The sequence below is a fragment of the Chenopodium quinoa genome, unplaced genomic scaffold (assembly GCF_001683475.1).
Source record: "Chenopodium quinoa cultivar QQ74 unplaced genomic scaffold, ASM168347v1, whole genome shotgun sequence".
Lineage (NCBI taxonomy): Eukaryota > Viridiplantae > Streptophyta > Magnoliopsida > Caryophyllales > Amaranthaceae > Chenopodium > Chenopodium quinoa.
This window is the reverse complement of record NW_018744693.1, coordinates 44,124-188,302: the sequence shown is the minus strand read 5'-3', so window position 1 is coordinate 188,302 and position 144,179 is coordinate 44,124. Positions and strand designations below refer to the sequence as shown.

At 33.3% G+C, this 144,179-nt stretch overlaps 12 protein-coding genes, 1 non-coding gene and 1 pseudogene across 15 annotated transcripts; 5 read left to right on the top strand and 9 right to left on the bottom strand.

The window, feature by feature from the left end:
* Window positions 1–8,021: 8,021 nt before the first annotated feature.
* On the bottom strand, window positions 8,022–10,820 carry LOC110702262. The gene is made up of 7 exons (XM_021879968.1): window positions 10,677–10,820; window positions 10,362–10,502; window positions 9,879–10,124; window positions 9,396–9,551; window positions 9,206–9,259; window positions 8,779–8,925; window positions 8,022–8,624 (listed from the first exon to the last, which is right to left on the bottom strand). The coding sequence occupies exons 1-7, from the start codon at window positions 10,818–10,820 to the stop codon at window positions 8,256–8,258; spliced, it is 1,257 nt and encodes a 418-aa protein (XP_021735660.1). The 3' UTR covers window positions 8,022–8,255.
* LOC110702368 lies at window positions 9,166–10,278 on the bottom strand. The gene is made up of 2 exons (XM_021880072.1): window positions 9,879–10,278; window positions 9,166–9,551 (listed from the first exon to the last, which is right to left on the bottom strand). Exons 1-2 carry the CDS (start codon window positions 10,122–10,124, stop codon window positions 9,351–9,353), a joined length of 447 nt encoding a protein of 148 aa, XP_021735764.1. The 5' UTR covers window positions 10,125–10,278; the 3' UTR covers window positions 9,166–9,350.
* An 8,080-nt stretch (window positions 10,821–18,900) lies between the features above and the next one.
* On the top strand, window positions 18,901–18,973 carry TRNAA-CGC. Its single transcript has one exon. It is a non-coding gene; the product is annotated as a tRNA-Ala (tRNA).
* Window positions 18,974–23,474: 4,501 nt separating this feature from the next.
* Window positions 23,475–31,889, top strand: LOC110702415 (annotated as a pseudogene).
* Window positions 31,890–39,620: 7,731 nt separating this feature from the next.
* LOC110702414 (probable aquaporin PIP1-4) lies at window positions 39,621–43,475 on the top strand. The gene is made up of 4 exons (XM_021880117.1): window positions 39,621–40,381; window positions 40,772–41,067; window positions 42,695–42,835; window positions 42,965–43,475. The coding sequence occupies exons 1-4, from the start codon at window positions 40,015–40,017 to the stop codon at window positions 43,076–43,078; spliced, it is 918 nt and encodes a 305-aa protein (XP_021735809.1). The 5' UTR covers window positions 39,621–40,014; the 3' UTR covers window positions 43,079–43,475.
* A 6,617-nt stretch (window positions 43,476–50,092) lies between these two features.
* Window positions 50,093–53,743, top strand: LOC110702413 (short-chain dehydrogenase TIC 32, chloroplastic-like). Its single transcript, XM_021880116.1, has 8 exons — window positions 50,093–50,291; window positions 51,466–51,697; window positions 51,912–51,991; window positions 52,201–52,354; window positions 52,513–52,591; window positions 52,685–52,769; window positions 53,234–53,280; window positions 53,385–53,743. The coding sequence occupies exons 1-8, from the start codon at window positions 50,177–50,179 to the stop codon at window positions 53,544–53,546; spliced, it is 954 nt and encodes a 317-aa protein (XP_021735808.1). The 5' UTR covers window positions 50,093–50,176; the 3' UTR covers window positions 53,547–53,743.
* Window positions 53,744–53,838: 95 nt separating this feature from the next.
* LOC110702260 (mitogen-activated protein kinase kinase kinase YODA-like) lies at window positions 53,839–60,883 on the bottom strand. Its single transcript, XM_021879967.1, has 11 exons — window positions 60,769–60,883; window positions 59,603–60,227; window positions 58,771–59,466; window positions 58,408–58,495; window positions 57,725–57,885; window positions 57,539–57,614; window positions 57,209–57,268; window positions 57,016–57,123; window positions 56,548–56,787; window positions 55,626–55,717; window positions 53,839–54,633 (listed from the first exon to the last, which is right to left on the bottom strand). The coding sequence occupies exons 1-11, from the start codon at window positions 60,881–60,883 to the stop codon at window positions 54,183–54,185; spliced, it is 2,712 nt and encodes a 903-aa protein (XP_021735659.1). The 3' UTR covers window positions 53,839–54,182.
* Window positions 60,884–67,710: 6,827 nt separating this feature from the next.
* LOC110702412 (cytochrome P450 86A22-like) lies at window positions 67,711–69,832 on the bottom strand. The gene has a single exon (XM_021880114.1). It carries the CDS (start codon window positions 69,660–69,662, stop codon window positions 68,082–68,084), a length of 1,581 nt encoding a protein of 526 aa, XP_021735806.1. The 5' UTR covers window positions 69,663–69,832; the 3' UTR covers window positions 67,711–68,081.
* A 13,443-nt stretch (window positions 69,833–83,275) lies between these two features.
* LOC110702411 (BTB/POZ domain-containing protein At5g41330-like) lies at window positions 83,276–85,082 on the bottom strand. The gene has a single exon (XM_021880113.1). The coding sequence runs from the start codon at window positions 84,925–84,927 to the stop codon at window positions 83,536–83,538; it is 1,392 nt and encodes a 463-aa protein (XP_021735805.1). The 5' UTR covers window positions 84,928–85,082; the 3' UTR covers window positions 83,276–83,535.
* Window positions 85,083–85,854: 772 nt separating this feature from the next.
* LOC110702259 (AP2/ERF and B3 domain-containing transcription factor At1g50680-like) lies at window positions 85,855–87,199 on the bottom strand. The gene has a single exon (XM_021879966.1). It carries the CDS (start codon window positions 86,935–86,937, stop codon window positions 85,855–85,857), a length of 1,083 nt encoding a protein of 360 aa, XP_021735658.1. The 5' UTR covers window positions 86,938–87,199.
* A 1,481-nt stretch (window positions 87,200–88,680) lies between these two features.
* On the bottom strand, window positions 88,681–92,160 carry LOC110702410 (protein transport protein SEC31-like). The gene is made up of 2 exons (XM_021880112.1): window positions 91,691–92,160; window positions 88,681–90,282 (listed from the first exon to the last, which is right to left on the bottom strand). Exons 1-2 carry the CDS (start codon window positions 91,796–91,798, stop codon window positions 89,065–89,067), a joined length of 1,326 nt encoding a protein of 441 aa, XP_021735804.1. The 5' UTR covers window positions 91,799–92,160; the 3' UTR covers window positions 88,681–89,064.
* Window positions 92,161–98,151: 5,991 nt separating this feature from the next.
* Window positions 98,152–106,079, bottom strand: LOC110702409 (puromycin-sensitive aminopeptidase-like). 3 transcript variants are annotated; one of them, XM_021880110.1, is made up of 32 exons: window positions 105,951–106,079; window positions 105,108–105,188; window positions 104,962–105,006; window positions 104,710–104,850; window positions 104,536–104,611; window positions 104,363–104,442; window positions 104,080–104,193; window positions 103,917–103,991; window positions 103,717–103,824; window positions 103,402–103,614; window positions 103,253–103,314; window positions 103,113–103,140; window positions 102,917–103,003; window positions 102,797–102,822; window positions 102,637–102,700; window positions 102,463–102,543; window positions 101,845–101,892; window positions 101,747–101,765; window positions 101,595–101,599; window positions 101,484–101,495; window positions 101,290–101,346; window positions 101,087–101,196; window positions 100,884–100,964; window positions 100,603–100,786; window positions 100,165–100,313; window positions 99,931–100,069; window positions 99,672–99,818; window positions 99,489–99,570; window positions 99,230–99,405; window positions 98,845–99,072; window positions 98,607–98,678; window positions 98,152–98,524 (listed from the first exon to the last, which is right to left on the bottom strand). In XM_021880110.1, the coding sequence occupies exons 4-32, from the start codon at window positions 104,770–104,772 to the stop codon at window positions 98,444–98,446; spliced, it is 2,667 nt and encodes an 888-aa protein (XP_021735802.1). In that variant the 5' UTR covers window positions 104,773–104,850; window positions 104,962–105,006; window positions 105,108–105,188; window positions 105,951–106,079; the 3' UTR covers window positions 98,152–98,443. The 3 variants fall into 3 exon arrangements, with proteins under 3 accessions (XP_021735802.1, XP_021735801.1, XP_021735803.1); XM_021880109.1 differs by lacking the exon at window positions 105,951–106,079 and adding an exon at window positions 105,458–105,779; XM_021880111.1 differs by lacking the exon at window positions 105,951–106,079 and adding an exon at window positions 105,698–105,715.
* An 18,670-nt stretch (window positions 106,080–124,749) lies between these two features.
* Window positions 124,750–129,171, top strand: LOC110702408. Its single transcript, XM_021880108.1, has 3 exons — window positions 124,750–124,890; window positions 125,194–125,332; window positions 125,988–129,171. Exon 3 carries the CDS (start codon window positions 126,046–126,048, stop codon window positions 129,010–129,012), a length of 2,967 nt encoding a protein of 988 aa, XP_021735800.1. The 5' UTR covers window positions 124,750–124,890; window positions 125,194–125,332; window positions 125,988–126,045; the 3' UTR covers window positions 129,013–129,171.
* Window positions 129,172–130,007: 836 nt separating this feature from the next.
* LOC110702407 (putative disease resistance protein RGA1) lies at window positions 130,008–136,712 on the bottom strand. The gene is made up of 2 exons (XM_021880106.1): window positions 131,712–136,712; window positions 130,008–131,637 (listed from the first exon to the last, which is right to left on the bottom strand). Exon 2 carries the CDS (start codon window positions 131,599–131,601, stop codon window positions 130,120–130,122), a length of 1,482 nt encoding a protein of 493 aa, XP_021735798.1. The 5' UTR covers window positions 131,602–131,637; window positions 131,712–136,712; the 3' UTR covers window positions 130,008–130,119.
* Between the last annotated feature and the right edge of the window lie 7,467 nt (window positions 136,713–144,179).

The window sequence follows — 144,179 nt, the reverse complement described above, 5'->3', positions numbered from 1 at the left end:
GATGCCTACTATTCTTCCTAATATTTATGATTGTTAGTATCATGTTAGGGTTAAAGATTTGATTTTTATTGCTTAGTGACATGCTAGGGTTTGTTATTAATCTTGTTAGTATCATGCCTAGGATTTTGCTATTTTTATTATGCTTTAATATTAACATGAATATGATTATGATTATAATTGTTATAATGATTATGAATATTATTATTTTGATGATTATTTTATTTATGATAATTATTTCAATTATTATTAATAGGATGATTATTTTCTTGTATGATTATTATCATGATTATTTCAATTATAATTTATTTTCATAATGATTATTTATTATGTTGCTTGATGCTTATTCTTTATTGCTTGATCACCTTTTATGCATGTTTAAAGGGAATTTGTACTTGTAATCACGCTTAATAAGATAATTAATAATCTTGTTAGGGTTAATTGTGATTATAATTCAAGTGATCGCCAATAATAGATTTATTTGTGCATTAAATTCAACCAACATAGATAAACATGTTTAGGTTTAACCTATTGATTGCATGTTAATCAGAAAGCGCACATGTATACGAGCAGAATAAAGTAGAGGCCTATTATTAGGGCAGGTTCAATCTCTTTTAGGTTGGATTTGTACCATCATGCCCGAACTCTTATTTGGTTCATGACCTTATTGAGTTGACGATCTCTTGGATCGTTAAGGGGTGTAACCTTCACCTCGTGAACGGTTTACAAGTTCCTTAAAAACTTGTTGGCGACTCTTTTGCTCTATCTTCTTCCCTTTTGGACGCCACCGTACTTTAGTGTATGATCACAGTGGGGTTCAAGCTAGTGGGATTTTAAAGGCTTGAAATTATTCCCTACAATGGGTATCAGCAAATCAGAAGCAACATCTTAATGATGCATCCTCTTCCTCAAATGACTGTGGCCTATAGGATGCTCCCGCAAGAACAGAAGCATAAACAACTCAGTGATTTAACAAGCTCTCATGAAATAGTGGCTTTTGGAGCAGATAGGAGAAGATACTATGATAATCACTCCAGGTTTGGTAATTCTCATAATGGTGGATATGGTTCTTACAACCAGGGCAATAACAAGGGAAATTATTATAATAGTGGAAAATCTGGACAAGGTTCTCATACCGGGAGACAGAACATTGGTTTCAAGAGAAATCTTAATCTGTTTTGCACGCATTGCAAACTGTCAGGTCACACAGTTGACAGGTGCTTCAAGCTCAATGGTTTTCCACCAGATTTTAAGCATAATCCACAGAGAAAAATTGCTAATATGGCTCAAGGTGAAGAGGCTATGGATGACATGAATATGCAAGAAGACATTGTCACAACATCTTTCACCAGAGAAGAGTATGCAAGGATCATGAGTGCAATGGAAGAACAAAGCACAGATGCTAAGAGTCAGTCTCAGAACAACTCTTATTCAGAGGAGAAAAACACAAACAGTGCCTACTTTGTAGGTAAACTCTGCCTCTTTTCTCACTCTAATCTAGGCTGGATTATTGATAGTGGTGCTACAGACCACATATGCCATGATTTGAAACTGTTTGATCCATATACAATCCTAGATAGTGATGAAAATACAATAACTATACCTGATGGTACTGAAGTTCAAATAACTCATATAGGAACTGTCAAGCTTAGTCCAACTATCTTGCTAAGAGATGTTCTATATGTCCCTGACTTCCAATTCAACTTGATTTCTGTTCACAAACTGTCTAAGGATATGAAGAGTAATGTCATTTTTACATCTGATAAATGCATTATACAGGATCAAGTTTTGAAAAAGGAGATTGTTCTTGGTAAGTTGAAGTCTGGTCTTTACTATGCTGTGGAACATAGTCAGTCAAATCTTGGTTTGCATCCTCAGACAGAACAACACCTAGCCACTGCAGCTGCTAGTTCTATTTCTTCTAACCAAATAGATGATAGTGTCAAGTTGTGGCATCTAAGACTAGGTCATATGCCTTTTGGTCAAATAAAGCATGTAATTCCTCTTGTAAGCCAAAAGGGCATACCAGAAAATATTTGTCAGATATGTCCTAAGGCCAAACAATGTAGGTTACCTTTTCCTACTAGTGTAATAAAGACTGAAAAGCCCTTCTAAATGATTCATGTTGACATTTGGGGGCCTTACAAACACAAGTCTTATAATGGAAATACTATGTTTTTTACCATAGTAGATGATTTCAGCAGACATACTTGGGTGTATTTGATCAAATTAAAGTCTGATGTTGTTGAAATTTTAGAAAATTTTGTTATCTTTGCTGAAAAACAATTTGACTGTTCAGTGAAATGTATAAGGACAGACAATGCAAAGGAACTCTGTGAAGGAAAAATTCTGGTTTTATATAATAAAAAGGGTATTGAACATCAGACCAGTTGTAGTGGAACACCACAACAAAATGGAGTGGTAGAGAGAAAACATAGACACCTTCTTGAGACTGCCAGGGCTCTCTATTTTCAGTCCAAATTGCCTGAGAAATATTAGGGAGAGTGTGTTTTGTGTGCAGCACACTTAATAAATAGGATGCCCTTGCCTGTTCTTCATCATATTTCTCCTTATCAAATCTTGTTCAATAAACCACCTAACTTGGATCACATTAGAACCTTTGGTTGCTTATGTTATACTTCAACTTCAAAGGTAAACAGGTCGAAGTTTGACCCCAGAGCTGATCCTTGTGTCTTCATTGGCTATAGTCCAACACAAAAAGGATATAAATTTTTGCATCTGTTTGATAATTTTGTCACTATAAGTAGAGATGTTGTTTTTCATGAGCAGCATTTTCCTTTCCATATTTCATTTTCTACCACTGAACAACCTTTTCAGTTTTTTGTTCCCACACAAAATAGTTCACATATATTCACTGATCCTTTCATTGAAGCATATCCTGATCCTTGTCCTGTTCCCAATCCAATTCCTATTCCCAACCCTATTTCAACACCAGATACTTCTCCTACATCTACTTCACCAGATACTTCTTCCAATAACCTTTCAGAATCTTTCAATACCTCTTCTTCTTTACCTCCTAATACTATCCAAGATATTACAACTATTCTGTCAGACCAACCAGTACACCAAATAGAATCCTTACCTCCCAGACCAAGAAAACCACCACACTGGATGGGTGGCTACTTATGTCATACTGCTGTAAAAAAGGTTACTACTGCCCACTGGTGCAACCTTGTTAAATTTAACAAGGTATCTAAGGGTCACAAGGCTTTTGTTGCTACATGTTCTGCCTTGACAGAACCCAAGTCCTACAGTTAAGCAAAATCTGATCCTAACTGGGTGTCTGCTATGCAAAAAGAGTTGGATGCTCTTATGGTTAATAACACTTGGGAGCTAGTGGATCTTCCTCCTAACAAAAAGCCAATTGGGTGCAAGTGGGTTTACAAAATCAAACTGAGAGAAAATGGCACAATTGAAAGATACAAGGCTAGATTAGTGGCAAAGGGTTATACACAGAAATATGGTGTAGATTATGAAGAGACTTTCTCTCCTGTTGTTAAAATGGAAACAGTTAGAGCAGTCATTGCCTTAGCAGCTTGCAGGGGTTGGAGTTTGTTTCAGTTGGATGTGAATAATGCCTTCCTCCATGGTGATCTGCATGAGGAGGTTTATATGAGAATACCTGAGGGATTAGATGTTGTTGATGGGAAAGTATGCAGGCTTACAAAGTCCCTTTATGGTCTAAAACAGGCATCAAGGCAATGGTTCGCCAAATTACATGAAGAACTGCAAAAGCAAGGGTTTGTTCAGTGCAAAAGTGATGCTTCCTTGTTTATGAAGAAGATTGATTGCAAAATCACAATAGCTGCAATATATGTTGATGATATTATATTGACTGGCAATGATCAGTCAACTATTCAAAATCTTAAGCAGCACTTACATGATACTTTTAGTATCAAGGATTTGGGAAAACTCAACTATTTTTTGGGCATAGAAGTTGGATATCAGGAAGATGGTATTGTTCTCTCACAGAAAAAGTTTACAAAGGAGCTACTTACAGAATGTGGTCTGTATGAGTTCAAGCCTATTGTCACTCCTCTGCCAGTGAATCTGAAGCTTCAAGCATCTGAAGGCACCCTTCTTTCTGATCCCTCCTTATACAGAAGCCTGGTTGGCAAGTTAAATTTCTTGACAAATACAAGACCAGATTTGTCATACACTGTTCAGACTCTGAGTCAATTCATGCAGAAACTAAGAACTTCACACCTCTCAGCTTTGCATCATACTCTGAATTATGTTTCTGCTACAGCTGGCCAAGGGATATTACTCAGAGCTGGTGATCAAATTAAACTTCAAGCTTTCTCTGATTCTAATTGGGCTGCTTGCCCTGATTCAAGAAGGTCAGTTACTGGTTATGTGCTTCAACTTGGACAGTCACCCATCAGCTGGAAATCCAAGAAACAACCCACTGTGTCAAAGTCTTCTTCAGAATCTGAGTATAGGGCTATGGAAAGTGCATCTGCTGAAGTGACATGGATGGTGAGATTACTCACAGAACTTGGGGTGTCAAATTTACTTCCCGTGGTTCTGCATTGTGACAACCAGTTAGCAATTCACATTGCTAAGAACCCAGTCTTCCATGAGAGGACTAAACATATTGATATAGATTGCCATTTTACCAGGGAAAAGATCTTAGAAGGTTTGATTCAACTTACATACCTTCCCACCTCTTCTCAACTTGCTGATGTTCTGACTAAAGTGCTTCCTTCTGCTCAGTTTAAGGATCTGCTATCCAAACTAGGCATGACACAGTCCCTGCCTAGTTTGAGGGGGGTGTTGAGTAATGCTCTAAGTCAGCAAAAAGTCAAAGTTGTTACAACAACTTTTGCCACGTCAGAATGCAGTTGGAAGGGTAACAAAAGTTTGTTACAAGTTTTCCACCTCAGCTTATTTTAATAAATGCTAGCTATAAATAGCTATGCAACTTGTACTGCTATTCATTCATTCATTTTCAACTCTCTTAAATTCTCTCTGTAATTTTCCTTTCTCTAGTTTTTCTTCTTCTTTCTTATTTTGTAAGAACCTTTTTCCTCCATTAATAAGAAGCTTAGTTCTAGGTCCTGAGCTGAACTTCTACGGATGCAGCAGTGATGGCAGAAAATCAAGATGTCATGTTCTACTGTTTTACTTAGTTCTATTCTGCTACTTAGTTCTTGCTGCGAATTTAACACATGTATTGCACAATTGCACTCAATCCTCGTTAAATTGACAATATTATGCATTTATATTGAAGTTGGATATGTAATATGTATGGGCGTATGGCCTGAGGTATACGCCCGAGGTGGCTTATGAGTTATGACATGACATGATAAAACATGAAGAAATCATGTTATGTATTGTGTGTGTTTAGAGATGTCAATAAGGCGGGTAGGGCGGATGTTGGTCTTCCTATTCCCAATTCCATCTAATATTTCATCCCCATTCTCATCCCCATCCCCGTAACGAATTCAAAATTCAACCAAAATCCAAAACCATTCCTGTTCCACCCCCCACCTAATTCCCACTCAAGATCCGTCTAATCCCCGTCTCCCAAATACACAATCCTACATAATTACTATAAATTATAATAAAAAATATATATATATATATATCTTTGTTAATATTACACACCTTTTTGTTTTATAATATAAATGTACTACAAAGTATTATATTTATTATTTTTATTTTACATAAATTTTTTCATAAAGGTGGGTATGGGGCGGGGTTGAAGTGGGTTGAGTCAGACAGGTACAACCTAAAATCCACCCCTTCGGCTACCCCATCACCCATGACGGGTATGGTTTTTATCCTCATCCCCGCCTCACCACCCGCTAAGCTAAGACCCATTTGAACCCCATTAAGGCGGGGAATGGAGCTATGGGGGGTCTCCTGCTTGATCCGCCCAACTGACATCCCTACCATGTGTTAAGCCAAGTCGGGCCTAGGCCACTTTCTTTTTTCTCTGTTGAGAAATGCAACAAGGCATAGTCTAACATGAAAAATCACACTAAAATAACTAAGTGGATTCATTCATGGGTTAGACCCTAGCCAAGTCCAAGCCATGTGAGATTGACTCGACACAACTCACAACCATCTTTGGTTTTGTTGTTAAATGTTACTCATTATAAATAATTGCTCTTTTGTAAATTGAGTGTACCTAGCTAGAGACTGCAAATTAAAAATCTTTATTTTACATCACGTGTTTTACCATCCATTATAAGACAAATTGCACAAATATTTGTTTTTTCTTTTGCATTCAAATTCTAAAAATCATTCATTAATATTTAATTTGCTCGTTAATTCATCTAATTTTAAAGAATTACCCACTAATTTTCATGATTTTCTCCAAACCTCTCAAGTGTAGACAATAACATCGAAAGTTTAAATTTATTAATTAGAAGGTTACGTCAACCCTAAATAGAGGAGAAACACGTATTGAGGATTTTTATGAACTTTAAATAAAAACACAATTAGAGAATGTATGTAATTTAGGATTTGAGGTTTACAATTTACATACCCGGAAACTTCTAATGACTGGCCTGTTGATAAGCTCAAGTCGTTTTTTTACCATAAATTTCTCATCTTCAAATAATGTTGCTTCTAAATATTGTACCAAATTCATGGCTAATAGTACCACAACCAACAAAATCAGTTGAGTTTTCTCCATGGGAGTATCAAAGTAACAACTAAAATAACAAAGTCAAAAATCAATGAATTGAATTTGACTTTGTTTTTAATTTTATGAGCAATATCTGGTTTCATATAACATATGGTGACGATGATATATATTATGGCCATCTTCTATGGTAAAAAAAATGATATTATATGTAAGCCAGCTCATTATTTTAGAATTTTTATGTATCCTTCTTAAATGCTTTGTAAACTTTATTAGGAAGTATATTGATTTGTTGCCATATGTATTTGACTGACATAATTTGTTCCTTTTATTAAGATTTTTTTCCTTTATGATGAACTGGTACTCCCTATATATTCATGAAAGATTATTACGTTTTGGCAATTTTACGTCATTGTTAAGGAAAATAAAATAGTAAAAAGTAATAAATAATACTCCGTAATTCACTGACAAATAGCGTAACAAGTACTCCATATTAAATATTAATGCAATTTTTTAAATTTTTTTTTTAAAAAAACAATATTAATGGATTATTAAGGCAGGGAAATAAGTTTTGCTTCAAAAAAAAAAGGCAGGGAAATAAAAATATTTATGTGTTTTTTTTTTTTTTTTGATGGGGAATAAGAATATTTATGTTGGAAGTAGGTACGAAGTAAATATTTTTGTAAATAAAAACTCCTTTGTTACTCCCTCCGTCCCAAAAAGAACGACCCATTTGGCCAAAATTTTGTCCCAAAAAGAATGACCCATTTGCATTAAAACACCACCAATTTACAATATTTGTGCAAAATTAGTTTCCCCATATAAAAATTTCATTTTCCATGTTATTTTATTACTTTCTCTCTCTATTTTTTTACAAACCCCATGTAAATTTATCTTTCCAATATACTTTTACTTCTTTTTACTTAACTTCCTTAATACCCGCGTAATCAACCCAAATGGGCCGTTCCTTTTGGGACGGAGGGAGTAGAAGGTAAAGTTTTTGGTACTCCTTAAATGAAATTGCATTGGAAATTGTGTAAAAAACATTTTAATCTATCTAGCTAGAAAATTGTTACTCCGTAAAACATAACTTAGACTCTGTTCACTTCTCCTAAAAAAAATAATATTCAATAAAAATAATTTCAGTTCAGTAAAAATCAGTAACTTAGAAGAAGGAATATAATAGAAATTCAGTAAAAAAAAAAAATTTAATTCAGTAAAATTAATATTAAAAATAATTTCAATTCAGTAAAAATAATTTCAATTCACTATAAATAAGGTAAAGTGAACGAGACCTTACTGATTTTATCTGAACTATAATTATTTTCACTGAACTGAAATTAATTTTACCGAATTGAATCCATTTCAAATTCCATTCATTTACTTCCAATTATCAATTTATCTTTATTTAGACCCAAACTCAATCAAATAAAGCTTAAGTTTGTAATTAAATCCAATGGGTAATTAAATCATCAATAGACCATGTAGACATGTAGTTGTCACATGAAACTTCAATATTTTAACTGGAGACAAAATTCGGATCACACACTAATTTTATATATTCTCCAAAAACGTCATTAAACCTTGTTTAACTTTGCCACCCAAAAAAAAAAGTACTAATTTCATACTTCAAAGGTTCAAATTAAGTTATACTTTTACAATTTGGTGGTCCACCAAAGAGCATAAAATGTCCAAATTGACCACCAGAATCTCCACCATATTTCACCTTATAACAATCAGGCTTACTTACACCCATTTTGAGGTCTTCTTCTGCAGGAGGTTTCTCCGTACCAACCAAGCTTAGTCCATATATTACACAAGCCTTGTTAGGTCCTTCCTCTGGGAAATGGCCACTTCCCATCCCCGGAGCCGCCTCCTTCGGCGAGGTATAAATCTCTCCTCCCCAACCTGCTCTTGTTGCCCCGTCCCCTAGGGTGCCAAATAGCTCCTTCGGCCAATATCCTACTCCTTCATCCCCGAAAAATAGCCACCAATTCTTTGTTTTTAGTTCCTGTACGTGTCAATAATGATACGATTGTTATTTTCCAAATAATAGGTCACATTTGATTCTATTATTTTTTAACCAGTACTCATACTTGGAAATTATTAAAGATAGTTTTAGTGTTAAATTACAATGTATCATATGACAATTAAAATTAAATTACCTGTTTGATGGAAATATTGATAAAACGTTGTTCACCTTGGTAAGTTGATACCGGCTGTAGAGCTAGGCCAGGAGTAACCTTTTGACTAACTTGTACAAATCCTGGACATAGTCCGTCGTAACAACCTGTGTTCTTTCCGGAGTCTTTCTACAAAATTTGAAATCAGTGAACAAATTACGATACTTAGTTTGAAAAAAACATCATTGTTAGTTATCGGAAATCGGAATGGAAAAATCCCTGTTTCTCATGATGAGAAACGAAATTTGTTTCTCATGGGGGCATTTTCGTGAATAAATCAACAACTTTTTCATTATTGTGGGCTCCACATTTGAATAAATTTGTTGATTTATTTACGAAAATGTCATGTGAGAAACAAAATTTGTTTCTCACCACGAGAAATTGGGGTACCCTCGATTGGAATACTTACGGTCCAGTACGCATAAAACCGAGTATTATTTTGGCCAAATACACTAGGATTCACCTGAAATGTTTAAGTTGAGACAAAGATTAGGGAAAAAAAACCATAAAAACTCTTGAAGTGAGACGAAATTACAATAACTTATCGTGAGATATTAAAAGTGATTGACCAAACAAGTAAGGAGTATATATATATTTACCACCCAGCCGGCTGATACACCGTTAACACCGGAAACATCATCACTAGCAACAAAAACCGAAGCAACTGTTAGTTGATCCTGTGTAACCTCAGGATTCCACACGTTAATTACTCCATTTGCTCCTAAGTTTTTGGTGGCTACTACAAGAGTTGCAATCTGCCAAAAAAACAAGATCAAGAAAGGATTAAAAAATAAGATATGAAATGTCCAATTAAATTGTTTTATCTTTGTACAAGTATATGACATTCTCAACAACAGTATATCTTTATAATAAGCATCTTTTTATATAAACATGTTACATACTTTTTCCCGTTACTAATTAACATTGTATAATTGCATTGTTAATAGCATTATATTTAGTAACGGTTGAATTAGTTTTAACAGTTTTGAATGTAAAAAACAATGAGTATTACTTGTACTATGTTTCAATGCAATTTTAGGGTGTTAACATTAATAAAAACATTATGACATGATTTCACTTACTTGGTGTCCAGGAAGCAAATCATTAGCGTTAAGGGAGACAGACTTGGTGAAATTGGTAGTCGAAAATTTCATTCCGAACAATGGTGAGAATTTCTGCATTGCAAGATCTTCCTCTTGGATCCTTCTAATAGGAACACTTCCTCGTGGACATCTCATATGTTTCGGTAGAACTTGTGAAGGCGTTAATGTCGTTGAAGAACGACGAGTTGATGTTGTTTGTTCAGAGACCATAAAATTTGGTTTCATCTATAGGTAAAATTGAGAAATGAGCAATTATTCGGCCATGTTTGTTCAATTTCTTCAACTCATCGATCTTAATATTACATATAGCTAAAAAAATCTATTTTAATTAGCACGTAACGAAAAATTCCATTAGATCAACAAAAAAAAAATAGTTTCAATCAATAAAAAAATTAATTTTAATAGATTATACATAAATAATCAATCAATAAAATTTTGTCAATAATCAAGTGAAAAAAACACGGCTTTAATGCTCCAATAATGGTAGTCAAAGTAAATTGCAAAAAGTAAACAAACCTGTATTGAGTGATTTTGAAGTAACGGATGGTCAAATGCAAATTGTTTGTTAATGTCCACACAATCCACAATGTCACCATGCTTGGTCTAGTCAATAACAAAATTAAACGCCAAAAAAAACAATCAAAGTCATATTCAAAGAAGTAAAATAAATTCAAAATTAAATCTCATGAGTTATTATTCCTCGCAATAATATAATCCTAATAAATGCATGCTACAATAATTTAGCATATTTATTCTTTGAATAATTATATAACATACCATGAAGCTTTTAATTGATGGCTTGTTGATGAGATGGAGTTGATTTTTAACCATCGATTTTTCATCTTGTGAAGTTGTTGCTTCTAATCCTTGTATCGAATTCGTCACTAACAAAACTAAGATGATCAACAGACTTCCTTCCATGATAATTTGGATCCTCGTTATTGTATCAGAACATATATTAAAACTATCGTAACACTGTCTCCTATCCTGTATATATATATACTGTATATGTATAGAAAATAATTTTTTTTTTTATGAAATAATAAATAAATAAATAAATTTGTTTAATGTTAAAGGAAATAACCGTTTTAAAACAAAAAGAAAAAACACAAAGCTACAATAAACACTAGGAAAAGAAAATGATTTTTATATGTACTGTGGTTGTCCATATGGGGAAATAATAAAAATAATTTTTACATGTGGCAAGCCACATCATGTGCCAGTCATCATAAGTTAATATTCCAGTGTTATAGTGATTATTCGGTGAGTGTTGTTATAGGCATTGTTGTTAGAATCGCGATCCGCATCGTGCGATCCTATGATATAATTTTAGCCAATAAACAATTTGGATCAAATGCAGAATCACATAGCAAGCAGGATCGATGTAGAATCACTTATGGTTGAAGGACCATCTCAACCAAAAGCTTAAGCCGATGGTTGAGGTCCAGGAATATGTTATATACTCTATCATACAGGATTGTGTAGGATTGTGTGCAGGATCAGGTAGGATCATACAGGATCGGGGTAGGATCGTAAAAGATCTGGTAGGATCGGGCGATCCTATTTTTTCACTTCAGTTATTATTGGATTGTACAGGATCAGTCAAGCTAGATCCGATAGGATTGGTCAGAATCATGTAGGATCGGTCAGGGTCGTCGTACGATCCTACATTTTACTTATTAAAATGATCCTAAAGTAATCAAACTTTTCTCTAAGCCAAGAAATTTTTTATCCAACTACTTAAACTATAAATTTTAAAATTTTCATGGCTTAAAAATTGTGTATCTAGTTATGTAGCAACCTTTTATTACTCCTTTTATCATCAATTTCTTAGGATCTTACGATTTCACGATCCGATTTTACCGATTTGATCTTACCTTCCATACCGATTTAATGTGGGATCTCGATCCTGACAACGTAACCTTGGTTACAGGGATTACTCTTCAGTGTTATAAGGTTATTACTTAGCCGGCATTATAATTACATGGGTTACTTGGTCACTGTACTAGTGTACTATAATAAATGTTACTTTGCTCTTTTATAAATGGTCATATGGTGTGGTCATCTGCACTCATATAAGACTCGTTTTTTTATATATAAAAAATAATAAATAAATAAAAATTTATTTATTAAGGCTAAATATCTTTTCAAAATTGGTATTAATTGTGAACAGTGCGTTTCTGGTGCGGCTGGATTAATTTTCTGAATTTTTTTTATTGTTAATGATAATTAGATTATCCAATCTCACGACTTCACGAGACTCAATTCTTAGATCCGTCACTGATAATCAAGTACATTGCATAATTAAAAAAATTGGCAATCACCAACATTCTTAGTTTTATTATTATCATTTGCACCACTCTAATCAAAGAAGGAAACTAAATTTTAATCATGCATACATTATTATTTTGTATTCAGTACTTGCAACCAGCAGGTCCACCAAAATAAATAAAATTCTTCCAATTTGAAGATTCATCATCATCATCCCTATCATGATTATCATTTGTACCAGGAGATGTTCCATGCCAAATATCGTAACATCCTGGCCTAGTCATGTAATATTCAATAGCTTTTTCATCAGGAAAACCTTGTGGTGCTCTTAACTCTAGCCACTTCATAAGGCATGCAACTGAAAAATTTTCCTTAGAGAAACGACCGCTACCCATGGCCGGAGTCGGCTCCGTGATCGGGCTTTTAATTTCTCCTCCCCACCCTGCTTCTGTTGCTCCGTTGGCTAGGCTTGTAAACAACTCCTTCGGCCAATATCCAACGGTTTCTTCTCCGTTTAGGAGAAACCAATTCTTCGTTTTTACGTCCTAAGTACATCGATAGTAAGAAATTATAAACATATAAAGTCGTACGTTACATGTAACATACTAACATGTAACATGTAAGTGACACAATTTTAAGTTAATCAAAAATTGGGATAATTAATACGCGAATAGTTACCTGTTGTATCGAAAGATCTAAGAAATATTGGTGACCTAATCTTGTTGATACCGGACTTAAAGCTTGGCCAAGGGTGACTCTTTGACTAGTTTGTACAAAACCTGGACATAGAGCATTGTTACAACCCGTGCTCTTCCCGCTATCTATCTGAATTTATAATCATAATAGTCGTGTTATCAATTACTTGTGTAATTAATCTAATACAATATAATCATAAAAGTCGTGTTATCAATTACTTGTGTAATTAATCTAATACAATATAATCTGTTGTTATTGATGTATAAAATTAAAGATGATATGAAGAACACGTTATTGATGTATGTATAGCTCAAATATCTTACCGTCCAATATGTGTATAGTGTGGGAGAGTTGAGATTTAGATATGGATTTACCTGTAAAAATTTCATTTCTAGAGATGTAAGTTAATGAGGAAAAACGATAATTTAATGGAACAGAGGGAGTAGTACTTACCGCCCATCCTGCTACTATAGCGTTAACATTAAAACCATCGCCGCTTCTAACATAGAAAGTAGCATCACTAAGTTGGTCTGGTTTCACATCATTTAGGTACCATATGTTTATTTTCCCCGCTGCTCCTGTGTTTGGAGTAGATACCCCTATACTCGCAACCTACAAAGCATTACAATTTGGTTGATTAAATAAACTTATTGTTACTCCGTAGTATTAGGCCCTGTTATATTCACCTTAAAAAAATAATATTAAGTAAAAATAATTTCAGTTAAGTAAAAAGAAGTTCAGTTCAGTAAAATTAATTTCAGTTCATTAAAAATAATTTCAGTTCAGTAAAAATAAGTTCAGTTCAATAAAATTCAGTTTTCTTAAAGAAGAAATATAATAGAAAATCAGTAAAAATAATTTCAGTTCAGCATAAATAATTTCAGTTCAGTAAAATTAATTTAAGTTCAGTAAAAATAATTTAAGTTCAGCAAAAATAATTTAAGTTCAGCAAAAATAATTTTAGTTCAGTAAAAATAATTTTAGTTCAGCAAAATTAAGGTGAAGAGAACAGGGCCGCTGTTAGGCATGATAATGGGTCTTGGGTCGTGTAGGCACATGAACTACCACATAGTATTTCTAATAATATTAGTGGTTCGCAGTAAATTAATGCGAATCAAGTGTATTTAAAATTTTATAAAAAAAAAAAAAAAAAAAAAAAAAAACAGTACTAGCCTATTAGTGCTGCTCGAAACAAGGCATAACGTCTCATTTGGCATGCAGTCATAAATTAAGGGCATTAAAATATGACTGCATGCCAAATGGGTTGTTATGCAGTCATAGTATTGCATAATTGCATGTACTTGTAATAATTTATTACTCCGTCTCCGAAAGAACGACCCATTTAGGTTTATTTCGCGGGTATTAAGAATGTTAAATAAAAAAAAGTAATCGGAAAGATAAATGTACATGCGATTTGTAATTAAGTAGAAAGAGAAAGTAATAAAAGTACATAGAGAAACAAAATTTTATATGGGGAAGCTAATTTTACACACACAAACTCTTAATAACACCCGATTTACACTAAATTAGTGTAAATCGGGCTGAGCTGGGCAACTTCATCACCGAGAAAAATAATTTTAAAGAGAGAGAAAATGATTTAACAGCGAGGTGGTCGTCAATGGAGAGATGATCGAGGATTATGAAGAGGAGTTCTTCGCTGAGGAGGTCGAAAGGGTTAAGTTGTTGTTGTTCTCATGCTTCATCGATTTCGCCATTGAAGGATTGAAGGAGAGAGAAATGGAGGAAAGTAGAGGGAGAAGTACTGTAGTTGCTAATTGTAGAAGAAAAATGGTTGAATTTTGAGGAAAGTGAATACTCCTATGATGGAGGATAATTGTATTGAATTGTATTGTTGGGAAGAAGGTGGTAGGGGCAGATTATAATTGATTTTGCCATTAAAGGAGAGAGAAAATGGAGGAAAATACTTGCTAATTGTAGAAGAAAAGGATAACTTTTTTATTTTGATACTCTGTTTTTTGGAAAAAAAAAAGGTCACTTTTGTAAAAAAAAAAAGGGTCACTTGTGTGTAAAAAAAGGTAACTTTTGTGAAAATATAGGTCACTTTTATTAAAAAAAAAAAAAAAAGTCACTTTTGTAAAAAAAAAAAAAAAAAGGGGCCACTTTTGTGAAAAAAGGGTCACTTTTGTAAAAATATGGGTCACTTTTGTAAAAAAAAAAAAAGGTCACTTTTATAAGAAAAAAGGGTCACTTTTCGTAAAATGTTCGATGTACAATAAAATTATTGTAAACCGGGTGCATGCAAAAGGTTTTGTTTTACACAAATATTATTGCAAATTGGTGGGGATTTTAATGCAAATGGGTCATTCTTTTTGGGAATAAAATTAGGCCAAATGGGTCGTTCTTTCGGGGACGGAGGTAGTAACAAATTTCAATATTATAACTTAATAAGGAAATTTAGATAATTCAATATTATTGCTTGTAATAATTTCATTTATGAACAAATACACATATTTAATTTCAATGAATTTTCTTTGTAATAATTAAGGGCATTATTGCATGTAATAAATAAGAGACTGCATTAAAACACATACTCCTTCCGTCCCTTAATCAGATGTCTACTTCTCTTTATTATGTGAGTAATAAATGGTAGAAATATGCCGTTAATAAATGGATAGAGGGAGTATTTTCAATGAGTTTTCCTTGCAATTGTTGCAAAATTATGACATAATTTGATATTGCATGTAATAACTTTGCAACAATTATTGCAGGGAAAACTCATTGAAAATATGTGTATTTGTTCATAAATTGTCTTTAATACACAATACCAGATGAGCCGTAATTATAAACAAGAAAACTTTGAAATTGGTAAAGATCAATCACCTCATTGACTTGTTGAACATCATTAGGGTGACCAAATTTGGAGGAATTTGAAGTTGAAAACTTGGTGTCATATATCTTTGAGGAAATCTCCATCATAAGATCTTTCTCTTGTATCCTTTTAACGAGCACCGTTCCTTTTGGACATCTCATGTTCTTTGGTAGAAGTTGAGAAACACTCAATATTGAAGATGAATTATCATTTAATTTTTTCTGCTTTGGAATCTTGAAATTAGGTTTCATTTGCCATTTAATCGAAAAATTGTTCATTTTTATTATTAGAGTTTTTTTCATAACAAATTTTATTGATAAATCGCAAAAAAAAAAAATATATATATTAGTAATAACCCGTGATAATAATAACAATAGAGGAAAACAGTCAAAACCTGTATAGAGTGATTCTTTAGCAAAGGATGATCAAATGCAAGTTGCTTATGAACCTCCACACAGTCCAAAACATCACCATGTTGAGTCTAATTAATTAAACAAACAAAATAAATGGAGTTAGATAACTTCACAAATTGTGTCAAAACAAATGAAAAAAAAAAAAGATAACTTCACAAATTTAGCTTTGATTTCATGATTTAATAAAATTAATATTTACACAAATTAATTAGATGCAAGTTGAGGATGGTACTCACCACAAAACTTTTAATTGCTGGTTTGTTGATGAGTTTGAGTCGCCTTTTAATGGCTAGTTTTTCAGCTTGTGACAGTTTAAATTCTGATCCTCGTACCAAAATAAGATTATAATATGGTACTATTAATAAAACCAATAGCATTAACAAATGTTTCTCCATTTGACGATTTTACGATTGAAATTATATAATAATATATGTGTAGAGCTACTCGAAAAATTTATGATTATGAAAGAAAATTATGTGAGTATATATAGCTAGAAAAGCTACGGAGTATTCATCAAGAAGGCTACTTGGACAAGCTAGCATTGATTATCAAATCGCAATATTAATTTGAAATTTTAATACTATTCACACACATTTTTTTTAATTTTAGGTTAAATAAAAAATCCTTAAGTCCCAACTGGTAAAAGTTTATAACTTTTAACCCAAAAAAAATTCATTATTTGTTTTTTTTGTTTTATTACCGCGATCATTTGTTAATTATTCTCTATCATTACATTTCATTTAGAAGTTCAAGCTATCCAAATGTAAATGTATGACTTATGACTGGCTACTGGCTAGTCTTTGATCACATAATTCTAGGCTTTATTTTGTTTTATAATGCATGGTGCAAATATATAGACAAATGGACAAATAAAATTGAATGGTTATTCAAAATAATTATGGTTATCAAATTAATTAATTAGACAACTGTTGAAATATTGATAGTCTTTACTCTGTATTCCGTATGAAATTAGGGAAGACTTTTCAACAGTTACAACAAATGTGTATCAATTGTAATTTCTCTAAATCTGACCCTACAAATGTAAGGCACAATGTTGTTCCTTGAATTATGTTGACCTTGAAGTGTCTTTTAACAATTTCTCTACAAACGTCAATTACACAATTTCCGACACTATTAAAGTATAACCAACATTCAAATTGTCGTCCTCAAATTTGCCCAAAACAGGAATTTTGCTAATTAATTAGGAAACTAATCAATATTACAGTCTGTGGACTTTGCTAACTGCTAGGATTTCTTGCTATATGTCGATGTCGAATTTCAACAATTCTCCAATAGCAAAATTCTCCCAAAAACCCAAATTATTAAAGGCTTTTACCTTTTGATCAGCTTTCAAAGCATAACAGAGTAGAGAAAGTGTGAGCAGAGCAAAACAACTTTATTTATACTCAGCAGAACAAATTAAATTTCAGCAAAGTAAAGCAGACCACAACAGCTCAAAAGAACAAGACCTAAATCTATTTGATAGCCAATTTGAAAAGTAGGATACTGATCCAATATTTATATAGTTTTTTGGTAAAATATCTATAATGATTAAAGCATCGATTCCAAACTTTTAATAACAAAATTATAGGGTACAATTACCAATTATATTTTAAAGCTAACGTGTATCCAAGTATAAATCCAAATATTTTTTTTATCCAACTATGCTATGTGTTTCCCTCCAATTGTCTCAATGACCGGTAACCTGCTGAAGGATTTTTTTTTTAATTGCCATGTGTCAACACATGATTGGTAAAAAAAAAAAAACTTTAACAAAACCCCTAAATTCCCAGCCACCTTCCCCACAGTGAAACCCTAACCCCACACCTAAACTCGCCGAAAACTGGCCGGCCATCCCTCTTAACCACCAAAATCAATCAGCCCTAACCCACCCATGCATCCATCAACCCCGACCCCAAACATTAAACCACCAACCCGCCCATCGAATTGAAACCAGGCACCCCTAAAACCACCATCATCTTTACTCACTGCATGAATAAATTTGAGAGCATCTGATTCCATCCAAATGCGAGCATAACCCAACCGTCGAGGGTAGGTCGATTGGGATTGTCGAGCATAACCCAACACCGGTTGGTGGCTTTTTGGGATCGAGGTGGTTGGATGGGTGGTTTTAGGGATTGAGGGTAAGTTAGTTGGGATGGTAGAGGGTCGGCCGATCGATTTCGATGGTTAATGAGGTTGGCTAGCCGGTTTTTGGGCGAGGTTAGGGATGGGGTTGGGATTTTGCGGTAAGGAAGGTAGCTCCTAGAAATTTTGTTTTTAAGTTTTTTTTTTTTTTTTTTTTTTTTTAAATTTTTTTTTGACCAATTCCGTGTTGATACGTGTCATTATAACATGTTATTATAACAGGTCTTAACTTGGTGTTGACCGATTAGGAGCATTAGAGGCAATCACATAGCATAGTTGGCCTGGATAGATTATTAAAAAATATTAACCTTAGTTGTGATTCACTTAGGATTGTTATTAGAAGTAAATCGCCAATAATTGAATCATGTTGTAATGTTTTTAATTAGAGTTAAATGATATCAAAATAACTAATTAATATTATAATCTACCGAAGTAACTATTATCATATCGGGTATTTTAGTCGGGTCATTTTCTACGTACTTTATATGGAGTATAAAGTATTTGCCTTATTTTTCAAAAAAAAAAAAAAAAAAAAAAGGGTATTTGCCTTATTACTTACGGTTAGTATTTGAATATGGCAATAGTTGATTACCTTGTAAACGTCTGATTGACTAATTTTGTTGCAAACAATATTTAACAACACGGGGGTGTAGCTCATATGGTAGAGCGCTCGCTTCGCATGCGAGAGGCACGGGGTTCGATTCCCCGCACCTCCACATTTTATCATTTTTAAAGTATTAAGCAAATTTTTTTTGGGTCTTACTTTTTCCCGCCATCTTAATATATCTTGACAATCTTGTAATGTTGATCATGTGAAGATTATTAAAAAAAAATAAAAATTATCTTTGATTTGTTATCCAATACTCAGTATATATGAACAAAATCAGAATGGATGCTGGATTACATGAACCAGGCTGTTAATTCAATCCATTATAATTGTTTCATAATTTATACGATTTGATCATAATTATATCCTTTATTTTCTACCATGTATGCAATGTGTCCAAACGATGTGGCAACCATTGCATTAACTTGGTTCTTTTTATTGTAATAATGCAGTGTATAATTTGGCCATAATGATAATTCACATATTATAATTGTAATTACCTTAAATGGTTATAATCTTATACTTCCAAATGTAACGATCTCGAGTATCATTAAGAATTAGATAAATACATGAAGAAGTTCAAGTTTGTCTATTATTTTTATTGGGATCTGTCTTTCTTCTTTGATTTATTCATCAACTGTTTAGAGGTAAGAATTTCAACAATTTTCTTTAATTAAGTTTTGATTTATTGTTTTTCTTATTTGATTTATTGTTCTTTACTTATGTTTTGTTCTTAATGGATTCTCAATTACCACTATATATACTTATGTTTTGTTCTTAATTATCTATTGTTTATCAAATTATGTGTGACTTGGATATATATGTATGTATGACATGATGAATACATGAAGTCATTACTGGTCTATTTAGTTGATATAAATAATTCAACATGCTATCCCATTTATATATTGAATGTAATTCTTATTGAAGATTCGATTTCTTATTTAGAATCTACTACACGCATAATATGTTAGAGGTTACTGATTATGTTAATTTATGATTATGGCGCGTGTAAACAACATAATAGATAAATATTCTTGTATCATTCAATGTTTTCTAGTAGGCTTTTATATAAATATTATTACTAATACGTGATATTGTTGGTACAGAATGAGTGACCAGGGTGAACAATATCAGCACAATTGGGAGTTCGAAAGAACTGAAAACGATTTGGATTCAATTCGTGTTGATGATCATCACTCCGGGCCAAGTTTTTCAAGTGATCCAAAACAAATTAAGCAAACGCCAGCTAATGATCTTTTCTCCGCTGAGGAAATTGCTCATATAACCTTGCATAGCCTTGCATCACATCCTACTGAGGAAAAAGAAAATCACTCGAGTTTAGGGGGCCCTAACCGGCAGCCAGACCAGCCAAGCAAGACTCAAGAGAGAAAAACTCGAAGGAAGAGAACAAAGAAAACATCGTACAAGAAAGCATCAGATGCTGCACTGCTGAAATTGAGAAGGCATATGGTATCATTGGTACAAGAAATTGATACCACTAGGGAGGAATTGATTGCATGGATGCACAAAGAATTGAAATTTCCATCCAAGAAAATCAATTCTTTTAATCCTACTAGGACAAGTAATAGCAATCCCTCGATTCCTAGAAAGACGGTTAAGATCAATAATACCTTCATTCCTAGTGGAACAAGAGTCGAACAACAGCAAACCATGAAGAGAAGCAGAAGATCTCCGATCTATATTTTTAACCGTGGGAGAGAAACATCAGGACCGGTTGCTGAAAATTATGAAGCTGATTGTTCAGATTGGGGATCCCGTTCAAATAAAGGAGTTTCCATACTGCCAACGGCGGGTGAACTTCCTGCCATGAGGCAAAAGGAAAAGGAGCCAGTCACTTCTGAAATGAACCAGGGGACTGATAATAATAATGCAGGCGAAATAGATACAAATAATTATAATCTGACACTGCCTACCATCATGCCTCATAATCAAGCCATAAACAGCGAAAGAAATGCATCATTGAGTAATTCAGGAGCCAATTTGATGAACTCCCATCAAAACAGCACAATCCCTACTCAACCTGTTGTAATGAATAATTATGCAAGTGGTAATGGACGGAACATTGGCTTAACAATGGGAAGTGGAAATGCTGCTAATGCCGCCTTTTCATTTCCAATAGTTCCTACTCAAGGATTGAGTAATCATGGGGTTGGAGTGCAAAATGTTCAAAGGCGATTTGGGGTACAAAGCCTACAATACCTTACTCGGAGCACGATGATAGTGTCATCGTCGGGAAGAGTTTCTACTGGGAACCAAGCTTTTATGGGAAGTTTTGGTACTGTGAATACACAACAAATGAGTTATTCTCAACAAGGTAGAGTTGTTATGGCGGCGTTACAAGGCCAACAAACCCAAAATGTTACAAGTGGTGCCTCTACCCAAGATTTGCCTTAATAAGGTTGCGATGCAAGCGAAGAGAAGGATCAAATGTGCGCAACAAATGAGGCAACCTTCGCTTGTATTTGCGGAAGTGAAGAAAGGGATCAAATGGTTAATTAAGTTATTGCATATAGAATTGGTAGCATTTTATTTAAATTATATATGCATAGTAAGTTCTTAGATTGTAATAATGTTATCTTAAGATATGTATTAGTCTTTCCTTTACCGTTAAAATTTGTGTTTTATTATTTCATCATTTAATGAACTACCGTTTATTTATATAATATAGAAAGAGTACATGCATGAACGTTATTGATCTCCACTTTATATAGTGCACAATATCGATCAGCTAGATTTTATCTAGCTAGCACTAACAAGCAATTTAAGATTTTATATACCACTGCCAAAATATATGTATTGAGTATTGACTAGGCCTAAAGTATGAACCTAAAAAACTCAAGCTAGGAAGTTAATACTTGTATGTATGCCATCATTTTCGGGATTTATGGGCTACAATGCACCCCTCGTGGACTACCATCGATCTCACAGACCATGCATGCAAGTCAACGAGACTTCAAATTGGGTGTTTCAATTTGAAGCATTATAGTCAACGCATCACAAATGTTGTCAAGTAAATAAAGTAAAGTATAGTACTTGGTATTAACAACAAACATTTTACCTTTGTCAAAAAAAAAAAAAACAATTCTGCAAGAATAAGGTGAAGTGAATGGGACTTAATCCTAAAAAAAATTAAAGAATAGATTCAAAAAATTCTAAATTTTGAATTAGACTATTTTTGGCCTTTAGAATTTAAAAAAGCTAAGTAAAACCCAAGAATAAATGTATTAAATACATTAGATAATTTAATATTTGTTCCTTAACTTTTAAGTTGACTCGGTTCAGAAAAAGAAAAAAAAAAAAAAAAAAAAAAAAAAAAAAAGTTTAATTCTACAAATTCATGATTTGTAAGATGCAAAATTCGCATGTTCAAAGGCAGATGGTAGATTTTTCAAACCGGCAAGATCTAGCTTGGAAGATGGACTTTAATTTAATTTATTCTCGTTGTAACAAAGGAGCTACTAAGGCTCGTAGTTCATAATACTTTCATATATATATAAACTGTTGTCAAAAAAAAAAATGGTCTTACAAAGTAGTTTTTTTTTTTTCCCCAAAACATGTACATCCAGTTATTATATACCAAAAGCTATCCTAAGTCCCATAAAAGTTACCCTTATTACTCAATTACTTTTAGGGTGTGTTCTATTCACCTGATTTTTACTTATTTGAACTTATCATCTCTTAGGGCCTGTTCTCATTGACTGAACTGAACTGAACTGAACTGAACTAAACTGAATTAAACTAAACTGAAATGAATATTTAATAAGAGAAGGAAATTAGGAGCTGAACTGAACTGAGCTGAACTGAACTGAACTGAATTTCAACGTAAGAGAACAGGCCCTCATTAGAACTTATTTTAGTTATAAATTAAACTTGCCCCTGATTAACCATTATCACAACTTATCTAAACTTATTTTTCCTGACCTTATCTTATCTGAACTTATTAACCCTAAACTAAACTAATATGAACTTATTGACCCTGAAATAAGTGAAAATAAGGTGAACAAGACAAGGCCTTAATCTTATAAAACTATCCTTAAACTATCAAAACTTACACAATGTGATTAAAAGTTATCAATATTTCTTTCTTTTTTATTTTCAACATAATAAATTAGTAAATTATTGTACACCTGTTTATTAAACATTTTTTTTTCTTTATACTAGCACTTCCTCCGTTTTTTAATTTGACTTATACATTATTCATGTGTTTTACTTTGACTTATACACAATTCATGTATTTTACGTTGACCAATTTTATATACTTCCTTTGTTCTATTAATATTGCAACAAGGAGAAAATTACGCATCCCAAAGCACATTTTATATGCTAAATATCTATAATTCTGTAAAAGTAAAAATTATAAAAAGTTGATATTGTGAAAGTATTTTATGAGACGAATCTAACAAGATCCCACATGACTATATTTTGTTTAACGTATAAATCATATTATATGGTCAAACAAGAGTGATGAATAGTGTAAAAAGTCCATTGTTGCAATATTAATAGAACGGAAAAAATACTAAGTAAAAATATAATCATATCGGGTATGTATATAAATTAAATATTTTCATAACTTTTACCGATTTCTCATTTAAAATATTGATGGTCAAAATTATGTCTCCAAATATGCAAGTGTCAAGTTTGACTCTAACTTAAAAAAAAAAATGTCTTAGTTGATAGAAAACGATAAAGAACTTGACCCAGGAATATTTGAAAGCAAGAAGATTTTACTTAAGATGAAAAGGCATAATTTTATCTTCCACCTTTCAAATTAGCGTTCTTGAGTCTTGACAAAAACCAACACTTTTGCAGAAAACAGGAAAGAAAAAAAAGGAAAAAAAAAAAAGAAAAGAGTAAAGTACAAATTATTTCGCCATTTTCAATTTTTTATACAGCTTCAAATTCTTCTTCTTCCCCATTAAAGAAACTTATTAAAAGATAAAATTTTTGCTTCTGCTATAGTTGCGATTTCTGTTTATTGGTTCATCAGTTGATGCTCCGAGGTTTTTTCTGCAGAAGACAACATAGTATCAAATCAAAACACTGATGAATTTTCAGAGACTAAGCTTGTCTCTCTTACTTTGCACTCTAGTAGTGTGTGTCAGAGCTGGGGACATTGTTCATCATGATGATAAAGCTCCCAAAAAACCTGGTTGTGAGAATGATTTTATTCTGGTACTTATAATTCTCTAATACCCACTTTCTATTTTGTTGTAATTTTATCTGGGTTTTTCTTAATTGTGCTGTTTATTTGAATTTATGTATGCAATTTCATAATTTGATTTTCTTCTGGGTATATTTTAATGTTTGTTGGAATGAAAGTTTGATGAGTATTGTTATGATTAAATTTGTTTTTCAATTTATACTATGGATTATTTGTGTAGAGTTGGGACTAGTTGGGACTTGGGAGGGGATTTTGGGTGTAAAGGGAGCCAGAAATGGTAATGATGTAGGCAAGATTCGATCTTAGGTTTTCGGACCGCCCCAATCAAAGTTAGTTGGCATACATGAGAGTACTTCTTTTGAATCCTGATGAATAAAATTTACTTGTTTTGTACTGTTAGGTAGGATGATTCAGTTTGTGTTAAGGGTAATTCTTAAGCTAGTGACTTGTTTGTTCTAGAAGTATGGTTGATGATTTTGTGGTGATGGCCTCCTTGCTTAGGTAAAAGTGCAAACATTAGTCGATAACAAAAATGATCAAGAATTCGTTGGTGTTGGTGCAAGATTTGGTAAGAGGATTGTTTCGAAGGAGAAGAATGCTAAAAACTCGCGCCTAGTTCTTTCTGATCCTCCTGATTGTTGCACTAAGCCAAAAATAAAGGTTGCCATCTATTAACTTTTGTGAAATGAATTGAGATTGCATATATCTCTCTTCTTTTTTCTGCTCATTCATGAATTGTATGGTAGCTTGCCGGAGATGTCATTATGGTACACCGAGGTCACTGCAGATTCACCACCAAAGCAAATGTTGCAGAAGCTGCTGGTGCCTCAGCAGTTCTAATTGTAAATGATCAAAATGGTAATTTTCTGAAAACTTAACTCATTGCTTTATAGCTGTGTTGATTATGAATAGTCAGCAGATATATGGCTGTTAAGAGAGCACTTCTGTCTGTTAACGAGCCTCCAGATAAATAATCTTATCATTACCAGAAGTCTCTGCAAGTTGCTAGGTTGTCATAATAAGCTCATTTATGTTTTAAGTTTCCCTTGCCATTACAACTGTTTGATTAATGTACATCAAAGGTAACAGATGTTAAGCAATAAGCATTGATGTTTTCTAGGTTGCCTTTGTAAATTCAGAATGTAAATAGCTTAATTCCCTCTATCCTATATTGTTTGCAAGTTTTGGAATTGGTGACACAACATTGTGTGAAGAGGGATTACTATGTGTTGATAACCCTGTCATAATGCTAGGGGATTTTTTTGCTAAAGAGAATCTGTTTTACAGTGATTGGGACTTTGAGAGACTATTAACTAATGTTTTGGAATGTGAGGATGCTAGCTTCAAGGGGTTCTGCCTGTTGAGATGATATTATGACTTTATGAATTCTTAGTGATGGGTATATGATTTGAAAAGAATGGACTATAAACCTTGTTAGATTATCTTTTTCTGAGAATTAAATATCTTTCTCATCACTTTTTTGGCCACAATCAACAAAGCTTTAACTAAATTTGTTTTGCCATATAAATTCCTTGGATGTCAGAAATGGTAACAATAAGTAAGACATTGTGTTATGAATAAACTACTTTTTTTTGAAAAAAAACTAACTCTGAGTCTCTAACTAATCTGAGAGTAAACATTATTTACTCCACGGCAAAAAGTGCAAATGAAATGTAGGACAGAGAGAGTTGTGGTTTTAAAGAAGTGATTAATCGCCTTTGCTAACCCATGTATTATGACAAATACTCTAAGATTATGGTCCCTACATTTCCCGTAAGACTATGTGTAATCATTTTGAACTTCAGTACAGCTTGTATTTTATAACTTTTCTCCTGGATAATCCTTTGTAAGATGTTACATAGAGTTATTGTGTTTTTGATTTTATAGAAAGACAGAGGATATAGTATCCAACAGTAGTTAGGCATGAAATAGAAAAAATGCAGGAGACATTGTATCTATAGGCTTATATGAGTACTAATTGTTCAAAGAAGTGGACTTGGTCAAAGGAATTGAAATGTGATCTATGTAATGTGATAGTGCGAAACTAGAATCGTTTATGGTTTTAATGACTCGTCTTTAGTATCATTCTTCTAGTCTTTGGTGACACTGTGTCTCATTTAATTTCCAAGTGTATAAAGCGAAAACATGGTAATGTATGTAGTACCACCATACATGTTGTAGTAATCTGATCATTTCTCTGAGAGTTTTTGTGACACCATGAATCTTAAACAGGCTCATCAGAGCGCCATTTATATTAGTCAGGCCATTTTCAGTCAATCTTCTGTACTAACCAAGAGTAGCTTAACTGGCTGTCAAAAAAAAAAAAAGAAAAAAAAAAAGTGTAGCTATACACGCACACATTGTGCCTGTATGTGTATATGTATTACGTATATACGCATACATATGTATATACACTAATACAAATACATACTTCGTATGGTTTAATTTGGAATGGATTATAAAATCAGCTATTGTATTTGTTTGTAGAACTTTACAAAATGGTTTGTGAACCTGAAGAGACTGATCTCAATATCCATATCCCTGCGGTTATGCTCCCTCAAGAAGCTGGTAAAACATTGGAGAAACTACTGTCAAATGGTTCTTCAGGTTAGCTTTCACCCACTCACACTCCTATGATGAATGATGAGATTTCTAGTTGAATACTTTCTTTATCCTAACTTGATGTACATGCTCTTAATATATCATCGCATCTCAGTGTTGCCTTGAATCACACCACATGATAATCTTTCTGTAAAGTGTTTCTAAACATTTGTCTCCTTTGTTCAGTATCTGTGCAACTGTACTCTCCACGACGGCCGGTGGTTGACATTGCCGAAGTGTTCTTATGGTTGATGGCAGTTGGCACGATCCTGTGCGCATCATATTGGTCAGCTTGGACTGCCAGAGAAGCAGCTGCTGAGCATGAAAAACTATTAGAAGTAGGTCTCTTTAATAATCTATTATCCAGTTTTATTTTTTATTTTTGTTATCTTGGTGTAAGGGGTAATATGAATGGGCATGCAGGTATTATTGATTAATCAATAGTAACGTATCTCCTTTTATTTATGGTTAGCTGCTGATTGTTTGTTGCAAATTTATTTCTTAGGATGCTTCAGATGAACTCTCAAACATGGGCTCTGGTGGTATTGTGAACATCAGCACAACATCGGCTCTGCTGTTTGTTGTTGTAGCTTCATGCTTTCTCGTTATCCTTTACAAACTGATGTCTTCTTGGCTCATTGAACTATTGGTGGTGCTTTTTTGCATTGGTGGTGCAGAGGTTAGAATTTTTTTTCACAACTTTTTTCCCTTCCTTTATATTAATTTTTGATATATACTTCCTAATCTCTGCAATATAAACAAATCACCTTCCTCAGATTTTGGCTATTAGAACAGACCTACCACTTCTGTACTTCTGAATAGCTTTCTTGTGTTCTTTTATTTTTCAGGGCTTACAAACATGCTTGGTTGCTTTACTTTCAAGGTACATATGCTCCTAATTTTGTTCCTAGTGAAAACTGAATGCCACAGAAAACTATCCGAGTTCTGTAATACTTTGGCAGTTATTTATGTAACACCGTCATTACTTAGTTTGCTTAGGATATAAGAGGCTTAGTGTTGATTCTCATCAATGTGTATTTTCTGATCTCTAATAGCCACAAAAATTACAACTTAGAGGATTACTCATTGCTTCTGCCGGAACTTATTTCATCAAATTTGCCAACTTAGATAATCTGCTAACATTTATAGTACTTTGATGCTTAAATATCCCCTCCACTCCTTCAAGTTTGGAGTTCCTTCGATCTCTTTGAGTTGGTTACACTTCCTCTCTCTTCTGTTTTCACCACTTCCTACTCTACACAAAGGTACCCACATGGCTGTCGCCTGCATATATTCAACTAAACTAAACTATTATATTGTATACTTTTTTCTCCCACTTGTACCCACTCTTATACCCTCATTCTCTTAAATGTGCATGCAAGCAGTATCTGTAACTCACTCAAAAAATTTAAGGGACTATGTAATACACAAATTCATTATGTCTAATTATTACATAAATTTTGTAACAGTTCGATTTACATTGCAGATGGTTCAAGTTGTTTGCGCACTCATATGTGAAAGTACCTTTTCTTGGAGCTGTCTCATACCTTACTTTAGCTGTTTCACCGTTCTGCATCACATGTGCTGTGCTTTGGGGAGTTTATCGAGATCTCCAATTTGCTTGGATTGGTCAAGATATACTTGTAAGGATGAAACACTGTACTGTTACATCTTGTATAAAGTTATTTTGGATATACATTTGTCGTTCATAATATTATTCTAGTGTTGACTTTATAATTGTTTTTATGACGACTCAGGGAATCTCTTTGATAATGACAGTTATTCAAATTGTTCGGATTCCAAATCTCAAGGTAATTAACTCCTCCCTCGTCCTCTCATCTTTAAAAAACAAATTGTTGAGAGAAGTTACTCAGATGCTATCTTAGTTGTCTATATGAGAACTTGGGGATTGTTGTCTGTGGGTTTTAGAAGTAAGTTACCAATAATTGAACATCTGTTCTGGGTGTTTTAGCAGATTTAAAGTAAAATTCAGAAAATCAAAACCCCCAAAATGTGATCTTTTACCCTTACAAAGAAAATTATTGAACTTTGAAACTGATTTTATACTTGGACTAAACTTCTCTTTGCCTGCTAAGGGTGACTGGGTGAGCACTGAGCAGCATATCAGGCTTGAAATTTAGGTTTGCAGTATTTGGATGTGCCCCATAACCGAAAAAAATATAGGGAGGGCTCCATTTTTCAATTTAAGAAAGAACACTTAATGAAATGTAATAATTATATACTCAATCTAAAACTTTCTTGACTAGGTAGAATTATGGGCTAAAAAATTGTTAACTCTTCTGCTTTCTAATTGTTTCTAACATGTCCTGGATCTTCTACTAGTAGTTGTTTATCATTTGCCTTTTTTGCACATTTTTCCCGAGCTTGCAAGTTTTTTTTTACTCTGAAATTTGGCTCTGTTGAGGTACGATGTGGCAGGCTGGCAGCAGTAAAGGAGAAAAGTAGTTACTCTGTACAACTTAGAATCCTGAAAACCTTGTTTTAAACTCACTCTGTCCCTATTTATTTGCCCCATTTAACTTTTTACGGTCCTCAAGATATGTCTTATAACATTAGTATCTCCAATACTTACAAAAATTATAGAAATATGATATTTTTAAAGTAAGCATTGTAACGAATCTAACAAGATCCCACTTGATTATATTATTTCTTATATATTAGTGAGAATTTGTAGTCAAAGTTTTTAAAGTTTGACCCCAAACTATACAATAGGGAAACATATAGGGACGGTGGGAGTGCATGCTAATTTGGTGCTTAGCCCTGTTATCCTCTTCCTGAAAATGAAAATAAGTTCATGGAAGAATATAACTTTCCTGTACTATTAGACCTTTAGCTATGAAAAAGCTCAACCTGGCAGAAACTGTTCCAAGCTGGGGAAGAGCAGATCCTGACCCAATCTAAAAAGCTATTGTTATGCTGCACTGTAATTTTGAAATTGTATTGTGCTTGGAATCATGGATATAATCATACTGTTTTCATAGTTATCTCATTTGAATACTTGAGAGCTAGCTAGGAAGCATGGATAGTTCAATTGATCATCATACCCGTACCAGAAACCTGTTACACACCCGTATCCTAATTCGTACTGGGTATTTTTCTTTTTTTTTTTTTTTTTTTTTTGAAGAAATTGGTATGGGGTATTTGATTTCATGTTATACTTTTTTTTAACAAACTTTGTTTTTAATGAATTCATTTTAATGAATTTTTAATAATTCTCTTCATCTTCTTTAAATATATAAATTTAGATGTATCAGATAATATTGAGAATTTCATAAAATCTTCTTTTTAAGAATATATTTATATTATACTTGAATAGTCATACCAGTATCCTCTATTTTTAAACTAGTGTATTACGTACCCATCTCATATCCGTACCCAATTTCGTACCTGTAACCTGTTCTTATGCAACCTAGCTTGGGAGTGCTTACTTTGACAATCATGAACAATTGGTTTACTATTGAGATAAATTATTTGGTTAAATTTATGATGATGTATGTTTACAGTTTACTATCTATGTTATGTGAACCAGGTGGGTACAATTCTTCTCTCCTGTGCCTTCTTGTACGACTTATTTTGGGTCTTTCTGTCGAAGAAGTTATTTCATGAGAGTGTGATGATTGTGGTAAGTAAAGCTTTATCTACCACTGTTTGGCTCAAAAGGTTCACCGAAATGCATACATTATTCTAATTTTAATGCCTTTAGTATTTTTATTTTAGGTAGCTCGCGGTGACAAGAGTGGGGAGGATGGTATTCCGATGCTGCTGAAGGTTCCACGCATATCTGACCCATGGGGTGGGTTATAGCATCATTGGTTTTGGTGACATCCTTTTGCCAGGATTGCTAGTAGCTTTTTCACTAAGGTAGTACTGAATATTGCTCTTGCCTAAGGTTTTTCATAGTTCTTGGTACATTTCTCTACCCACCCAATTCATCCCCAAATTTGTTTTTCTACTGTTAGTGAGGAGAACCTGCCAGCCTAAGCCCGTACAACCAGGCAAGGCACGAGTTCTGGTAGAAAAAGAGTGTAGAAGTTTCAAGCAACCTCATGGAATTTTAATAAGTCAACTGATGGTATATTTTTTTTATATATCTGTTTGACAGGTATGATTGGTTGGCGAAGAAGTCTTCGAGCTGGATACTTCTTGTGGACGATGATTGCTTATGGATTAGGTTAGCAAACCTGTTTACCTTATCTTGTTCCCATTGCTCATTCATCTTTATTAGTTAAAGCATGGTGCATAAGATCAGCTCTGATGCACATTGTTTACATCTGTCAGTTTTGTATAATTGATCTTCCTTTAGATGCTGATTCTTATGTGAAACTGTTTGAACGTTATTGACAGGTCTTCTCGTTACGTATGTGGCTCTAAATTTGATGGATGGACATGGCCAACCTGCCTTGCTGTATATTGTCCCTTTTACTTTAGGTATGTTTCCTGATGCACCACAAAGGCTTTATCTGCTTAAGAGACTTCCACTCAGTTTGGGATTTAAAGCAATGTACGCTTTGGATCAAAGATCCACTTCAGCCATTTGTTATGTTAATGCTATAACCAAACAATCAACTTAGTGCATAAAGCTCTCAACCATACAGAAACCTGACCACTTAAAAATTCACTCAGTGTTACTGGTGCAATTGTGTAGAGACTGTAAACAATTAATTATGATGGAAGAACTCACGCATGGAAACATCACTTGTTACCATCTAATATGATTTGCGTGAATGCCAGGAACACTATTGGTGCTAGGAAGAAAGAGAGGCAATCTCAAGAATTTATGGACAAAGGGGGAACCCATCTGGCCTTGCTCTCATATGCAACTGCATAAGCCTGAGGAATCAATTCAAGGAAAGTAGACCCTCTACTAACATTCGATGTAATTATATAATAGTGATATGTAGTATATATAGTAAATCACTAATTTACTAATCCTCCAACTTCCAAATCCTAACAAAGAGGAGTGCTAGGAGAGTGCTCCCTTTAATCCTATATAGTATATTGCCTAGGAGACTATGACCAGAATGTGTGTCTGGTCTGCCTATGTTTCTAAATGAACTCTTCAACTGATTATGTATACTTTTCATGATGAGCCGTGTGCAGGAAACTACTTATTATACGTGTAATCATCCTAATCGAGATGAGTAACTTCCTTCAGGTCATGTGCTTTTCATCTTGTACATAAGTAACATCATTGAGCTGATTATTTGTGTTGATTCAATTTCAAGAGAATGGAAAATTTTCAGGAAATTGTCTTCAAATTGTCGAGAACAGCAGATGAAGATAATCCGATTGTGAAACATTAGGTGTGGAATAGAGCTAGCTAACATCCGTGTTTTAGCATTTTTTACTACATTGTGTGGCTCATTTGGTGGCTGATTCCTGGGAATGAAGGTCTTTGTTAATTGTGCTGAAGTATTTGTCTTCTGCAACAAACTTATACTTATTACGGATTAGCAGACTTGGCTTCTAGGATTCACCCAGGGAATGAATTTTCTGTCCTGTTTCGCAGGAGCTGCTCTGGTAACATCAGTCTGGTGCACTCTCTTGACTGGGGAATGTTTAATGCAGCCATTATTTAAGTCATTTTGGGTTAGGCTTGCCGTGCTCTTCGTAAGTCCTGACCATGAAGGCTAGGCCGACCAGGTGCGCAGCTGTCTACCCATAAGCCTTGACCATGAAGGCAAAGCCGTTCTTGCAACCAGGTGTGCAGCTGTTTATCGGGTGCTTACAGCAAACTGATTTCCTATTGCTTACCCTGCCACCCTGGAGCTTGTTAGTTGACCGCGGGCGGGGGTGGGGGGAGCAACGATTGCAAGTTGCAACAATGCAAACTTCAATTTAAGCAAATATATTTTCTACCCATAATTTGACGACAAACTCACTCAAATCAACTTCTTACGCTCTTTTTTTTTTTAATATATTTATTCTCTAATCTATTACGCCCTTTTTTTTTTTTTTTTAATTGTTATCTAGGTTATATTCTCTTCTAGATATATAATACTTGTTACTTATCTTGTTAAAATTGGACCAGAAAGATTCAAATCATACAAGATCAAAACTTTAAATTCTTGTTTACACTATAAACTAGAAACTCAAACAATTACCAATTCATGCTTGGCAAGTACTTCATCTTTTGAATTGCACACCATTGATTGATTTCAATTAGTTTGGTAAGCTAGATACAATTTTTAGAACTTGTTATGTCTTTAATACCACATAGGTCTTATGTACAACGGGCGTATCGTATAGAGATTAAAGTTACCCTAAACTCACGTGGATTTGATTTTAAATGTGAGACTCATATGTAAATAAGTTTAATTCTTTAGTTGACTTAAGTTATTACTGACCAACAATAGACTAGGATCGTAATTTGATCTTATATACTTGTATCAAATTTCCAATAGGCTTGCAAACATAAAAACTCATTCGAAGAGAGTGAAGCCACATACAGGCCCAACATGAATTGGTAATTCACAAGATGAAGTACTTGCCAAATAAACACATCCTTAGCCTAATATTTTAAACTGTTTTATTAATCCTTTTGGCAAGGCAAGTTTAGTTTGAGGGGAAATGTTAGCAGGAATTGTATTGCAAATCAAGGTCCGTTAAAGTAGTTACACTTTATGAAAAAAGAGTTCATACAAACTAACTCAGAGTTATTGTTAGTGTCCCTTCTAACAACTAAATGGGCAACTGTATTTCTTGTACAATTAACATAGGAAAACATGAAATTATCAAACAAAGAGTTCATACTACATACAAATATCACCAAAAATCAAAAACGAAAAATAAAATGTTTTGGCAAGGCAAATTAAATTTCTTTGAAGGTGCAATTGCTAATATAAACCTATAAAAAAAAAAAAAAAAAAAAAAAAAAACATTTTTTTTTTAAAAAAGAGTGGGATACAAACAAGAAATTAGGTTGTCTTGCCTACAATAAAGAATCATAAGACTTATAATAGCAAATAATTGTAGGATGGTAGGTCACACCTACTGTATATTAGCAAAATATTTCCGTTGCATTGCATGATTTGCATCGTATAAATCGTGTATGTGAATCTTTCATGTTGATAACGATTGAGCGCGCGGTGTGCCATGTTAATTACTTTACTCGTACTTCTTTTCAGCACACAAACATACTTCATCATTTTTGTTCTATTTGAAAAACTATCTACAAGTAAATAAATTAAATATTACTAGGAATTATTACAATTAATGGCTTTTGGTTACCGACTTAGGGCACGTTTGGCACTTGAGAGTAGTTTTAAGTAGCTTTTAGCTTTGAATTTTCGATTTAGATCTTATTGTTGTTTTAATGAATACTACAAAAAGGGGGTTGAATTGTAGTATGACAGATTTGTCAAACTTTTTTGCGAAAATAAAAACAGTAAGCTTAAGGAACAAAAAATGTAAGAGAGATTTTACGTGGAAAACACCTTGACCCTAAACAAGAATAAAAACCACGACCACAACGGATAAGGAAAATAATCTTCATGAGAATAGGGCAAAGACCTATTACAAACTAAAGACTCTAACTTAGTGTTTCTCAATGAACTCAAAACCCCAAATAATTAAGCAACCAGTCACCCAACTTGTTACTCTTCTCTTTCTCCTAGCTTCACTCAAAGCTAAAATAGAAGTTTACTCAAACTTCCTAATTCCCCAAAATACAACTCGAAAGAATTAATTAACTCTAGTATAAGAACATAAGACCACTCTATTTCATTATCAATGTGGAATTGGACTCTTAACTCAATTAAAGAAAGTAAAAGATAAAATCTATTTGAGCAAGAGTATGTTTTTTCCAACTGAAATCATCTGATTATTTATACACCAAAATTGCTTTGGAAAAACTTCTTGTCTTGCTTATCCATGTCGCCACTACTCAATGTTTGTTCTAATTGGCTGAACTGAATTGAACTAAACTGAAATAAACTTATTGGAGCTGAATTGAACTGAGCTAAACTGAATATTTTATGAGAGAATTGAAGGAAACTAAGAACTGAACTGAATTGAATTGAACTTATTGGAGCTGAACTGAAATGAACTGAAAATAATATGAAGAGAATAGGCCCTCAAACCCCACTAAGTAGAACATTCCCTAAAAATAAGGACACGAACTCCTTAATGTACAAGACCATTACATAGAAAAATTCATGGAGAGTAGTCCGCAAGCTAAGTTTTGGAAAACAAAAATCAAATTTTATTTATTTAACAGACATTTCAAAATTTAGAGAAATTAAATTCCTTTTTATAAAATAAAAGGATAAGATTTTAAACTCAACTATTTTTCTAAAATTAAGCAACGCACAATTTAATCTCCTTAGACCAATTCCACACAACTAAGTTAAAGTGTAATTTACTTACATAAATCCTAAAACATAAAATATTTTAGTCTTCATGTTTCTAAGTTGAAGCTTCTACTATGAGACTTCTGTTCCTTGAAAGGAACTTTTCTTCTCTGGGAAGCTTCTGTTCCTTGAGGGAAACTTCTCTTCTCAATACTTCATTTCTGAAGCACCAGCTCCGATCTTCTCTTTTGGATTACTTTGTCCCTGGCTATCTTGTTCCTCATGGAATCTTTTGCAGACAACTCAATTCAATTCTCCTAGTCATTGCATCTGATCACACACTTAAACAATCAAGCTCTCTTATTAGTCTGTAAATAATTAAGTTAGTTTGTATCGTCATCAAAATCATAAGGTCAAATCTTACTAAAGCAGCTTATAAGGATTAAGGAAGTTGTTCCGTCCAGCTTAATTGAAGGTTAATTTGCTACCCATAATGAAAAGCTAGGTTAGTTTTTTAACTTGCAAGGCTAGTTTAGGAAAAGATAGAATAGTCATGTCGTACAGTGTAGAGTTTATGAAGCAAATAGATACCTAGAGTTAATATAGGAAACATAATTGTATGTAGAGTTTAGATGATGTATGTAAATATATACTCTGTACCTGAAGTTTTCCAATACATGACTAAGTTTTCCAATACATGACTAGATTCTATATATTAAAATAAAATGGGTAAACATATTTCATTTTCTACATAATCTAAGTTTAATAGTTTTTAATTTTTGTAGCATTGAAAAGAGTTTACATTAAAATATAATTCAATTAATGGAGTATATAAATTTATGCGACGACTACTTATAAATTAGAATAATTTAAAGAGAATAATGATGTTAGTTGTAAGTATATATATTCTTATTATTTTACATCATACATTATCAAATATACGAGTTTGAATTCAGTACGTTTCAACTAAGTGATGTCGTTAATTGAGTAATCATACAAAATACGGATCATCATAGAGTTGTCGAATCAAATTTTATGTATTAGAATAAAGAACAATCAATATTCTTTCTTATGTACCTCATACAATCACAAATATAGTAATATTGTCTCTAGCTAGTATAAAATCCCTTATTATATTTACTGCTAGATCCTTTTGATTTGTAATATGCAGTTGTTGCTCATTAAACTAATGTATGTGACTTTCCATTCTTGTATGTTGCTTCATAAACACGAAAGTCCCTAAATTAGTCTTAAGTGTATATTTATATTTATGTAATTATCCTACAATGTCATAGTAATATATATATACCAAAAAAATATCATTGGACCACAACTCTAAATAATATAATTGACTAATAAACCACTAAACAAAAATAATAGTGCAAGGTTTTTTTTTTTATTTTTTTTTAGGGAATATAGAAAGTACAATATTATATCACAGAAACTATTGTTAGTCATATGCATGGGTGGCAAGTGTCAAGAAAAAAAAAACCAAAAGAGTAACATTAATATTGTGATGGAATTACGTAAACCTAATAATTTAAAATTTAAAGAATTATGCATGCATGTGAGATGGCCACGACGAAGAAAAGGGCAAACTCCAGGGGGGTGTTGGGCCCCAATTAACAATGTGACTTGTCTTATCCTTGACAAAAAATCTATGTTTGCTTCTTCTTGTAACTTTCATACAAATTATTAATGTGTATGTAAAAGAAAATAAAGACACAAGTTTATACACATACAAAGAGCTGAGGGGTATAGCAGATGAGACTGTAGGGAATGTTATACCAACAAAATAATGTGGATTAACGGGACTCATGTATGTGGTGTAACATGTCGTCGTGACTCCAGTGAGTATATGTATTTACGTGGTAGAGAAAAGAATAGTCGGGTTTTAATTTGTTTCGATCAAGTGTACTTGTACATCATTGATAGATAAGTTCAGTATTATTAAAAACACGCTTTAAAACAAGAGGAATAAAAAAAAAAATAAAAAAAAATAACTATCTTTGCGTGTATCTTTTCTTGAACTTACAATGACTTCTATGGCTTTTTTTTTTTTTTGGTTTGAGGAAGTACTACATACATTTTACATATATGGTTTATTAATATATTATATTGATTGGTTTTTAATGCTCAAGCTAAATTTGGCCATTGTTCTTGTTGTAAAAAACATTGTATTGATCATTGCCCTATTCTATTTAGCTTATTTTCCACTTATTTTAGGAAATATAGTTAAGTTTCAATATGAGCTATAAACTCAAATAATATAAGTTTTGAAAAATTAAGCATCAAAGGTTATTACCCAAATTCGATCAATGATTAAAATAATTTATAATAAGCCCGATCATTCAAATTCGCGTAGATAATTAAGTTAACAAATTAGCTCAAACAAGTGTATATAGGTGAAAAACATATGAATAGAAATCAAAAGAAACTCATTTAATGCGCGAGATGTTATTATTAGTATTATTTGGTGGCTCCAATTTCAATTTCAATTACGAGTAACTTTTAAAACTAATTTAAAATTTGATTCGTTCTAGTATTATGTGACCAGTCTCAATCCATTCTAGTTCTAGCTAGATCCTAAAAGTTTTCCAGATAAAAGGAATAATCTTGCTTCACCCCCAATGTATTTGCAAGGTTGTCAATGAATTCACATTGTAGAAATTTGTATACCAAGTAATAGGACCACAAACATTGTTACATTGTTGGTATCATTCAAATTTTGTGGATACGTACTCTTCTACTACATATACATACCAAAATGATCGAAAAGGCTAGGCCAGGGTTCGTTGCTTTAAGACCCCATTCCTCCACTCCATGTGCTCCACTCAGTTTCATGCCTTCACTTTTCTCTACGGACAACGATGGATGTATATATATCACATACAAGTATTCATTTAATTTATGTATGTATGTATACATCTTCAAAATATATGCCAAGTACTCTAAATCCCACAAAACAAAATCCAAAGTATTTGAAATTCAAAGTCATTGACAACAAAAAGTCAAAAATGGAATGCTGCTTCTGTTTCTGAAAGTTCTTATTTTAACTTTTCACAAAATTGTTCAAAAACTTCACTCTGATTACATTGTTGTGGGATCTTATAGGATTTGTCTCGACATTTGTATTGTATTGTGTCAATATTAAATCAACTTTAGTAAAATCATTGGTAGTATGTACTTCAATCTTATTTGAAAATATCAAGTTAAAGGCAAGCTAAAGCAAAAGATTCTACTAAACTGGTACCTTAAGTTCAATCTAATTAACATTTTACATGTTATAATGTTAGAGATATGAGATATCGGAAAACATATGCAATAAAACTTTAGCTTTATCATAAAATCAAGTCTTGCTTGATATTTATTTGAAATTCTGTATTACTAGAATTTTTATTAGGCTTGGGCTAAATACACAAATTTAATTAAATGCTTAAATCATCAGTGGTTGGATATTCTTGTGCAAATAAATAAAATACAAAAAAATATTATGTCGACAGCCAATATTCTTCCCACTTTCCAGAATATATTCCTTTCTAATTTTATTCTAAGCTCCATTTCCAGTAACACATGTAATTATTCTAATTATAGCAATATTACTTAATGATTATCCAAGACGTCATGATGTGTATAAGTGTGTAACGGTTATAAAAATCATAAAAGACCTTTCCCATTACTTAAAATCAATAATAAGTTGCTTGCATTGACTTATAGATAATAATTGCAACCCTAATTAAGTAATAAGATACTCGTATATATTTTATAGCAGCATAAAAAAGAAGTCATGTAGCTTAGGGTTTATTCAACCCAAATTGAGGTGAACTCATACTTTCAATTGAACTCAAAAACCTACTCAATCTCGGTATTTTTTTTTTTTTTTTAATTACATGAGTATAGCTAGATTTTGTGATAACTCATATATTAATTTAGCCAAGTTCAATTCATAATCGATTTGTATTACAAATTATAAAAGACATGCACTTGCACTTATAACATTTGAAAGTCTTAAGATTAAACATACCAATTCAATCAATTCCAAGTAAAAAAAGTCTACATTTTATTTTATAAACCAACTAATAAATTAAAATAATAACAATTGTGAATAAGTAATTTAAACAAGCTTTATCTTGTAAATCAGACAAGTTTTTTCATGAACATACATACATGGACATACAAAAATAAACATATATTTATAAGCTTATACATATGAACTGTGAACAAGATGAGTATAACCATGTTCATGTTCATGATCAAGCTCAAGCTCAAGCTCAAGCTCATTTATTAAAGAGATCCTAAAATTGTTTAAGCCTGATTCCCTTATTACATAAATGTACAAGACAATTAAGTTGTTTGCTTGTTGACTATCTTATTATGACAATCTTATTAGCATATTTACGGCTTGTTCTCATTGACTGAACTGAGTTGAACTGAACTGAGCTGAGCTGAGCTGAACTGAACAGAATATTTTATAAGAGAAGGAAATTAGGAGCTGAACTGAACTGAGCTGATCTGAATTGAACTGAACTGAACTGAATTTCAACGTATGAGAACAGGCCCTTACACCCATATGACTCAATCTGATAAGTTGTCAAATTTGATCATTTTTAGAACATTTTATAAAAAGCTACGTTAATAAAAAAAATGTTGTAAGAAACTACCTAATAAAAGGGTGATGTTGTAAGACACTACCCTTAGTCGAAAAGTCATAGAACATATTTTTCTCGAACTTTATCTGATTTATATTTCATCCGTCCCTAAATTACATTCATGTTTTCCTTTATTATGCGAGGAATAAATGCTAGAAATAGAAATGTAATTTAGGGATGGATGGAGTATCTTATTTATATAGGTCAGATATATGCATTATTTGAAAAATAAAAAAAAAAATATAAAAAAAAAAAATTGAATACAAGGTACTCCTTGGTTTCTATAAAAAGAATCCCATATAAGTAAACCCCTCACTTACATCAACCTCTTTAAACAACCATTTTCCCATCTTCCTACACAAACACAAAGCAAAAAGAAAGTGAGTAAAAACCCAAAAATAAAATGGCAGCAAAAGACTCATCATCAAGGCATAGGTCAAGGGATGATGATGATCATGACGTAGATTTGGGACTAAACAAGTACCCTGATAAAGTACCTATTGGTACCTTAGCTCCGGCTCCTCCTAAGGACTACAAGGACCCGCCGCCGTCTCCCATGTTCGAGCACGGCGAGCTCAGGACTTGGTCTTTTTATAGAGCCGGTATTGCCGAATTTGTAGCCACCTTCTTGTTCGTCTACGTCTCCGTTTTGACTGTCATGGGCGTCGGCCGCGCTACTAACAAGTGTGCCACTGTTGGTGTTCAGGGCATTGCTTGGGCCTTTGGTGGCATGATTTTTGCCCTTGTTTATTGTACTGCTGGTATTTCTGGTAATCAATTTCTCCTCTTGAATTATTTTCATTTTTTTTTTTTATATTGTATTGTTTGTTTATATTTTTTTAATGCGACAATTTTGCAATGGCTACCATACAACAATTTTATTTGTAGCCATTGTAACCTCTCATGTTATTACTAGGTACATACTAATGTGTGTTATGCCACATTTTATGTGTTGGTCCAAATAAAATATAGTATCTGACATGGATATTTGAGATAAATAAGAAGAGTTCATGTATCTTAGGTCATTATCCGCTATTATTTATATTGGCTATTACGACCTTTACAAGTTTTGTGTTTGTACAAGATTAGTAATATAGTTATGTTGTATTGTGCTAATTAAGAAAAATTAATGATAAAATTGTTGGATTAAAATGTGGCAGGTGGACACATAAATCCAGCAGTGAGCTTTGGGATGCTATTGGCAAGAAAACTGTCCCTAACAAGGGCAGTATTCTACATGTTGATGCAGTGTTTGGGAGCCATATGTGGTGCTGGGGTGGTTAAAGGGTTCCAGGCCACCCCATACGACGTGTTGGGTGGCGGCGCGAATAAGGTTAACCTTGGTTATACTAAGGCTGGTGGTCTTGGTGCTGAGATTGTTGGTACTTTTGTTCTCGTTTACACTGTTTTCTCTGCTACTGATCCTAAGAGAATTGCTAGAGATTCACCTATTCCTGTAAGTTTGATTTTGTTTAAATTAACTCTTCATTATTTTATTTTCATTGTTGTTAACTATATACTTCATTCTTTAAGTTTGTTTTACTAAAAAACTTCACAGAACTAAGTTGTATAAATTATTATGCTGAGTTTTTAATTAATTTGTATAAAAACTTTGAGATTTTAAAATAACCACTGTGACGAATATTTAAAAATTCGACATAATAATATATTATATAGATATAAATTTGTATACATTACTTTCAGTAAAATTAGATTGATTGAAATTCACAAATTTTGACCTTGATTAGAGATATAATAATATACTCCGTAACTAATAGATGAATTGAAGTATATGCGTGTTAATATAATTAGCTATAATTATTATACACTAATTTTTTAAAATCATCATGTTTGTTCTTTAAATTTAATCCAAAGTTTGAAATCATTATTAGCATAGCTTCCAACAAGTCTATAGGTCTAAACTAGTTTAAATGTCTCTAATAACCAAACACAATTGATATATTAGGAACAACTCCTACACAAGTAGAAGTGCAAAAAAGAATTTGAGAGAGGGTTTAATGTCCAAATTGATTCCCAATTGTCTTATAGATACGTGTTTGATTGACATTACACATTTAAAACACTTGAATAAGAGAATTGATTTTCTGTAAATAAAACTATATCACCAAAAATTGAATAAATTCTAAGATCGAAATCCAAATTCTAACTCCTAAATTAACCCTTTTAAGTAAGCAAAAGTTTCAACCTTCATTATCAAGATTAACACAACTCTTGCATGTAACATTTTTATACAAATTTGATTTTCCAAAGCAAATACAAACACTGGTTTCTGCATAAATCAAAGTTGCTTGTAAATACCCCTTTTTCATTCTTTTGACTCATAAAGCTGATTAAATGGGGTAGCAATTGTACCAAAACTCTGAAAAGTATAACTTGTTCAGATTTTTCAAAACTAGTACAAAAACTAACACCTTAACTGTAACAATCTATTTGGGGTATACTCACTTGTACTATAAAAATAAGTAGGACAAATAATTCAAATTATATTTCTGTCTTTTTATTTTTTTTAATCTTCCTAATAACATCATAATAATAAGATCGAACGATTAGTACCATTCAACTTATAGTGATTGGCTGACTCGATGATTTGTTGCCATATGTAGTAAACCCCACTCATTTGGATTCAGAATCACAATAATAATGTACGTATTACAATGCAACTTACTGTACATCACTTTCCAAAAATAGCTGTGTGAGTGTGACATGTCTCATACAGTCATACTTTATATCTACTGCACAAAAAATATTATTGCCTGCCTTATTGTGGGAATTTAATTTTATTCATTGAATGTTTTTTTTTATCAAAACAATACATACTAGCCATCAATAATAATGTGTGTGATCTACATTGGATAGTATTTGAGTGATCGATGAAGCCATGGAGATTAAGATTCAATCATTGCAATAGATAATTTATTCGGCTTTTATTTATTCTCGTATTTACATGAATTTCAGTTAATTATAATCTTAGTAACTCCCATCTAAACTTATCTAAAAAATGAACAATAATGGCTATATATATATGTACTAATATTATGTTATTGCGTAATTTTAATTTGTAGATACTGGCTCCGCTTCCAATTGGATTTGCGGTGTTTGTCGTTCACTTGGCAACCATACCAATCACTGGAACTGGGATCAACCCAGCTAGGAGTTTAGGAGCTGCAATCATCTACAACAACGCCTTAGCTTGGAATGACCAAGTATGTTCCTTCATTATTAATTAGTGTTAATTAATATGATATTAATTTTTGATCACTTACATTATGATTTTTATTACTCCGTATTATTATGTCCTCACTAATTAATTATGGTCTTAATTAATTATGCAGTGGATATTTTGGGTGGGACCCTTCATTGGAGCTGCTCTTGCTGCTGTTTACCACCAGATTGTTCTTAGAGCCATGCCCTTCAAGACCCCTAACAATGAGAAATCTTCAACCTAGTTTAATTCATTTAAATAATTTATATAATTCTTTTCTTGTAATTTGTCCTTTTTCCCCCTCTCCTCCACCTCCACCATTCATGTATCTTGTGTCATTTTGTGCTTAATTAAATGTGTATGTTATTAATTAGGTCTTGTGTCATTTTGTGCTTAATTAGTGTGTATGTTATTAATTAGGTTTGTAATGTTGTTATTAAATGTGTATGTCGTTATTAATTAGGTACTACGTATATTATAAATGTAATGTAACTAGTTTGATCTACTCCCTCCGTCCCAAAAAGAACGACCCATTTGGGTTGATTATGCGGGTATTAAGGAAGTTAAGTAAAAAGAAGTAAAAGTATATTGGAAAGATAAATTTATATGGGGTTTAATTTGTAAAAAAATAGAGAGAGAAAGTAATAAAATAACATGGAAAATGAAATTTTTATATGGGGAAGCTAATTAAATATTGTTGCAAATTGGTGGTGTTTTAATGCAAATGGGTCATTCTTTTTGGGACAAAGTTTTGGCCAAATGGGTCGTTCTTTTTGGGACGGATGGAGTATTTTATTATCTCATTTCTCTATCAATATGAATAAATGAAGCCAAATATATCTAGTATTGTTTTGAATCGAAATTAAGGCTTTGACGTTGTCCAATAGCACACAGTTGTTCTTATATATAAAACATAGTTGCATGCATGAAGTTGATTTTTGTGTTCAGTCATATTCAATGTCCAAATTTTTCTTTCCTACAGACTCAAATATGACTCGAAATCATTATATCATAGTGGAAGACAAAATAAAATAGATGAACACGTATCTAAACTTATTTTCCACAGCTGACATCCTAGATCGAATATGCAAACAATACAAAATACGAATTAGAAATTTTTAAATATCATAAAATCATAAAATTTACTACCTTGAAAATGATTGATAGAAATGAAATCAATTCAAAAGATTTTAAAGATGTACAATTTTGTAAGTATTCATTAACTAGTGGTGGTAGCCCTACTAAGCTATAAAGTTATGAGACTTTAATTTGTATTTGTGTTCAAACTCGAACAAAATGTTTTTACCAACAGGGTACTTATGCATGGTCGACATATATGCATGGTCGTTATAGCAACCTTTACAAAAAAGCTAGATCTAATATGTCATCCTTGATTGATGTAGTCTACTCAGCTCCATTTTTATTGGTTGCCAGTTTGCTACTAACACTTTTTGCATAAATCTTTGTATATAAACCAAACCCTACACTATCTAATGAATTGATTACAGAAGTTAACTGTTGAGCTCGTGATTAACAAACTCACATGTTAGTGAAAGTGTTGTCTTACATTGAAGGAACTTAAAAGTGTTAGAAAGTGTATCTCACATTGAAAAACAAGAAAGTTGTGTCTTCTTTATAAAGGTAAAGAGTTAATCCCCTCATTGCCATATGGTTTTGAGGTGAAATCTCATTGGACTTATGAAGTGGACATTTGTGACGGATTTGGCCTAGACTTGTTTATTAGTGAACTAAATGAATTAATAATTGATTAAATTTAAATTAAATTGTGTTAATTAAGCAGTTATTTTTCTTCTTGGTGATAAAATTATTAATTTTTCCATCATCTAAAATATACTATGTATCTTTTTGAAATTATGTGTCAAAATGATGTGTTGCGAATAAGTAAAAAATAATTTGATCTTGTCAAAAAAAATAATAATAATAATAATAATTTGATAATTTTTTTATAATTAAAAAAACTTAAAAATAATAAAAATGATTTTGTGATAGGAAGTAAATTGAACTATATTCCAGCCCATCATTTTAGTTGTTCCATTTTCTTTCTTTTAAGGTTGTATAAATTGAGTTAAAATACACAAATAATGGAAAATACACGTCATTTTAATACAGACGTAGCTAGGAGGGAAGAAACATTCTTAAAGAATCATGGCTATATTATCACTCCATATATATTCCATTAATCCATACTAATCAATCTTATTCGATTTAAGTTTTGCAAGTCCGCTTCTTATGCACATAACTTAAACTATTACTTATAAAACATATATCCTTGAAATGCACCTTGCATTCAGGTGTATATAATTTTCTTACACTTCCTAAGCCATTAAATCGCTACTGTAAAACTTTGATTATAACAACATTACAACAATACAGTTTTCTGAGATTGCTAGTAAACTCTTTCTTACTAATATAATTAACAACCACTAATGTTATTACCCATGTAAAAGATCGATATTCTACAAAGATTAGGAAAATAATAACATACTTTATATAGTTATACTTATATGTTCCAAAACTTACACCAATGAGAAATTCTTAACTTACAATGCTCGTTTGTATATTAATTTGTGCTTTGTTTATAAATGGTATCATATATGTCATCCTATAGACCAAAAAAGAATTATCTTGATACCAACAAAAGTGAAATTCTTGTTGAAGCCACATACTACTACTCTACTAGCTACTCCGTAGTAATGAAGAAGTATGTATACTAAGGATAGTTCAGGAACCATGGCTGCAATTTTCAGTAGCTGTAACAGCATGGTTGCCTTATTTTGCCATCAAACTTTGACTATCTTTGATGCTTTAAGCATCTTTATACTTTCTCCGTTTTCTTTTACTTGCAACACTTTCCTCTAAAACGGAAATGTCACAATACTTGCAAAACACTATAAAAGGAAAGTTATTTTAAGAAAAAACTATACTATTTTCTTTATTTAAAACACATGGCCCACTAAATTACACTCCCAACAACCATTCATCCTATTTTAAAGTTTATTGTATCATGTAAACTCCACCTTTCTTAATTACCGCGCTAAAAGGTATATTGCATCTAAAATAAAGTGGAGGAAGTATAATTTAAATTCCTTTCTTGTTAAAAAAAAAAAAGTAATGAAGAAGTATATTTGTGATTGACAAATACTCTGTCCGTATTTTATTACTTGCTCCACTTTTCATTTGTGACCGTATTTTATTACTTGTTCCGTTTCCTTTTAAAAACTTTTAACGATATTTTACTATTTTCCTCCCCATTATTAGTGATCCCCTCAAATCATACTTTAATATTTTTCATATTCTCTCTCCCTCCACTTATATTCACTTTTACTTTATCAGATTTTTTAAGTTTCAGCCAACCTCACTTCCATCATAAAATTAAATACTGTATATATTTTTTTTTACTATTTCTTCTAAAACTTCGTATTTGGAGAAATAGAGCAAGTATTAAAAATTTAAAATACAAAGTAAGCACAACTTAATACCAACAAACATTGTTACGGTCAGAGGTGTCGAAAGCACACCCGACCCGACTCAACCCGAAACCAACCCGGAAAAATATCCGATTTAGATTTAGACTCGCGTAAGCATAATAAATGACTCAACTTTAAAAATTAACCCGGCCCGATCTCATCAGTTCCGATCCAATCATCCGAATTGACATCTCTAATTACGATCATTAATGGAGTAACAAGTAAAACTATTATAGGGCAAAAAATGATGACACTCCAACACGTATTTCGTAAAACCCTAGCATGAGAAAGGAAGTACTTCTTTCATGTTGAAAAATCATTGAAAGAATGAGTGTAACAAAGCTCAAGTATTGCCGACGTGACGACGTCAATCAGTCCGCTAATCCGTATGAGATGGCAACCTTGGACGCATCCTAAAGTGGGCCCAAACACTAATAAAGTCCATAACGTGAATACTTAGAGTTAGACCACGCATGTTCATAGCTCTTCCGCAACCACACTACATCCAAACCAAGTCCATGTCAACAAGCCCTTAGCTGGCCCTTCTGAGCCCACTGTTATTATTATTGGGCTTTTATCCAACACCAACTGGCCCACAAGTTTTATCAGATCACCTGACACTCTGACATCTCCAACTATCATTTTTTTCTTCCTTTTGAAGTACCAAGTAATTAATTCATGACAAACAAATCTTCCCTTCGTCCCAAATTGATTTTTATCGTTTCTCTTTATGAATGTTTTTTTTAGATTCGATTGAGCTTTAAGGATTGTAATCTATGGTACCTAAATCTTCAGTTTTAGGGCCTGTTTTATTCAGCTTAATTTCAGTTCAATTCAATATAGCTTCAATCAATTCAGTTCAGTTCCTAATTTCTTTCTCTCATAAACAGTTTGGTTCAGCTTAGTCAATTCAGTTCAGTTGTTTTAGTATATCGGAACAGACCCTTAAACATTTATATACTCAATAACGAAAAATGTTCTCTAACTTTCCATAAAGTTAGATATCATGCCTACATCCAATTGCACATATGTTTTTTTTTCATTTTTTAATCCTCTAGACTTGTGCTAATAGAATAGAAGTAATTAAAATGTGTTACATATCTTACAACCAACTCGTGAGAAGAATTCCCCATTTTTAATTATGAGTAATTAAATTTACCATAATTTGTATTAATATGACTAGTTTTAAGTTCAAACTACAACTTCTATTACATAATAATAATGATATCAAATAACTTTGAATCAGGTGTAATTATTAAACTCTTCCAACAAGTAAATTATTGTTTATAGAAGCAAGAAAAATTTGCTGTTTTGATGAATTTTGGTGTTTATTTGGAGAAATTCAATAATGCACTTAGAACTCTAGAACATCTACCACTTAATGCAAAATTTTATTCATTTGTCGTTGTTAGCTATAGTGGCAGACTGACAATGTACAACATTTGTGGTAGTTTACTGTTCTATGTGATCCGTTTGTAATAATTGTAACACTTAAAGGCCTTGTTTGGTTGGATGTGGGAAGTAGAAGTTCACATGAAATTTCAATTCCTATGAAATTGTAATTCCTAGGAATTTCCAACAATTGTTTGGTTAGATGTGGGAATTTCCACTTCCCATGGGAAGTTCCACTTACCTAGGGGAGACTAGGTAAGTTAATTCCTTTATTTTGAGGGAAGTGGAACTTCCTAGGAAGTTCCAATTCCTACATTATTGTCAACCAAACAAACATGTATAAATTCATTTCCTAGCTAGGAAATAAAAAATCCCATGAATTTGTTTGTCAACCAAACAAGGCAGACTTTTGCACTATTCATATGTTTACATTGACTCTATTTTGTATGATTTTGTAAAAAACATATATTGCAATGCAAACATATATTGCCATGCAGTATATTTTTCGACTAATCTTTATACTACCTCCGTTACAGGTTATGTGCAATGATTAAACATTTTCCTTCTCTGCTTTATGTTAAATCGTTGCACATAACATGTAACAGAGGTAGTATATATTTTTATTAGATCAAGCTTTTATACATATGTACCGGTTAAAGTTTAGTGATTATTATGAATCGGAGGGAGAACTCAAACAAATGCATACTACTTCAAAACTCTACTTAGGGCATGTTTCAGTTCAGTTTCTAATAATTTATTTCTCTCATAATTCATAAACAATTCATTTCGGCTCTATTAAGTTCAGTTCAATTCAGCTCCAATCAATTCATTTCAGCTCAATTCAATAAAACAGAACAAACCATTAGTTTATCATTTAGGTATGCACATCATGTAAAGCAAAAGCAAAAGCAATAATAATAATAATAATAATAATAATTGTCTCCCTTATTTATTTATTTATTTATTTTTATCTACTTAGTATTATTATTTATTTCGGTCGTGATCAATAATTTTGATGGATGGTGAGCCCCTTGATTAGATTTTTAGGGTTCATTCAATTCCAAGGTTGTCTTCTATTTGAAGAGTCTTTACCTATCTTTGTGGGTCTTCCTTTCTTCTCATTAAGGTAATGATCACTAACATAATGTGATGTGAGCTTCAAAACTTATCCCCATAGTTATTACAAAACCTATAATGTTTCAGTAAAATATTATTCCTCAATCAAATTCGCCCATGTATACTTTAACAACTTCTTACTAAAAATTTTAACAACTTTAACCGCTTTACAACTTCTTACCAAAAAAATACGAGCAACTTTTAACTTCTTACCAAAATATTTGGACTATCCGACTTTTACCATCAAATTTCTTTTTTTTTTTTTTTTTGAAACATACCATCAAATTTCTTATATAGCCATAGTTGTCGTTGGCATAATAAAATGTGTTATTACTTCATACATATTTTATAAATGATCAAAAACTTTTGTATACATTCAATGTACATTAATATTATGTACATCGAAATAATTTTTATTGAATTTAGGGTTTTTTTTTTAAATATTTATTAATAAAACATAAATAACTTTTATTTATATCATTGAAACTAATATATACCGGGTACTATTCAAAAAAATATATATATATACCGGGTAATTTTCATATATTACAGGATAACTTTTGATCATTTTAAGGTAACTTTATATCGAATGTATAATATTTTATTATACATCCGATTTTTAAAAATGTTTGCCTACTACGTATAATCAATTAGTTGAAAGATTTTTTTTAAGTTTTTTTTCTTCTTTTTTTAGACTTGACCTTTATGTATAGGGCCTTTCTCATAGACTAAACTCAGCTTAACTGAACTAAAATGAATATTTTATAAGAGAGGGAAATTAGGACCAGAACTGAACTGAGTTGAACTGAACTGAAAATAAACGTATGAGAACATGCCCTTATTGACGTATTGTTACTCCATCCATTTTTAAATACTTGTTCATTTCCTTGTTTGGAAAACTTTTACAATATTTAATTCATTTCTCTCACCCAGTAGACTGTGGATCCAACATAAATTATAATTTATTAATTTTATATTCTCTTTTCTCTAATTCTCTCAACTACTTTTGTTTTTTTACAATTTTTTTAATCTTTTCACTAACCCCACTACCTCCAAATTATTATTCAAATATAACCTAAAACTCCGAGCAAGGAGAAACAAAACAAGTATTTAAAAACGGAGAGAATATTACTTATTATTACAAACAAAATTAAGCATTATAAATGAATTGGGCTAATGACTCGAACCAACATTGGCCCAATAGTAGACCTTAGGCCCATGACCCACAAATTTTTTTTTTTCTTTAAAAAAAAATTAAGAAAGAAAAAGGCAATTAACTGAGAAATCCTTGAAATTGTAGAGAAGTAGAAATTAACAGGGTTTAACAATTTGTGGAACGAAAAAAGATGATGAAAATATGGCCATTTACAAGAAAAGGAGCATCTGGGTTTTCAGCTGCTTCCACCGCTAAAGAAGTTACTCATGGAATTGATGCTAATGGCGTCACTTCTATTGTTACTGGTATTCTGTCTTTTTATTTTTTATATAAGATTTCTTTTTCTTTTTTGTTGAATGTAACGAACTATAAAATTTCATGGTTCTAAAGTTCATATTTTTGGGTAATTACTTATTAATATGGAGTACTATATGATTAGACATACGAGTACTATATTACTGTAAATTTTAATTTATGATTTGTTTCTGGAATTATAATATGATCAATTCTAATTATGTATGTTCCTATTTTCTGTTTAAAATTTAAAAATGTAATGGATTGTTGTGTAGTTTAAGAAACATTTTGGTTTATTCGGTGTGTAATTTACTTATTAGAGATAGAGATAGAGATTGATGCGCAGTAGAATCCAAATCAACAATATTTTTTAATACGAAATACTCTAACGAACCTGTGCACTTGTACGAGGCAAACCTACCTTTGTATGTCATCTTCTAGTACACCCATACTGATAGTTACATACAAAGGTAGGTTTGCCTCGTAAATATCAAAAGGTGGGTTTGTTATTTTCAGTTCAGGCAAAGGTGGGATTATTTATTTCCATTTTTTCTATTATTTTCTTCTTAGAGTGCCTCATAATAGCAACAAAGTTGTGTTGAAATGTTACTCCTTTTCCTTCATAGTATAGGATTTTTAAATCCTCTTACTCTAGTTAGTCTAGTGAGTAAATTGCGATAAATGTAGCATAGTCCGCATGTTTTAGGTTTATTATCGTGCACAATAAGCTGATTAGTTAAGCAATTTATGTCAAGGGGTTAGATCGAAGAAGAAATAACATTAGTGTTGAGCATACTCAATGATCTCTATGCTATATACTTGTATATAACTCTCATTATGGGAGTACCGGTGTTATGACATTTGGGCTAACTTATCAAACTCGTATATACACTTTGTGCTCAATTTAAGCTTATTTTGTTGTCACTGATGCATAATTCTTGATGGTGTGTTAAATGACCCTCATCTGCTAGATTATTCGTACTAGCGTGATCGAGCATTGTTTAGTTGCTTTCATCACTTGATTGTGAGTTGGGTGAAAGGTTATATTTCCATGTTTCTGTGAAATAGTTCTGCTACTATAATCCTATTATGCTTTGATGTGTAATGTCAGGAATAAATATGGTTGAATAATCATGGTCTCATCTATGTTGCTATGATTTCATTTTATGACACCAATGATTTTAGGAGCAACTAGTGGTATTGGAGTAGAAACAGCACGTACACTTGCCTTGCGCGGGGTTCATGTTGTTATGGCTGTGAGGAATATAGAAGCTGGCAAAAGTCTCAAAGAGAAAATACTTGAAGAAATTCCTGCTGCTAAAATTGATGTTATGGAGTTGGATCTTAGCTCATTAGCATCAGTGGAGAAGTTTTCATCTGATTTCAAGTCATCGGGTTTGCCCCTCAATATTCTCATGTGAGGATACTGAACTGATTAAATGTTGACCTGAGCACTTGACTTTTTCAAAGTTAAGAGATTGAATTTCTAGAACTTGCAAAGCGACTATGTAGTTCTTTATACTAGCTTACATAACTTCCATTGAAGTTGTGTAGTCCAATTGCTCTTTTGTGCAGCTATCACTTATATTTTTTTGACGTATTAGTGCTTAACAGACTCGTATTGTTTGAAGAAACAATGCAGGGATTATGGCTACTCCATTTCAGCTGTCCAAAGACAACATAGAAATTCAGTTTGCAACCAATCATTTAGGTGAACAGTCTTTATAGTCTTGTTGCTTTCTGATCCCTCTCCCTCCTCTCTACTTTCAGGCCATCAATGAGATTCCCTGTTTCATCTCTATTTTTGGTTCTTCTCTTATTTCCTTGAGTGGTTCCTGACTGCTTTAGAATGTTAAGATATATTTCCACTTGATACCAAGGGTAATTGATTGATTACAGACTTAATCATGTAAATTCTAGGTCATTTTCATTTGACAAATCTGCTATTGGATGACATGAAGAAGACAGCCCATGAAAGCAACAGGGAAGGAAGGATTGTCATTGTTTCATCAGAAGCCCATCGGTTTGCTTATAGTGAAGGAATTCGCTTTGACAAAATCAACGATGAGTCAGGGTACTAATCTCGTCTTATACTTGAGAACTCATCTTTGCTGTAAACTCTAGTAGTTTGATTGTTCATATTATTCGGTATGTCAATGGTCTGCTGTGCATAGGTTTATATCATATGTGCAAAATACTGGGCTTATGACTTTTTTGTTGCTAAAAATGCAGGTACAACAGCTTGCAGGCTTATGGACAGTCAAAGCTTGCTAACATTTTGCATGCAAAGGAGCTTACCAGACAACTTAAGGTAATTTTGCCCATTCAGCTCATGATTTCATGCATAAGCCTATATCATTTATCAAGTGCCAATTTGTTGTACCACATTTCTCTATTAATTCAGGAGGAAGGGGTCCAGATAACTGCAAATTCACTTCATCCTGGATCCATCACAACCAATCTTCTGCGTCACCGCAGTTTCATCAATGGTAATTTAAAGCTTTAGTCTCAATTTGGACTTATACCTCCTGGCAAAACATGAGACTGAGATCTTCTCATTCATTCTTTCATAAGCCAAGCCTGATAATTATAACTCTGAAAATAGTGTAAAGCATAGGTAGAGATTATTAGAAAATAATATTATGTTCCTTTCCACAAGTATTTTTTATACCAATACAACAATGTTATTTCATACATTAAATCAAGGTTTTTCTTCCAATGAAAAGAAAATTTACTAGTAATTCGCAGTGGAGTAATTAATCATTTTCAGTTGATGATCAAGATTATTCTTACTACGGAGTAACATATTATTTTGTATCTATCTAATTAAAGTCGAGAACATTCTCCAATACTAGATCATATTTCTGAGGAGATGATGTTTGTATAAACTATATATTATTTCCTTGTGGTTTGGTTGTAATCATTTCTATATGCTCACTCTGCTTTAATGCAGGACTTATCCACTCTCTAGGGAAATTTGTGCTTAAAGATGTTGAGCAGGTAATTTTCCCGGCCTTTTATTGACCCTATATTGCAGAGTTTTATACTTCAGAATTAAGAGTTTTACAACAATCTCTGAACTGTGGTCTTGGTGTATATGACAGGGTGCTGCGACATCATGTTATGTGGCATTACATCCACAAGTGCAAGGAGTAAGCGGTGAATATTTCATGGATAGTAACATAGCTCAGCCAACTTCCCAGGCGAAAGATGCTGAGCTGGCAAAAGAATTATGGCAATTCAGTTTGAAGCTCACAAAATCCTAGCTCCAAGTCACGTTCAGTTGGCGATGAAGTTTATTGCTATGAGCTGTTTTGATGTCTAGCGTACTGAAAATACTCTCTACAAGTCAAATGAGCTGTAACTATATCATAGAATGAGTTGTTCTCTTGTGCAAAACTTTCAAACACTGTTTAGAACTTTTGCCATAGATTTCAAATGGTTACTAGATATTATTCAGCAATATTTCTGGCAAAAATAAGTGAGATTTTCCACCAATATGTAATATGTTATGGTAAATGCATATTACTGTAGGATATGCAACTGAACCTAATCAAATAATACAAGGCATCATAAGCTTCCTTGTTTGGCAACTTTGGCACAAAATTGGGCTGTTCACTGATATGTACATACAGCAAATCATAATCGCTAAACTAGCCTAAAAAAATTATCTAGCTATCCAATATGTTGCTCCTTGCACGAGGAGAATCCCAAAAAAAATCTGATCTTCCTTCTGTAAGCTTGGCCAACCCTAGAATTTCTACTTACATCTATAATACTACTCCAACTGTACATAAATCATTCACCCTGCGATACAACAAGCCTTCTCCCAGTACAAGACTGTCAAAAATTTGTCAAACAATACAGCATGAACTTGACAATTAGAATTACAGGGCCTAGGTTCATTTGAGATGATCAATCATGAGTTGCTGAGATACATGACTGGCCAATACTGACTGTCGATTACAAATTTCCCCTGGATCACGATGAATTCCTTGTACAAATTTACTTCCAGCCAAGTCATTTCGACATGGAAATATATCTCCATTTGTCTGGGAAGCCTCTGGAATACCAGATAAAGTTTCTAGCTTTGTTTTGCAGAACAAGGGGTTACCACTGGCATATAGTCTTTTTTGGGACCTTCGATAAGGAAGAGAATGGTCCAAATGCTTAACTGGGAAAGCAACATTGCCACTGGTGCAAGCCCTGCAAGGCGTAAATGAGCCAGAAGCAGTCTGAGGGCTGGATATGGTAGAAATTCTTCTGTACATTGGCTGTGCTGACTTTGGATGCAAAAGAGGACTACCAATAGGAGAAACTGGACATGATATATGCTTTGGCATCGGAGTGTTCCTGCATAGAAATACAACAGTAAAAGAACTTCAGCATCTATAGAAAATATGTACTCCATTTAGAATCAATTGTCACTGAATTTATCTCAAGCAGTCATAATTGGGCATTCATCGTGATTTCAATATAATGTTCATTTTAATAGTTGTCTCTTTCCCTTCATCACTTCACCACCCCAATTAAGTGGACTGCATGGTTATGTTTGTAATATGGATATGTTTTTGTTATACCAATTTAACTAGTTGGCCATTAAAAAAATTTACAAGCGGCATTGAGTTAAGGAAATACCTTTTTTGTCATTGGTGATTTTTGATCTTATGAATGATATGTACAAAATACAATAAAAAAGACAAGATTATAATGTTTAAAAATAAAGGATTTAAATAATCTAGGTATGTCCAAACTCCTAATATAATCCAACCATGGTTGCAATGTGCATGAAGAATTTTGAACATTGAGGCAAGATCACAGCACAATCAAGGAGAGAGCAAATATGAATTCAAACAAAGAGAATTGCATCTCACACTGGGCAGAGGAGACTGGCATGTCAATATTTTGAATATGAATTACAAATTTACAAGCCAGTCATTTTCTTGTCAATGTTAATAGAGCCTCTCTCATATACTTCTTCCGTTCTTTGAATATTGTACCATAGGGGAGGGCACATTTTCTTTTGTAGTGGGAAACAGGAAGAAAGAGAAAGGGAAAAAAAATTGCAAATTGCTCATGTGGTTGTAAGTATAAACTATATACTAAAGAAACAAGTGTTAAAAAGTAAGGGTAAATTGGGTATTTGTGGTGAAAATAGATATATTTGTTTTCCTATAATGGGTATGGTGTAACATTTGTGAAATTTCCTTAATAGGCAGGTGCATTCATTAATAATAATCAAGATGCTAAGGTGATCCAAATCACAATGTTCAGTTATAATTATAAAACAAATGCCAACTTTCTAATCAGCAGAAGGCAGAAAACGCAAGGAGAGAAGTACGAACCTGGATCCTGATCCATTTGTAATGTCCCTGGACAGCTGCACAGCCACTCCTTCCAAGTCTGAGCTTGAAATTGTTTTCGCATGAATCATGCCCTGTAATTACCAAAAATATTTACCACATATAAAAGCTTCTGCAGGTAACAAATAAATAAAAGCAGAAAGTCTTTCGATAAACCAAATCACAATCAAAGCTAATTGCATACATGTAGTATGATTTGTACTAGTTTCTGTCCCTCAGGTCCTCTCATATAAGTTTATAGCCCTGTGAAGTGTAAACCAATCCCCCCCCCCCCCCCACAACACCCCCCTTGCCAACCAAATTGCATGCAATTCGTAAAGAGAAAAAGAGGTATAGCAACTTTTTACATGTCTCAGCCATGTACATAGATATTCTCAGTGATATAACCAAGTTGACATAGTGAGGTTATGCATGCTACTTAAGGAAGTTGAGCAGACATCACATATGGTAAAGAACACATTACCTAAGGAAAATCTTCCATACTTTCCAAACATATCCGTCTTCAATAAAAAATTACTAAAGTTTTACTCCAAGACATTGGTCAATTTACGTGCAAGGATGTCAAGACACAGAAAGTTGGAAATCTAGCAGGATAGTTAAGCAAATGTACAAGACTTACATTCACCTACCAGCTAAGGTAGGAATCTATTAGGCCTAAGAAATTCAAATCACCCTTCACTAAAATTTAACAATTTATTAAATATCCAGTACTTTCAAGCTGTTTCATGAACTTTGCAGGACAAAAGACCAGAACATGGTGCATGAAACATATCAACAGCACCGGACATCCATAAACAATGCATATTTACATAGTAAGGCGACAAAAGGAAGCCTTCATGCAATTACGTAGTGTTTAGCAATGAGCTGTCATGTGATCTATTTCCATCAACTACAAATTTCATACCTTATATCTTTCTGCATCACAAGTTGTATAGTGAGGCTCCAGTGGATCTAAACTTATTGAGCCTTTTACAGGTGAAGTTACATTTCTGACGAAAGGATGCCCCAACAGCTGGATAGCAGAAGGACGATCTCTCGGATTTCGCTGCAAACATCGCCGAATAAAGTCCTTTCCTTCCATTGAGAGATGATCGGGGACTGAAGGAAGTTCTTTGCTGTTCCCAATTTTGAAGAGTGCTGCAACCTTCAGAACAAAGCAAAACCAGAATGATTAAACTCATATAAGGAGAGGGGGGAGGGAGTCCAGAGAGAGATCAATGCACAAGTACTAGTGTCACAATTAGTGAAATGATTTTATACCCTCCGCCCTATCATTTGAAATTGCTACAATGGGAAGTGGTACGAACAAGATCATAGTTCTGAGATGAAACATGCAAACATCTGTCATTAATTAACACCTCATGCCACTCACCCCTTCATATTGACTCCAAGGAGGTTTTGAGGTCGCCATCTCTATTACAGTACATCCCAGACTCCATATATCAACAGCAAGGTTGCACCTATTCGAGTTCCTAATTACCTGAAGTAAAGCAATATTGATGAATTCTGGAAACCCTGATCAGAGCTCAAATTGAAAACCAGAGCAAAATATCAAGTGTGCTAACCTCAGGAGCCATCCAGTATGGGCTTCCCTTGAATGAAAATGGACATGATTGCCCAGTGATCTGCAATGTTGTCAGATAAGTCTTTCAAATCAACAATTTATGTACAGAAGACACGGATACAATCACAGCAGGTCGCCAACCAGAATATTCTAAACTAACCTATTCTTCTTTCTTCTAGTCTATCTTGACATAAATCATCAAAGGAGAACAACACAATTTATTGTTAACTACTTTAAGATTTTGCTTCATATGTAAGGCCGTAAGGGTAACAAAACAGATAAGAAATTGAGAACTGGAGTTACAGAAATGTGAAGTGGAGTATCTGCTTACATGTTTCGCCATGCCAAAATCTGCCAATTTAACCTGCCCACTTGGGTCCACAAGAATATTGGCTCCTTTAATGTCTCTGCACAGCACATACCATCAACAGACTATGAGAAGTAGCTAGTTTAAATATGACATACTAACCAAGCAAGTAAAAGCAGATGAAAGCAAAAAACTTTTTGCGACATGAACCTGTGAGCAGTGTTTTTTGAGTGCAAATACGCAAGTCCAGACAAAATTTGGCGTGTATAGCTGCGGATAGCTGATTCTCCAAGCTCACCATATTCCCGAAGAATTTTATATATAGAACCACCAGAGACATATTCTAAGTATATATACAGTTTGTCATCAACCTACAGAAGATTGGAGCCTCGTATAATGTTAATATAGAACGTAATCCCAGATCAGAAAAAGAATTATTTAACTCAGCAGGATGAGATAAAAGGAAAGCAAAAGAGTTGAGTTTGCAGCGTAGATTAACCATAAGCATTAAAAACCCTCACAAACAAGGTTCTTAGCAACATATACCAAACAGAAACAATTCCAGCAATTTTATTTTTATTTGTTGGATGCCTTACCATATCAGAATCAAAATACTGCACAATATTTGGATGTCTAAAGTGGCTTAGCAGAGTGATTTCCTGCAATATAATCAACATGCACAACCAAATCTTTAATGGAAACATAAATCAAATGAAACAAGTACTAAGGAACATCTATTCCGTTATAAATGTATTTTTTTTTATTATACGTATAAAGGGGGAAGAAACTATTTTGTTCACCCGTAAAAATCACGACAACTGACATAGGCTTTCTTTATATGTTTACTTAGTTATTTATTAACACAAATATCATAGTGAAGAGGGAAGGCATACTTGTCTTAATTGCTGTGCACTTTCCTTTGACTTGGAATCATCAGAGAACAAAGTAACTTCCTTCATTGCACACATCTCACCAGTTTCACTGACAATCAGGAAATGGTAAATCAATTAAAACAATTCAAGAAGTCAGATTAAACAAGAATTAAGATGAGGATTATATTTATAAAAAAAAAAAAAAAAAAAAAAAAAATAACGGAACAGATCATGCATGACCAGAGCCCAAAGTACAGCAGGAGTAACAAACGGATGAGATTCAAAGAATTCAACATAAAGTTGCTATATTGAAGAAACTTCCACTACCAACCATATTAACTAATGATGCAAAACATGGAAACTTCAGTTAACAAACAGACAAACCTGTTAAAGCCCAAATAGACTTGACCGAATGTGCCACTTCCTATAAGCCGTCCTTTTTTCCATTGTGAAACAGGGCTTGTTGACACTGCTGGTAGAACATGGGTTCTTGGATTAGTAGGAGTATTTACTCCTACATGTGAAGATGAAAATGGACAAGAGCTGCAGGTTGTTGCAGGTGGTAGTGGTAGCCTGTGACTCTCAGGCTTTCCATCACCAAACCTATCCATAGGATGTAATGGACTCACAATGCCGTTTTGTACGTAAGAACCTCGACTAGGACTAATCATTATAGGGCTTGGTAATGGAGAATACTCTGGAGTACGCCCGCTCTGAGGCCCAAAGAAAAACTGATCTGAGACAGGATTAGGTTCTGAAATTTTTTCAGAACCCAAATTGCAGCAATGTTCAAGTCCAACCAAATTCATATCTGAGCATGGTGTTCCTACACCAGAACTAGATCTGATAACTTGTTCATGGGTACAAGCCTTTACTGGGCTTCTTGAAGGACTTGAAGTGTAGCTGTCTGGAGCACTGAAGAAACCAGCACGAGGAGCAATCTGCAGTTTGGTCACTTGGGCACCAAATGATGCTTTTTTGGTAGATTTCAAAGGAATATGATCACTGATAGGCAGGTTAACTTGCTTTAATTGATCCTTCAAGATTCTTCGAGCAATGATAGAGGAATGATCCATGTGCCTTCATACATAGTTAAAAATAAGAATTCTATCAAAAAACAAAAAGACAAGCAATAGGCATCATTAAAAGATTTAAAATCATCCATTTGACATCATATACATGATGAAAAAGAAAAGGTTGGTAAGATATAGCCTACCTGGAAGGGCTGCTGGTAGCTGTTGCATTCCCACTTCCATAATCGGAAGCCTGTGGGCTCAAGAACTGGGAATCAGGCTGATCATTTGTATCAACTGAGCTATTACTAGAGATGGAGGCAGTAACAGAATCCCCCCAAGCATCCACAGCAAAGGAGTGTTCACGGTTATGTTCATGTCCAGAGAGAAAATCAGAATTTGGCAAAGTCTGAGAGCATCCATTTAACTCCAAGCTCAATGGGGTATGTCCAGAAAGAGGATGTCCTACTCCTACCCCTGGAGAATGCTGTACAGGAAGAGGAAGAGGTTGAGCATGAGGATGCACAGTAAAGCAATGGCAAGGCGATCCTTGCAATGGGGATAATGCAGAATCTAAGTGGGGTGATCTCTTTTCTGAGCAATCATCTATATAGTCCTTCCCTGATCCTACTACATCACCAATTTTCTTTTCTTCCGAACGAATGTTTAATTTCCTTTGTATTAAATCGATAAAACTTCCTCTGTTTGTCTTTCGTTGAACCTTTTTGGATGACGAATTGCCCACCACATAGGCATATCTGTGTGCAAATATACACCAGCAATGTGCTACTGGACCTAAGTACACTCCCTGAAGAGAGAGAACTGTGACTTAAATGTGAAAAAATGGAGATCTATTGAAGAGAATACAGATGCCGCTCTGGTAAAAATGCAACTTCAAATGCCCCTGATGATTTCCCGACTTCCAGCATGATTTGCAAAGATTCTGTTCAGAAGATTTAGATATTAATACGACAAACATACATACTGTCACATTACAGTAAGACAACAGAAGGGGGGACGTTAAGGCAGATTCAATAGATCCTATACAGAATTGCTTAGTATGATGATGGCATAATATAAACTTCGTGAACAAAACAACTGTCAATTGAATCATTGGCCAAGACAGGCAACTGAATCGACATGTTTATTTTCATATCAACACAAACACACACAAAACGTTGAAACAAAAGTATAAAGGCCTACAAACAAAGCAACTTTGGAGCTTCAATACTAGAAGATTCACACCATTAATTAAAAAACCTCCCTTATTTGTCACTCTCAATGACTCAATGTATTGTAGAGATATTCAGAATTTCAGACCGTCAAATCATAGCAAAAGGCTTTCACTCCCATGCACTTTTTAACAAACTCAACACTTCAGATTTCGAAACAGTAAGAAATACTCTTCTCAATCTGCTTGTGAGACCTTTGACACACCTATAAACTAATCCCCGGGGATCTTCAATATCTACTTTTACAAACATTCTATATATTTTCACACAAAGCAAAATTAATCTTAATTTTGACAACAACAACAAACACCTATGTACAAGATTAGACTAAATACTCCAAAAATCCCTCAAAGGAAGGAAATTTTAACTTAATTTAATAATTACCAATTTCAGTGAATTGATACTGAATCAAACTCTTAAGTGGCTGATTTTATGATCAAACTAAAATTTAAGTAACCTACATTACAAAGGTAAAAGTTATCATGCTTATACACACTAATTCGGTATTTCCTAACACGCACACTAGCATGTCTATTATGTTCCCGAGTACACCTAACCCCGGATTCCGGGAACACACACAAAATTTCCTTAACTAGTTTTGTACACACACACACACACACACACACACACACAAAAAAAAAAAAAAAAAAAAAAAAAAAAAAAAAAAAAAAAAACATAACATTTAACACTTACCTTAACTAGTTTGTGAAATGAATAAAGCATTAAAGCCTAAAAATGAACCTGTTATCAAAATCACATCTTTATCTCAGCATCCTTAAATTACCCAATTTACATTCTTAAACAAACATTACATTTATATATAAAAAATATTACACCAACTTAATTAAGCAAAATAATTAAGCACAACATTGACAAATTCCAACATAATTAACCCTTAAAATTAATAAGCAGACCAAGTCAGAAAACAAAAACAATCATCATAAACCTTAATAATCGAATTAATTCCCAAGTCAAATAAACATCAAAGTAAATCAAATAACCCATGAATTTATATTTTACTCACATGTCAAACATCAACTCGATCAAAACAATTTAAAAATCCAACCTTTTTCATATAAATTGAAAACCCAGAAATCCAATTAAATTACCCAATTTATAGAAGTTATAACATTTGATAATCAGTGAAGAACAAGTTACCTGGTGATTGTAGAGGAGAGAGAAAATTTGAGTGTTGTATTTTGATTTGAGAAGAAGAAATAACCTGACCCAAGAAATACGACAATTATAAAAATAAAAATAAATTGAAAAAAAAGGAGAATTTTGACATCATCTACTATGTTGATTGGAGGATTATGTGACGTCAGGTGATATTAACCAACGGTAGAAGAAAGTGAAGTGAGTCACACATAAAAGCATTAATTTGTCTGATTAATCAATAATCATGTTTTAAGTTATAAGCTTAGAAGTTACAAGAAGCTTGTGTTAAATTAAAGTTTTGTTTTAATGTTTAAATTATTCGGCTGAATCACGTTAATTGTCACCTTTTCATACTACTACGGATTACTTAGTGTATAAGTACTCGTATTATGTTAATGTGACCTTTTCTTACCACGGATTACGTAGTATATTAAATATTAATACTCATATTAAATACACTCTTGAAAATTATACTGTATGAAATTAGGAATTTATGACAAAATCACGCGTAAATTAGTGTAAATAGTGATTATATTTTTATGATTTCCTAACTTTGCACGATTTTTAGTGTATATTTAATACTTAAATGTAACCCTATGGACTATGTACATCATTTTTCTATAATTATATCTACATATTCTGTATTAAATTACCGTACATACAAACTTTTATTGGGGTCTATTTTTACTTACTGAAAACAACTAAACTGAACTAAAATGAGCTGAAATGTATTGTTTATGAGAGAAGGAAATTAGAAAATGAACTAAACTGAACTAGAATTAAGCTGAAGAGAACAGGCCTTAGTCGCCAAATACAAACAGAAAACTTTAAAAGTTAATACTTCCTCCTTTTTTTTTTTGGGTGAAATCCTCCATTTTTTTTATTATTGCATGCACCAAAATTTTGCTATTGGAAAAAGGAAAGAGATAGCAAGGTAAAAATACAAAAGTGTCCATATTTAATGTTAACATGGACTAAATAATAAGGGTGAAAAAGTAAGAGAATGTTGGATATTTATAGTGTAAATATAGGTATTTTTTGTTCAAAAATGAAAATGATGCAATATTTGTAAAGCTTCTATAAAAGGCAAATGGTGTAATATTAAAAGAAGAGAGGAAGTATGTTTTTGGATTTTCAATTGAATTTCTTTGCAAGTGAGGATACACCACGAAATGTCAACATGTATGGTAGGATTTTTTTTTTTCTCTTTTTCTAAGGAAATAAAAGTCTTTCATTAGAGTTAATGAGATTAAGACTATTAGGTTATGTATTCATGTGTCTCTTCCCTTGATAAAAAACTGAACTTTATTTTTTCAATTTTTACTAATTCTCTATAGGTTTTTGAACTGATTGAAATTTATTTTGATGAAACTAACTTATTTTTACATAATATTATTTGTTTAAGTTGAAGTGAACAGAGTTTAATCTTCACCTAAATTCATATAATGATAAAAATTTTCTTTTATGTCCTTGGGAGTCAAGATCGACTAGCTTCTTTCCCACCTTTTAGTTATTGAGGTCATCTCTTGTGATGGTCATGCAACCCGTATATTTTGGTGAATCCAACTTCTTTATTATTTAGGACCTGATCGAGGAACCAAATTCTTTTTCCCATTATGACTCCCTAATCGGAAGAATTTCTTCTAGTAAGACATCTTGTGGTTTCAGGGACGGATGATCTAGCTCTTTTGGAATGGTGACCACAAAATAATATTCAAGGATCTATACGCTATATAAGTAATTCGAAAGGTAAAAGAAATTATTTTATATGATTATAAGATTCACCTTGTTAACAGCAAAAGATTGCTTTTGGAAGTAGTTATACACTTATACCTTAGAACTTTTTCTCTTTATCATGCAATAGAGTCTACCTATGGCAAGTAGACCAACCCCCCCTCCCCCCCTTTTTTTTGTAATGTACCATCTCAGCCTTAATTTCTACTACTTCCTCCGTTCTTTTTTTATTGCACCATGAGGGATTTCACGCTTGCCAATGCATTACTTTAACCGTTAATATCTTCTATTATACTTTTGTAAAAATTATAAAAATTTGATATTTGAAAAGAAGATTTCGAGACAAATCTAACTAGATCTCTCATGACTATATTTTTCCTAATGGATAAATCACAAATGATGGTCAAAGAACATTAAGTGAATAGTATATCATACTTCCTCCGTTTCTATTTCGTTAACGTATTTGATTTAGGCACATATATTAAGTAGAGGAGAGAGAGTGAGAGAGAATGAAAAAACAAGTGGGGTAGCTTGTAAATACAAGGTTAAAAATTTACCTCAAAGGAAACGTATCAACTAAAAAAAACTTCTTAAAAAGGAATACGTGTCAATTAAAAAGAAACGGAGAGGTAGTATTTTTTAGGCATACCGTGCCATAGATGTTTTTTTTTTTTTTTTTTTTTGACAAGAGCAGTACCATAGATGTTAGAGATAACCACATTCACTATAAAGCAGAAAAACTCTAAAAACAACTTCGTGAATGAAATGAGTAATATGAAGGTTGATTAATGAGAAAGGTCACTGCAAAACTCGCTAAAAAAGATATTGAACATGTGAGAGAATTTGAACGAATTATGGAATTTGTCATAAAAAAAAAATACGGAATACTTGATTTAAATTGCATGGTAATGTTTACTAGGGTGCTTGAAGAGATGTTTTCATTCAAGGTACCCTATTAAGTATACAATTGGGAAGATAAAATTAAACTGTAAGTAGAAAATTTTGGAGGGAAAATAAACGTAACATGCAAATCATTATGAGTTAATGTTGTGTGATAATTTTGGTAGTCTACCATCGAAAAATTAAAGTTACTAATGGTAATTACTCACAAGTTAGTAGAAAACAATCTAAGTTACAATCATCAAAGCATTAATACATGTATTCTATATATGCATTTAATTTCTTTTGCAAATTTATTAATTACTTTTGATTTGAGTATAAATTATGGAGAATTATTTGTACCATATATTAAAACTTTGGTTGTTTCATATAGTATGTCTAATAAGATCAATATGACTATATGAGGTCAACACATTTTTGGTATTAATACGAATGAAGTAATTTAATTGAGTTGAACAATAATGATGTCTAATAAAACATACTTCGTCAGAATTTACAAGGAAATATTTTGATAAACTTATTAAAAAATATATATAAAATAAAGCCAATTTTGGAAAAGTTGGAGAGCAAATTAAAGTAAAATCAATCTCCAACACTAACAATATAATCAGTGTCGTCATCGCATACGACGACGTTATAACCGCGTAGATATCAATGCATGAAAGAAAATTAAAAGGTCAATTTATCAAAATTTGTTGTGTTTTTAAGATCACAATTAACAAAAAAATTGACTCATGCAAGCGTAATCTTAGTCCTAATCACTCCATAATCTTCTAATCGTACTTAATTAACAATGACACTACTGCTTTACATCACTCTACCGCGTTGAGTAAATTTACTTGCTAGCTTCTGCATCAAGCAACCTCAAATACTTGACTTGGCTACTATACAACTCAGTCAATATGTGTGCTACCTTAGAACTTAGCCTTATTATCTCTTTGCATGAAACGAATTTTTCTTATGATAGTTTAAACATTTTTCTGATCAAAATATAGAATTTTAAATGATAAGTTGTTGCAACATTATTGAGAACGCGCGGTGTCCTAGCTACTACATCCGTAATAAGAAAGTATATGTATGTCAGTATGTGATATGATATTATTTATTTATTTATTTATTTATTTATTTTAATTTTGACGAACATGTAATATAAGATATACGGAGTAATATTTATTTAAAAAGTTTGGATCAGATTTATACTCTAATTTTAAAGTCCAAAATCTTTAAGATTGGACTTGAACTCAACCTCAACCTCCTAAAGCCCAATAGTCCAAATAAGTCTATAATTTTTTCTTACTAGTAATTGTTTGGAAACATATGTTGAAATTGGCAAATATTTTTAGTTTTTAATATTGGTGGTTTTGAAAGATTAGGCTGCTATGCCTTCACTTACAAAGGGTTCTAAAATGTGAGAGCTGTTATATACACCCGGGTGTACCGTATATCCATGAGTATTTATTGCTATTTTGATGATTGTTTTTCAATTTATCATCATTAAATGAATAGCAAAAACTAACCTTAAGTTAGTTAGGTGTAATAACAAATTCTACTGAAATGTCATGTCTCCTTTTCTCCATTTCTCCTATTAATGTTGAATATATTTGGAAGATATCAAGAATCTTGAATGATTATGACTTGTACATATATGATTTTGCCTATTTTCCCTTCTCTTTCTTCACTTAATTACACTCTACTTTTTTTTTTCTTTCTTTTTTTTTTAAAAAAAAAACTTTTCTCCGAATGTTATATTACCTATGTAAATATCACTAACAAAGTAACAACTGATGTAGAAATTGAAATTGAAATTTGAAACTTTGACAAGTTAGCTGGTATCAAAGATGATTAATTATTATGCCTTGATGTATTTGTACTTTAAGAAAAAGAACTAACAATTTGATAAGTACTTTGGGTTTTGGTATGAAATATTTGGCCCAAACACAAGCCTTGCCCAATATGGGCCATCAATTTTTCCAAACATCAATTTGACCCAACCCAACCCAGCCCATAATCACCTTTACTTTTGATCTTAATTATTATCTACATTAAGTACGTATATATACTTCCTCCATTCTTTTTTACCTGACCCGCATTGACTTTTACATTATTCACCACCCTTCTTTTAAGCGTCTTTTGGTGAATAATATATAAGAAAAAACATATACACGTGGGATAATTTTTGAATTCGTCTTAATAAGTACTACTTTTATAATTTAACTTATGGAGAATTTAAGTTATTAGTTGTTAAAATTTTGCATTGACAAGCGTAATAAAAGAAACAAGTCGAGTAAAAAAGAACGGAGGAAGTATTCCGTACTTTGTATAGGTTTAGAGATTTGTAAAGTTTTGGAAATTTTTAACTAAGAACAAAAAGCATATCTGACTTTTATTTACAATTTTACAACATACTAGTAAAAGGATAATTAACAGTCAACACTTTAACATGTTTTTTTTTTTTTTTTTTTCTTCTTGAAAGAGCAACCTTATTTTTACATACTTATTATACTTATCTTACTATTTTCTTTTATGATAAAAATAAGTAAATAAAAAAACATGTCCATACTCTATTTCTTTTCAAATGCTAGAATTAATAATGTTATGATTAATGTCCTCGTGGACCCATGGCGCTTTCAATGTTACAAGTGTAAACAATTGTAAGGTTAATTTAACCAATATTATTATTTTGACACAAATAATAATGACATTATATAAGAGTACTCCCTTGTTTAATTAGAACATTCAAGGCATTAACCATGCACGACCCATCTACACTATAAGAGAAGCGTGTCTTAATAATGTTTATACACCACATCTACCAAGCTAAGAGGAAGAAAAAATTAACAGTAAACTCCACATGAATTCTGCAAAGGACTGTGGCAAACTAGCTAGGGAATGAAACTTTCAGTATGACTTCCACCGATCCGTTGTATTTGACCTAGTATACATTATCTCTTATCGGATTAGATTATCAGTCTATTCTACTTTCTCCGATCCAATCATTAATTGAACTGTTTTGCCGGTCATTTAAAATTTCAAGGCACTATTATTTGACATTTTCTTTCCTTAAAAGTACTTTTCGCCAGATTTAAATGTCATTATATGTCAATACAATAACAAAAAATATTTATTCTACAAATTTTACATGTATAATAAAGTTTTAACAAGCTGGTAGCATATTAATATTTGAAAGAAACGTGACTCAAATATGTACGGTACAAATAAAAGTAGTATATGTATTGAATTGTCATAGAGTACACATTTGACATTACAAATCAAGAAGGCTATAGTCATAGAATAGGTGAATGTAGTTGGAGTATAAATCATTCATGTGTAAAAATGCAAAACTAACCACATGATGAGCTAGTAACAAACTTGATACAAATGAAAGTTACACATAAATATATAATATATTCATTTAGTTTTACCATAACAATTGTCGTAAATCAAAGTAAGTAAATGTCGCTTTATTGGTTCATAAATATACCAAATGTAACAAACAGTATTTAATGCTTATCTTTTGTTCTAAATGTGGCATCGTATTCACAGTCTCCACCCCCCAACTAGACCCGCGTTGCCCAAACAAAAGTAGCCTCGCTCTAACAACCTTTTAAGGCTAATCAATTATACTTTGCCTCCAACCAATTTTACTTTAACCCCCCAATTATTCTGCCGTACTTGTAACTTTTTGGTTAATTTTGGCAACTATTGGGGACAAGTCTCTTGGGTGGACGTCCATCACTAGCCCATTCTTCAAGAATAAAGTTAGTGACATTTTTTGCTCCACCTTGTGGCCCCGTGCCACGTTGAGCCGGTGGCGGAGGAGCACCGCCGCCACGATCGACTTCATTTGTAGGTATGCTAGGTCTTTCCCTAGGCAAATCCTTGGGCCTGCATTGAATGACACGAACTTAAATGAGTCTTGCATCTCCATCTTTTGACCGTCTGTTGATAACCACCTTTCAGGCCTGAACTCTAGACAATCTTCACCCCATATAAACTTCATGCGGCCGGTAGAGTAGATTGAGTATGTGATGGCTGAACCCGCTGGCACGAAGGTTCCATCAGGAAGCACGTCATCGGCGATGACATGCTTGGAGTCCTCGGGGACCGAAGGGTAGAGCCTTAGTGTCTCGGAGAGTGCAGCCTTTACGTATATCAATCGGTCAACTTCTTCAAACCCTAGTGGCTCGTCGGTCCACTTAGCAACATCGCTGCCACGTGTCTCCATGAGAACAGTGCAAATTTCGAGGAGGATTTTTTCCTCAACACGTGGATTGATACTAACAAGCCAGAAAAACCAGCTAAGTGCCACCGAGGACGTGTCTCGTCCAGCTAGGATAAAATTAAGTGCCACCTGTTGAAGGAATTTGTCCGAGTAGGACTCCTTTTTCTTCATAAACCTAGACAGCAAGTCATCATGGGTCCCATTAAACTGCGGATCTGTCAACTCTTGCTTACGTGTATTAATGATATTTGTCAAATACTTGTCCACGTGTGATACACTTTGCCTTAAAACAACTTCCATACCCAAACCGAACCATTTTCTGAACCGCCAAATACACTCGGGCAAAATAAACCGTTGCAACGTAGCCTCCGTAGCCCGATCAAACGCCATTGCGAAACTATTTTCGGGTAGACCGGGGGTGAGAGTTTGAGGATCCTGACCAAACGCCAACCCACAAATATTATCAAAAGTGAGCCGGAGCAGCAAATCTTGAAGATCAACCGATTTACCCTCAACTTGAGCCTCCTTCAATATCGGCACAAACCGGTTTTTAATCGCCCGGTTCACCCAGCGGCCCATAGCCTGCCTGAGGGTCCGAGTAGTAAACTCCAACGCGGCGGTCTTCCTCTGAAAAAGCCACGTGTTACCATCAGAATTAAAGATCCCTTCTCCAAGCAAATCATGAAAAACCGCCTGCCACGTAGGACCCTTAGGGTAATTGTCGAATCTACCCTTGAGAATATGCTCAAGATTTCTAGGATCACACGTGACAGTAACCAAACCTTGCTTCCGCGCCAAAAATGGCACCGCACAGATACAAGTTTGGTACGTGCCACCACACGTGCGGAGATTCTCCGCAATCCACTCATGCATACGGTTTGCATTCTCTATCAACCCCGGCAAACTCCCCACCAAAGGCCACACCCTTGGACCGCTCAACGGCCGCTTGATCGATCGAAACCAGATCAAGTACGCCGTCACCAACGATACAATCACCAACATCATAAATGGCTCCATAATGTAATTATTAACTAACTATATATCTCTCAATATTATTATTTCAAATCAAATATATCTATCTGCGGGAGTACCACGTTTATTTATTTTTAAAATAACTGTGTGTACTTCCGCAGCTAACTTAGATCCGCCCCTGGTAACAACCTCGCTCTTTGATATATATATATATATATATATATATATATATATATATATGACTAAATGTTTTTTAATATGAATTATGAAAACGGAAGAGAGAGAATAATGGAAGTAGTGAAGGAGAGAGAATGGAAGAGTGATTTATAAAGAGTAGGAGAAGAAGGAAGAGGACAGATATGTAATAAATAGGAGGGTGGAAAAATTATTTAAATTTTTTGTAAGAAAAAAAAAAAAAAAAAGTAAGAATGTGCATGGGAAGTTAAGTTAGCGAGAGAAGAGAGTGGAGTGGGAAGAGAGAGTGACAAGCTAAGAAGACAGCAAAGAAATAAATGCCAACAGAGGTCGTTGGAGACTTTAAGTTAAGACGTACAATTAAAACCATAACCATACACACACTACCTCTACTCTTATCATATACTATTATCAACTAACCAATTCAACAATTCATGGATTTTTATACATTCACTATATTCTTTACTCCTTTTTTTACACTGTTAGTCAATTAAGCTACATAGCTTGTGTAAATACTACTTTTATATACTATTACCCGTACGAAGCCAATTGACGTGATCGTATCACCTGTTGGTACAATGGTACATTGCATTCATTTTATTTCTATCAGCTAGCTAGACCGCATCATATTAAATAATTTATTGGTGCATTCTATACATTTTCAAATCATCTGATTATTATTACTACCTGTAATTATTTTTATTTAATTATTTGAAATTTTATAACAAATGTACATAAAAGTAATTAATCTCAATTGGACATTACAATTTTTTCCCCACAAATTCACTTTATGAACAAATCTTAACATATTAACATTTATCTGGACTTTCTTGTAGGTGAAATAAGTGGAAATAAAGTGAATATTGATTTTTTTTTTTTTTTTTTTTTGTAAAGAATTTTGTACAATTTTATTTTCCTAAGTAATGTTTGCAATCAGAGGATTATTTAAGTTGTTAAAGCTAATTATAAAAGGAGACATTTTCAATTTAAAATTATGAATATTTTGTCAATTCTTATAAGAGTAATAATACGGTATTTAATTACATTAAATATAACAATTGTGAACATTTTACACGTATAAATTGAGTCATTGATTATTGAGTGTAAATGTGTCTATAGACTGCAATTCTGGGTGTAACCAGTTTTTCAGGGAATTATGTACATGTTTTGTTGTATCATATCATCACATGTACATTAATTGTACTGTTTAGCCATGTTCAAATGTGAAATATAATGATTATATTTCAATATTAATGTCATATATCTTGTCACTCTTAATCTCTAATTTAATTACTCGTACTATTCATGTCATTACTCATGAATCATAAGTTTGCAAATAGAGTATAATGTACTCCGTAACAAGTACACTGTGTATTATGTATATATGCAAAAATGGTGAGATTATCTTTAAAGTTTGAAGTGAATGAAGTAATGCATATTGATAAATAGATGTCTAAAGTTCGTATGTATCATTTTCATAATCTTAAGTGCAGCAATAATAAGGTTTATTTAATTTGGGGACGAAAAAGAGAGGTTTTTTTTTTTTTTTTTTTTTTTTTTTTTTTTTTTTTAAATAATATATTTGGCTGTTATATATTTTTGAGGTTTAAGACTTTAAGGGAGAGGTTAAGAAGCATTGGAACCTAAATTAAAATGTTAAATCATATCAACATTAATGATAGCCAAAAACATCAGCATCATGTAGGAGTCCTTGCTTTTGTCTAGATGGGACTATAATTATTGAGTAATTACTTGAGCATTCTCCATTAGTTGGAAATTAATAGTCTTAACTTTACGAGTTTAGTCATCTTTTAATTTCCTAATGTAGGATCGAGTTTACGTTAACACTATTACACGGAACAATAATATAATTGGATTGAGTTAAAAAAAAAAAGATGGTTATCATATACGAAATTATGAGATGATATAAATTTTTTCACATACTTCGTACGTTTGAGTGATCTGATTATCTAAATATATTGGTATGTCGTGTTGTTATCTGATTATCTAAATATATTGGTATGTCGTGTTGTTATTTAATTGTTACTTTTTCTATACAATGCAATCTTTGTAGATAATCAACTGATGTCAACTTACATTTCCACTCATGGCTTACATTTTTTTTTCTTTTCAAATTCAATCAATAATCCTAATTATTGTAGCCCTAGCTAATAACTAATTTCGCCTCTTTTATTGTTGGAGTGAAACAGATTAAATGTAAGTTTAGACTAACAAATAAAGTACGTGTACATTTACATTCACAATTTTATCATGCATGATGTGAACATAATTAAACAACAATAATCGACTAGAATAGGTTCATGTAATGTTACAAGAGTAGTGAGTTTCTTTAGAAATTTCTATTATAACCCTACCACACCATTGACCATACCATACCATTCAACAAAAGGTATAGATCAAAGTCAAAAGCTGATCCGATCCAATTTTAAATCACAAGACTTATTCGCACCGCGTTGGAAAATGAACCAAATAAAATTGTATGATTCTTAAATAAAAGGGGCACTCCACAATCCACATATATACATACACTCACCCGTATTTGCAGGGAAATAAAGAAGGGAAGATTTGGGAGATAAAAAGAAAGCGAAGTAAATGCGATTAGTTGAGAAAATACCAAAATTGCTCCTAACAGAAGATAGCTAAATTTGGGTGTCTTTGTCAACTCGTACATATATATTTTATTTGTGTAACAACGAACGCTTCCTCATTATCACGGAACTTCTTGTTCTATGTTTCGTAGCCCACCTTTTTTGCAACCCATCTATTAATTACTTTTACTTCCCCTTTTTAAATTATATATGCAACACCTTTCTAATTGTTTACATTTGATAATCAGACCTTATTTTTGGATATAATATTTATGGACCACAATTATATTTGTACTAAATTACAATTTTACTATGTGATCTCTAGTTGTGAAATTCTACCTTATTCGACATTATTACAAACTTCGTTCTTGTGTTGTTATATACTTGAATGTTGTATACACACTTGTGAAGTAATGATAAATCTATCTAGGTTCGAGGTTGGGTGAGAAGTTCAATCAAGATATGATGATAGATTTAATTTTTTCTGGCATGAGTGGCATTAATATTTTGTTTTATATTTCAAGTACAATACATATAGGAGTGTGTATACGGAACTATAATATTTACAATTATATTTGAATAAGTACCACTTCTAAAAAGAAAATGATTAAGCATTGTTCTCGGAGTTATTACATGTGATTATATGAGATTTAATTATTTGATTTGTTCAAGAGACGTACAAGTTAAGATTTTCATCATCTAAATATATAATTGTATGCCTATAATTTATTGTACACCCTACGTATTTTTTTTAGAAGGCACGTAACTTTGCAATTCAATCATGCATGGTCTAGGATGTATGCGTACACGCATGGTACGACCGTACGAGCATGACATACTAAATTTTGTATACCAAGTTTTTATGCTTCAAAAAAAAAAAAGTTTTTATTGTCTCATATTATCGCACATAATTAATTTGCATGTTATTTAGAGCATATAATTATGTGTATTATGCCATTACGAGTTGGTGGACAAATAATCCTTACATACTATTAATATTACAACTTACAAGTTTACAATGCCACTTGTTGCATAGTAAGATTTAAAATTTTCAATTTTGGAGTTAAAATTATTAATATTACATGCATGCTTTAATTTCATTGCCATTGCTAGTCTGTATACTCCCTACGTTGTTGATATTACACTGCACGTGTTGACTTTTTTAATCTAGAAAATAAATACTGTAAAACTAAGGTTTTGGATGCTTTCCATTTATAATACTCCCTTTGTTTTCGAAAATTCGACTCACTTTGCATTAGCGCGGTGTCTAATGAAAATCTTTGACCATGAACATCTTCAACTATGTATAAGTGAAAAATTGATGATTCTAGTTTGTTTTTCTTTTAAAAAGTGTATAAGTAAAAATTATAAAATGTTGATATTATTTGAAAATTTTATAATAAGGAGAATCTAATAAGATCCATCATACTAACTTATTTCCATTGTATAAATCACAATATATGATCAATTTTATTTTATTTTTACCAGATAAATAGTTAGTGAGTCAAACTTTCAGGAACGGATGTAGTATATAAAATTGTCATTAATTTCTCAAAAAATGTACGTTACTCCGTAATACAAAGTATTAGGTTACAAAAGAAATATTAATCTTTTTATGACATAAATAAGTAATCTCATCATCAATATAATTTTAATCAATAATATATTGTCAGAGTTATAGTACAAAAAGAGAAAATTTAAATTATAGATAAAATTTGGCTGAGTGTAACTTGAAGCAGTGGAAAGGAAATTAAGAAAAGTAATCCTCTTTCCATTCTTTAAATTAAGTGTTTCAAGTTGATTTCTCCGCTATTTGCATACATCACTTAAACCAGTCAATACTATTATGTGTTTTAACACAAGGTTAAGCATAGTCATACGAGTATTTGTTACCAACGTACTATCATTTCAAAATATCAATATTAATCACCTTATCCATTACGTTACAGAGTACTCCATAGTAGTATTAATTAAATCACGCACTCCCAGCCAATTGAGCTGAGTTGACTTAAACAAAGAAAACAAAAAGGATAATGTTAAATTATAAACTACTCCTTATATAATAATCCTGGTCAAAGCCAAATTAAAACTCTGCAAAATTGAAAATGCAAATTGGATTCCCTGATGAATTGAAGAAACCCTCGAAAATCGAAGAGGAATATAATTGAAGTGTATTGTATATTTGTATGGATATAATTTTGGCGAAAATTGCGATTGAAACACTGTTTGGTTAACACCGTACGTATAATTCATGCAGCGAGAGTAATTGTGTGCTGCACCTGTTTTTTCTCATTTGCCACATGCCTCCTATGGACATTTTACTTTTTCCGTTGACTTTTTAAAACAAAATAATATTTTACCCACCATTTTATGTACTTGTAGTATATTTGTAACGCCTATTCACTTCATTTCACTTCAATTCAGTTCCGCTTTTAATTTCCTTCTCCTATAAAATATTCATTTCATCTCACTTTAATTCAGTAAATGTGAACAAATCCTAAATCAAATAACATAGCAGTCTCCTCCTCTCCCCTCTCTTCTCTTCTAGGGTTTATTGGGCTTGTTTGGTAAATGGCTTTTCATTGTCTTTTTTATTGGCTTTTTCATTCAGTCAAACATCCAAAATTCGTATTTAGTAAATGGATTTTTTAGACAGCTAAAAAGCTAGTTTTTAAGCCAAAATGAAAAAGCTACTTGGAGTAGCTTTGGCTACCTAAGTTACTAATAACATCCAACAACCAATTTTACCAAACATGTTTTTAGACTAATAAAAAGTCAAACAGCCAACAAAAAAGGCAATATAAACAGTCAGTTAAACCAACCAATCAAACCAGCCGACAACCAATTGCCAAACAAGGCCAATATTTTGACCATTTAGGTAGAAAATAGTACAATTTCTTCAAATATTAGAATATTTCCGACCTTTTAATCTTGATTTTCTCTACCGTTGCATCTTAATTAGGTTTCAATAAATCTACATGAGTAGTGTTGATCTTCATTCGCCTGCCTATACTAAAGTTGTTAGTTTTTCGTGAGGGTTTATTTATGTGTTAGGGCTAATCAAAATAGTAATCATCCTTTTCCCCATATATTATTAGTTCATTGGTAAATATTTGTTTGGATCGCAATGATTGTCAAATTCTCAAATGCGTTCAAGCGAATCATATACTAGCAATAATTATCCTTACAGTTATAACAAATTGTTAGACCGTCTCTCCGAAAAGGCTACATTTTGTGCGAAGGATATATAACAATGTAAGATATTTTCAACGATCTTAGCTTTTGAAGAAAGAAACGTTTATTTGATTCAAATTTATGTATTTTGGAATTTAGATTTTATTTGTAGATGTCGGATAACTTTTTATTAATAAGTTAATTTTGTAAGAAAAGAAATGTAATATGCTTATACTCCTTAGTCCTTATATTAAATTATCATGGAAAATAAAATTGGCTAGAGCTTTAGAATTAGATCGATATGCTCTAAAGTCTAAACCTATCATCTTTAATTTAGGCTTTGCACTTAAATTAGGTTTTTTTTTTTTGTTTTTTTTTTTGTCTAATTTTCAATTCAAATACGGTTACCAAATCCTTTTTTTTTTTTTCTTTTCCTATTTATATGATAATAAATTAAGTAAAATAATACTCTGCCCAAGTTCATTAAATGGCTCGTTCGGTAAGCAATTGTAAGTGAGAATAATGATAATGACTTCATGGTCGTCCTAACCTAACTCTGTATGCTATGTTGCTTGAAGGTTCTCTGTGAATTATTAAAATTAGTCGTAAAAATAAATTAGTATACATAGATTCAAATATAGTGTACAAACATGTTTTATAAATCTTCATGTATGTCAATATTATTTTGAAATTTATAAGTACCTAAAACACAAAGTAAAATAAATAGGGCAATTGGCGCTGCTGTTTATGTGTAGGTTGGCCTTGTTTGGTCAGCCATTTCATTCATTTCCAACAATTCCAAGTAAAAAAATTTCATGTTGTGGCGTGATCATGAAACAAAAATGCAATCATGCATTAAAAAGAGACAGTCTTTTTAAATGTTTCATGATCGATCTATCTTACGATAATTTGATAATTTTGTAATTGTAACACTTAAAAATCAAAATTGATAGGAATTGCATATAATTTTTCAGTTTCGAACATTTTATTAATACTCTACACTATTCATTTTATTGACTAGACGTTTTTCGATGGAATTACTTAAGTATTAAGTATATACCCCCCTTCCCCTTCTTTAATCCCTTTCTTTCTCATGATTTGCACTCCGAGCACGAGTACCATTCATTCATGAAAATGCAAACTCAACTTGATTTTGTTAACATATTTACCAATTTCTATTAATTCTAAAATGATTTTAATTTCTTATTGTCTTTGAATATTAATCCTTGTAATTTTATAATATGTACGTTTTGTTCCATCTAAATTACTAAACCTTGATCACAAAAGCCAAAAGAAATTTATTTCATGAAATCTATTTATTCAATGGATTTGTTATACTATTGCTTAAATTATTTGGCAAGACACATAATAATTTGGTAATGAGAAATGATTATTATTAGTGATCAACCTAGTTTTATTAGGCTTGACAATTTTTATGCTGAGTTATTATATAAATTTTTAATTTTTAATATTTATATATATAATTCATGATTTTATCTTAGTATTATATTTATTTTTTTGCATTATATGTCCATTATTCTTTTTTATACTACGTATAAGATAATATATAATACTTTATATATGATTGTTGATACCGAAATTTTGTTAATTATTAGGTGTCAGATATATGTACATGTTTCAATGCTTAACCTTATAATATTTAAAATAAAAAAAAATGATCAGAATACCTATATAAAATAAAGGAAAAAGATTAGGGCTGCATATAAGAAGCTAAAATGGAAATAAAAGACAATGAATAAACATTTATTACACCGATTTACTCGTGAATTGTCAATAAATTCTCAACTTAAACTAAAAAATTAAGTATATCAAATGTTAATAAGCAGCCCTAAGTACTACATATAGCATTACCCTAAAACAAAAAGTGAATCATGTGATATTGCTTAAACATGCTATTTATTGCTCCCTACTACATAATATAGATTGATCAATATTAGTGAAATCAACAAATTTTTCACATATTGAAAACAAGACAACCTAAGTCGGCAAATTCTTTTAAGTTAAATATTTCGGTGCAAAAGTCGGCACTAAAATGTCAATGCTATTAAATTTACTAGTAATATTACTTATTTATAGTAAAACTTACATGTATTGTCTTCGTAACTAGAATAAGTGGGCAATTAAATTAAAACGGCCTAAGTTGGGTGATAGTTGGTTGGACCGCCCATGAAAATATATAGTAATAAAACTTTATTTCAGTGCAAGGCCTTGAATTATACTTGTTGTATAATGATCAATCACTCAAGTGAGTCAAGCCCCTTTGTCTCAACAGTATTTCATTATTATTAAGGCAGCTCCTAATTAAATAGTGCATGTTCTTTTGATTTCAACTTATTTTTGACTTCCAAAATCTTAGCTTCAACGTAGGTTAATAGCCCTTTTTTTCTCTCCCTTTTCTCCCTTTGATGTGTGAATAATGTTGTTCCGATTCACGGGTTTTAATCTAGCTTTTTAGTTTTATACTACGTATTAATCTAACTTGTTCGTAAGTTGCTTACAATTGTATCATTTCCATTAAGTCATCTAAACTCGCAACCCTACAAATAACAACTATTGACCTAGTTACATTTAGCTATACGACATATACTAATTCACATGAATATATAGCTATTAATACTTTGTCTTTGATCTTTTCTTACACGGTAACATTTGTAGTTCGAGCACGCCTTCCGTATGTGGTACAAACTTTGAAATTAAACTTACTAAAAACCCCTATCCAAAACTGACTCTCATGATTCTAATAATCACTTACTTGAATAATGTTATAGTACTCTATATTTTACCAAAACAAGACATTAATCACAAAGCAAATATCTTGAAGACATTTTGAGCTATGATCACACATTCATACTCATACCTAAGAAATGATGCTTCATAGTCTCAGTCACTCAATTTAATGAGCCCCACATAAAAAAGACATAAACCATAAAAATAAAAATAAAATCAATATTGTTTTTTTTTTTTTTCTTTTTTTGACAAGAAAATCAATATTGTTGAAAATCATACTAATCATTATCATTCATCATCACAACTTATGGCATTTGTCAGGGGATATCAATATTTTAAGGGAATGATATTCGATTTAATCTCACCTCATTTATTTTGTTTGTAATCATTTTTTATTTTTAAGTGAATAATTATATCAATAGTTATTGTGATCAACGTATCTTTTATTTATCAATTTTTGGCAATAACAATTCCTTATCATGGAATATGTCTTTTAATTGATTGGTTTGTTGTGTTTGTAAGATGTATTCAATCATTTTAGAATTTAGATATCACATATTGTAATAAATAAATATGGAGTATAGATTTATGTCTTTTTCTAATTCTTTTACTACGTAGTTATTTTTTCCCTCGAATATGTCAATTTAGTATACTTTGTATCATTCATTATAAGAAACGGAGATAATACATAAAAAAAAAAAAAAACAAATATAATACAGTAAAGCAAACATAATAGCTTGGCTACCTAAAAGATAAATAAAGTGATTTATCGATATTGTCGAAGTAGAGGCCGATGGGCCCTAGATGGTAACTTAAATCATACAAATATAGACCCATTGTCAAGTCCAACATAAGAGGCCCATGCTTTGAATACTAAAATTACTTGGATTTTTATCTGAAAGAAAGTACAAAATATTGTCTGCCTAGTTGTAATCAGCCCTATTAATAATAAGTTTCAAACTTTAGTGCAACAAATAAAGAGGCTAATTACTAAATGTCCACTTACAATTGTTTCATTTTGACAGCTACTATTACAATAATATACTTGTATAATGCATAGACATCAAAGTCCATAATTCCATGTGACATAGGACAAGGCAATATACGAGTATCATCAATACGATATATAATTTATGAGGGCATGACATTTTTTTTAAGGTAAGATGAAAGACTACTGTACTGATAATTCTTACAGGTTTAGTTAATTCTAGCTCGTAGGTTGACACTTGAGACTAGAGGAGGAAGGTAAGGAAATCCCCCTACTCCTAAGCATTTTGTAGTTAAACGTCATAAGATGAGCTTCCCCCATCAACTCCACCAAGCTACCAAGCTTTGCTTGAGCTTGGTTGTGTATTGTACAATTGGCTGTGTCAAGAGTACAGTGTATAACGGTACAACTGTAATTATGTTTCATATTATGTCTTGATTCAATTTAAAAGAAAAATGAGTGAGGTTGTATCATGTCTATAGTTTAATTGATTGTTAAAAAATAATTATCTTAGCTATAGAGTATATAAATGGCAAAACTTTTGTGAACAAATAGTTTATTACCAAGGATACAAATGTAAATGTGTTTGGTGACCTACTTTAATAGAGTCTCCAATCTACTACCTTCGTTTCTTATAATGTGTAACAAAGAAACTTTTTATATCACAAATAATACTCCTTGTTGCACATAATAAGAAACGGAGGCAATATATTCAAATACGCCATATGTATTTGATTTCTATAAGAAAAGGGAAAAAAATAAAAATAAATAAAACATAGACAATGGTGATTGGTAATAGATAAATTGATGATACTACGTATATGATTGAACAAGAAGGGATATCCCTACCTTATAAAAAAGTAGAAAGTTGTTCTTATGAATAGTGCACGGACTTTTATACCCTTCAAAATATTATTTTACCTTTGTACCCCTATTTACCCTTCAAAATGTGTTTTACCTTTGTACTTTTATTTGTAATTTTGTACTCCAATGGTCCAACTTTAAATTGTTCTTACTCGTCTACATTTCCTTATACATTTGAACTTTCTCTCCTCCTCTCCATGGCTCCATCTCTTTGTTCACCACCTTCCCAAAATTCCCAAATCAAATTGTGGCCAAAAAAAATTGACAATACCAATATATAGCGGTTGTTTAATATTGCTAGCCTCTGTGGTGGATTAGGAATTGGTCGTTTCAGTTTTATCATTGATGATTCTTTCTCTATTTCGTGTTGTACCATCACAATTAAGTAATGCTAATATCAACACTGCAAAAATAAACAAACAACAATTCTGACATTTGTTCCTTTTCTGCATTATCATTGAAAAACCTAAGAATTATATTCTACAATGACTCTACATAGTATTTCAATTAAAGAATCACCGTATACAAATAGTAAAATAAAGATTTTTTTCAACATACGAGATATTTCACACATAACATTCAACTTAGCACGACTACAAACAAACAATGCATAAGCAATAGAAATACTACTTCCGGTTCAATGTACTCGCAATAAAGGGGTATTATTTGTGAGACATAAAATATTTCTTTGATGCGAGTAAATTGAACCAGAGGTAGTATATTCCTTTGCCAGTCTTTTATTCCTCCATGTGAAGTGCAAATACAAGACAAGTAAAATTAAGTTGCAAAGGCTAGCCATTCCCCACGCAACGCGCGCGTTGACTGCCCTAGTAAAATTAAAAATATATAAGGTGATGGGTTGTAAGCAGAAAATGAATATCAATATATAGCACATGCCGCACTAGTTATATTGTCTTCTCGATCACGGCAGGCAAATCAAACGGGCGTAAGACCTTAACCATGATATGTGTAATAAATGCAACCCCAAATCCAACTTCATACAACAACATGTCCATATCAAATTCTTTTAATTATTATAAATGATGTAGCTGATAAGCTCATTAAGTTACAAGGGCCCATGGCCATTAAATTAACTCATCCAATCGAGATTCGGTTGCGTAATATTATAGGAGATTGCTGCAACTATTTGTTGGATAATATACGACAACACATATACTTCATTTTAGTCTCGTGAAATTTTTTGATATTTTTAATGTAACTAAGTTGGATTGCACTATTTTTTGTTATTAAAAATCTATTAAATGGTTAGACTATTTTTTTTCTTTTCAATTTAATTCTCGATAAAGGATCGATGTGAAGCTAACTCGTAAATTACTGTTGTCTATATGTTTTCATCACGGTTAGTACTTAGTAGGCACTAATTGAACACTTGAGTAAAGTAATTAAACCCCTTGTCTTTCTTGTCTCTACTCTCTATGGATCCCCATGGATTGATGCTTTCATGGGTTGGGAGTCCGATAAACCACATTACATTTCAGTACTCCGTATTTTACAACATCAATCTTCAACATTATAGTTTATAGACCAGCCTCTAATTTCTTAATCCTTGCAAACTTATCTCGTTAGGCCTTTTAACACTTTGGGCCTTTATTGGTGAGAGTTAGAATTGTATGGATTTGAAGCTTTCTTTTTTTTTTTTTTTTTTTTTCGCAATCCGAAAACTCTGCTTTGATCATAGACAATACACAAACTTTTAAAAAAATCGGGTGTACAATAATTATTGTACATCCATTATAAAGATAACCTAAAGTGATTAAAAGTTACCTCTGAAATGAATAAAAGTTGCCCCAATATGAGTTAAAGTAACCCAATTCAAATAAAAATTATCTACGCTTTATTAGTAAAGAATCAAATTTTAAATGACTAAAAATCAATTATTAGTGATTGAATGTAATTAAATTACCTTTATAAAACTTTTCTTGTTGTTGATTTATATAAAAATTGTATTATGTTTAAAGTTACCCAAAAAAAGACAAAAAGTTACCCTAAAATTAGCTAAAAGTTACCCTTATACTGCTCGATGTACACTAATATTAGTGTAAACCGGATGTATACAAAAGTTTTTGTAGACAATATTCTCATGGGGTGAGCACGAATCGGATCCAATAAATGTCCGATATCCAATATCCGAATTCGATCCGAAAGGTTTCAATATCCGAAGTTTGAAAATTATATCCAATATTATTGTATAATAATTTTGAATTTTAGTAAAGAAAATGTAAAATATTACGTTGTACCCAAATTCTTGATTATTTTTTTTTTTTAGGAAAAAATCTTAATTATTTGGATCTAATATCCATTATCCAAAATCCAAAATATTTTGGATATTTGAAAATCCATAAATTGATATTCAAAATTCGATATCTGATCCGAAATAGCATAGGATCAGATATCCTACAATATCGTATCGGATGTGGATTGAATTTTCAATCATCTTCCATTGTAAATACTCCGTAAATCCTTTATTTTTTTTGAGGACACCGTAAATCCTTTATCCTTGTGCTAAACTTAGCAAGAGGTAGAACAAATTAAGAAATTCTGTAACTGAGCAACATATTTCCCTTTTTTTTATATTTAAAAGTCTTATTGTTAGTCCCTAAATTTTGTACATTAAAATTGGTGACCCCAATCAAATTGAAATTCACAACATAGCCCTGAAGTATAGGTACTCCATCCGAATGCCAATAGCTGCTGTCTGGTGTGAATAACTGAATATGTTGAAAGTGGTTCCGTGGCTGATACGTAGAACCCTCCTTGGATGGGTGCTACTGCTAGGGTTTAAGGAGAGCAAGGTAACTGACAAAGCTCATCGGTGGTAAATGGTAATACAAGTAAGCTGGACGAAGTGATCTGAGCTGCTAGCGTAGTCATGGGAGTATATTGTAGCTAAAGCTAAAGGCGGTTACATTGCAAAAACAAAACTGTTTACATTCAACCTTCATCAGCATCACCAACATTTTTGCAAACAGTTCAACAAGTATAGCAGCATAATTATATGAAAACCTGTTAAAGATGCACCTAATTAATCGTTTCTAATCGACTACACTACCATGAACAAATAACCCCAAACATTTATCATAGATCATCATTGATTCACATAATATCATACAAAAGAAAATGATGAAGAATTACCTCTTGCCAATCTATTTCATTCACTAGAAGTACAAGAATAACAGAATACAACATGCATTTACAATTAAACAAGAATTACAAAGAGCTAATGTTACATTCAAGTAAGAGAATATCTATTTCAAAAATCAAGGACTAGTATAGTAGTATCCAAGTGAAAGGATTACTAAAAGATTGTCATGGTTCACAATCACAATCCTTCGGTAGCGCCTTGCCAAACTTCAACAAGCTGCTGATCCTTCCTTGTGGCAAACATCTTGTTCCCACCAAATCTCAAATTGGTAATTTTGTCACCTCCCATATCCTTAGCTCTTCCCATCAAAGTCCTCCTAAAAACTCTACCATCCAACACATTTTCACCACTTAATGAAGAATCAACCAATACCTCAGACCATAATTCTATATCTCCACCTTTACTTACAAATACATCACTCCCATGACATTCAACTTTACATCCTAATCCCTCTTTTTTCGAATTAATCAACTTCGTTAGATTTCCTAAACAAACCCATTCACTTTCAGAACCAAGATTTCTCAAATCTAGGAAGAAAACTTCACCAGAATTGGTACCAACTTTAAACATACATGGCAAAGAACTTGAAACCGCGACATCAGCAAAGCAATCTACTTTCTCCTTCATTTCCCACACCACATTACCAGACCTAACATCCCACAATTTTATACAACCTACTACACCTGTTGGTCCACTATGAGAACCAGATGCCATTAACATATTATAACTTGAAACCCAACTTAATTTTGTCGCTGGTATAGTAGAAGAATCAAAATCAGCACCATATATCTCATTTCGAGCAATCTCGAAAACAGGCCTAAAATCACCCAAGAGATCATAAACCACAATAGCATTCGAGTTCCTTCGACTCGATTCGAAACTAGTAAACAAGTGCTCATTGGATGAACCAATGGCCTGAACATTTGAACTAGACCTAGTTGAATTCTCCCAATTCAAACACTGCCTCACAAAACCCTTTTCAAGATCAATTATTTGCAACCCACAAAAATCAGTGGCACCAGCAGCTACTACATCAGGGGCAACTGCCAATAATGAATCGACTGCAACAAATTCAGTCAAAATCGTTGACTTTCTACTCAAAGACCAGTCAAAGGAAGTGATTTTACTACCATGAGCAACATGAACAGAGCCAACTGACGTCGTAGAGATAGCAGAAATTGAATCTCTACCATTTAAAGGAAGAAGCAACGATTTCTGGAGAATTAATGGGTTGAATTGAGATGGGTTGGAGAGAGAATTGATTAAAATTGGCTCAATCCCATAAAATTGGGATTCGGAAATTAGGTCATGAAAATGAAAATTCTTGGATTTTAAGGGAAGAATTCCAGTTCTAAGGAGAGAGAGAAAGATTGAGAACAATTGAGGGTCTCGATCGATAAAGGGTACATCTGAATTTGAATTTGAAGAAGAGGAAATGGTAGAAAGGAAGGAATTGGGGCCAGCTAGGGTTAGGGTTTTTTGGGTGGTTTGAAAGAGTTCACCACCAACATTTAGGGTTACAATAGTTGATTCAGATTTGGGATTTTGAGATTCAATTGAAGAATTCATTGAGAAGCTTAGGTGGTAGCTTTGGTTACTTGAGTTCCAGTAGAGAAGAGAGTGTAAACTTCAGTTGAAAGTTTGACTTCGGACTTTCGGAGAAGACAATGTAGATTGTAGGCGGTCTAATCACAAAGTTGGATTAAATCGTACTCCGTATTTTGCGCTTTTCAGTTTACGCCCTCTAGAAATAAAAATACTACTCCGTATATCCGTTAAATGTTATATGCAATTTTAGAATATGTTATACGAAGTATCTCACAAATCACAAATAATACCCTAAAGTTGCACATAATATTTACAAAAGATAGTACAAGTGGTTTAATTTCTAATCATGGTTAACAATACAATTGCTTAAGTATCCTTACGAATGTTACGATGTTATTTGCATTGTGTTGGTTTAACAGCAATAAAAACAACATTAGTCTTGGATTGGTACGAAGAGAGGAAGGCAAAGTGAAGAGAAATGAGGGATGAGTCGGGTTAGGAGGGTAGCAAGGGGATATCGAATCGTCAATGGTTTGCGGTGGTTCACTAAGGGGGGGTTGAAATATTTGCGAGAGGGAGTGTAAGTGATGAGGAGGAAAAAGAAAATAATGTTACTAGCCTTTTTGGTTAGCATGAAATTGGGAACATCCAAGTCCCACTAAACTTCACAAATGAAGCAACTTTATTGATAGAATATACAATTTTTATCGTAAGGTTAAGGTTAAGGATAATATTTTGTAAATTTTACTATTGATCTCATTAGGTTTCCTAATAACTTGCATATGTATAAATATGATTAATGAAGTATGATCTGTATAAATATGATTAATGAAAAATACTCCAACGAAAGAAGTGTCACGACCGAACAATTATCATATATCAAAACCCAATGTAGAGATCGAAATTACAAGATATTAGAACTAAGAAGAAAGGAAATGGATGCAAATATTATTGGTTACTAGTATCTTCATCACAACTAGCAGGCACAAGTTGAACACCAAATAACTTCAACCCCTTATTTTTCTTGGTCTCAACTGCTTCGCCTTGAACCAATGATAACTCACTTCCATGCAAAATTCCTTTCTCCTTGTCAACTACATTATTATTCTTTGCTACATTTTCAACATTTTCTTTGTTACATTTCACAACCTCAATCATCCAAAATTTCTTCACATCATTAGCCTCATTTTCTCTAAACTCACACGTATAAAAAGTCACAATATCTTTAGCCTCTAATTCCTTCACCCTTACAAACTTGTTCCACCCTCTAGTAAACACAAAACTTTGGCTACTCTTCCAATAACAATACCGAAAATTCCAACTCTTCATTGTATTGTCATAGAATATCAACTCCATGTCTCCTCCTTGATCGCCGCCCTCTTCTTCACCTTCACATACACCAAATTTCCTCCCATTATTATCTTTAACGGGAAAATACTTTATAGCGTACCTTTTTGGAATAACAAGCCTATTGAGCTTTCCAACGTCGCTTGGGGTCAATTCCTTCCTAAAGAGTTCTTGACAATAGTACCCTTCTTGCTTGTTCATGCTATTATGATTATTACTTGTTTGGACATTGCTCACTTGGGAAATGGATGACAAATACTCACCAAATTTAGTTTGGTAAGACCCATCTTTGATCATGTTTAGCACTTGATCAGTACTATAGTGGGCTTGAAAATTGGGCTCATATATAGTAAGAGCAGTCCATGGGAAGTTTCGATGGGCATCACCGGAGTTCCCGTGTCGTAGCTTAATGGCGGCGCTATCATAGGCAGCAGCGGCAGTCGCCTCGGTTTTGAAGGTGCCCAACCAAATCCTGTGGTGGTTGGCATAGATTTGTGCTCCCCAATGACCATTTTGTTGATATACAACACCCTTGTATTTAGAAGAGCCACCATGTTGCCTGTTGGGCCTATCAACAGTGTTGGGCCTATTAACAGTGTTGGGCCTTTTTGGTTGAGAATTGGAGCTGTTTGAATCTGAGGCTTCTGCTTTAGTCATTGTGCTTGACATCCTCTCTTCTTCCATTAATTGAAATTACTCCTATGTCAATCAATTTAGTTAAATTCAATTTAACTATAACAAAAACAAGTTGTTTATATGTAATTGAAAATTAATTTGTTTCAATTGATAATGAAACCGAAATTTGAATAATTAGCCAGCAAAAGATCAATACACTAGTTGGCTAACCATTAAACCAATATGTATTGAACATTAGGAGATGTCATAACTTGACTCGACCGATTCGATCCAAATCCGACTCGAAAAATAGCTAATTCAGATTTCGACTAGCATGGACATGATAATTTAGCATGACTCAAGTTTTAAATTAAATCCGACCTGAACGTCCAGATTGACACCTTACACAACAACAATCGAGGTAACAAAAATATTACTCCCTCTGCTTTTATAAAACTTTACATAGATATGAACTAGAGACTTGGCTGGAATTCATAATAACTCAAGTATTCATAATTGATAGAATAGAGTGATCATTGAGACTAGGCATTGAATAAGCACATGGAATATTATCCATTAAAGATTGAAACTTTATGAATGAATATCAAATTGTTGTAAAAACAACGATTAAATTAATATACAGAAATCAATTTAAATTAAATACTGGTATAAGTTTAGAGCATACCTGAACTGAAGTTGTGATTACAAAGTTGCATAAAGAGAAGGTGGATTTTGTTGCAAAATTTAAAGAAATTAGGGAGCAAACATCTTGTATGAGTTTTTATACACAATAACCAAACACAGATTTATGAAACACAGATTTATAAAATAGAAGAGTATCAAAAAATTATTTTGGGAAGAGATTTATTTTGGGAAATTATATATCCTTAAGATATTTCCTCAAAAAAAACATATATATCCTTAAGATATCACAGCAAATCCTTAGTTAATTTAAATAAAAGTAGACAAATTTTTTTTTACTTTCTTAATTTTATGTAATAAAATCATGTAATGAAATCCCTGTAATAAAGGTCTCTAGTCAAATTTTGATTCTATATCAAGACTCAAAATCACTCCTTTGACAAATTTATGAGATTTCCTTCCGTTTTTTGTTTCTTATTTTTACCTTCTTTTTATTTTTCTAAGATTTAGAACAAAATTAAACCTCTAATGTTAAGCAACTTTTGATTTTTAATTGTGTGTAACGAAAGATATCACAATTTAAAAAATTAGAAGATACTCGTATAAAAATAGATGGGAAAGAATCCCTTTTGTTGCATGAGGATTGAGGAGTGATCAACGAACGATTAAGGGTCAATAAATACAATTAATCAAATTAGCACAAATAAAAATTGTCACGCTTTTTATTAATGGCAAATATATTTGTCAAAAAGAATATATTTGTAATTTATCCACCGTAATCATGTCAAATAGGTCATAGTCAATCAATCTAATACTTCAGATTTGAACCCTTTTGCAGTTTTGCACAAATAAACTTTTAGCCAAGTCGGGTTCGAAGGACGGGCTACGTGCAATTTTACAATAGTATTAGTGAGCTCAAGGCTGGGTTCGGGTTTGATTTAGGTCAGACGAATACAGTTTCCAAGTTTCAACTTAGTGTTTAAATCGATGATTCATTGACGAGTCTTGGTTGGGTTTATAATCAATCGGATCAGTTATCAACAGGTCCTTCCGTTAGGGTGAAGCATGAAGCAGCATCCACGTGGGTTCCACGTGGGTGCCACGGAACAACCAAAACCTAACCAAGAAGAGAATTGGACCTGAAAAGAGAGAAATTACCAAGAAAGAGAGTTTTTAAAAATCTGTACTAGCATTGCTAACTGCCACTATATGTATTATACATTCCAAAATGCATACAGACAAACAAGGCCTAAAGGACTATGGACTAAAGGGTTAGTTCTTCTGATAGAAGTAAAAATACTGTATTATCCATACCCTATTCCTAACAAAACATTGCCCATCTCCATCCCTTAAGATTCAATCTACTTCAAAAAGGATCAAAAAGGAAATCACAGTAATCCTAATGGATCCATCTATCTGAAGTCAGCATCGAACTACACCCGATAACTTTCGTTAAGGGACCAACAAATTAATGTGTTTCATGTGTTGTGTGTGTTTGTGTGTGTGTGAGTACATTGGAAGCAGGGTTTGGACCACCCAACATACTTACATCTGCTAGCTGACACCCGACTGCATCACCGGAAAAAAGGACCAGTTTTGGCAGGGAGCTTCTTCTTTGCCTATAACCTTTTCATTGGCCCACCAGTTCGAGTTGATACATGGTTTATCTGAATCCAAACCATTTACATGGTCGAAATTGAATTCCTTAATTGAACCGAGAGAGGCAGCACGCTGCTTATGATGCCTCTGTCCCTCCTCGAAATTTGTCTGCCCCTTCTCAGAAGTTCCAGCACTAGTACAGTCATCAACTGAGTTGTTAGTATTGTAATTTCTGTCATCGGCGTGCTGCAGTGCTTTAGGCAACGCTGTGGGCTTCTTTTCCACACACCTCACCACATCTTCGGATGTAAGCTCAAAAGAGACACGATGATCAATGAGATAATCGTTGTTTCTGTGTCCATTGGGTATATTTGGAAGCGATGAAAGCACAGAATCTTGTCGATCCAAAAGGATGTTGTCTCGAGACTGGGGCTGGACGGCATCTGGAGTCACAGAACCAGATGCTTGCTGTGAACTCCATTCACGCATGGGCCCCACTTCAAGGGTTAGCAGCTTCTGAGGGACTCCATATCGTATATCAGGGAAGTAGGGGTCAGGAAAGGGTGAGGATGTGCCTGATCCTGAGACAGCAGAACCAGGTGAAATAAGAGGGCCCACAGGGCTTCCAGGATGAAGAAGATAGGATTGAAAATCATAATGTGATGGAGGGAACCTATGACATGCATCACCATATCGGTGAATGGGATCAAGAAGTTGAGCAAACGGCACCTCAGGAGAGGAAGGAGTTGTCAGATGAACTGACTCAGGAGGCGGAGTGAAAGGGGCCGTGGAAGGTTCGGTAGTGTATGTCGAGAAGACAGGAGGAGTGACTAATTGTGTCTCATGGGCATATGGGCCAATGGCAAAAATAGAGCGGGGTCCACTAGGCGGAGAGTACAAATTAGGAGAGTGAGAGTTAAGACCTACAGAGGTTGCAGGAGAATGTAATGCTGATTGTGGTTCTGAAGGAAGAAATGATGCAGGAGATGAGGGAGGAGCAACAAAAGGCATTCTTATGGCAGATGGTTGAGTTGAATGTTCAGATGTAGATGCAGCAACTCCATTTCCTTGTGGTGTTGGCTCAGGGACAAGGACAGCATGTCCGAATTTTTTGCTATTCTTTTGGGAACCAAAACACCAATATGTGCTCAAACAGCCACTCCACCTTCGTTTCTGCAAGTAAGAGAATCATATGTAATAGACAAACTATCAAAGACCAGAGACCAAACTATCATATGTAACCACAGTCCACATAGTTGCGCAAGTTTAGCAGTCACCACACTATGAGCAAACTGACATACAAAGTAATCTTATTCTTAAACTTCCAATAAATTACATAGGAGGATTCGTGAATAAGCACACCACATACACATACCTTTTTTCTTTTATCTTTTATAAATCGCATCCTCATCAACCATCAAAAAATTTTACAATATGAGCATATTTATGATAAAAGTATTACATCAGATTGTCAGTTTTGGGGATAAATATCACCAGAAAAGATGTAGCTTGCTTAAACAATTTGACAATAATTAGCCTAAGATGTGTATAAGGGTTTTATCTTTATGTGAAAGGAAAGAGCCTTGCAATATGTTGTATACTTGTAAAACAAATCAACGAGATATGCTTAATAGTTAATAAGAATCATTGAATCATAACCTTGGAGGGTCAAGCAGGCATCAAGACATATATCCTTGCAAGTATTACTCAAGTTCAGGGATTGCCACAAAGGCACCATATAGTCACAAATGTATATCACATGAGGACATGAGAGACAAAATGTCAAAATTTCCTGGATACTACTCGGCTACACTCGAAACAAAAGAAAACAGATCAGGTGGTGAGATACAGAGAAGACTATTGAACATCTCTTTATCATCCTTACTCAACCTACCTTATACAGACTCCAACAATCAACATTTTGCATATATCAAGTCCTCAATGTCCCGATATGTTCTATAGCCATTTTACCCACCAGTCACCATACTAATACACTATACCATCATAATATTATTACCATTCACAACACCAAATCATCAAGGAGTCTCACGATTCGTGTTTACACACTGAAGTATTCGCGTAACTTGCTAATTAGACTAAGTTTCTTTTATTACTACTCCTATGAAACTTATCTATGATACAAACACATGGTCTCATGCTGCCTCCAATTATTAATATCAATCTTTGTTAGGAGCAAAGGCGATTTCGGATTTCAGCTTTGACTATTCTACAACAGACTTCTATTTACAAGTTCAGCAACAATCAATCAAATTCAGATCATTTTACAATACAAGTTTCACTCTCTAAACATTTCATAACAATCAAACAGTAACCAACAAAACCTACTTCAAAAACTCACTTACAATTCACATATTCAACATTTTGAATCTCAAATTTTATAAATTTTGAGCATATATAAAAGACCCAGATCTTGAATCTAGCACAAACTTAAATACACAGCAAAACCCACTTCATTTGATTAAGCAAAATCAAGAAAACTACCCTTTTTATTTTGATAAATTTCACAAATATTCCAAACAAAATATAAGTAAATATAAATAAATGAAATTGGTGAAATTACCTGAACAGAAGAAGGTGGGACCCGAGACTCAGCAGAAGCGATCGCAGTAGCAGCTGCGCTGACGGTCTCCATAGCACTATTCATCTCCCCATCTCCTCCTCTGTTCATCTCTTTCTCTCTCTAAAAAAAACTAACACTTTCTCTCTCTAGAAAATCACATACACAATCAAATTCAGATTAACAAAGTAAAAAAACAAAAACCCAGAAATCTTATGAAATTCTGAAGAGAACCCAGAATCCAAAATCAAAACTTTGATTCAGAAACTAACACAAGAAGTTTAAACAAGTTATTTAGGGTTGATTTTGACTTAGAAAAAAATAAAACAAATAAGAAAACCCCAATTAAAGAACAATAAATCCCAAATCTCTAAAAATCTGAAATTTTCTCTCTCTCAACAAATTTCTCTCTCTAAAACTAAGCTTCTGAATGTCTGCTGCTGAATTCTCTCTTAAATGGCTTTTGGGGTCAAACACGGCAATGACTTGATTATTATTATAATTATTATCAGAAAATCCAAAGCTTTTTAAAGTTTACTTCTAAAAGCTATTTTTACATCTGATTCTGTAATTATTACTATCATCAACTTCGCATTGACAAATATACCCTTAATTTAGAGTCTAATTTTCATGTGTACCATTGCCAAAAGCCAACAAGTGCCTTGTGATGGCTTTTAATGAGGAAATTATAAATATAAATACCAACATTAGAGTATGTTCTCTTACGTTGAAATTTAGTTCAGTTCAGCTCAGCTCAGTTCAGTTCAATTCAGTTCAGTTCAGTTCAATTCAGCTCCTAATTAATTTCCTTCTCTTATAAAATAATCAGTTCAGTTCAGTTCAGCTCAGCTCAGTTCAGTTCAATTAAGTTCAGTTAATGAGTACAGACCCTTAGTACATCTTGTATTTTTATATGTGCCTGACTATGTTATGTAACCGCTTATAAAAAATAAAGTAATCATATAATAAAATAATCATTATAATAATAACGAAATAACACTTATGAGATTGGTCACACTGCTTGAGCGTTACATAAAAGAATTTGTGTATAAATATATATACTTCCTCCGTTTGTTTTTAAATAGTTGCAAAACACATTTTTTCACGGTATTTTAGAAATGTGGGGTTTACCGTTCACGTGATATAATACACTTTAAAATGAGGTGAGTGGATGTTAGGAGTGTAATTTAACGGGTCATGTGCTTTAATTAAGGGAAATAATTTATGGAGTACATACTTTCTCTAATATAACTTTTCATTTATAGTGTGTTGCATACTTGCATGTATTGTGATATTTACATTTTAAGAAAGTATCGAAAGTATTAAAAAACGAAAGAAGTATAAAATAAATTTAGCAAAAATAAAATGAAAACAAAAACAGATAGAATTAAATGTAAGGGTATGAGTGTATGACACTTGCGCATTAAAAATTACTGCCGTTGTCTATCTCCATTATTAGATGCACATGATAGATGATAGGCTTATTATTCTACCTTTACTCTTTTCATTTTTATTTTTTTCACATTGTCACATTCCACCGCATATGATAATAATACTATAAATTCCACCATCTTAAAAATATTAAAGCTCATTTATGGTAGATATTGTTGAACCATAATTTATTTGGTATTTACAACATCAAGTATGGGCAAAATAATATATTTTTTTTCCTACAATGTAATTTAAATAAAGTCTACATATAAAATTTTTAAATCGAAAAGAAAAACTTTAAGCTATCACTCGATCACTCATTGATTTCAAGCTAAAATATAATAGGCTGAAATATTTCCAATGAAACAAATGAAATGCATGTTTTTTCTTCTATGAGTAACATGGTAAGGTTTTATGATTTTTTTTTAAATATGCAATTAATTTCAGAGAGTAACCAATCTCATAAGCGTCACTTTGTTATTATTTCAGTTACTTCGTTTTTAAAAAAATATGTACAATTAATATCAGATGAGAAAAATAGATTTATATGACGCAGTACACCTAAGGTAGTTTTTTTTTTTTTTTTTTGATAAGACACACCTAAGGTAGATCTATAAATGGATGTAAATTATTCATTACGAGCATAATTTATTTCAAATAAGCCACTGACTTGGTCACTAGCACATTTATGCGGAAAAAGAGGTATCTATTGGTGGTTAAGTATGCGTTTATTAATGGCAAAGAAGCAACCTTCAATTGGCCTACGAGGCTACTATGATGTTATCATCATCTGTCGAAACAAAAAAAACAAGGTGACGTGAGTTCTCTCCCATGACCTACGTGAATTTAACTATTTAAGGAGGTTATATACTACCTCCGATACATATTATTTGTAACGATTAAACATTTTTTTTTCTCTACTTTATGTCAAATCGTTGCAAATATTATGTAACAGAGGTAGTATATGTGATCATATTCGTGTAAAACCCTAAGGCCCTGTTCACTTCACCTTAAAATAATAATTTTAGTAAAAATAATTTCAGTTCAGTAGAATTCAGAAACTATAAAAAAGAAATATACTAGAAAATCAGTAAAAATAATTTCAGTTCGGCAAAGATAATTTTAGTTCAATAAAATTAATTTTCTGTTCAGCAAAAATAATTTCAGTTCAGTAAAATTATTTTCAGTTCAAAAAATTAATTTTAATTCAATAAAAATAAGGTGAAGTGAACGGGCCAGGGCCTAATTAAGAAGAATGTATAGATCAATCCATTACAAATAATAGTTTGTATATACTTATCGAAACTTCAATGAGGCAGATGTATTTGGAATAATAGATCATTTAATAAAAAATTAAATCGTGCAATACATAGGAGTTCAGGTAATTTCACATTCTTCCTCAAAAAAAAAAAAAAAAAAAAAATAATAATAATTTCACATTCAATTATGTTCGCTAGTATATTAATCACTTTATTTCTTTATTTGGTAAAGACAACTCTACTATATACGAAGTATAGAGTATTCTTTACTTTTGAACTTAAGGTTCTGTTTACATTTATTGAACTGAAGTAAACTAAACTAAATAGAGCTGAAATGAATATTTTATGAGAGAAAATAGGAGCTGAATTGTACAGGACTAAACTAAACTGATTGGAGCTGAACTGAAATTAAAGTGAAATGAACAGGTCCTTAGACTATCTTTTATTTCACTATTTAACTTATATTAACCATTTCAAACTAAAGACCGTCTAAAGGACTAATAAGGGCTTGTCATATTACTTTTTCCACTTATTTCATGTCTAATAATAAGTTCAGTTAAGTTAAGATAAGTTCAATTAAATTAAGATAAGTTTTGTTATGTTAAATTAAGTTAAGTTTAGATAAATTCAGTTCGTTTCAAGAAAAATAAATTACTGAATTGAACTGAACTGATTAGAGCTGAACTGATTGGAGTTGAATTAAAATGAAATTAAGTAAACGTGAACAGACCCTAAGTTTTAATAAATTTTGATAAATGAAAATCAGGTAGATATATATATCAATTTTAAAGGTAAAAGAATTATAATTTAATTTAATTTAATTTGTCACACACCAGTACACCACCCTCACGTTTACGCTATACATCCCAAGCCATGCATCAGTATTCAGTATGCAACTATGCATGCATCTATATATGTCGATAAGATGAATCTTCACCCAAGCAATGCTTTAGTAAGAGTACGTATTATTATTCTTTATTTTTCTTTGCAAGTTGTAAATTAAAAATTTAACAAAAGAAAGAAAAAGAAAGGTATGAACATTTTTAATTGCATAAATTATACATGATGGTTGATCCATACTAAATTACTAATAGACTATTTCCACTTAAGAGTGGGATGCATTATTATACTACTATTTATCTGTCATAGTTTGAAGATACACACTTGACTTGAGTCATTTTCATGTAGATGCTTGCTTATCCTTCCAAAGCTGCTAACAATTAATTAAATTATATACAAGTTTTTTTTTTTTTTTTTAAACAATTAAATTATATACATAGTAGTTTTAAATCTTTCAAATTCAGTATCTTACTTGTAAAAGGTTAGAACAATGTGATACCAAACTATTTTATATATCTTAGGAGGATATAAATTTAAATTTAATGCGAGGTATATATTTATTGCTTTTCTAGACATATTGCAAATTGAAAGTTCCTAAAGTGAACATAACAACAAAAACCATTTGAATTGTACATTGGGCTTTTACAATGCATAAAGAAAAAGAAGTTTATATAGGCGAATTTATTTAAGGGTAATTTCTGTAATAATTAGGTCAGGCTTGTTCTCTTCAATTTAATTTCATTTTATTTCAGTTCAGTTCAGCTCCAATCAGTTAAGTTCCTAATTTCCTTCACTCTCTCATTAACAATTCATTTCAGCTCTGTTCAATGCAGTTCAACTCCAATCAGTTCGGTTTAATTCACTTCAGCTTAGATTAGTAAATCAGAATATGTCCTTAAATGATGGATGAAGTACTAGTATCATCTGAAAATTAAAAATAATGTTTAAGGATTTTGTTTTATAGATGTTTATATTTCATAATGAGTATATCAAATCTTAAGTTAGCATGTTGAATAGTACTCACTACTCACGGAATCATGCATTATTAGTTTCACATCAAATTGATACTTAACAATAATTCAAAGATTCCTTAGTTTAATTTCGTGGTTCTTAAACGAAATTAAGAATGAGTCAAACAACCAAGTAAAAGCATGAAGAATACTGATACGGAGTAACTAACAAGTTGCATTAGATTCTCTAACAAAGAACATAATCCTTTAACTACAAGTGAAGTATAATTCGAGTAATCGTGTAATTAGTCTAATTATGAAAGGGTAATTTAGTCCAAACAAAAAATGGACCACTAATAAGAGTTTATCCCTAAGTCTAAATAAATGGGGTAGTTATGTATAGTTGCACTTTTTAATTAGTAGCTAATTAGTGATTGTTTTACCGAGGCAATTATAAAAAGAATTAAAAGAAAAAGAAAAAGAAAAAGAAAAAGAAAAGGTTGGTTTAATCAAGTGTGTGTGTGCACGTGTGGCCATCCACTTCTCGATGGCGTTTGGTGCGACGAGGTGGGTCCCACCTCTAAAAATAAACGTCACGTTTGCACGGTTGTTCATCTGCTTTCTTTTGTACAGTTGCTGATTCCTAAAAGCATAAATCAGACTTTTTTTCTTAGGTTTTTTTTACATGAAGCTTCACTTTTAAACCTTTTTTCTTTAGGGTATGTTTTTTGTTTTTAGATAATTATTGAATAATATGAAGTACTATTATTGTAAACTTTTGATGTTTGATATTTTCACTTTTAGAGGACAAACTATTTGCTAGTATACTTTGAACGGATTTAGCTGAGGGATAAGGCTTAAAATTTGTTCTTTTGAACTTATTTTAGAAACTTACATCGTATATTTATACTTACAATACTTGTCTATTGAGATAAATTAACTAAGAAAATTGCATTCTTGAATAGTATACGATAATTTTTTTTGGAAATAAATCAATTTTTTATAATAAAAGTCATCCGACATCTATAAATGAAATCTAAAATAATAAATGTATAAAATTGAAACAAATTAGGTTTCCTTCATTAAAGCTATTGTCGTAGAAAATGTCTTGCATTGTGGATTATCTCTCGCATACATCGCTGGAATTTACAGTCTAGTTTGATCTCGCACACATCACTGGAATATACTCCGTACAGCATACTGAACGATAATATGAATCTAACAAAATCTAGTTTGATTTATTTATTTATTTATTTATTGTTGTTGTTGTTGTTGTTATTATTATTATTATTATTATTAGTGGCTTAGTTCAATAATGTGGTCAAAATTAAGTTAAATTAGTATATCAAATCAAATTATACTAGACTAGGAAAAATCAAGCTAAATCATATTATATATTGCTATCAAACCAAAACACCTTATTTTGGATGAATTCGTGACGAGAATAACTCCTTAGATCTTTAACTTGTTTAGTACGAAGTACAAAATATGATATTATATTATATCATATGTCAACAGTACGTAGAAATCGTATGACAAAGAAACAATCAAAGTTATACGAAGTATAATTTTGGTAATTTTGATGTGTGTGAGTGTGTCATTATGAGATTAATGTTGTGCCTAATTGTAGCTAAATAATTTTGACTAATGATGGCATGATTTTCATTTTCATTTTCATCGTCGTCACTCTATTCAGTTGTTTGTGAAATCTCTTTTCGACCTATAATCAACACTATTTTGCTACTCCATAATAATTAGCCATCCCAACTTAGCAAAATTACCAAAATTATTAATGCACCTTGTTTGATCACTTCTTAAAACGCGTAGATAACTGTTTGGATAATAAAATTTCGAGTAATTATGTGTTGGCCATCCGAAAACAGTTGATGAACAAGACTTTTGCCATTTTTACTAGTACATGTCGTATAGCCATATTAGCCAAACATATATCAAAACCATCTACAGCAACTCCTACATTTCTATATTGGGCTCAACTCATTTTTTTTTTTTTTTTTTTGAACCGGGCTCAACTCGTTAAACTAACTAATTAAGTAATTAACTACAAGAGTAAAACCTAATCATTCCAATAGAAAGAAAAAAGTGAAATAAGAGGATATTAAACTAACATTTCCAAAATTGGAAACTGTAATGAATAAACCCCCACACTATTTTTATTTTTGTGTCCAGTTATTCTTCAGCAAGAAAAAAAATTCTATTAAAACAAAGTAACAAGTCCAATTTTGTAAAACAGGACATCAAACAGCAGTAGAACTATTTTAAGCAGCCAAACTCTTGGAAGCAATCTCGTAAACATTCTCAGACAGTCCATTAGCAGACATTATCTTCTCCAGCTGCGCCTGTAATTCAAAATGCACCACAAATCAGACCAAGGCGATAAAACACATGTACTGCAGAGCAATTTTTGCAAGAAGGCTTTACCTTAGCAAGCTTTTGACGAGTCTCATCATAACGCTTCCATCGAGAGAAAGCAGACACCATCCTTGAAGCCACCTGCAATACAAGGAGAAAAAGTTCCAAGTTAGGCTTATGGAGAATGAATCTCTGTAGCAAGTTACTTAGAAATTCTCTAATTTGTTTAGATTTATAAGTGAACCTTGATGGAGTACTTCGTGCTTCACTTAAAAATAAAGGAGAAAAAAAAATCAAGACATCTGACCTGGGGATTTATCTTGTCTAGTTGAACCACCAACTCTCCTAAGAATTGATATCCCGATCCGTCTTTTGCATGGAAATTTACAAGAGAACCACAAAATCCACCTAACAAAGAGTAAACCTTGTTTGGATTGTGAAGGTCAAATGCTGGGTGATTTAGCAGCTTCTTAACATTCTCAACATTTCCAGGAATATCTGATACTGCTTGAAGTGCAAACCATTTGTTGACAACCTTTTCCAATAAGAATATGGGGTCAGAACAAAAGGGGGTCAACAGTCAGCATTTTTGTCGCCAATTATATAAAAGTCACACATTCAACATAAGTGAATCTTCCAAATCTGACTGAGACAAAAATAATTGACAACAAAGACATATAACAGGAACTCACCAAATATTCATGCTGCCACTTGTCATAGAAGTCAGCCAGAACTTCATCATGGTATTTACCAGGATTCTGGGTAATGGCAGCCAGAGCTGCAAATTGATCAGTCATGTTTGTTGCTGCTTTGTATTCATTCAGAGCAAGCTCAGTGCATGCTGGGTCTTCAAGCGATGTAAGATATGCTGCAATAAGACCAAATGCCATAATCAGATAACCTATATAGTCATATCTCAAAGCAGAAGAAAAACATAAAGAGCAAGCCTACCAAGTGAAAGGTTCTTCAGTGCTCGTCTGGCCATATTAGTATGGTTAAACTCATATTGTTCAGAGGTCTGGTTTTCTTGGACCTGTAGAATAGTCAAAGGCAGAACAGGTCCATTAAGAGCTTCAATGCAGAAGTCCTCTACTAAAAGAATAGTCAAAAATACATAATGATTGAACGTCATACTGTGCGAAGAAAGTCAGCTTTCAGCTGCAAAGCAAGTTCCTTTCTAATGAAAGTCCGGACTGCATGAACAGCATTGGGATCCGCAACAACCATCATATCCAAGATCTCACCTTCACCAGGGAGAGTCATAGCTTTTGCGATGAATTCCTTTTTAGTGAGGAGAAAAACAGAACCAGCATCAGCAAACGTTTCTATTTTTGCAAAAGAGGAAAAATAAAAAAGACTAGACGTCATATTTTACAGTCGTAGGGACTCTTACCTTATCCAAACTTTTGTCGCAGAGAATGCTTTTGAGCCCATTAACAAATTTTGCGTCCAAATGTAAAGGCTTGTTTTGTTGGAAGTCTTCAACTAAGCTAAGCATCAATTTCCTGGCCAGGATCTGTCCAGCCTCCCAACTGTAACATGAAGAGCCAGCAGTGAAACAGAATTCATTATACCTCCAATATTAAGGTCTATAGTTAGTTACAAGCTGCATATGATAGAAACATACCGGTTAAATTCATCTGAATCATGGGCAAGAAGGAAAAAGAGGTCACTGTCAGACAGATCAGATTGGAGACGGATAGGTGCACTGAAGCCCCTTAACAAAGACGGAACTGGCTGCTCAGGTACATCAGAAAACACAAATTCTTCTTCTTTCTGCAAGGCATTCATTGACAAAGTTCAAGTAAGAAATTAAGACAATACCTATTCATCGTAATATGATTGCAGCCATTGCATACATCAGTTTACACAAACTAGACAAACAGCAAATTTTAGATAAAATCTCAGGATTCAATAGTGTTAAAAGCTAGGTACATTTCTTCCCAGTCAGCATGGAAGAAAAGCTAGGTCTTAGGTGAAAAGGCGTTATTAGAAGACAATCTTTTTTCAATTACAATTGAAAACAATAAAAATAAAAAAATCTTTCATAGAGAATCAGTCAGACCTTTGTTACTCGAAGAACAGTTGTGTACACCGGCTTCCCTTCAATAGCCAGAGACTCCAGTTTGCCATCATGATAAACAGATGACAGGGGCATGTCTTTGCCATGAGAATCCAACAAACCAGTTGCAACCGGAATGAACATGGGCTCTTTGACTGACTGGCCGGGAGTTGGTGGCAACTCTTGGCTAATAGAAGAAAGCAAAATTAAAAATAGAATCATCAGCAGGGAATCAGTGAATAAAAATGGGACATAAGAAGAAAAAAAATGATCAGAAATTGTACCTAAATTTTAAAGCAAATGTGCGCTTCTCGGCATCATAAGATGAAGTGACTTTCACAATAGGCGTCCCAGCTTGTGAGTACCTATTGTAATTGTTAAAGTAAAGGTAATTGTTAAAGTTAAGGTCATAAGTCCTCAATAACCGCCAAAAATTAAATTAAAATCAAAATCTAAGAAAATTGCTAGTGTTCAGATAGTAATTTACCAAAGCAAGAAATTTGCAAAATCTGCATCATTTGCATCCCTCATGGCAGCATAAAAATCTTCACAAGTTACAGCTTGTCCATCATGTCTCTTAAAATATAGATCCATACCCTGAAATAGATAATATATATGGTAAAAAATAACCAAAAGATGGAACTTTGATTCCCGAATATGATTGTTAATCCTCAAAGTAATCATTATTACCTTTCGGAACCCTTGGCTCCCAAGCAAGGTTTTATACATCCTGACTACTTCTGCTCCCTGTCAAGCATGGAAAGGGCAAATTCAATTTATATATAAGTATATAACCAAACTTACATCTATGATGATTAAACAAATTTCTTTCAGCTTTGTGCATCACTGTCTCATGAGAGGCTTTTGACAAAATTAACTCGCACCTTTTCATACACCTGCAGTTATAAACCAAGACTAGATGAGACCTCTCAAAATATGTCAGAAATAGAGGAGCTAATGACAGCTGAAATTTGTGTAAATATGTCAAGTCCTACCGTTACTGCATTTTTCATCAGATCCCGAATACCAGAGCATATATGAATAGTACCATGATTTTAAAAAAAAAAAGTCAGTAAAATAATTAACAAAAAAGAGCAATTGAAGTAACACAAGGAAGAATAATACAACTAGACGCATGAGCTCTTGCCTGTATAGAAGTTGTCCATCTGCAAAGAAGAGAGAAGGCATCAGACATCAAAGCACTCTAATAAGAACCAAGGGAGAAAAAGGTGAAACAATGCCTACCTTAATGTAGGAATGTGGTCGCACAGGATGAGCCATAGGACCTGAATCCTGAGACATGAAAGATACAACACTTTAAGATGGTGTTAATTACATTTATTGTCAAAACAACGAAGTATCTGAAAACTGTAATAGACTGATATTCCTCGGTCTAATAATAGTAAATTAAAGAGAAAGATTAGTTCTTTAATTAGCTAATTAATCTGATTTTTTGGTAAGTTAGTTTATACAGAAAAAATAAGAAAGATGGAAGCTTTACTATTGATTGGTAATGGTGGAAGGATTACAAAGGATAAATTAATAGCTTAATGCTATTACTCTCAAATCTCAATAGTGAGTTGAGCTCACAACTCTCCAAAAGTGACTTTAGGTCACAAATCTCAACAAGTTTCATCCAATTTTTGCCTACCCATTTCTTTCCCTTACCTCCCTATTTATACTAAGGACTATTAACCCTGATAAACTAATATTACTAGAATACCTATACTACCCCTCCAGGTTAGTCTATGACAAAAACCCAAAAGGAATTAATAATAGGATGGTTGCCAATGGAGGTGTGACTAAAATATTGAAAGCATGACATCAAACAAGAATCCAAAACAAAGTTGTAAACCAAGTAACCTGAGGATATTGATAGTTTCGAAGCTTTGAGACATCAGCAATCCGCTTTACAGGGCGGCTTCCCATATCAGATGAAAATTCCTAAAAGAGGAAAATTATTTTATGAGACGATCAATAAATAACTTTACTGCTTTCTGGTGAAGAACACTACTTTTGATCCATAAAGGACAGTACCTGATCACGGAAGACAGTTAGTCCTTCCTTCAGGCTGAGCTGGAACCAGTCTCGGCATGTAACTCTGCGGCAGCATGCATGTCAGAGACTAACAAGAGTGCAAGCGCCAGACAAAAATGCAAATTAAATGCAAGACTTTTCAATATAAGATATAGCTTACCTATTTCCAGTCCAATTGTGGAAGTACTGAGACAATAGTGAAGACAAAGCAGCATAAATCAGTGCAAGCTAATACAGAGACTAAGGCAGTAATTACTAATGTAGCCCAGAGGAAGCATACCTCATGACCAATAACACCTAAAATTGCAGCGTAATCTGCATCAGAAGCAGTTTCTGGAGTTGCCAAAACAAGTTTAGAGTTGAAAATCTGCCAAAAAAAAAAAGAAAAAAAAGACCATAGTGAATCTCAAATCTCATAATTGTTTCCATAACAATGACAATCACTAGACATAAGCTAAAGCCTTCTAGAAACATACATTTAAACTCTTGTTTTCCATGGCTCCCCTGCCAAGACATAAAATATGTTTTGAGTCAAATATTCCAAAAACAATAATTAGGCCATCTAAGACAGTATATTTTAATAGATCCAATGTTATTCTTAAAGAAAGAATCTCACATATTGAAGTCTGGAACAGCAACGATATTAAACAGATCCAAATCATATTCCAAACCAAAAACCTGAAGATAAACAACAAGCGGAAATCTCAGTTCTAAAAATAACCGAGAGCATTCAAAAGATGAATTTGTAAGAATTTAAGAACTGACATCCTCATCCCACTTCATGGATTGCTTAAGAGAATACATGGCATGTGCTGTTTTACGCAAGTCCTCAGGGGGAGTCCAGATCCTGAGAGTAACATTACGGCCAGAACGAGTAACAAATGTGTCATCTCTGCTCTCCAGTGGACCAGCAACCAGGGCAAACAAATATGATGGCTTTTTGAATGGATCCTCCCAAATGGAAAAATGCTTGCCATCCTGTGATAAGCAACTTGTGATTAACATTCCATTATATGCTAATACTGATATTGAAGCATAGAAATCTAAAGATCACATCAATGCTGGACATCTTTAGCTCACCTCAATGTCCCCTTGACCTACTAGATTTCCATTGGACAACAAGACTGGATACTTGGTTTTATCAGCTTCTATGCGAACTGTATATTTTGCCATTATATCCGGGTGATCCTGGCACCATAACAAAGACATGCACTCAGATTAGATAGACGACTAGAAACCATCCCTTTAAAACATGATATCCAACAAGCAACTAAAAAAACCTGAAAGAAAGTTATTTTGCGGAAACCCTCTGCTTCGCACTGGGTACAGAAATTTCCAGAAGACTTGTACAGACCCTGTAATGAAGAATAGGTAATAAGTGATATGGATGACAAACCATTAATAGCAAAAGGTGCACTTTTCAAAATTAAAAAGCAGTCTCACCTCTAAAGATGTGTTGTTTTGAGGGTATATCTCAGTAACAATTTCTAATGTGAATTTACCAGTTGGTGGTGATGAAAGAGTAAGATGGCGTGAATCCACAAGAAAATCTCCCTCCTGAAAAAGAAAATGCACGTAATCTCAAAACCAGACACTTTGGCCATGACAACTTGGAAATCACAACTCAATGCAAGCATATAAGATATCACAAGAGATCAGAAAATATACATGTATAACTAAGTAAGAAAATGAAGTCAAAACTTCAAAGCAAAAAAATATAACATACATTTAGCTCTTTCCCGTCAACCTTGACTGAGATTAGCTTCAAATCCGAACCATCCAAGACTAAAGGAGAAGAGGCAGAAGCTGAAGAAGAGACATAAAAGCCAAAAATGAGTGAATCTTTAACTAAGTAACATAGTGAAAAACAGAAGGCAACTAGGTATAAATGTATAATACCATCATCGGCAGGGACGACAGCTATTTTTGAGAAGACATGGGTCTTATCTTCATCCAACAAAAATTTCAAATCCACCTGCACCAACATGAACGAGTCAAAAAATCAATCAAAACCAATAGTGCATTATTAGCCCATATACATCTAGCCTAAGGGAGAAAAACATAAGCACATACAGTATCAAAATAGTAAGCAGGCTTCTTGTAATCTTTCAGAAAAATTTCTTTTGGAGCCTCCATGTTCAATTCTTCAGCTTGCTTTGACGATGGTGCAGTTGCAACCGAACAGATTAGCCTTTTATTGACTTCCTGACTCCTCTGAGGCAAGAGTACACAACATCAGAATGTAAAGGACAAAACAGCACATCAGAACAAAAGAGGGTAAATTCATATACACCGAAAATTTTCAAACAAATTCAGATTACTTACATATAGAGAAGGATATGAGAAACTGTAATTCCTTCGCAAGCTCGTCTAAAAACGAATCAGAATCAAATTCAGTAAAGCATTACCACATTGAACATAAATCAAATCACAAGAGCAACACAATATCAGCAATGTAAAACTAAACAAACCTCTAAACTAAAAAACTGTCTATATCTTGTGAGGCTCCTAACCGGACGATGAATGCAACTGGCTCGACACACAGCCTGACGCTGCATCACCATAAACAGCATAAACCATCAATTGGGTATTCAGTCATAAATTTACAGCAATAACCAACAAAAAATCATTCATTTTTTGTTTAACTTACAATGCAAAAACCGAAATTTAACCAAACATGCAATCAATTCATCAACTCTAATAATACTATCAACTGTATAATTATCATTCTATCCTACCAATTTTGAAGTAAAAATTAATCAGAAAAAAAAAAATTCAAATCAGACAAATTAAAAGATAAGAAATAGGATGAGATAATCACAGGAGAAGATGAAACCAATCCCAGAAAATTGGTCTTCGTTAAAACAGGACCTTTGCATGGTAATACCAATCGAGCCATTTGACTGAAAAAATTCCACAACTCAACAAAAAAAATTCCAAATTTTCTGGGAAAACTTCAAATTTATGAAATGAATTGCTCGAATTCAAATTCAGATTAGTCCGAATCTAATAGGCTCCTAATTAAACAACGAATTGGGTATTCTACAGATTAAAAAAATACCCAGATTGGTAAAACCCAGAAAATAGACTCATAAACCCCAGATCAGTGACTGCCAAAGAAAGTTGAGTAGAAATGATAACGTTGTTATATGGGCAAAAACCCTGTTTTTTATTTAAAATTTGATAATTTGGATAATTCAAATTAATGGACTAGAAAATATATATAAAAAAAAAAAAAAAAAAAAAAATTATAAACGAAAATTATAAAGGTTGATGTGATTGAAACTAGAGTGAATAAAGTCGATAGGATTTACCTTTAATCGCTGATGAAGTGATGGGAAGAACACAAGAATTTTGATCGAAACTAATGAGAGAGATCTATGAGAAAATAGAGCTTAGTATTTATAATTATGATAAAGATCGATAATTGATTTTAATTATATTAAAATAATTATATTAATTAATCAATCAATTACAACGTAATATATTTTTTTTAGATAAAACGACCAATATTATTGGGCGAGCTTTTTAAGGTTTTGCTGTAGTTAGCGGTCCTTTTTCTGTTTTTTTATTTGTGTTTTTATTTTTATTTTTTATTTTTTTTTAGTGTACAACTAAAAGAAGTATCTTGTTGCCGTTTGAATTGGGCTTATGTATGGGTTATTTATTGGGTATTATTTGGCCCAGATTTTACTTTGTTGGACTTGGGTATTAAATGATGAATCTGACCAAAAATTTGGATTTTGAACCTGAAAATCTGAAATTATATTTGGATAACTGAACCCGTAAAAAATGAATCAAATCTAACGTACTCAAATAAACTACTGTACTTCCTCTAATTTGGCCTTGTCTCGTAAAACAAATATGGAGTAAAATGGAAGAATTGAAAATACGTGGGAGTTCAAAAGTGAAAGGTTTGTTTAAAAAAATATGGAGAATTTGTTTCATTGTTTGGTGGACTATAAAAAATTAATGTTTATAAAAGTAAATGGTTATAAGAGTTGAATTGCCAAGCTTCTCTATCAATATAAATTGTTATCTATACCGGGTGCATCGTATAACCAACTAACACAATATCATTTTTGCTCTTCATTTGATGATTAAAATGAATAGCAATCACCAAAATGAGAATACAATACTTATTGCCTTATTGGTGTACCGTGCACCTAAGTATAAATAATAATATAACAAATCTCCAATGATTTGGAAGCCATGTGCAAACTGCTAATTACAAAATAGGCCTCTAAAATTTACTCCTTTCTTTTTTTTTTTTTTTAATTCACCACTTCCTTTTTTTTTTTTTTTTTTTTTTTTTTGAAAATAGGGTGTTTTTTTTTTTTTTATAATGCATCACTTCTACAATTTTCAAAATTTAATGCTTATATGTAGCCTTAAAGGCTATGTGTACCATTTTCATATTTAGAATATAACATTAAAGTACAAAATAATTCATACTTCTTCCGTTCTTTTTTACTTGACCCGCTTTGACTTTTACACTATTCACCACATCTCCTTTGATCGTCTTTTGTGAATGAAATGTAAGGAAAAATATATTCATATGATATCTTTTTAATTCGTCTCAATAAGTACTATCGTAATATACAACTTTTATAATTTTTATTTATGAAGAATTAAAGTTATTGATCGCTAAAGTTTTGCATTGTCAAGCGTGATAAAAGAAACAGGTCACGTAAAAAAGAACAGAGGAAGTATTAGTTTACCTTATTTAAAAATTAGATTTTTATTTTGGAAGAACATAAGTCATAATGCATGATTCAAGATAAGGATTTCCTTAGTTAGAGCCATGTCATCAATCCACAACCAATTAATTCCAAAAAAAATTAAGTTAAAAATTGAACATATTTGGGTAGATCTTTTTAAAACACTCAAAATAATATATGGGACTAATATTATGAAACAGAGAGAGTATTAATAACAACTTTCTTAATTTTGGGCCCTAATTCTTACTTGAGACCTTGTTCTAAAGCTCGAAGAAATTAAAACCATGTAGTAGACGGGCCTGATTCCTTAGTAACTCAAAATTCCTATGATTTGCGAATTCTTTCTTATGACTTGTGTTGTTGACATGAGAACTGAGACTTTATATACATAATATCGCAAAAATAGGTGGTGGCTTATATTAGCTTTTTTATATGTGAATGGGCACATCGTGTCACTAGTCACCATGGGGTTACTCGATTAGTGTTATATGGTTACTTTGTTAGGATTTCAGGGCTATTATTTAGTAATATAGGGTTACTCTGTTAGTGTTATTGTAGGAATTACTCCCTTTTCATAATGCTTGACACATTTCTCATTTTCGTCCGTCCCACAATACTTGACACGTTACCAAATACGAAATGGGACCACTAATAAAAAAATATATACTCCCTCCATGTTTTTTTTAAGTGTTACAGTTTGACCGACACATAGTTTTAGGTAATTTAATTGACTTAAATAAAATAAGGGGTCGTTTGGTTGGGGGTAATCAGCAAAGGGAATGGGAATCAACTGGCCCGATTCCCTTTGTTGATGTTTGTTTTACACTTTTAATCATTCCCTTTACCCTTCTCATTACCCCAAATCCTTCCAACTCCATTCCCCACCCCCTTGACTTTCCCATTCCCTTTCCCTACCTACTTTCACGCCACCACATCACCTCCTTCACACCTACCAACACCACCAGAAAACCAGCCCAGACCTCCACCGCCCCTACCCTGATCACCGCCTAGCCTAACCCGACCACCGCTGCACCTCCCCCGACCACCACTGCACCCCCCCCCCCCCGCAAAAACCATCCCTAGCCCTGGCTAGGGTTTCGAGGATGGTGGGAGGGCCAGGCGACGATTTTGGGGGAGAGGGAGATCGGGGCTAGGGCTGGTTTTTTCGGGGGAGGGGAGAATGGGGCTGACGCGACGAGGGGAGGGGGAGGTGCGGCGAAGGGCGGCGAGTGGTGGAGGAGGTGCGACGGTGGTTGGAAATAGTGGGAAGTGAAAAATTGATGAAATGTGTGGTGGTTGTGGTGGTAGTGGTATGGTGGGGGAATGATTCCCTTTGTTTTAAAAACAAACAACAAAGCAAAAATAGGGTATTTTCATTCCATTCTTCTCCTTTACCTTTGTTAGTTCATTCCATTTCGATTCCCTCATGCGAACCAAATAGCCCCTAAGAGGTTAGTGGGGTAATTGGAGTATTAAAAAATTGTAAAAGAAAAATAGTGGGGTTAATAGTTTATTGAAAGGTAATGATTGTGAGAGGAAAGATGTAACACCCCGTCCTTTTGGAACTGGAAGCGTTAGCGGAATTACGCTTGAACGGGAGGCTACTTAACTTCGATTAGAAAAGTCAAGCTTAACCTAGGTCTAAAAGTCAAATTTAACTTATTCACACATCCAAATTAAGTTGTTTAAGCTAAGCGCAAACTATGTGAACAAAAGAAAATAGCAAACAAACTTTAACATGGGCAAATCAATTACATTCAAAAGCCAAGGGCAGAACAACCCTTATCGGCCAAACTAGACTAAATTCAAAATAATTAAACAGTCAATTAACAACAAAGGCATACAAGCCTAAAAGTTAGGTTCTAAACTCTTAATCCCCAACCCAGCGTCACAGATATCAAATAGACAAATGAAACCTGCAAATTATAACAACGTTCCACAATCAGTGGGGAGCAACTAGCAGTTCTCCCTCAAATCAGAAATAAAAGATCTTAGACTTAAATTAACAGAAAGAAAACATAACCACAATCAACTTGAAAACTCAAATGAAATCACTTAAAACCATCAAACCATACAAACAATGAAATATTTCAAAATAAACTTAAAACAGAAATATCAATATTAAATCACTCAATTTCAATCATAATAATATATAGACTTCAAATAAGTAATAATTTAATAATATAAATATTTCAAACCCAAAACCTTCAAAACAGTAGAACTGGCATGGAGGGAACGCTAGTGGCCTCGCAATCCACTTCTTAAGGTTTGTCAGGACGAACCCTCGGTCATCTCGCAGAGGCCGTGTCTAAGATTGGCCAACTCCCAGTTATGGGTAGATGCCTATAAGGTCTTACACACCCCTGGACGACAACAATTAACCCAGGTTGAGCTACCTAAGACTCGCAATCCAGGTAGTTAGCATGTTCATTAACCATCGGGAAGCAACTCGGCCTCACACCCGACTATGGCCCCACACACAATTCAAAAATCACTTAAAATAGATAATACAATATATTTCACTTGGAAATCTGCAGAGAAGCCAAAAAATGGTCTTACACTCAATTCAAACTGCATAAGAAAATCATATTTCTTAAATTCAATTGAAACTCCCTTTCAAAACACACTTCAACTTAATAAAACACGAAAGGTATCGTCTGAGTTTGGGAATATAATTAATTATCGAAATTCAACAATTAAGTGCATTCACAACTCTTGGCGAAGTGATGCTAAAGACAGTGTTATCCTTCTCTAAAGCATTACGACGTCGACAATACAATTACAACCCACACATATTCAAACACACATAGAAATATTTCACTTTAGGGGTTTATAATACCCAAAAATTCACACATCACTTATTAACATATAAATTCAACTAACATATAATAGTTATAATAAAAATCCCATAAATTCATTTTATTAAACAACAAATCCAAACTAGAATTTCATAAAACAACCAAAACAGGACAGCAACAAGTAACTCCGAAAATCATCATAAAAACCCAACCAAACATGCTTAAAATGCAAAATAAAAATTAAGGCATATACATACACTCATTAGGCATCATATAAAACCATTCCGGACTTAAAATTCAAAAGAGAACATGCCAAATTAAAGTCATATTTACAGCAGCCCCTACACTAATGTACAGCAGTACCAATTATACCAAATCACCCAAAAACCCACCTTAAACATGAAACTAAGCTTAGCCCATTTTAGTACACACTCTAAAAACACAATAGGCCATATTAGACATGCATTTGCGCTTAGAAATCAAGGAATACACAATTGAAAATCACCATCCTTCACACACCTAGCAGATTAGGGGCAGCAGCTATGTTGCACTAATTTAGGCACTTTAAACTATCTTAAATTATATAAAACCATGCTATATCAATTAAGGGAATATCCTAACATGATGCTAATTCAAATTTGGCAATAAAATCAATCAAGATAATTAATTTAAGACCTAAGAAGATATACTAAACATGCTGTCAGCAATCCAAGAGTTTAGAATATACATGCTCATAAAAAGATAGAATTTTGCATATAAACATGGAATTTCGCTATGGTATAAACTCCAAAATAATCCTAACATGATAACCTAGAAGATATATTCAATTGGTCACAAATATAAGATATATACATGCTCATAAGCTCTATCTAACATCACGTTCATATTCTCGTTGGCAGCACAGCTTGTCTCACAGAATCAGTCATTTGGTGGCCTTAAACACCTCCGAATTTTACCCATAATATATCAAATCGTTGGTAAAACAATCCTCTACAATAATATAAAATAAAATCATTGAATTCATGGCTCATTCACGACTAATAACCACTGCAGAAACTACAGTCTTATACACACATAATCAGATTACATAATCAGTTTTTTAAGTACCCACAAGTCATCACAAAACCTAATATAATCATAAAAAATATCATACACCTATAGAGATTGATTGTAAGATAATTCAAGCATGAAAAACATGATTCAAGCACCCAAAATCCCTTAATTGTACACGAGATTTTGACATACATATCAAGAACGAAAATCAACAAATCAATCTAACCCTAACATGATTTCTACCTATCAATTCAACCCTAAAACCTAGCATTTCTAATCTAAGGGAAGAAAGGCTAGTTACCTTGATGTATAAGCCACTAAAACAAGAAGAAAAGGATAGCACTACCAAGCACAAACAGCAACAACAAAACGCACAAACACCCACCCAAGCAACCCTCTTGGAGCCCTTAAAGTTCTTCGGTTTTGACACTTTGAAAGAGGAGGAAATTTGACCACGAATTGGAGTTTGATGAAGCAGAAAATTAGGCTTAGATTTCCCCCTTGATTTTCCTTTGAAACTCACGAAAAAGATGAAGAGAGAGGAGAGTATATGAAGCGTTTTTTTGGTGAAGAAAAAGTGATGAAGCTAGCATATAATGTACACGTAAAAAAAAAAGGAAGGAGAAGTGGAGAAGTTGGGCAGCCAAAATTAGGTGTTATTACAATTGATTAGAGGAGGTTACTTAGGGTAAAATGATCAGCCACTAATCCCTCAAAGCTGCTGCAAAATCAGCCTAAAATAGGCTCAAATGAAGCTCACAAACAAGCCTCATAATACATCGGTTAAAGGTTCTTTTTTTTGGGCTTGATTGAATAATTAGTTGAGGCTTAAAAATGGGATAAGGAAAGCTAATAAAAAAAAGTCTATATCAATCTATTTAGTCATGAAAGTGTTAAGGCGATACCCGACTAATAAACAAAGTCTAGTTGGCCTGAAACTAGACTAGGAAAGGGATGTAACGAGAAGCGATTTGAAAGTATGTTTTTACAATAAAAAAAATAAAAAAAAAAACAATAATATAGATTACATTATTGAAAACTCAATAATAATATAAATAGTAATTACAATAATAATAATGAAAACAATAATTTAAATCACGAAACAAAAATATATATAAAGTTCATATTTTACAAAAAAAGCAATATAAAGAGGCGATATACGAAACCAATAATATTATTAATTTATAATGACCCAATTAATAAAAGGAAATTATAATGAGTTTTATAAATATAAATTAAAGAATAGTTTGTAAACAATATCAATTCGATAATCAAGTCAACGGAATCACCCAATACAACTTTATACATCGATATTGATACGATTGAACGTAAAACATCTTTAAAATCATAGAATCATTTTATACCTATCAAATTGGCACTTCAGTCAAGGAATCGCCCATGATGACCCGTATCAATTGTGATAAGTTAAATATTGAAATTACATAAATTTTTTTTAGAAACACTTACTGAATTGATGCTTAAGCTTAAGGAATCACCCTTTAAAGCTAATATCAATTCAGATAAGTCAAATACAGTTTGAAATGATTAAAACTCAAATATAGAACCCTTTTAAATAATAACTTTCAAACGTCTTGTCAAAATATTATAATTAGGGTTTCAAAAGCTTGGGATTACCCTTATATTAAAATAACGAAATCAACATTTCAATTTAGAAATTGATATTTAAATTAGAAATTAGGTTTACTAGGTTTAAATGCACATAAAATAATGGTTCAAAAATACGGGGTGTTACAAAAGAAATAGGCCATGTTTGGTAATTGGTTTTTTAATGGCTTTTTGGTTAGCTTTTGGCTTTTGGCTTTTTTATTAGGTGGTCAAACAGCCAAAAAATGTGTTTGGTAATTGGCTTTTTAGTCAGCGAAAAAGATGGATTTTAAGCCAAAATGAAAAAAGTTGCTTTGAGTAGCTTTTTTGTTGGCTTTTGGCTTGTTGGCCCATAAATTATCTAATAAACAGCCAACAACCAACAATTAATTTACCAAACACTTTTATAAACAGTCAGCTTAAACATCCAATTTCAAAAGTCATTGGCCCTGTTTGGCAATTGGCTGTTGGTTGTTGGTTGTCGGCTGGTTTGACTGGCTGTTTAGAGCTTTTGAGTTGGTTGTTTGACTAGAGTTGTAGTGTTTGGTAAATTGACTGTTGGGTGCTAGCTGTTGTTAAACAATATCGACACTAATGAACTAATATAGTACTTTAATATTAATTAAAATAATAAATTATTGGTAATAATAATTGTAAATTAATTATTAATTATTAATTATTTAAAATAAGTTTACAATAATTTTATAATAATTAGTTATAATTCAAATTAATTATTGGTTATTAATTAACAATAACTCTATATAAGTTATAAATTGATAATTATCAATAGTAATATACTATAAATTACTAATATTACTCCATTTTAATATTAATTATTAAAAACTAATTATTCAATAATAATAATAATAATAATTCATTATTAATTATTAAATACTAATTATTAATTATTAAATACTAATTATTAATTATTAAATACTAATTATTAATTATTAATTACTAATTATTAATTATTAATTATTAATAATTATTAATTATTAATTATTAATTATTAATTATTAATTATTAATTATTAATTATTAATTATTTTTTTTTTTTATTTTATTATTATTAATTATTAATTATTAATTATTAATTATTAATTATTAATTATTAATTATTAATTATTAATTATTAATTATTAATTATTAATTATTAATTATTAATTATTAATTATTAATTATTAATTATTAATTATTAATTATTAATTATTAATTATTAATTATTAATTATTAATTATTAATTATTAATTATTAATTATTAATTATTAATTATTAATTATTAATTATTAATTATTAATTATTAATTATTAATTATTAATTATTAATTATTAATTATTAATTATTAATTATTAATTATTAATTATTAATTATTAATTATTAATTATTAATTATTAATTATTAATTATTAATTATTAATTATTAATTATTAATTATTAATTATTAATTATTAATTATTAATTATTAATTATTAATTATTAATTATTAATTATTAATTATTAATTATTAATTATTAATTATTAATTATTAATTATTAATTATTAATTATTAATTATTAATTATTAATTATTAATTATTAATTATTAATTATTAATTATTAATTATTAATTATTAATTATTAATTATTAATTATTAATTATTAATTATTAATTATTAATTATTAATTATTAATTATTAATTATTAATTATTAATTATTAATTATTAATTATTAATTATTAATTATTAATTATTAATTATTAATTATTAATTATTAATTATTAATTATTAATTATTAATTATTAATTATTAATTATTAATTATTAATTATTAATTATTAATTATTAATTATTAATTATTAATTATTAATTATTAATTATTAATTATTAATTATTAATTATTAATTATTAATTATTAATTATTAATTATTAATTATTAATTATTAATTATTAATTATTAATTATTAATTATTAATTATTAATTATTAATTATTAATTATTAATTATTAATTAATTATTAGTTATTAATTATTAGTTATTAGTTATTAATTATTAATTATTAATTATTAATTATTAATTATTAGTTATTAATTATTAGTTATTAATTATTAGTTATTAGTTATTAATTATTAATTATTAATTATTAATTATTATTAATCAAAAGCTAATTATGTCAACAAGCCAAAAGACATTAACCAAAAGCTGATCCAATTAGCTTTTGGCTTTTGGCTTAAAAGCCAGCTTTTCAACCAGTTAAAAAAGCCACTAACCAAACATGTTTTTTGGTTGTTTGACCAACTTGAACAAGCTAAAAGCCAGCTGAAAAGCTGGTTTCCAAACACCCCCATTATATACAGTCAAACATTCCATCTGGTCAAACAAGTCAAGTGAACCAGCCAACAGCCAACCGGCAACAGCCATTTGCCAAACAAGGCCATAATAAAAAAAATAGTAGCGGGTTTGTGTGGGGACTATGAGAGGAAAGAGAAATAATATTTTAATGTATCTTTTTGCCAAAAAAGAATGTAACACTTATTAAAACACGGCCGAATTTGGTAAGTGTAACACTTATTAAAAGTTTAAAACACAGAGGGAGTATATGTTTTTCTACATTTTCTCTCTCCTCACCTACTTCACTCCTACCCCACTTGTTGTTTTCTTATAATATTTTCTCTCTCCTCATCTACCTCACTCCTACCCCACTTGTTGCTTTCTTATAGTTTTATACAAATCTTTTATACAATAAACAAATGTTTGAAATAGACCTACTTATACTTTTCTTAAACTACATATAAGGGAGTATTTTTTTATAGGAAAATGACCTTGTTATATGAGGATTACTCATAACTATAATAAGGGTTACTCTTTCTATATAATATTGTATGAGTTACATTTTCAATGTTACGGATGTTACTCCATTTTTTACAAGCGATCACACGATGAACCGCATACAAATACATTGTAATGCTTATCATAACCAAAATTTATTGATTTGTTTTACTTCCTCTATCACTTATTTTTTGCCTCATTTGACTTTGCACGGTCTCCAAGACCCGTCTTAGAACGTCTATAACTTTATTTTCATACATGTAAAAATTATAATATATGATATTAAGAAAATATAGGAAAAAAATATATGCAGCCCTAAGAGTTGCATATAAGAAGCTAAAAATAGAAAGAGAAACAATGAATAAACATTTATTACACCGATTTACTCGTGAATTGTCGATAAATTCCCAACTTAATTTTAAAAAAGAAAGTGTAATAAATGCTTATATGCAAAGCATCCCTAAGGGCTGCATATAGCATTACCCTAAAATATATAATAAGACGAATCTAACAAAATTTCACATGACTATATTCTCTCTTGTAACGGAAATGTATAGTTAGAGTTTTCTAAATTCACCCTAAAAATGAAAATAGGACAAAAATAAAGGAACGGAGGTCGGAGGGAGTACCTTTTTTTTTGGGTTTTTCTACACAGTACCCTTGAGGTATTCACTTTTCTAAGCTGTGCCCACCCATTTTCAAAATTCCACGCTGTAACCCGAAATTACCTTTAGTGTGTACGATGTAACCCTCCACTAATCCTAAAGTTAACACCGTTAACTTTTGCTAAAAAATCTGTTAAAAAAATTAAAAATAAACCCCTTACTCCTCCAAACCCACCCACCACCAACCCCTCTCTCCTCCAAACCCAGCGAACCACCCGGCGAACCCCACCCCAGCCATCGGACTTCACCCAAGCCACCGTACCCACCATACGAACCGCACCCATCCCACAAATCGCACCCAACAACTACCGCGCCTAGCAAACCACCGCACCTAGCCACTAAATGTGCCGCGCACCACCGTCGTTCCTTAGCTTGGAAAAATTTCGACCAAAATTAAATGCATATTCATGCAAATTTTAATTGGAACAACAATTAAAACAAGTTTTGTGTATTTAATCTCAAACTAATAAACCAAAATTGATGAATTTAACAATGAAAATCAAATTGGGGAAAAAAATTAGGGTTTTCTATTGTTTCGAACCAAATCTTTAATTTCAAAACGAAAACAACAATTAACAACTTAATTTTGCAATCCGAATCCGGCGAAACTAAAGCCCTAAACTAATTTGTTGAAATTTTCAACAAATTTTCGAACAAAATTCCTCCATTCTTGCGAACACTTTCTTTGATGTAGGTGAGGCGATATGCGATGATGGGGTTGTTGGTGTATGGTGGTTGTTGGTGTGTGGCGGTTTCTAGGTGTGGTGGTTGCTGGTACGGTGGTTGCTAGGTATGGTGGTTGCTGGGTGCGGTGGTTGCTGAGTGCGATGGTTGCTAGGTGTGGATAAATAAAACTAACGGAATTGGCAAACGGCGACTTAGCGGAAGGCTACAGTGTAGACACTAAATGTACCTTGAGGGTACAGTGTAGAATTTTGAAATTTGGTGGACACACCTCGGAAAAGTCAATACCACAGGGGCACTGTGTAGAAAAACCCCCTTTTTTTTAATAAGTACTAAGCTTTATATGAAGAATTGAAATTAAAAATTGTTTTAAGGTATGAACATATGAATATGAAGTCTAGTTTGGAATTATTTATTTGTTTCCTTGGCCTCAAAAAATTTATTTATTTACTTAAATTGTTAGGTTGTAACCCGACATGCATTCAATATCTCATTCAATCCAAAGTAAAACCCCCTACTCGCTCTCTTAACCCCACCAATGTGTCTGCATCACACATACCTTCGCTTGACTTTTAGCCAACTGTCAATTCTTGATTGGACTGTTCCAATGCCGGAGATAGTGACTAGCCACGAAAATTAATAATGCACCTAATTAATCTACTCGTAATTCTTCCTCAAGTTTAGCCACAAACTAGATTTTTATACTTAAAATCTAGGCTTAATTCAATATTCTACTCAATGGAAATACATAATTCCATTTGTCAACATCTTTAATTTTTTTAACACACTATTTACAAAATTTTATTTTGACTATTATTTACTCCGGTATAATATAGTATATAAGGGAAAAAAAAATCTTTATAAATCATACATGTATAATTTTTACAAATTTTAGATACATTATTGGATAATAAAGTTTTAGCGTTTAAAAAATAAAAATAAAAAACTCAAAGTTTTACATTAAGAAATATGAATATGTGAAGTATTAAGATTGTTAACAGACTAAGGGCATGTTTTCATTGACTGAATTCAGCTGAACTGAACTGAGCTGAGCTGAACTAAACTGAATATTTTATAAGAGAGAAAAATCATGCTGAACCGAACGGAACTGAACTGAACTGAGCTGAGCTAAGCTGAACTGAACTGAACTAAACTGAGCTGAGCTGAACTGTACTGAACTGAATTACAACGTAAGAGAACACGCCCTAACTCAACCAAAAGATTAAGCTAATGGCTGAAGTGTAGGAATATATTTACCTTTGTGTTACGTTGGTTTTAATACCAAGTTAAAAGACCCTTTCAATTAAAAGATTAAGTTGATGGTTAAAGCCTAGGAATTGAATATGTTTTATATTTACTCCCTCCGTCCCTTAATTAGATTCCTACTTCTTTCTATTATGTGAGGAATTAATGATAGAAGTAAGAATCTAATTAAGGGACAAAGGAAGTATAAAAAATCAATTAAAAACGAAGTACATTAATAGAAAAGAAAAACTCCGTAGATCCTTTATCCACGGTATATCATCTCCAACTAGTGAGTAGCCCGGGCATTGCCCGGGTTACAATTTTTTTTTTTTTTTTTTTTTTGAAAACCCCAGGTTACTACTTTTATAGTTGTGCAATTGCTAATTTTTACACTACAAGAAAATAAATTTTTCGTAGTGATTATTTTAACCTTTAGCATCAATTGTAATTACAACAAAAAACTTTCCCAATGAATGGTCATTTGATACAATATCCGCCGTTAGCCTTTAGTAGTGGTTTTCAATATCGCTGGGGTTGGCCTCATGCAACATCGTAGATATGATCTTTACAAGATTCGAACATGCTACATCAAACTCTTATATTAAGAGTTTCACCAATAAGGTATGACATATTTTATGTATTCTTTGTCAAATAATATTTATATATCTTGTGTAGAAAAGGCTTTTCGTATCGATTTTTGGGATTTAGTGGCGATTGTAATGATACGATTTCTCATATTTTAATAAATGTGCAAAAATATTGTGGATATGTATTATTATGCTTTCCGTATCGATTCTATATGGGAAAACCATAACGATTGTAAAATGATACAATTTTCTTAATTATTTCACAAACATACTTGCAATAGTAAGGAATGTACAATCGCTACAAAATAATCGCTACGAAAAGTCAATTTTCTTGTAGTGTTAGAGCATATATATAATACTGTGTATGTAGTATGTATCTTCAATACTTTATAGTATAATATTATTTATTGTGCAAGGTTAAAGTATAATTATTGACAATTTGTCTAGATGGTTGAACAATAACCTTTCTTTAAAGAGGTCAAATGTTCGAAGTTTCGAACATTCTCATCCATATATTTTTTCCAATATGGTTGAAACAACATGGAGTATTGTTTTGTGTGGATGACGTGGCATATTAAGGTGTTGAGTGGATGACGTGGCATAATAAGAAATTGTGCAAGTAACATGGCGAGATGAAGGAGTCTACATGGCGCCTAGACGTTTTTAGTAACGCCTTTTAATATACGTAGCATTAGGTCTTGTTTGGCTGCCTTTAGTTTTCATGGGCACTCAAAATTCCCATGAATTTCCTTTTGGGTATGTTGTTTGGTTGATATTAAAAAGCAAAAATGGGGGAAGTCATAATTCATGGGAATTTTCATTTTCCACAAAACATAGGAAGTTACTTACCCCCCCTCCCTTGGTCATTCACAATTCCCATGATTTATAAATTCCCACATGACAACCAAACATATTTATGTAATTCCTAGGAATTTTAATAAAGGAAGTAATAATTTCCCATGAATTAGAATTTCCCATGGGAATTTACTTCCGACATCAACCAAACAAGCCCTTAGTATAGATTCTCCATAGCGCACTACTCTTGCAACTTTGCAACCAGTTACACAGGTTTTGTACTCTTTTATTGGTGATTAATGTATGTCGAGGGTAAAGCCTATAACTTGTAATTAGATCTCGTGTTTATTACTTGTCATCTATTCACATATAAAAATAATACTTCTAGGATCTTAAAAAGATCGACAAAGGGCCATTATGAATGTTGATAATAATTGCATTATGAATGTGTTTATCCCATTAATCACTTCATATTAGCCCTATTTTAGCAAAACATTATGATATAAATTGAGGTACAAAATGTGTACATAACAACCACCAAACACAATACATACAAGAAACCCATGTTTTGTTTAAAAATAAAGAGTGAGCAATCATCGTATAAAATATGCATACGCCATATTCGTTCTAACATGCCTACATGTTTTCAGGGCTTCTTTTTTGTAATTTGCAGGGGTTGTTGATAAGTTTTTGCGTAGAAGGATCAAATTGTATCCGAAGAACAGGAGAGCTGTTACTTCATAGCCTTTATATAACCTCATGAAATAGCTTATGACTTTCTTTTATTCCCTAATAGAAAAAAGATCAAAGAGTATGCACTTAATTGATTAGAATAATAGATTTATAATAATGTTATTAGATAGTACTAGTATACCACTAATTATGTTTTGTTTCCTTTGACCGTTCTCTTGAAAACATTCAACAACTTATATGTTCTATTATTGGATTGACAAACTTTATATAATGGGGTATTTTGTTCATTGTATGTTAAATGATTGCTCTTTAACTTCATTTTCATAAATAAAAAAACTTTAAGAGATGATAGGAGTATCACAAACAACAAGTATTGTTAGCCATTTTCATCAATTATTTGCTTCGATTGAATTGTTTTTATTTGATGATATACATATCAGAGTCAATTGTTTGCATATATATATATATATTGATGGTGTTAGGTAACCTCAAATACTAACTATTATTGGTAATGTACATCAAATTGGTTCAAGTACATAAGTACGTTACTTAAATTAAAGTACTCATTTCAATTAAAGTATGAAATATAAAGGAGATTTAGCAATGAAAATATTTAGTTAGCTATAACAAAATAGAAATATAATAATTTTTTATACAGAGTACAATATATATATATATATATATAACCGTGGAAAAGAGACTATCAATTAAATTAGCTGACATTCATAATAATAATAATATGTATAAAGTGTAACAACATGATGGTCATGATACTAATGTGATAGACATGGGCCTATTAAGGTTCAAAATTAAGAGCACGCTTATAATTAAGAGGTGTGGGAAGAAGCAAAAAAAAAGACTAGCTAGAATTCGATGTATTTTGTAGTGGCATAGATTTCACATGCATGCATGTGCGAGGAGGCACCAACAAAACTAGATTTTGGACCGTTGTTTGATAAAATATCAAATCCAAGTGTCATATTAAGTCAACACCAAACAGTGTATTTGCATACTTCATTCGTATATTGGTATGTACTCGTACATGTATAATTATGGAATGTGTGATGCAATCCCATACCATCAATGATTTTAGGCAAGTGTATCATATGTGAGTTGATGAATTCTCAATTGATTTATTATTATTAATTTTTGTGTATATATAAAGATACACTAGTAATTAATTTTGTCAATATATATAACATGTAATATAAAGTACAAAAGTATACATCAATTTATGATAAGACTAGCTAGTTGGCATTATTATGCTTGATTATAAAGCATATATGTTTGATTTTTAGCATACAAGGGACTCTTTTGCTAGCAATAATGCAAACATTTTGATTACTTAGCACAATAGCACGAATGCACTTATTCTTTTTATTGACCATCAAAAAAAGGTAAGCAAATATCCTCTAATGATACATGTAAGTCCAACCACTTAATTACGCACAATCATTTTCATAATTAATAAATGGATAATGCATCAATGATCAACATTGTATATATGTACATTTGTACACTTTAGGTATGTTATTTCTTACCTAAGTTGATATATATCTATTGAAAAGGTAAGATACATCCATGCTTATACTTCTAAGGAGAAGATGCGCTATCGAACCAAAACTTTTGATCTCACAAATCATCATGTTCCGGGTTAACAAGTAAGGGAATCAAAAATCCCACCTCCAAATTTCCTCTAGTGGTCGTATTGGAGATTAACCCCACAACCTTATAATTGTAGGTTGACAATGTTTATCAAATTATCACTACTAGACAAAGAGTTTATGTGTTATACTACTAGCAATTTATACATTTAATGGGACCAAAAACGCAAAAACTAGTTCCAAGTTGTATACAAGTATAATTTATCCTTTTTGTTGGCTAAGTCAAACTCATACGTACGAGTGTAGAATTATACATACCATAATATTTGCACTAGATGAACTTTAAATAAATTTAGTACAAGAGTACTAGTCCCCACTCTCCAGTCTCCACTGGATGAGAGGTAGGCACCTTCATAGACAGAGGGACTAAAAATGTGAAAGCAAGAAACTGGAAACCGCAAAGCAGCTGTACGTTTTGAGATCTTACTGCCATTTTTAAATTTAGGCAGACCCACCAAACTTTACCATATTTTAACAGGCCTTCCTTTACTTGCACTCATATTTTCATACCAGATTATCTACTAATAATATGGTTCATAATGTGATTATGATGATAAGATGATGATTAATACTTATGATTTAGACTTTTAGTGCCAATTTCTAATAATAAGAAAGTAAAAGAAAGGTGACCATTTTATTTTACAATTATAGTCACACAAAATACTTGTATCAAACATAGAGATTTTCCATTAATAATATCATATACTAAATCACATACTTTGTATATTATATATCACCTATATTTTTATTATAAATTTGTCATTTCAGACAACAACTAATGATAATAAGATAAATAATGGAGTTTTATTGGGTAAAGAAAGAAGACCTTCATATGGTTTTTATTGATTGATTTAGAAAAGGTCTATGACAAGGTGCCAAGAGCTAGAGGTGCATGCTTTGGTGGGCAATATTGAAGAAAGGAATTCCGTGAAGGTACGCCGGTCTAAGCTAGTTAAGTATATGTATGTATTGGATGTTGTCAATAACAGTGAGGATATTTGGTGGGTTGACAAAAAATTTAACCACACCATTCAAGATGAGGTCCTATGGTGTATATATATTGTTTGCAGATGATATCGTTTCGGTGAATGAGACTAAAGATGAAGTTTATGTATGTAACTTGGAGCAATTGAGGCAAAGGTTGGATTTCAGGGGACAATCAATGATGTAGTGAGTTTGGACGGAAAGGATTTGACCTTAAGTGAGTGTTTTAAAAATCTTAGGTCGATCATCCAAAAGAACGGTGATATTATTGATCAAGATGTGACCCACAAAATTAAGTTGGGTGGCTTAAATGGAGAGCAGCCATAAGAGTATTATGTGACCGAAGTACGTAGCCCTTTACAGTTTAAGGGGAAATTTTATAAGACTGCCATAAGACTAGCGTTGTTATGGTACAGAATGTTGGGCTTCTATGAAGAAGCACATTAAATAGTTGGAGATTATGAAAATGCACATGTTAATTATGATGGGTGTGCAGGAACATTCTAAAGATCGAATTAGAAATGAAATTATTCACAAGAAAGTGGGTGTTGCAAACATTGCAGACAAACTAAGGGAAAATCGTTTGCGTTGGTTCGAGCATGTAAGACAAAGGCCCCAAGGTGCACCGACACGAAGAGTAGAAGAGTGGAATATGGAGAGTTTAAATGGGGTAGAAGGAGACTAAAAATGACTTAGGACCTGTTCTCATACATTTATTTTTAGTTCAGTTCAGTTGAGTTCAGTTCAACTCCTAATTTCCTTCTCTTATAAAATATTCATTTCAGACTTTCAGTGCAATTCAGTTCAGCTGAGTTCAATTAGAACAGACCCTTAGTTGGAAAGGAGTTAGGAAAGATACGAAGCAAATGGATTTGGACAAGAATAAGGGTCTGTTCACTTTAGCTTAATTTCAGTTTTATTCAGTTTAGTTCAGCTCCTAATTTCCTTCTCTCACAATATATTCATTTCTGCTCAGTTCAGTTTATTCAGTTCAGCTCCAATCGGTTCAGTTCAATTTAGTTTAGTAAATGTGAACAAACCCTAAAATATTTGATTGTAAGGGATGGAGGAGGAGGAGGAGGATTTTTGTGGATAACTATCGAAATAATCACTTTTAATTCATATATAGTCAATCCCACTTATGAGATTAAGACTTCGATTGATTGACCGACTAATGATTCATCTCAAACTTTGTACAAAAATTACTCACAAGTCATGATCAACATTCCATAACACATTACAGTGGGAAATGATTTTGGCACACCCCCAATTGATTTTGGCACAACCCTATGTGAGAGCACAGTTTTCTATGCTCTTCTCATATAGGGGTGTGCCAAAATCAATTTCTCATTACAGTGAAGGGCTTGTTCACTTTAACTTAATTTTAGTTCAGTTACTAATTTCCCTCTCTCATAAAATATTCATTTAAGCTCAGTTCAGTTCAGCTCCAATCAGTTCAGTTTAGTTTAATTCAGTTCACTTCATCTCCAATCAGTTCACTTCAATTCAGCTCCAATAAATATGAACACACCCTAACACAATCCATTAACACACATCACAAACTACCTAAACATTTGAGAACTACTTAAACACTTAAAGATTAATTTTTTAAAAATTTTAATCAATGTTTTTAATACTCTACCAAAAATACCTTTGCAGCTATATATCTCGAGTCAGATCGGCAATTGGCCCCATACCCTGCTAAAACGGTTTGTGTCTCGTCCTGTCAACCAATTTTCAATTCTTTCAGACCAACAAAATAACAACAAAAATAAAAAACCAAAAATTTAATTTGCAAAATAAAATAAAATTTAAAATAAGTGAGTAAAACTTTTTGGTCCTTTTTAGAGAGAGAAAGAGGGAAAGCTATTTCTTGAGAGTAGAATTTAGAAAAAAAAAATTTAAAAATAAAGGTTTCACTTTGAAGTTGTAAAACCTCTGAACATTTTGGCAAAAAGGGTAAGTCATTTTTAATCAATCAATCAACCCCATCTCTATCAAATTTATAATTTTCAAAACTTTATTATATATACACATTTCATTATTTTCATTCTTATACTATGGTATTTGCCGTTTTATTGCAAATGGGTCTCTTTCAAATCTGTCTTTTTTGTTTATCCGTCTTCTAATTTCCTTAATCATTACTATATAGGAACCCCATCAATCAATTTTCTCTCAGTTCTTCATAGATTCATGAGGTTTTGCTAATTCTACAGATTATTATTATGATTTAATTAAATGCCTATCTTTTTAATTTTTCAGGGTTGCTTCATTTTAGTTGATAGTGCTACTTATACACTGAAGTTGTGATTGAAGTTTCTGGGTTTTTAGTTGCTAAATTTGGCTGCAATGAGCAAGAAAATGCCAAATCTTTGAGGCAATGTTTCGGGTTTTGAACACAGTAAGTTTTTTCTCAGATCTGGTATTTGAATTTTGTAATGTTGATATTGGTTTATATCTAGTCAATATCTGTAATTGGACTCTTAATTGTTAATTTATTTTTCAATTCTATAATTTTTTTTGGATGAATTGGATCTGCTGTGTCTTAGTTACCAGTATTAGTGAAAAATATGCACCTTATTATTATTATCTTTATTTATTTATTTTTTTAAATAATTGGGTTATGTTATGTTTCAGTATATGTGACTTAGTCTTATCATAAGCTGAATTATTTGGGTATGAAAAATGAAATGCATATAAATTAATGTTAAAATGTAGTCAAAACTCAAAAGGTGCCAATATATGCTAATCCACTTGCGGTCATAGTTAAGTATTAGGTGATGATATCATTTCATAATGGTGCCCCACTTAGTTCATACAAGTAATATGTAAGCAATTAAGAATATGAAGTTTGTGTTTTTTAGTACATGTTGTATTATGCACAAATTTTTCTCATTTGTGTATGCAAAGTAGTTTGTGAAATATGACCAAAAGTCTTAATCTTTGAAAAGGTTGAGGGTTTCATCTGTTTACAGTTTCCTTGGACTTGAGTTTTTTTTCCCATAGTGTTGAATATGGGAATTGTCTGAGACTGGAGTTCTTGTTTCGAATGTCAGGAAATCGGTTTACTTGTACATATATGGCACAGGAAATCTTCCGAGAGGGAAATAGTTGATGAGTATGGATCTCCGAGAAGAGTCCTCTAAATTGGAGTCTTTAGCAGGAACTACATCAAGAAGGCTTTCTTCTGCATCTTCTGTATTTTACTCAGCAAATCCTTCACCATTCTTTTCACCAAGTTCGCCAAAGTCTCAGTTTTCAGAGTCTAATCGCACTGACGTAAACCTTGAAGATGTCAACAGTTCGAGTAAAGCAAATCCAGGCCCTGAGCCAGAGATGAATGTTAGTCTTCCCCAACTGGACATTCCAGGTTCAGAATTGGCAGATGATCTGCAGTTGCTTGAGCGTGTTTCTTCCTCAATGGGAATATCCAATGAAACGGCCTCCACTCATAGCCAAGGTCGATGGATTGAATACTCAAGACCTCGAGGGAGGCGTAAGAAAGTGGTGAGACATTTTGGAGTGCCCTACCCTTCTAATGCAGATTCTCTGTCTGCCAGCCGAGTAAAAAACTGTGATATTTATATAGGCTTGTACGGAAGAAAACCTCCACTTTTGAGATTTGTTAATTGGTTACGTGCTGAGCTGGAAGTTCAAGGGGTCAGTTGCTTTGCTTGTGATAGGGCTCGGTGTAGGAACCCAAGGAAGCAGAGGATTGTGGAGCGAGCAATGGATGTTTGCAGCTTTGGAGTGGTGATCATAACAAAGAAGTCATTTAAAAATCCGTATACTATTGAGGAACTGAGATTTTTCTCTAGTAAGAAGAACCTTGTTCCAGTTTTCTTTGACGTTGCTCCTAGTGATTGCCTTGTTAGGGATATTATTGAGAGAAGGGGAGAACTCTGGGAGAAAGCTGGGGGTGAATTATGGAATTTATATGGTGGGCTGGAGAAGGAATGGAAAGAAGCAATATATAGTCTTTCTCGCATTGATGAGTGGAAATTGGAGGCACATGATGGTAATTGGAGAGAATGCATATTGAGGGCTGTTACATTGCTAGCACTGAGGTTGGGAAGGAGAAGTGTGGTAGAGAGATTGAGCCGATGGAAGGAGAAGGTAGAGAAAGAAGAGTTCCCATTGCCTCGAAATGAGAACTTCACTGGTAGGAAAAAGGAGTTATCCGAGCTAGAGTTTATGCTTTTCGGAGATGTTACTGGAGATTCAGAAAGAGATTATTTTGAGATCAAGACTAAGCCCAAGAGGAGAAATGTGACAATTAGTTGGAGTAGGAGTAATTCAATGGAGAGGCAGAGAGAAGGTAGTAAGAAAAAAGGTAAAGATCCTGTTACGTGGAAAGAATCAGAGAAAGAGATTGAGATGCAAAGTGCTAGTTTCCCTCAACAGCAGCCTCCTAATATACCAAAACCAAAGATTGGCAAAAAATATGCTAGACGAAAAAGATCTATGAAAATAGTATATGGAAAAGGTATAGCAGTTGTGGCAGGGGAATCTGGAATAGGCAAGACAGAGCTCCTTCTTGAGTTTGCATACAAGTACCATCAAAGATATAAGATGGTCTTGTGGATAGGAGGGGAAAGTAGATATATTAGGCAAAACTATCTAAATCTCTGGCCCTTTATAGAAGTTGATGTAGGAATTGAAACTTGTGCTGAAAAGAGTAGAATAAGAAGCTTTGAAGAGCAAGAAGAGGCTGCTATGTTCAGAGTACGCAGAGAACTGATGAGGAATTTGCCGTACTTGGTGATTATTGACAATTTGGAGAATGAGAAAGATTGGTGGGACCACCGGCTCATAATGGATCTTCTTCCTAGGTTTGGTGGTGAAACCCATTTCCTTATATCCACACGCCTTCCTCGTGTAATGAACCTTGAGCCTATGAAACTCTCCTACTTGTCCGGGGTGGAGGCTCTTTCTTTGATGCAGGGAAGTACGACAGATTATCCACTCACTGAAATTGATGCTCTTCGGGTCATTGAGGAGAAACTTGGAAGGATAACCTTAGGCCTTGCTGTAGTTGGAGCAATTCTCTCTGAGCTTCCTATTAACCCCACTAGGCTTTTGGATACTATCAACAGGATGCCTTTGAGGGACTTCTCATGGAATGGTAAGGAAGGTAATACACTGAGGAAAAATACCTTCCTTTTGCAATTGTTTGAGGTTTGCTTCTCAATATTCGACCATGCAGATGGACCTAGAAGTTTGGCAACAAGGATGGTTCAGGCAAGTGGCTGGTTTGCACCAGCTCCGGTTCCCGTATCTTTGCTCGCTGCAGCCGCTCACAAAATACCAGAAAAGCACAAAGGAACTAGGTTATGGAAAAAAATCTTGCATTCCCTACCTTGTGGGTTTACTTCCTACACCAAGAGATCTGAAGCAGAAGCTGCCTCTATGTTGTTGAGGTTCAATATTGCAAGGAGTAGTACCAAGCAGGAATATATTTATTTAAGCGAAATTGTCAAGCTTTATGCCCGTAGAAGAGGGGTTACTGGTGTTGCTCATGCAATGGTGCAAGCTGTTATTGGCCGGGCATCTGTTGTTCATCATCCTGAACATTTATGGGCGGCATGTTTTTTGATATTTGGGTTTGGAAATGATCCTATAGTTGTGGAACTCAAGATCCCTGATTTGCTCGTCCTTGTAAAAAAAGTGGTTTTACCGCTTGCTATCAGAGCATTTATTACATTTTCACGGTGCAATGCAGCTCTTGAGCTCCTTCGTTTGTGCACGAATGCACTTGAAACGGCTGATCAGGCATTTGTGACTCCAGTTGATAAATGGCTGGACAGGTCCCTTTGTTGGAAGCCGGTCCACACTAACGCGCAGTTAAATCCCTCCCTATGGCAGGAAATGGCATTAGCGAGAGCCACTGTATTAGAGACGAGGGCCAAGCTTATGCTGAGAGGAGGGCAGTTTGACATTGCAGATGATCTTATTAGGAAGGCCATTTTTATTCGGACATCTATCTCTGGTGAAAATCATCCTGGTACCCTATCTGCCAAGGAAACCCTGGCCAAAATCACCAGGCTTCTAGCAAACGTTCAAGCACATACCTCATCATAGTTTTCCATTCTTTTTTGTAAGCAGAAATTTACATTAGGACTATACATAGTGTTTCCAATAATGTCATGTTAAACATCTCAGGGAATTTATTTATACCATTTTATACTCGTTGAGATGCCATTCTACAGTTCCATTATACGTTTTCTGTTACTTCTATCACTCTGTCCATTTGTGAAACACAAAGGAATTCTCATGTTTCCAGTTGGCACAGGAATGCAGTCATTTAGAAGTTATTCATGTGAGATTGCAACGAAATGTTATTATGATTTACTCTAAAATCGCTTCTTAGCTTAAGCTTTCATTTCCAGAGGCCTGATGCATGAATTACGAAAATATCTGTTGAAATCTTTTGACATGGAAGATGACTGATTCATAAACTCGAACTATACTGAATGTCTGCAAGCATCTTTATTTATTTTTAGTTTTTACTTTTACAAGTCTTTGATACTCCATATCTCTTAGAAGGCAACCTAGCAACTCCGCCTTCTAAACCTTTTCAAAAAATGCTTAACGCAAATAAAACTTGAAAAAGTGTAAAAGACATGTTAAATAAGAGAGTACTAAATGAACCCGAGCAACCCAAATAAGGAGGAAGAGAGTTTGGTCTATTCTCAAGCTATATGTGCTATTTTCTCCTACTCCGTTGTAGAACAACTTGCATGTGGGCTACGATGAGGTTTCAACTAAACAATAGGGAATGAAGGTTGCATATGTATTGCCTCCGTTAAAAGTTTAATTCACTTTCTAGTTTAGGGTATTATAGAAAATTCAACTCACTTTTATATTAAATTATATTTTTGGCAAACTCATTTTGTTATACCCTACACTACTTACACCATTTCAATCGTTCTTTCTTAAATCATTCATTTATTGGATGGTGTTGGTGGATGTATAATTAAAAAAAATTGTTCTATTTTGTATTGAAACATTATATAATCAAATGAATATCATTTTCAACCTAGAAGAAAATAAGAAATTTAAAAGATAGGTATGACTTGTGGAATGATAAATGTTGAATAATTGATAGAAAGAAGCAATTAAATGTTAAAATACAAGATGTGAAATTTTACATGAAAAATAATTTATAAATTGCAAAGATTGCCAAATTCATTCGGTGACAACCTTAATGTGGGAAATCTTGTGATGCTCTGTGCCATTGATCTTGATGGCTTCCTCCAGCAGGGGACATTCTGTAACATACAAGTAGCTTAATCTGGTGAGTCGCTTCATGGCATCCGTTGCCGCTAGTTTCTTCAACTTGGTGCACCAAGCAAAGGCCAAATACTGGAGAGATGAAAGGTTTCCGATCCAATCCGGAAGACTTTCCAGATTCTCAAATTTACCAATATGCAGTACTTGCAGCGTCTTAAAGTGTTGAAGTTGTTCTGGAAGACTAATATCCGCATCTTGCTTTGTCCAACCACACAACCACAAAGTTTTGAGAGATGTGATTTTCAAAAGGGGACTTATATCTGGAAATTGATCTAGCTGTAAATAGTGCCCAATAAGTAGCTCTTGAAGACAAGGAAGGCTGTATATCCAATCAGGCAACTGACATATCATCTTGGTCATACCTTGTACATCGAGAACTCGCAGACGAGTTAATGCTGTCAGGTCAGGGAGTGTAAACTCAAATTTTGGATCAATTGACACCCCCAATTCTTCCAACGACTTACAACACGTTAGACCCTCCAGAGGATACTTTAGACTCCAGTAGATATCAAGACAACGCAACGAAGCTAAACCACTGAGGTTGGGTAGAGACTCCAAGCTGGAACAATTAGTTATTTTCAATTCTTGAAGAGATGTGCAATATTCTGTCAACTTATGAGATAAACTTGTGAGCTCCACCACCTTTTCGATATGAAGATTCTTCAGACAAGCGAGACTGCTTTCATTGTCAAGTATGCATAACACCGGGAGACCGGAAGTGTTGTTTGTAACAGTTAGCTTTGTAAGAGAGGGGAAATTAGTTGGAGTTGTCGTCAATTCAGGGCAGTCTTCCATAATTAATTCTTCCAGGGAAGGAAAGAAAGTCCTTGATGACCTCACCCTAGAGCACGGTTCACCCCATTCTCTTAAATTCTGAAGCCCACATAGTTGAAGTTTTTTCAAACTCGGAAAGTTGGAACTGCTACTTGCATCCTCAGTTAGCATCTCTGCACCTATGTGCTCCAAGCTATCCATATTTGTGATCTCAAGCCCTTGAAGATAAGGCAGGTTCCACAATGTTGGCAATTTTTGGCACCTTCGACAATTAATAAGCTTGATTATCTTTATCTGGCTGTAGACTGCATCCATTCTCATTATCCAAGATGGAAATTTCTCACCCCCATACCTCTCAATTTTCAGAAATCTCAAATTATGGTTTGGCTTCAAGCCATCCAACACCTCCGCATGCTTTACCCAGTTGTCGTCACTCTTCCAGTTTAGCCACAACTTGTCAAGTCTTGACTTCTCTGACATACGTGCAGTTTCAGCATCTTGTTTGCTCTTGATTACTTCAAGGCCGTGGATATCTAAAGAGCCACTCACGTGAGGCAAATATCCCAATTCAGAAATCTGGAATCCCCCATCTCTTACCCACATAGCTGCTCAATCATCCCTGCTGGAACTTGGATTATTCTGTCAATCCAAAGATGCCTCAGATTAACCAAAACTTGCAGGTTGTATAATTCGGTGATAAATTCAGGCAATACCTTAATTGGAATACTTCTCAAAAAAAGGTACTTCAAACACTTCAATCCAGCAACAGATTTTGGAACATCTTCTAGACCTACCTTGTATAATTCTAACACACGTAAATACTTGACATACTCCAATAATCCTCTAGGTAAACTCGCATTGATGTCTAGTGATCGTAAATTTTCAACAACTGATTTTTCCCAAAAAACTGAAGGCCCTTCCACGCGTCCATATATAGCCACATGTCGAACATCAAATAGGGGGGTTTTCAGTTGTTTGCCTTGTTCCAATAATAATGTCTCGTGCCTAGAAACTGATGTTGCTAGGTCATGCATACTGTACAATGCTATATCTCCAAGTTCGTCCCTTTTCACTTCCTGTAAGAAGGAAATGTTTAGCAACAAATTAATGTAACCTTCGGCAATATCCTCCATCAATTCTCTACTATCAAATTAAATGCCTACTATAAAGTATAAACATTTGCTAATTATCCAAAAGTAATTAGGGGCCGTTTGGTTCGCACAGTGGAATCGGAATGGAATGGAGAAAGGGTATGAAAGAGAATGGAATGAATCCCTTTCCATTTAGCATGTTGTTTGTTTTATAAAAAATACAAGGGAATCACCTCCACCATAGCACCACAACATCCACCATAGCACCACCATAGCAACACTCTTTTTCTTCAATTCCCAACCATCCTACAGTTCAACCACCACCTTGCCGCCCCTCAACCTCCTTCCTCCGACCTCGTCGCCCCTCACCCTCCTTCCTAGCGGCTAGGGTTTTGAGGGTGGGGGGAGGGACGGCCGACGGTTTTAAGGGAAGGGGGAGGGTTTTTTAGGGTTATTCGAGGGTGGGGGGACCTTTTTTCGAAGAGGGGAGATGTTTCCGGGGGTAAGGGGTGGGTGGGGGAGGTGCGCGGTGTTCCAGTGAAGGGTGTAGGAGATGCGGCGCTTGCGGGAGATGTGGCGCTTGCCGGCAGAGGGGCGGCGCTGGCTGGGGGAGGGGTGGCGTGGTGGCTGAGTGGTGGTTGTGCTGTAGAAGGTTGCTAGCTAGGGTGGATATGGTGGTAGGTATGGTGGCTAGGGAAAGGGAATGGAAAAGTCTAGGGGGGGTGGGGAATCACTTTAGAGGAAAAATGGGTAACGTTAATAATGAAAGAGGGTAAAGGGAATGATTGATAGTAACAAACAAACAACAACAAAGGGAATGGGGCATGTTCATTCCCTTTCCCTTTGATTATTACCCCCAACCAAACGGCCCCTTACTATTATACAGTGCTTATCCAATCAACTTGTTTTAAAAATGAGATGTCTTAAGCTCATCTTAATTGTTTTTTACTACAGTACCGTATAAAATGTTTAACAAAACTCTTATGAATAGTGCATGGATAATATTTCCCTAAAAATGTTCATTTATATATTTGCTCCCATTTATTGATTTCAAAAGCCTTAAAATTATCTCTTGAATTTCCTAAATTGATTTAAAAAGTTATGTTTATTTCAATATTTAAAAACATTTATTACTATCTCCATTTCTTTTTGTTTTTATATTTTATTTCACAATTCAGTCACTAAATCAAAATAGCTCAACTAAAATTTTGAATATTGCACAACTACCAAACATCTAATACATTTATCGCCTATATGCAAGTAGTTTTAATAAAACATAATAATTGAGTGTGAGTGGGGTAGTTAATATTTTTGTTTAGTTAAGCATGCAATCCCTCAAAAAAAAAAAAATGAACATTACATTAACTAAATAAAGCAATTGGTGGTTTGTACACCTAAGTGTACCATGTGCATGGCACACCCAGATTAAAGCGGAAAGAACATAGTACATAATTATTACAAAGAACATCATGAATTTAGAAATCATTAAAATATAAAGAACACGGTATTTTATGAGAAACAACTTTAAAAAAAGGTAAAAGATAATTATTAAATGAGTTTTACAATTTTTTTTTTTTTGAAATCTATTTTACCAATAATTTGATGTCAAATCACTTTAAAATATTCAAATATCAAAATTTTCTCTATCTAAAACTATTTTCACACAAATATAAGGAAAATTTGATAATTACCACCAACTATTGTTGTCAAAATTGAAAATACCACCTTAAGTTTTTTTTTAAAAAAAAAAAAAAATTTACCACCTAGTTTTTCCCAAAAGTTTTCAAATTCCCACCTTTTGTGTAACATGACGTCAGCATGGGCCCACACTTTCATTTTCCCTCCCTCTTCCCTCGATTTCCCTCTTTCTTCCCACGATTTCCTTCCAAATTCATCTTTAAATTTGATTTCAAATACAAAAATTTCGCAAATTAGGTTATAATTGATACAATCTAACCTACAACGAACTGAATTAAGTAGTTTAATTAGGGTTTGGGTAATCAATTTGGGGGTTTTTGCTCAATTCAAAATATTGTCCAGTTATTCATCCAATTAATGAATTCATAAACCCTAATTTTTCGAATTTAGCAAAACCCCCAAATTGATTACCCAAACCCTAATTAAACTACTCAATTTAGTTCGTTGTAGGTTAGATTGTTGAAATTATAACCTAATTTGCGAAATTTTTGTATTTGAAATCAAATTTCAGAGATGAAATTGAAAGAAGGGAGTAGAAGAACGGGGAAATCAAGGGAAGAATGAGGGAAAACGAAAGTGTGGGTCCCATGATGATGTCATGCGGCAAAAAGGTGGGAATTTGAAAACTGTTGGAAAAAACTAGGTGGTAAAATTTTTTAAAAAAAACTTGAGGTGGTATTTTCAATTTTGGCAACAATAGTTGGTGGTAATTATCAAATTTTCCCAAATATAATTCAAAACTTTATTCTTAAATTTCAAAAATTCACAATATAAGAACATATTGTATAAGTAAAAAGAACATAATTTGTATTATATACCTAAAGAACATGATTAATTTATGAACCTTAAAGAACGAACATTGTTTCTAATATAAAGAACATATAGTTTTGACTCAAAAAACACATATTTCATGGCAATTATAAAATGATAAAAGAACATTCATTAGAATATGAAGAACATCATCTTCAACCTTAGAAAATAACACCAAAATTGAAAATTAGATTAAAAAAAAAACAGAAATATATTTTCTTTCAAAACGAATTTGTCAGCTTTCAATTAAATGATTCGTCGAAATGATAAAATCAACTCTGTAATAACATTAAATCACTTCGAAATTTAAAATTTACCACTTCTCTCTCTGTAAAACTCAATTTCTCTCTCTTAATAAAAAAAAAAGAAATTTTGCAACAAACCACCTTTTATAACCAAATTTTTGAACCACCTTATAAAATTTATTTTGCAAAGACACCCCTTAATTAATTTTTTTTTTGCAACATCACACCTTTGGCCGAAAAAGAGGGTTTGACCCTGTTTCTCGACGTTGACCTGACCATATGTGAGGCACGTAACCTCTTAAAACCACTCTCCAACTAAGCCCCGCCAGAATGCCTAACTCCCACCCACCCTAGCCATCGAAACCGCCTTACCCACCCCACCACCACTAGATCTTGACATTCACCTCTTACCCACTCCACCATAACCACCAAAAACCCACATCGAAGCTAACCCAACCTCTTAAACCACCGTCTTCAACCTTAGGTACCTCATAAACAACCACCTGTCAAACTACCTCCATCAACAAAAACAACTGACAACCACAGACGACAACCTCAACAACACCATTGCCATAAACCTCAACACCAACAACAAAAACAACCGACATCCACACATACTTCCTCCGTTTCTATTTAGTTGACGCGTTTGATTTAGGCACATATATTAAGGAGAGGAGAGATAGTGAGAGAGAATGATAAAACAAGTGGGGTAGCTTGTGAATGCAAGGTAAGAAAGTTACCCCAAAAGGAAACGTGTCAACTAAAAAAAACTTCCTAAAAAGAAATACATGTTAATTAAAAAGAAACGGAGGTAGTATCACTAGTAGAAAAATGGTAATTGGCACCGAGATATAGGCACCAACTAAAAAGGGGGAAAATGGGCGGGGTTTTAAGAGTAGAGTATTGGCACCGGTTCAAACCGAACCAGTGGCAAAAGGTTAAAAAAAAACCCGGTCTTCTTTCATCTCTGCTTCTAGAACATAATAAAACTCTAACTTTTTTTACATAAAACCCTAACTTAGCTTCTCTTTCTCCGCCTCCATTTCATTTCCTCTAATCTGATCTCCCTCTCTTTCCTCTCCCTTCTCTCTCCTCTCATCTCCTCTCCCTTCTTCGATCTCCTCTCTCTTTCTTTTCGTCGATCTTCTTTCATCTCCTCTCCCTTCTTCGATCTTCTCTCTCTGCCTTCCATCTTCACCACCACAAATTCGACCACCGCCACAAAGCCCACCACTACCACATCATCACTGTCGCAAAGCCACTGCCGCAAAACCGCCACCACCACCACAAAGTTTGACCACCGCCGCAATGCCCACCGACAACAACAACAATTTCTGGGTATAATTATTTAAGATTATGGTTTAATTTATGGGTTTAATTAAATTTTAATCGATTTTGTTGGATTTAATTTTGGGTTTGATTTTGGATTTAAATCGATTTTTCTGGGTTTACTTAATTGATTATTGGATTTTGATTCGAGTTTTTCTCAATTTTTCGGGGTATAATTATCCGAATTTAATCGGTTTTGTATTTACTTCAATTTTTTTTCATTTTTTATGCGTTTTAATTTTGGGTTTAATTAATCGTTTTTTCTGGGTACATGCATGTGTTTTTTTTTCGAATTTTTTTTTTTTTAAAATTTTGAGTTTTCTCGGGTTTTTTTTTTCGAGGATTTTGTGTTTTTTTTTTAATATAAAGTGGAGTTTTTTCCCGAGTTTTTAGAAGGCCACATAGGATCTAATTTTCTCAGTGCGCCATGTAGTATTATAAATCTTAGTAGTAGTCAATTAAATAGGAGATTATTAATTTCTTTTAGAATTAAATAATTTAAATGCCATGTAAGCAAAACTGGCGAATGAGATTTTTAAGTTTAAATTAATTAAATATTAAATATTATCTTTTAATATTAGGAATTTTATCTAAATATATAACAAATTTTAGGCTCATAAATACAAAAAAAACATTATTTAAAAAAAATCAAACAAACTGTGCATCGCTCGGGCTTCATCTAGTTTTTTTTTTATAATTCTGAGTTTCTGGCTTTTTTTTTCCAGTGAGTATCTTCGTCGAATTCGGGGTCGAAGGAGAAAAATTGTTGGCCGATACTGCTTCTACTATTCAGCAAGTGCTAAACAATATTCGTTAATCCATTTGTTTTTTTTTTTGTTTTTTTTGTTGACAAGTGTAAAATTACAGATTATGAATTTCAATTTTAATATGTATTAATGTATTATTATTGGAGATATTATTATTATTGGCAGAAATGTTTAGATATAACATTTTGGTGATTATATATGAATGTCAATTATACTTTAGCATTTGGTGTGTAATTAATTATTGATTATGAATTTCAATTATATTTGGTGTTGTATGATTTTTCTGCTAATTTTTAAGAGAAAAAAGACCAAAAAAAACTGTTTTTATTTTTTTTTTGACATTGGCACCGGTTAACCGGTGCCAAAAGGAGGATATCATTTTTTTTGGGCATTTTTGGCACCGGTTAACCGGTGCCAATAACAAGTTTTGCCACCGGTTTGAACTGGTGGCTTTTTCATGCACTAATTGGCACCCCCTACATTGGTACCAGTTCAAAACCGGTGGCATTGAGGGGTTTTGAACCGGTGCCAATTTCGTTTTTTCATGTAGTGTATTAAAAAAAATTAACCCAATAACCTTAAAATATGAACAAGAATTGACAAAAAAATATGAGCAAGAATTCTCCCTATATTTGCAGATTCCAATTCAATTGCACAACCTCACAACATCACCAGATTGATTTTTTGGGGAAAGATTAAGTTTTCGGGTTTGTGGGAATTAAAGAATAAAGTTTGTCACTTGGCTTAATTTCGCTGGAAAGAATGGAGCTCGTTGTCTTCAATGGAGAATTATTCAAAGGAGAAAGAAAAACAGAGGAGAGAGAGAGTGCAAATGGAGGGGAAAAGAGGAAAAGAATGAATAGGGTGGTTTTAAGTGAGCACGTTACTTGCACATGGTGGAGTCAGCACCAGAATAAAGGATCAAATCCTCTTTTCTGGCCAAAGGTGTGGCATGGTAAAAAAAAAAAAATTATTAAGGTGTGTCTTTTTGCAATATATATATATATATAAAGTGATTTCTTTGAAAGAATTATTTATTTATATATATATATATATATATATATATATATATATATATATATATATATATATATAAAGTGATTTCTTTGAAAGAATTATATTCCGTCAATATTAACATTACTTTCCTTAGCAATATATACAATATACAAGATTAGGCTTAGTGTTAGGATCCGACCTCTTTCATCATGTATTTTGCTTTCTTATGTCTTTATTTAGCTTATGTTAAACTTTCAATGTATTCGTGTAAGTAGTTTAGGCGCTAGAGGAGATTATTGTGTTACTGTCATTTCAGTGTTCACTAGTATTTCTCCATGTAAGCAATATAAAGCTCTATATGGAGCGATGGTTAAATGAATGAAAAAGCTCCTATTCGGGTTGCCTTGCTTTAAGACTTGTGTGTTGATTTAAGCCTTTATAGATATTGTGCTTGCCTTGTTTTAAAGCACTCCACCTAACCAAGAGACTCCCAAAGACGCCTACATCCTTGTCAGTTCCGCTTGTGCCCGCTTCGAAGTATCGGTCGTCACAAGCCCCGACCCTGCACTCGTTACTAATGATTGCCTCATTGAGATACCTTTGGTCCGTGTTGCTATGTGCCCACGAACCTCTCTCACTCTAGGCTTGCGTTCTTGTTTCTAAAAGATAAGAGCGCGCCGCACGATCCGGTGTCAAACCACTCGGACCGTGACAGTTGGTATCAGAGCCAACGCTGCATCGTTGCCTAAACTCGTGTTCAAGTAGCACGCCAGTGATGGAAGATAATCTCGAATACACCTTCGAACAACGGATGGCCTGGCTTGAGGGCAAGTCCGAACAATGGGCCTTCCTAGAGGAAAGGGTGCCCAAGCTCGAAGATATTGTGATTAAGCAGGATAATGAAATCAGCATTCTACGTTCCACAGTAGATGGACTGTTGGAGCAACTGAATTGTGTCCAGGCACTAGCTGATGAGGCACTCGACAAGTGTGCCACTATGCATGCTCCTCAAGGCTTTGGGGGCAGTGGGGGTGCAAAGATAAAGCCGCCCAAGCCCCAAACCTTTGATGGGGCAAGAGATTCGAAGCAAGTCGACAACTTCATCTTTGACATGGAACAATACTTCCGGATTTGTCAAATAGAGGATCCCTTCAAGGTGGATACTGCCACCATGTATTTAGTGGAGGACGCGAAGTTGTGGTGGCCCACCAAATATGCCGACATTCAAGAAAAACGAATCACGCTTGATAGTTGGGAGGATCTCAAGAAGGAGATCAAGAACCAGTTCTGCCCGGATAACACCGAGTTCGTGGCTCGCACAAATTTAACCACCCTACACCACAAGACTTCCATTCGAGAATATGTGAAGGAATATTGTGCGTGCATGTTAGAGATCCAAGATATGTCAGAGAAGGATCGGTTGTTCAACTTTGTGCGAGGTTTGAAGGATTGGGCGCAACGTGAGATTTGGCGCCAAAAGATAGACACTCTAGCCGGTGCTATAGCAGCAACTGAGAAGTTAATGGATTACTCACCCGATAAGGGCCCTAATCAGAAGAAGGGGAACAATGGACAAGCAACAAGCACTCCTAGAAGCCAACACCCCGCCTCCCAAGTTAGCTCAAACAATGTTGGGAGTAGGTACAACAACATTGTGGGGGACGACTCTAGAAGGAGTGGAGCTTCCTCTTCATCAAGTAAGGGAAGCACATCAACCTTCTCAACGGGGAACAGACCCCTAACATGCATCCTCTGTCGGGGCCCTCACAAGTGGTTCGAATGCCGTCATAAGGGAGAAATCGATAGTCTCCAAAAGAAGTTATCGGCGATGACGGTGGAGTCAAAACAGACCGAAGAAGCATGCGAAGTAGAACCTGATGAGGAAGAGCCCTCAAGGCTGGGCGCGGTGCACATGTTGTACGCCATGGGAAAGGAAGAGCCCGAGGAGAGGTCCAAAAACACTGAGTTGATGTATGTAGAAGTGTTGGTGAATGGGAGGAGGGGCAATGCGATGATTGACACCGGGGCCACCCATAACTTCATATCCCAAGGAGAAGCTCGAAGATTGGGGCTGAAGCCGATTCAAGAAGGGGGTAGTATGAAAGCTGTTAACTCAGTCGCCAAGCCAGTTCATGGGGTTGCAAGGAACATCCCAACAAAGCTGGGGGACTGGAGCGGAAACCTGGATTTCACTGTAGCCACCATGGATGACTTTAACCTTGTACTCGGTATGGACTTCCTACGTGCAAGTAAAGCTGTCCCGATGCCCCATCTGGGGTCAGTATTAGTAGCTGGACAACAGCCTTGCCTCCTCAAGACTTGCAAGATGAGAAAAGGGTTTAAAGGCCCCCTCCTTTCGGCAATGCAACTAAAAAAGGGGTTGAAAAGGAACGAACCCACATTCCTTGCTACTCTATCAGTGAAAGAAGATGAAGCCCCTCATGAAATCCTCGCAGCTTTAGATAAGCTTCTCACGGAATTTGAGGACCTCCTCCCCAAAGAGCTCCCAAAGGTGCTTCTGATAGGCCGTCGTCGAGCCTACCAAAGATAATAACTCCTATCTTGGTCTCACTAACAATAGTAAGGGAAAGAAAAGGGTCGAACCCAAGAGAGGCGTTGAATCAACCACCGAGTACTACCGTTTAAATAAGCTAAATGAATTCTAAATTGGGTTGGTTTTGAGTAACTTCTTCTAATTCAATTCAACTAAAGCTAAGAGGAGATTAACAATATTAAGAGGAATCTAGGGCTTGGGTTATACCACTCAACTTCATCACAAATCACAATTAGCATGCAACAATCAAGGTAAATTAATGGGATAAATTAGGGGAAGTCATCTAAAGCACCCAACTACTCTCTCAAGCTAGAGGGATTACTTGAATCATGAATACAACCTACTCTCGTGGTTACATAGCATAAAACAAGTGTTAAAGCATAATCACGATGACATAAACATTCCCTTGACCGGTAATCCCTATTCTCATGACATTTCGGGTCAATCAAGCATAAGGGAGCTAACTCAAGTTCATCTCTCGATCCTTCGTTGAGAAAGCTTGGATAAATAGTTCTAGCAATGGCCATATACAAGAACTAAGCAATTAAACCACTTAAGCTCAACTAATTAACATCCCACAACAACCAAATTAGCACATGCAACAAGTAATTAGTGACTACATTGAGGGTTTTGCCCAAACCCTAGAATTTAGACTACTCACAATCCATGGGGGTTAAAGCAATAAAAGATTTCAAGCAATTCATGAACAAGTTCAAACTAAGGATTAAGCTAATTAACAATCCAAAACATGCAAGAACTAGCAAATAATTAACAACAAAGTAAAGAGAAGTAGAAAAGATGAGTAAGAAATGGTTACTATGAAGCTTCAAGGTGAGCAACAATGGTGGATTTTGTCTTCTACAATGATTGAATTTGAATAATTCCAAGCTAATAATTGAGAACTAACTAATGATTTGAGAATTTAATGTTCTAAGACTACAAACTAAGAGGAAAGCTCTAAAAAAACTGCCTCTCCCCCTCAAATGAGCTCTAAAGGGGTATTTATATGACCCCCAAATAAAAAGGCGGAGAAAACAAGGAAGGAGTTCGACTGCAGGTCTGCACGGACGTGCCAGATTCGGCACGGACGTGCAAGCATAAGCACGGTCGTGCCAGATTCGGCACAGACGTGCAGAGGGGGCAGAATTGAGGCAGAACGTACTGCTAAGAATCGAGCAGTTCCGCACGGACGTGCAGATAATGGCACAAACGTGCAGATAATGGCACGGACGTGCAGCGGCATCTGCACGGACGTGCTTAATTTGGCACGTCCGTGCAGGCCTTGGCAGAATGTTCTGAGTTTCTGGAGCACTCCTGCACGGACGTGCAAGGTCTGGCACGGCCGTGCACCCTCTTCTGCACGGACGTGCCAGATTAAGCACAGTCGTGCAGGCCTTGGCAGCTTGCTAAAACTTTCTGGAACCTCCTGCACGGACGTGCAAGGTCTGGCACGGTCGCGCAGGGTCTTCTAAGCCCTTTTTTTCATCTTTTCTTCTATATTGCTCCTTTCCTTGGCTTCTTTCATCCATCTTCTTGCTTCTAACCTCGGCTTTGTATCCATGGGCTCCATTTGGTCGTTCTTTTGAACCTAGAATCTCAACAAAAACACCAACAACCCGTGAAGCATAGGATACACAAAAATTGCATAATAATAGAGTAAAAATGAACCAAAACGCAATTTTTATCAAGTAAACTAGGTTCAAAACACCCTAAAATCATATCAAAGAGCAAGTTATCAGCTTCCTCCTAGGAGGGCTGTGGATCACGAGATTGAACTTGTTCCTGGTTCGAGGCCCCCTACTCAAGGCCCTTACCGTATGGCCCCTCCCGAGCTAGCGGAACTTAGAAAGCAACTGGAAGACTTACTAGAGTCAGGATTCATCCGCCCCTCGAAAGCTCCTTATGGAGCTCCTGTGCTCTTCCAGAAGAAACAAGATGGGAGCCTCCGATTGTGCATAGACTACCGAGCCCTCAACAAGGTCATAGTGCGGAATCATTACCCCATTCCGTTGATGGCGGACTTGTTCGATCAACTAGGGGATGCAGTGTTCTTCACGAAGTTGGATCTGAAATCTGGCTACCACCAGGTTCGCATTGCTCAAGGAGATGAACCGAAGACCGCATGTGTGACGAGATATGGAGCATTTGAGTGGCTAGTTATGCCGTTTGGGTTGACCAATGCCCCCGCAACCTTCTGCACCTTGATGAATCAAGTGTTCCATGAATTTCTCGACAAATTTGTAGTGGTGTACCTGGATGACATTGTAATTTATAGCAAGACCTTTGAAGAACACCTCGACCACTTGAGAAAGGTGTTTGAGAAGCTGCGAAAACATCATCTGTTCGTCAAGCGAGAAAAATGTGCTTTCGCCCAAGAAGAAGTTGGGTTCTTGGGACACTTTGTAGGTAAAGGCCGCATAAGGATGGATCCAAAGAAGATACAAGCAATTCAGGATTGGAAAGATCCAAGGAACACTTCCGAGCTTCGGTCCTTTCTAGGCTTGGCAAATTATTACCGCAGATTTATCAAGGGATACTCCGAGTTAGCCAGTCCCCTCACCGACCTCTTGCAGAAGGATCGTCGTTGGGAATGGTCAGAGAAACAGCAAAAAGCTTTTCAGAAATTGAAAGATTCAGTAGTGAGAGAGCCAGTCCTCGCTCTCCCTAACCCCAACAAACCCTTTGAAGTAGAGACAGACGCTTCCGATTTTGCCTTGGGAGGAGTATTACTCCAAGATGGCCATCCCATCGCATTCGAGAGTCGGAAGTTGAACAGTACAGAAAGGAAGTACGCAGCACAAGAAAAGGAACTCCTAGATATTGTGCACTGCCTTAGGGGCTTGACACATTACTTGTTGGGCTCGAAGTTCATCGTCCGCACCGACAATACTGCTGCAACCCACTTTCTCTCTCAGCCTAAGTTGACGGGAAGACATGCTCGATGGCAAGAATCCTTAGCTGAGTTCGATGTAGAGTTTGCATACAGGACAGGGGCTAGCAACAGGGTAGCAGATGCGCTGAGCAGGCGAGCAGACCTGGCACCCCTACAAAGATTAGCCCCTTTAACTTCAAGCAACGTCGCTACCTCTGTGCGTGATCAAGTCAAAGCTTACTTAGGAGATGATCCGATGATAGGAACCATCAAGAAACTGATTGAAGAAGGGAAAACTAGACGTTTCTGGATGGAAGACAGACTCGTCTACACTAAAGGAAAGAAACTCTTCATCCCTAGAGCAGGTGGTTTGAGAAAGATGCTCTTGAGGGAATGCCACGACACGCTATGGGCAGGTCATCCGGGTTGGCAAAAGACACTCAGCTTACTGAGCACAGGATACTATTGGCCGGGGATGAAAGAGGACGTGATGAACTACACAAGAACTTGTCTGGTGTGTCAACAAGACAAGGTCGACCGACAGAAATCCGGTGGGCTCCTTGAACCGTTACCAATCCCTACTCGCCCTTGGGAGAGTGTATCCATGGACTTCATCAGTGGCCTCCCAAAGGTGGACCAGCTCTCCGCAGTAATGGTGGTTGTAGATAGATTCTCAAAATATGTTACCTTCGTTCCAATGCAAAAGGCATGTGGTGCTGAAGAAACTGCCTCATTATTTTTCAAGCACGTTGTGAAGTATTGGGGACTCCCCAAGAGTATAGTGAGTGACAGAGACACGAGATTCACAAGCATATTCTG

Excerpts from the sequence above, each read along its gene's own strand:
- LOC110702410 (XM_021880112.1), bottom strand. The coding sequence starts at position 91,798 with ATGAACAGAGGAGGAGATGGGGAGATGAATAGTGCTATGGAGACCGTC. Across the intron at positions 90,283-91,690 it reads TCCCACCTTCTTCTGTTCAG|AAACGAAGGTGGAGTGGCTG; the intron begins GTAATTTCACCA and ends TCTTACTTGCAG.
- LOC110702409 (XM_021880109.1), bottom strand. The coding sequence starts at position 105,535 with ATGGCTCGATTGGTATTACCATGCAAAGGTCCTGTTTTAACGAAGACC. Across the intron at positions 104,443-104,535 it reads TGTCGTCCCTGCCGATGATG|CTTCTGCCTCTTCTCCTTTA; the intron begins GTATTATACATT and ends TCTCTTCTTCAG. Across the intron at positions 103,004-103,112 it reads TGGAAAACAAGAGTTTAAAT|ATTTTCAACTCTAAACTTGT; the intron begins GTATGTTTCTAG and ends TTTTTTTGGCAG.
- LOC110702408 (XM_021880108.1), top strand. The coding sequence starts at position 126,046 with ATGAGTATGGATCTCCGAGAAGAGTCCTCTAAATTGGAGTCTTTAGCA.
- LOC110702411 (XM_021880113.1), bottom strand. The coding sequence starts at position 84,927 with ATGAATTCTTCAATTGAATCTCAAAATCCCAAATCTGAATCAACTATT.
- LOC110702413 (XM_021880116.1), top strand. The coding sequence starts at position 50,177 with ATGATGAAAATATGGCCATTTACAAGAAAAGGAGCATCTGGGTTTTCA. Across the intron at positions 51,698-51,911 it reads TTGCCCCTCAATATTCTCAT|AAACAATGCAGGGATTATGG; the intron begins GTGAGGATACTG and ends TATTGTTTGAAG. Across the intron at positions 52,770-53,233 it reads TCACCGCAGTTTCATCAATG|GACTTATCCACTCTCTAGGG; the intron begins GTAATTTAAAGC and ends GCTTTAATGCAG.
- LOC110702259 (XM_021879966.1), bottom strand. The coding sequence starts at position 86,937 with ATGGAAGAAGAGAGGATGTCAAGCACAATGACTAAAGCAGAAGCCTCA.
- LOC110702414 (XM_021880117.1), top strand. The coding sequence starts at position 40,015 with ATGGCAGCAAAAGACTCATCATCAAGGCATAGGTCAAGGGATGATGAT. Across the intron at positions 41,068-42,694 it reads CTAGAGATTCACCTATTCCT|ATACTGGCTCCGCTTCCAAT; the intron begins GTAAGTTTGATT and ends TTTAATTTGTAG. Across the intron at positions 42,836-42,964 it reads CCTTAGCTTGGAATGACCAA|TGGATATTTTGGGTGGGACC; the intron begins GTATGTTCCTTC and ends TTAATTATGCAG.
- LOC110702412 (XM_021880114.1), bottom strand. The coding sequence starts at position 69,662 with ATGGAGCCATTTATGATGTTGGTGATTGTATCGTTGGTGACGGCGTAC.
- LOC110702260 (XM_021879967.1), bottom strand. The coding sequence starts at position 60,883 with ATGTTTGTAAAAGTAGATATTGAAGATCCCCGGGGATTAGTTTATAGG. Across the intron at positions 60,228-60,768 it reads TTCGAAATCTGAAGTGTTGA|TCACAGTTCTCTCTCTTCAG; the intron begins GTTTGTTAAAAA and ends TTCACATTTAAG. Across the intron at positions 57,269-57,538 it reads ATTTTGGCATGGCGAAACAT|ATCACTGGGCAATCATGTCC; the intron begins GTAAGCAGATAC and ends ACAACATTGCAG.
- LOC110702407 (XM_021880106.1), bottom strand. The coding sequence starts at position 131,601 with ATGTGGGTAAGAGATGGGGGATTCCAGATTTCTGAATTGGGATATTTG.
- LOC110702368 (XM_021880072.1), bottom strand. The coding sequence starts at position 10,124 with ATGAAACCAAATTTTATGGTCTCTGAACAAACAACATCAACTCGTCGT. Across the intron at positions 9,552-9,878 it reads ATTTGCTTCCTGGACACCAA|ATTGCAACTCTTGTAGTAGC; the intron begins GTAAGTGAAATC and ends TTTTTTTGGCAG.
- LOC110702262 (XM_021879968.1), bottom strand. The coding sequence starts at position 10,820 with ATGGAAGGAAGTCTGTTGATCATCTTAGTTTTGTTAGTGACGAATTCG. Across the intron at positions 9,552-9,878 it reads ATTTGCTTCCTGGACACCAA|ATTGCAACTCTTGTAGTAGC; the intron begins GTAAGTGAAATC and ends TTTTTTTGGCAG. Across the intron at positions 9,260-9,395 it reads GTGTATCAGCCGGCTGGGTG|GTGAATCCTAGTGTATTTGG; the intron begins GTAAATATATAT and ends TAAACATTTCAG.